The following is a 144,179-nucleotide window of genomic DNA, read 5'->3' as shown; positions in this document are numbered from 1 at the left end:
AAATTAGAACTCAGTTTTTATTGGTGAGGAAGAGGGAGATCCATTAAATATAGCACTTTGCAGTTACTGAGTTATAGTTGGAACACACAGAAATACTTGCTGGACTTAACTACCAATACAGAACAGTGATGAAAGCCAGAATAAACTGATGGTAACCTCAGACCTCCCTCTACCTTTACCCTTTATTTTAGAGCACAGGCAACCATGAATCATCAGTATTTCCTTCTCTTCCTTCATGCCTGTTTTTAAGGTCTGGGCTCGAGCTTCTGAACTCATAGTTATTGGCAGTACCTGTCCACTGAGGACAGATTCACAAAATGCAACCTGAGAAGTCTTTATGGATTATTTTACTAGTAAGCTGCTTGCCAGAGGAGGAAGAGACAAAGAAGTCATCTGACTTCCATCAAAATGTTATCCATCTCCTACAATCACACTTTAGGGGAAATAGTTGCATGTTTTAAAGGCAGCTTTGCGATTTGGAGTTAGATATGTTGTAGTTGGACAGTGCTTTATTTTCTCTTCACAACACAGCCATAAAATGAATGATTAATAACAATTACTTAATCAAATACAGTGTGATTGTTGAAGCTGTAGGAATGGTTAACAATATGTTAAAACAGTCTCTCCACGTCATCCTCTTTAAAGTAGACTACAGGAGATAAATAGCTTACAGCTTTCTAACTTCATGCTGATGCTTTTATTGATTTACAGGATCACACAGTTCAAAATTTACTTTCAGAAAATAAACAAGACTGGCATAGCATTAAAAAAGAAGGAAAAAAAGAAAAGAATAAAAAGGAATTCAGGTAAAAATAAAATATTAAAGAAAAATTGTGGTGGACTATAGTCTTTAGCAAATCCAGGTAATACTAGACTTAGTTGTGGCATGAAGTTGCATCTTCTGATAATAAAATAAAATAAAATAAAATAAAATAAAATAAAATAAAATAAGAGCTTAGTGACTCTTTGCACAGAAGAGGTAGAAGCAGAGGCAGGTGACTGTCACGGAACAAGCAATGGTGGGGAGTAAGTGACACAATGCACTTCAGTTGTGGGAAAGAAAGGTAATAGGTTTTATTGGTAATGACAATGGTTTCATGAGATTCTATGGCAAGGTCAGTTACTATTCACTGCATGGAAGCTCAGGATACACACAGAATTATCAAGGACACCCTCCCGTTGTGTCACAAGGTTTGGATTGGACCCCCTTGCTTTCCAAAACTCCTGAGGGGAGTCTGGGTGTGGCTGGATCCAGTCCTAGTCCTAGACCTGGTCAGCGGTTTATAACTAAGGGGTTTGTGCACAGTTACAAAGTAAAGTTTACAAGCTCAGAAAGAGAAGTGCGCTATAGTCACTTGCCACGAATCTACAGAGGGAAGGATCTCTTAACCTCGAGGAGTATCCTTGAGAGGCTCCCTGCTCAACGGGAGATCCTGGCATGCAGCCCACTGCCATGCAAGGAGAGCTCAATGGGCTCTTGGGCTGTCCCCGTATTTGTGGGATAAGATGATTGACTTACAGTCATTCTTTCAATTCAGAAATAACTGTTGGCTGGTGTACGCACAGTTAGCCTTATCTCCCCATCAGGATATGGCCATCAGGACTGTTATTGATGGTTAATGTCTGAGTGGGAGAGAAATCAGGGAGACAGCTATCAGATAATGTGGTAGTTAACACCTGAACAGGGCTACGTGTGAGAACTCAGGCTGAGCTGGGGAAGGAGCACATCGGTCACAGTGACCCAGGAGGAATATAAAGATGCTGTCTGAGCATGCAGCAAAAGGGTCAGAAAAGTTAAAGTTCATCTAGAATTTAATCTGGTGAGGGGTGAGAAAGGCAAAAAGGTAAAAAGAAAAGGAATATCTGAGAAAATATGATCCTGATGGGGGCAGGGGCCTTGGTGACACACATACCATGGATCATCTCAGGTGGTAATCCTATGTGGGGATTACCATCTTTACTTAGCCTCATGACTGGCTGTCCCATGGAGTGTCTGAGGACAGTATGAAACAAAAATTTCTGGACATATCTCCAGAAAATCAAAATCTATTCCTACATCACAGACTTACTTTTACAGTCTGTTTATTTTGGTGAAGACACCACTACCTGTGCATTCAGTAGACATAATCACATGTATGTGGTAAGTAGAAGCACATTTTTCATTTTCTTGTTCATATTTAGGATTTGGAACCTCAATGTTACCCCCTGTTAAAGATGAGATACTGGTTAAGGAGTGTATTGGACTGAAACATGTGAGTGCTTATATTTCAGTGGAGGTGGAAGCTAGTGGAGACTGTTTGCCTAGCACTTTTAAGCACTTTCCTTAAAACCTTTAAGGAAAGCTATTCTTCTGCCAAGAAATAATGCATTCTACTTTCTGCTGATACTTCTCCTGCTGTATTCATGACCCTCTGTATCACCTCAGTAGAAGCATCCACTGTTCCTAATAGTGAGATACAGAAAAGTCAGTGTAACATTATGTACCTCTCTTTAAAGAACAAAAGGTCAGTTTATGAGCAACAGAAATCAGCAAATTAGGCCGTCATCAGTTATTCTGTTGTAAAGGTGTTTGAGGATTATATAATGAATATTATAGTACATATTGAATAACACTTATTCAATAATAAGTATTAGCATGGCCTAGAATTTTACCAGGTGCAACTGAGGGACCTCTTTCCTTGATACATACTAATTATCTCTAACAACATAAAGATCTTAACTTTATATAAGGAAAATTATTATATCAAAGCTTTTTTAATGAAATGATGACAAATTTATTATTCTCTTTTAGATTAATTCTCCATCAACTAAATAATTTTAAAAACTAGGAAATTATTTTATGTAACTTACTGGTAACTTCAGTAATATGGATTCAGGATGTTAATTAATTTACAGGGAATATTGTTAAAAATAGCTGAGCGTGAAAGTATTTGTTTAATTTCAAATTTGTTTTGTAAATGTGTCTGAGCACAAAGAATTTTATCTTTTCTTCTCTTTTTTTTTTTTTTCTCTCCTCCTTGCTTTATTACTTGCTTCACCTCTACTGTTCTTTCATTCTTCCTTTAATTTGTCAGTGAGGCTTATATTCACTTGAGCTTAAGAAAGCCTGATAACATAAACACAGGTGAATCTGCTAAGTGTTTCTTAGCAGATAGGATCTCTGCTGATAGTGTTTTTCTGTTGTGTAGAGCAATGTATGCCAATAAAACTGCACTATACATAAACCCTGATGCAAACCCTGCACACAGCCAGAGTGGGAAAAAAGAAAATCTGATGTCTCAAAAGTTGAGGTGTTTCTGCCCAGATCAGTGTTAAGGAAACACCTGAAAGGTGCAAGTTAGCATCTTTCTGGAAAGAAACATGGGTTGCTAGCAAGCAACATCACTTGAAGCAATAATCGTACACAACCTGTGGTTGTCCCCCTCACTCTGATTCCTGAATGTAGTGCTTCAGGCAAAATTGCTTCTGCTTCTTTTTCCTCTTCTCCTTATGTTTGCTATATATTCAGGTAACTTGTCTCCTGTTCAAGTATTTCTGGTTAACGACATGCCTCGTATCTACTTCTGCTGAAAAGCCCACTTTATTCTGTAGGTTCCAGTCTCACTCTCCTTTTTGTCTTCAAAATCTGAAATATGCTCTCATTTCTACAACCTGCCCTCTACATTTCCAAAAATGACATCCAATTCCCATCCATGTTTTCATTTTTTTTTACTACTGGAAACCACCCTCCCAAGAGTCACTAGTGGTATCTCAGAGGTAAACTCTGGTGCTGGGGGTTGCAGCTGCAAAATATTGCCTGAGGGGGGTAAGCAATTCCTGAAATTGTGTCATATAGCCAGAAGCCTTTGGTTTAGGGCAGCATGTACAGACAGAGAAACTATTTTCACCTCAGGGCAACAATTTTTAATTCAATTATCTCCCACTGGAGATACAAGAATATTTGGTGTAGGATCTGCCTTTGTTTTATTTTTCATGGAGGGCCAGCTGATATCTCCTCTTTCATCCCTGCAGAGCTTATTGTTTCATAAAGGGCAATAGTTTTTTTTTTCTCTCTCTCTCTCTTTTTTTTTTTTTCTTTTCCTGTCTCCAGTCTCCTTTCCTTCCTCTTCTGTAGAAATAGGATGCTCACCCACCAACAGAAAAATAGTATGAGGAAAAGCACAGCTGCTGCAGGCTATCTTGTTCCTCTATTTTACACTGTAGTCCAGGCAGATGGAATATCGCTTCTCACACGAGGAGCTGGTACTTGGAGCAGGGAATCCCAGAATATTGTAATTGAACATAGGCAGATGATCATCTAGTGTTGTGCTAGTACTTTGGTGTTTTCATCTATGACAATTTGGGAAAATTTGTCTGTACAGCATAGGAATTTGGCACGTGTTTGTAACACACTCTACATAGATGTTGCATGCAGCCAATTCCATTCTGGGTGTACAGCTTTCTATCTTCAGTTTTGTTTCTTGTGTTAGACTGTAATTCCAAAGTGATGGTAGCACAGACTGAAAAGTTTTAGTTTAACAGAGACATTTCTCTCTCAATCTTTGTCAATTAGGAAGTTCCAAGTAAGAAAAGGAATATGCTAAGAAGTGGCCTTAGCAAAAGAAAAATAAGTGGTGTGACAAAAGTCAGTGATTATCTGATGAAGTGGACTTTAAGGTTGCTTAGTGGAGAAACTCTAAGAATGCAGAAGAATGGGCTCTAATTCACCTGCTTTTTCTCCATTTGTAGTATGTTAGACTTCAAAAGTTCTTAGGAGTCTGATGGGACTATTCTGCCTTTCTGAACAAAGTTCTACCTTCATAAAAAACTTCCAAAGGAGAGGAAAACCAACTGTGAAGCACATCAAACTTTCAAATATCAATCTCTTCTTCAAGCAATGTGCTGTATCTTTTGTCTTTTTTTGTTAAGACTATAACATATTTAGAATGTCTGTGAGAAAAATTACCACGAGAACAGAAAGCTGCAATCGTCAGTGGAATCCTGAGAATGGATTACAGCTGAGCTACTTATGAGTTTGGGGAGGAAGGCTGGTTCATTTGCAATAACCAGAAGATGCTTTTCGAACTTAAAAGGGAGTTGTTAAACAAAAGCTCTGCACCTTGAAAGTGTGCCTTGAAACTGCAAGTTAAGGTGTGTAGGGACCTGTTATGAACATGAGCAAACTCAAAACCATGAGGGATCCAAAAAGTTGGATATTCTTGAAGCAATTGGAGAAGAGTTAGACTATTGCCAGATTCTGTTTCTTGGCCCCTGAGAAGCAAAAAAGTATATAGTTTTGAAGCGTTGATCGACTCATGAGTTATGATCATGAGTTTCTTTGAATATCCAGATTTTTTAGGTGTTTATATTTGTCTGAAGTGTAGGCTATAATGTAGGCTTATTTTCTGTATTGTGAGCTAACATATTCTTTCTGTGGAGCATAACAGAATATTTTGAATTAAATGTTTTGAATATGTTTATTTTTTCAGAAAAAATTTATAAATATAGTGATTGACCACAAATCATTCCTTTTAAAGATATGAAGAAAGTTACAAATCCAAGTTACAAGCCACTTTGAAACACAACTGAGCACGTATTTCTGACTACGAGTGAGATTTTACCTATTGACAAAATGCTGAGGCATCCTGATGGCCTAATCTCTACTATAAGTCCTACGTCACTGAGCAGCAGGAACTGTGAATCAATTTTAATACTATGTGTACTCATTAAGTAAGCTAAGAGAATGTACAGTATGTGCAAATTTTTTAGATCTAATACAACTAACGGTATAATTTGCAAATGAGGCAACATTGCAATTTCTCTACAAGTTCATTTAGCTGTGCACAAACTTACAATATACATATGTACTATTTACACAAATAATTTAGATGTAATTAGTGTCATAAAATTTAAAGTGTTACAGAACATCCTATCATAGCTGTGAAGAAGACAGTACAGAGAGAAATCGTGAAAATACAGAAAGCCTCTTAAAACATAAATCTCATTGAAGTAATAAATCTCTATGAATACTAATGACAGCATTTGCAAGATAAAAAAGATTAAAAAAAAAGAATTTTCATTATTTATTATTAATTATCTGTGATATAACCAGTCCTTATTTACCTCCTTTGGAGAATTTACAGATCTACTATAAATTACAATTTGGCAACACAGTAAAATGAATTTAATTTTTTTTTTAATTGAAAACTTATATGTTTTGGCAGTACCAATTATACAAAAACCTCTAGAACCTCTAGACCTCTAGAATTATAAGACTGTTATTTCAGTAATAAAACACCTATTTTCTCCGATTTTTTATTCACAGAAAAAAGAATCAGATTCAGTTCAAATTTTATCTTAAATCTAAGTCCACATTTTTTTAAGATTTGAAAATATTCTTTTATTTTCACCCAGATCTTCATTCCTAATAGGCAGCTTGCCCTTGTTAAAATCAATCTTTGATTCTTAAGTGCTTTGACTGTTTCTCATGGTCTGGTGCTGAGACTAAGTAAGTCATATAAATTCAGTTTCTTACCAGAAGGATCCAGAAGCTGAGACAAAGTTTAGAAAATAAAATGATGAACTGAAGATCTTCCTCTGTCAGCGAATTATTTCAAATTGGCAGCCTGGAGATGAAGCATTGCAGGTATTAATGGTAAAGTCTGTTAAAACAATAAAGGAGTTCTTGCGGGACTGAAAGACAGGAACAGAACTACATGGAGGACGGTCTCAACTCCTGCTGGGGTTATTGTTTGTCCCCTGTGGGTGCAAACTCTTTGCCCAGAAGGCACTCTCTGAAGGCTGGTATTTTGGTTCAAATATCCCGTCTCGTAAATCCGGACCTATGTCTTCATACTCTGCCTGTAGATTGAGCATGCATTTCCAGAATGCTACTAATGGCTTGGGGATTTTCTCAGCCAGATACTGTATTAATAATTTCATATTTAATAAACCCCAATGGCCTTTTCTTCCATTTATTTGTTTTGTATTTTGTATCAATCTCCACCATCCACATAATCTCATGGCAAGGAGTTTCTCAGTTTAATTACATGCCCTATAGAAGATAAAAAAAAAAAGATGTTTTATTTTATGTGTTTGAAATATGATGCTGCATAATTCCACCTGGTATCCTCAGCGCTGAGAAAGAATGAACAGGTATGCTCTGTCCATTGTTAGCCAAAGATTATGCACAAAGTGAAGAACTTTGTGCATTTCCTTTATTCTTACTCTTTTCCTGAAGGTTCTGCTTACAACAATCATTTACATGCATCACTCCACACAGAAATGCAAAAAAAAAAATCTATATTAATAATTTAGTATAGGATTTCATATATTGTAGCTAGGTTTGTATCTGTTCTTACATTTTTATCCTTTGTCCCAACAAGTCTCCTACAGATATCCATTACCAATAATTGTATTTAGAACACTAAATTTGACAATGTGAGTTTATCTGATTATCCATCTTGTGACTGTATACTTCTGCTGTTACAGAGTTATTCCGAGATAAGCTGTATGTGGGCCTTTCAGGCCCATTTATGCCAATAGCAGCATATGCTTAGGTGTGCATTCCCAAATAGTGATTTTCAAGGCTTTGGTTTATTGCTTCCATTAAAGAAAAAACTATATGCCCATGGCAAGCTATGACTCCTCTCTACATTTTTGTTTTACTAGTTACACAAAATGACCTTCTTTAGGAACACTCCCCTCCATGTAATAGAAAGTAAAAATGCCTGAGCAAGCTGAACATGAATTAGATGCAGAGCAAGATGCATAATGCCAACATCTTTTTGGAAAGGAAATTCCATGATTTGGAAATAATTTGAACAAAATGCCCCTCTATCTTTTGATCTACTTTTTTTTTTCTTCTCCTTGCACTAATCTTGTATTTCCACTGCATGCTGTGTAATGCAGTTGTATCAGCCTGAACTTGTATCAGTTTAGGATCTCTGTGTTGTATTCCATTTTACTGGAAAATCAATTGTATAAAGAATCCTTATATTTCCTGGATCGTTTTTTTAACAGATTTTCTGCACCACTTTTATTCCATTTTAATTTAACATGGGACTTTTACATGGAGGTATCTTGAACATTACCTTCTATAGACTTGGTCCTCTCTAGTGCACATCTGACAGCACAGCACTTTTGATGTTTTTGGTTTCATTTAAGTCTTAGAAGGCCATCAGCTCATACTTCCAGGGCTTTCTCCACTATTTCAATGATCATCCACTTTATTTCTTAAATTTTGTGGAGATAAAGGGTCAATTGTGGATCAGTGGTATGGAAGTGAAGTTAAAAGTGTAAATAATAATGCTAAGAAAGTTTAATTATGGAACTGGGACCAAAAAGGCTGAGAAACAGACAGAAAATGATACACAAATTAACTCATATCCCTTAAGACAAGTTCCAAAGAACCAATAAGCTAATATGCTTCCACTAAGACATAGCTACCCCTTAAAACATGATTTCTTTCCATCCAGCACTGGTTTCAGATACATATCTGAGCCATAATCAGGTTTAATTTTCATTATAGTGTCTCTCAGGGAGAAGGGGTAAAGGGGCAGAATCCAAGCCCTTTTCTTTGGTCTATGTAGCTGTAATGGGATATTTAACACTATTAAAGCACTTTGAGTCTTCAAAGTACTTCAAAATGCTGAGCTCTGTAGCATCAAAAAATGTTAGTTCCGTTTTACAGATAGACTAGAAAAGTTGGCAAGCCCGCAGAGCAAGCCATTCCCAAAGCTGGCAACAAATCCCAGCAGTCCCAGATGTCACTCCCTGCCTTAGATCATGCTGCTGCTCTTCCATGTTTAAATAACATGATGGGCCTTTAACATTCCTGAGTAATTCTGCTTGTCACTAGATGATTGATTTCTTGGGGGTAAGAGGAAAAATAATAAAAAATAAAAATAAAAAAAGGAAAGAACAGTAAAGAAGAAGAAAGAAAAGGTGATTTCACAATCCCATCACTCAGTCATAAGCTGCTTTTAGGGCCACTGCCAAGGGAAGTACAAAGACATCAGTTAGACTGCTGGGAATGACTACAGTCATATACAATCCTCCATACTTACTCCAATTAGTTAAAGGTTCATAGGAACTTGAGATGAAAAATCCCTATGTTATTGCCCTTTAAATCTTCTACCTGAAGGCTGGGATGCATCTAATAAAGATATACTTGTAGCTTTTAAACACACTGGAGACAAATTTTATAAAGCTGTCAATATTAACCCAACCACTCTTTCAATGGGATCTTCATTGCTGTGCGGCAGAGCATATTGACTTGATTTTGAACAGCTTGTCTTACAACAGACTGGTACATATTTTTATACAAATGCTAATAATTTAATTACAATATGTCAATTAGAATGTTAGGGTTGATTTTTATTGTTTTTTTTTTTGTGTGTGTGTGTTTAGTTTTTGTTAAGAATTCATTTTAGCAATTCATTGTAAAACTTGTAACTTTTGTTGCAGGAAATAAATGAAAAATGACTTTCTGACTGTTGCATTTCTAATAATACTCATTAACATGTTCTTGTCTTTCCTCCTGCTTGCAACTATGGATCCTGCATATAGAAATGCATTCATTAAAATATAATAATACGCTGTGTTTCCCAAATTAAATAACTGTACAAAACACTGAACCCATATTGCCTAATTAATATCAGATTAGTAGAAAGGCTTATTTTAATATGATGTGAAATGCAGTCTTCAAAGACCTGAAATTATTGTGCTTCAAGTTGAACAATATTTATGCCTCTTTATGCATAAACATGCATGTAGAAGAATTCACAATTTGTTAAATACACTATACACAAGGATGCAGGCACTTGCCATGCAAAGGAGTTGACTACAACAATACTCAACATATGATGCATATATATGTAAAATCTCTGGCATCACAACACAAATATGAAATATTTTATGAAAAATGTAAATATAAAAGTAGAATCTATCAAAAAATCCTATAGGTAGTGTATAATTGGAGAACTTACAATATAATTAGCTTTTAAAAGGAGAAGAAAACGAGGCAGTGGTGAATAAAAGAAACAAAATGACTCGGTCTAGTATCTGTTACAAATAATAGGCAGTGAAGGAAAGGAAAGCATGAAATTTGGAAACTTCACAAAAAATACATTTTAAAGTGCTGAATCAACAAACCCCAATATTAGCCACAGATAGGTGACCAACATGTACATGAGGGTTAAAAATGTCCTATAGGCATTAACAGGATACAGTGATTTCAAAGAAACATTATTAAGTTTTAGGGATTAAGTTTAGCTTTTTATGAACCCTCCTTTTTTAGACCATCACATGCTGAGCAATCTTTCTATACTGCCAACTTAGTGTTTATTTATTTATGCCATTTATGTCACTCAGAAAAAGAGCATACATTAACTTAAAATGGCAGTTTCTATTCAACATAACTAAATGTCTTTCTCAATGTATTTGTTTGATCTTATACAATTTTTCTGTCTGTTCTTCTGATAAAATATTAAACCTGATTGCTTCTGAAGACATGTTATGCTGTATAATAATTGAAGTTGTTTATAAACATTTAGAGTTCCTAAGTGTAACATTATACTCTATAATAATTTGTTGATTGAGCTGGCAGAAGACAATGGGTTTTGATTAGATAGTGCCATCTCATTAATATGTATGGTTCTGTTTCTCCATTTTATTCCCACTTATATCTGTGCCTTCAGAGTGGGGGGGACAATTTATTTTTCATTAATATTGGTTCTGCATGATTTTACATAATTGCACTCATTCTAAGACTTCTTCTAAACTATTGAGACTCTGATTACCAATGACCTATTTAATCCTGTCAGTTTGATCAACACTCACCTGAAATCAACAACTTAATTAAACCTGGACATGATGATGGAACAATCTAGGCTATTTGTAAACAACAGAGAGCACTAAAGTCCATGCCAGCCCTTGGCTTCTCAGAAGGGTAAGCAAAACTTAATATTTTGCTCTGTTTTGACAAGCAGGTAGACAAATGACAGATTTCTCATGAGAAGGAGAGGAGAGAGAACATTAAGGCAGGGCAGGAAATTCAGGAACTGCTGTTCCCACACATTAAGGGAGATCAGTGACTGAACACTGTGGAAGTAAGATAACCTGATTCCATCACTAGTGGTTTCTCTAGGCACTCCAATATCTCCATCACAGGCAGCAACTCTGATTTTTTGGAACAGTAAGAATCGTTAGGTTTGTATGTAGGCAACCTCCTCCTCTAGTGAGGAGCTTGATTTTTTTTTATTTTTTTTAAATCTGAAGGGATTCCTGGATTTTATGTTGATGTTTTATTTATTAATTTAGGAAGGAAGGAAGGAAGGAAGGAAGGAAGGAAGGAAGGAAGGAAGGGAGGGAGGGAGGGAGGAAGGAAGGAAGGAAGGAAGGAAGGAAGGAAGGAAGGAAGGAAGGAAGGAAGGAAGGGAGGGAGGAAGGGAGGGAGGGAGGGAGGGAGGAAGGGAGGGAGGGAAGGAAGGAAGGAAGGAAGGAGGGAAGGAAGGAAGGAAGGAAGGAAGGAAGGAAGGAAGGAAGGAAGGAAGGAAGGAAGGAAGGAAGGAAGGAAGGAAGGAAGGAAGGAAGGAAGGAAGGAAGGAAGGAAGGAAGGAAGGAAGGAAGGAAGGAAGGAAGGAAGGAAGGGAGGAAGGGAGGAAGGGAGGAAGGGAGGAAGGGAGGAAGGGAGGAAGGGAGGAAGGGAGGAAGGGAGGAAGGGAGGAAGGGAGGGAGGAAGGGAGGAAGGGAGGAAGGGAGGAAGGGAGGAAGGGAGGGAGGGAGGGAGGGAGGAAGGAAGGAAGGAAGGAAGGAAGGAAGGAAGGAAGGAAGGAAGGAAGGAAGGAAGGAAGGAAGGAAGGAAGGAAGGAAGGAAGGAAGGAAGGAAGGAAGGAAGGAAGGAAGGAAGGAAGGAAGGAAGGAAGGAAGGAAGGAAGGAAGGAAGGAAGGAAGGAAGGAAGGAAGGAAGGAAGGAAGGAAGGAAGGAAGTTTTCTTTGAGCTTGGTTATTCATGAATCTTTGCCCTAAGTCTATCCAGTCTTTAGTCCTTTCTGCGTATCTCTTCTGTTAAGGCTAAACATCCTTACCACTGCAACTTCATAATTCTTTTTGAGACATTTAATCAGCCCAGTCATGGAATCAGACTACAGAAGAACTTTGCGTCCAATGTGCCACAAACGTCAGAGTAGATGGAGTACTTATATTCACGAAGTAATTTGAAAAGCATTTTCTGAAAACTATACCCTTAGGATGATTTAAGTTGAACTTAAGTTTAGCTTAAGTTTAGCTTAGCCTAGTTCAGCCAGGAGGCATCTACAAATATATATATTATAATATGTATATTATATAATATGTGTATATATATATGTATACAATTATATATACTTATATATATATTATAGATAGATGCATATGCCTCCTGGCATATGCGTATATACATAATTTTGATAAATATAAAATATATTTTATATATAATATATATTAAAATTAAATATATGTGTATGATTATATATATACACATTATGCATTTTATATGTAATTTTAATTTACTTATTTTAGCAAAAATGTAAGAGAAGCCCAAGGTTAAGAATGTTGCCCAGATAGAGCTTACTGCAGCGGTGTGGCAGCAATTATTGTTAAAATCAGCACAATTTGATATAACAAAGGATATCACACTGTTTTTTTTTTTTTTTTTTCATGCGCAATTGGTCTGATGATGTGTTGAGGAGTCTGGGGATGATGATTTTTGGGTTAATTTTACTACTTGTTTCACCTGCCAACAGGCCTTGCTATTAGTCTTTCGGGCAGAGTATATTTCTAGTATTTCAGTTTTGCAGGGCACAGGACAACTGCAGGGTGCAAGACACTTCTCTTGATTGGATGAAGTAATTAAGTACTGAATAGTGATTTGAAGATAAATATGTGACTATCATAACTATAATCAGAAACTGACTGATGGTGTGCACACCTATTTCTTGCTGGAAAACATTAACTTCCTGACCTTTTTGATTTTTCTAGGGTACCTGTACATTGTTACCCCCACAAAATGGGGATAATTTTACTTGAAATATTGCAGTGATATCTAATCGAGAGGCTATCAAGTAGGTCCTTTGGGTAACACTGCTTAGTAAAAATACGAATATATAATATCTCCAAGCTATTTACTGCATGGTCTACAGAGTATCAATGCTATTGTGTAGCACAAGAGATTATGTTTTTGAATGGATCTGCAATGTCCAAGTCAGTTACTTTGACTTTGACTTTACAAAGGCATTAAAACAATTCCACAGGGATATTAGCTCAATGAAGAAAATTGCCCAAGAGCTTGTGTCCTGTGGTAGTGGCCAGTGCTGGGATATGCTGAAGGACTAGGCAGACATCTTTGCAGATCTTCTCATGTTCCAGTGTTTATTTCTCTAACCCCAGCTGGAAACAAAAGAAAATAATCTCAGGCAACAGCATCTGTTGCTCCTGCTGCTCTGAATTACTCTAAGTTAGTTTAATCATTTCACAAAACCAAACACTATTGCTTTAACTTTCCAGGTGTTATCTTGACTTTCATAGAGTGACACTGAAGCTTGGCTTCTTCTTATCAAATCCCATGAAATACTATGAACTGTAGACAAGTTTTGAATTTCCTTTTGGCAGAAAGAAGTATATAACCTGCTTTGGTTTTGTTATTGTTTTTCTTAAACACAGATTTGTATGGACTCCTTCCTGCCTTACACTGGCTGCACCCCATGAAAAATAGCACTCTAGACATGCAATATGTGGGAGATGGTTCTCTGGCAATTTCAGTGAAGCAGAAGAGGCCCAGGGCTTTGGAGGATACTATGGGATGTTTCTGTATGATAAGAAATGGGAGGAAATGGAGAGATTACAAACTGAATTTGAATTTGGGGAGTATTTGGGCTGTGTTCTGTCTCTATTATGCCTGAGCATGCCACTTGGCAATAAATCTGTCCGGATCCTATTGAACTGCAGGGTAATGCATATCCTTTTATATTCCCAAACTCACACAGGAAATGCAGAAATAAATTCCATAGCAGAAAAATGGTAAAGTATAACTTTCCTTTGCCAGAAAGTGAAGTATCCAATTTAACTGCTATATAACTGCTTATGGATCTGATTTAAAAGAGCAATAGAAATGATAGTGTGGTAGGAAATTTGGCTATATGGACAGATTCATTGCAATAGCTCCATAATAATAAAAACAAACAAACAAAAAAACCCCAAAACACACTTATATGACTGTCAGGCACAGTTTTCCCAGGAAAATGGGTAGAAGCAGTGATAATAGCAACTCCTTTAATAGCAAAGGTTGCTGCTATGCCCACGCTCATTAGCAAGTGCCCTCCCTCCACTGCCGCATCTCTCATCTGAATACGGGTCTGCATTCAGTCCTGCTATATTAGATCACATTGTAATCTTTGATTATGTTGATACCTTTGGATTGTGTATGATGTTTTTTCCTTTTAATAAATGGGGTTAGCTAAAAGCTCAGAGAATGAATAGGTAGCTATACAGATGTTATATGTGTATATGTGTGCCATAAAATATTATCTGTAAATAAAACATTTAATTATAATGTGTTTTGCAAGTAGTGTACTAGATACAGCTTTCAACCCTTCAATTGCTATCTTTTTCATAATTCCATGGATAAACACATAAAGAAATTATATATTTACCTGCAATTTAAAGAACTTAACAGAATGTTTTGCTAGATGATTGCAAAGTATATAAAGTCGAAGGTTGGAAGCACAGCTGTTATATTTGCCCATTTGCAGGAGATTAACAAATTAAATTCCATAAAAATAAAATGACATTCTGTTTCATGTTATATCTATATAGTAAAAAAAACTTTTGTTTGTTAAAAAGTTGAAGTTTCTTGTGCCGGTATCTAAGTATTTCTTACTATTCTTTCAGAATTGCATCCTTTTATTAATTAAAAATATATGCTTTCCTAAATACTTCCTGCTCAATCTGGCCATGTTTAGTATTACTATAGTTTAGTATTACTAAACTATTACTAAAGCATTTTTTTCTGATCAAATATTGTCCCAGTAAATTACATTCAAAAGAAAAAAAAATGGTGTTAAGGCACTAATTAATTTTTAACAAGTTCAATATTTTAATAACTAGAAAGTTTTTTTTTGTTTATATATGTGTATTTAAATAAAACCATCTCAATAAAATGAACTATCTACTTAATTCTTCATAATTTTCTGTAGATTTTGCAGTGTGCCTCACTGAAAAAAATAACAATGTTTTATGCTTCTAGTTGTTGAAATAACCTTTTTGTCTTAACTGAAGTTAAAAACAAATAAAAGTTTATCAGTAGAGTTAAGAGAATTCAAAGATAAAGCCTACCCAGAAGCCTAACAAAGCCTTAACAAGTTCTGTGGACCTCTTTGTGTTTTTAATCTGCTTGGAAGATCCTTACCTTATGTAAGAGCACCTATGGGAAGGTACAGATGGAAGTACATAACTCATTTTGCCATATTCAGTAGGATTATTCACATTTTTAACTGATCTAGGCTTATATGAAAATACCTCTTTCTCCATATGGCAATTACTTTAAAATTCTGCATGTAGATATTCTGTCTAGGGCCACTGAGTTACAGCTGTTTTCTGGAAGGATAGAACATAATCTATTTGCTTTCCGTTATGTCTTGAGACCTTGTCAGTAAAGGCATTGCAGATGGGCTTGATTTTCTTTCAAATCTGTCTACAGACACTTTGACCTTTTTTTTTTTTTTTAACATTAGGGCCCATTTAATGCTTACTATATTTTTTCATATATATTTCAAAAGGTTAGTAAACAGTTACAAACAGAAGGATCGAAGCCATGCTATTTGCTGTGTAATTCCTTCCCGTTTATGTAGATTTATTTCCTTTTCCCTTTTTCTCTTATCTGATATCTGCTCTGGAACCAATGCTGCATCCTGAAAGTGATTGGGAGTAGCACTGATTGAAATAAGTGAATCATTACTGTCCATCCATCCATTACTGCTACATCCCTGGGGTACTGACCATATCATTTGGCCTGTCCATTGTTTGCCAAGCAGTTTAATGGGAATACATTAAAAGACAATGGATGAACATACTAATAACTAGTGATAAAAGGCACCAGTATGACATGTTTTATGGTTAAAGAATAAATAAATGATGGAAAATGGTTATCATACCACTTTAAATGCATCTGTAGCTTATCAGACCAAGTTGTAAGGACACTTGCAGCTCTCAATTGACTACATCAAAGACATTGGCACTTATTTTCAGAAAGCAACTTGAAGTATAAATTATAACACAGGGTTAGATGGATTGGAATGCACCCCATAAGAATTATAGGGGTATTATTTTAAACAGCACTGATAATAGGTGCATATAATGACTTTTTTGACACTTAGCATGAAATTTTTCACTCCAGAGAACACAAAAGGTCTCTAGCTTGGGTAAAGGATATTAAAATCAAAGGAAACATGCATGGTTATTTTGAAAATTCTCTGGGTACCAAACTAGCCTGGATCTTTCCCATGATCTGAAGGTCTGATAAAATAATAGGCATAATAAAATAAAAGCACATTCACAACTGGAAATATTCAAATCAGAAACCAATATAAATTATCTTATCTTTGGATTTTTTTCCTATATTCATTACTTTTACACACATTTATGTTCTCCTGCCTTTTTTTTTCCTAGTCTGCAATTTCTCTTAATTGAGCAGTAACTTTATAGCTGTAGGTAACTCTATATTGACAGCAAACTCTGTCATTTTACTACTCAGATCCTTTTACAGTCCTCCAATGGACGCGCCAAGCAACTTAGACTTTGTATATCCTCAGTGGTAAGATATTTCTGCCTTCTGTTTTCTCTGTTTCCATAATTTATTTATGCATGTGTAGATTTTATTCCAGAGCAGCTGTTTCTTAAACTGGAAGTTTCCTGAATGGTGACACCAAGCTGAGGAGAATACTGGAGATCATGGCTATAGTGCAGAAGGATCTTGGCAGGGTAAAGAAATGGGCAGATAGAAACTGCATGAAGTTCAACATGGAAAATGTACCAGGCAGCCAGGGAGCGGAGTGGGGACAATGTCTTGTGTCAGCATCTTTCTTCTCCCAGAAAGCCCAGCACAGGGCACAGTAAGCAGAGCAAAGCAGAGAAGAATGCTCCCTCTGAAAAGGCAGACCAAGATTTTGTTTCTGCTGTGAGCAAGGATGAGACTAAATGCAGAGGTCTCTTCCAACATAAATTATGCTATAATTCTATAAATACGAGAACTCAGACCAAGATCTAATAACTTCAGCTTCTGTGTTATTTTATAAGTTACGCTGCTAAACTCCAAAGGATATTTCAGTTTCTATGAATTCTATGTAAATCTTTTGTAGCAGGTCATATCCGGACATCTTAAAATGCATATATATTGGATTTCAGATAGATGCAAGTTTATAGCCTCCAGACAATAATCTCAAGTACTTTCAATTTATACCAACAAACTATGGAAGCTCACATGCTGAGAAACTTTAGAACCTTAGAACTATGAAGCTTAGAAACCTTAAATTCTCTATTCATTTTAAATAAACTCTGTCTTGTTAGAAATCTGGTAAAATCTGGTTTCTCATAGAATTATTTTTATCATGTATAATTTATAAAGGTTTTAACTAATTAGTTTGCCTGTGTAAAATCTGGATGGCAAAGTCTTAAATTTCTAGCACAGGAAGTTGCAGTTGTGCAAACCTGACTTCCCATTAACACCTGTACTGAATTATTTCCCACTGCTTGAACAGGTGGTCGTTTCTATGTAACCCATCAGTGCTTTGGAATGGATGATTTTGCTTCAGGATACTTTTGGCAAGCTGCTCCTCTCTAGTTGTTACTTTATGCATATGAGGATAAAAGAATAACATGGACTTGAAACCACAGGCATCGCTAAACAGTGAATGCTATGAAATAAAACTGAGTTTCAATATTGACAATCTGCTGATACAAAATTCCCTAGCGAGAAGTATGTAATTTTGTTATCACTCTCTTGAAAGATGTGAAAGGAAGGAGTATTATCATCCACATGAACATACCAAACTGTGAACTAACTTTGTATACATTTGTCTGCTGCAATTGCATAGTCTTGTACCTATTTTTGTTTACAGTTTATCAAATGACAGGTTTATCAGCTGGCTTAAAGTTTCCAGTTCTTGATAACACTTGTGATAAGTCACTTTATTTTTAAAAACTAGCCTTATACTTGAAGAACAATAGGATTTTTTTCTTAGCTCATTTGAATCATAGGATCTACATTCAGTTTAGTACTATAGGCTGAGCAAACTCAGTACCTCTTATTTATTTATGATCTGCTTGTATAAAAGAGAGGCTGTCAACCACATTTCTTTGAGTACAGATTAGCAGATAATGTCATGCTTCATTCTAATTATTACTTTGTTTATATAAATGCGGCAATTTATAATGTGATATTTGTTTATGGGAACTCTTAATAATAGTGTTGTTTTTCTTTGCATTTGGCATTACCAACACTATGTTTTAGACTACCCTTAGTAGTAAGAATTGTTAAAAAAAATCCATTGAAAATGATTTTGAAGAATTTATGTATTCAACACTGAATCTGGCTGCTCTTGTGTAAATTTATATACACTTCCCTCCACCCCCCCAAAAAAGGGCGTGTATCCACGTAAAATTACTATCCAGTATTAAAACAGAAAGTACATGCCTGGTAGATCATGTGATATAGATCATCATCACATAATGACCACTGACATCTACATAAGCTGTCTTTGAAGTATATTATTTATTCCAGTTATGCCTTTTATCACATTAGATATCCTGTGATACCCAGAACAAGACTCTTTATTGGAACATAGATCTCATTTGCTGTGTAAGCAGATGTTGCTATCTAAAAGTCACTCAACCAGATCTTTGTTGTTGAATAGGGAGATTTATGATTTGAGTTTCACTTCATAACCAGGTGATGAGCCCTGTCCAAAAATTAAATAGGAGAACTTTTCAGAGACATAGGCCAGATGCTTCACAGAAGTTCATATGCTGGAACAGAAAACAACTGACCAGAATATTATTGCTGCAGTAATTCACCACCCACACTGTAATTGCTTGTGAGACTATAACCCACATGCTCCTTCCTGTGGCCGTTTAATTTTTAAATCTAAAGAAGGGGGAGAGTAGCTCAGGAAAGGCAAGAATGGATCAGGTTTAAATTTATTTAGTGTCTCAGTGCAAGTCAACAATGTGACATTACAACAGGCACACTTTTATATAAGGGCACGTGGGAGTCTGGGGGAAATCCTGTGAGACAGAATGTTCTTTTCTATTGGACACTTGCTCTGGAGCTTTAATTTCCAAGCAAAGACTATATTCTGGAGATTAAAATGGAGATCATTGTATGGCTGAATTCCAAAGTTTTCTGACAAAAATTGTAATAATTGGAGCTGTGGACAAGAAAACATTCTTACTTACTTCTTTTAATGATCAAACGGGGCTAGATTGTGATTGTTAGCTAATGTGTCATTCTATGAGCACTACTGGGAGAAATTCTGCACAGATCAGCTGAGTGGATGGTAATTTGCCCTTTAATGCTCACAGTACATTAGCTTCCACTCTACAGTGTGTGAGTTTTGCTGTCTTGTGTCTAGAGCAATATCAGAACCGTCTATTCCTTTTCAAAGTGGCTTCCTTATACGTCAGGAGAAAACATTACAAGAGTGGTCTGTTAAGAACGTGTGGCTCATGGCAGCAACCGATTTCTGCGCAAATATCTATGTACAGTCAGTGGTCAGGACTCTTTTGGAGATCGTGGAAGGAAGACAGGAAGATAACATTTTATGCTCTCACTTATTTCTCTTCCATGCTGCAACATAATTCATGCAATGGATTATATGAAATAGAAAAATCAAGAGGGAAGTAAATTTGAAAAGGACATGTACAGTGTTTAGAAAAAAAAAATCTACAGGACAAGTTTATAATAGCAAGTGATTAGGTAAGATTTTTCTCATGCTGAAGCTGATGGAAATTTGGTGCCAGGCTGTATGTCCTTCACCTGCTATCACTGAGCAGATGTTGATTTTCCAATTTACAGGTCCATTAAGAATTCATGACAAAGCTACATTATACATGACCATGAGATTTTTTTTCCTCCAGCCTCTCAGTTTGTTGTGGTATGTCTGTGTATTTCTTAATTGCTAATAATTTTTCTAAAATGAACACTTTCCCCTGTCCATCTCTGCGTACCTTGTATTTCATTTCTCTACATCAGTTTATTTTATTATGAAACATAAACTGTGAGGTTAGTGTGGAGGGAAAAATACTGATGTCCTCCTGAAGCTGCTTTTTAGTTCTGAGGCAGAGAACTTTGGAAAGCTGGGGAGTTAAAAAATTGGTTTATATCACTGTCTATCACCCAGGCTTAATTATTTAATACTTGTTTATTATGCAGTTCATTAAATCTCTAAAGATAAATTATTAGTTTCACTTCTGCCCCAGAATATCAGAGTGCTTTTACTTGAAATTCTTAACATATTTTTTTTTTGTAGGGAAAGCCCCTTACCCCTTAGAGTTAACTTATTAAAATTTTCTATATAATTTTTTTCATCTGAAAAGATGTATGTCTCTGAATACAGACAAGCTTTTAATGAGGATACCAAAGGGTCTTTTGGTACTTTCATTTTTTTAAAGGGTGTCCACTTCACTGCTTTATACTACCATAAAATAATATCATGACATAACACGCTGTGAAATTCTGGAGCATGAATGAACTGTAAAGGGTAAATAGGTTGGTTTCGGTCACCGTGGGTGAGCAAGTTCTCCTGTTGAAAGGGAAGCACTCACCTCAGTTAACATCAAGGTGCCATTTCACAGGAGCAATACCTGGAAGGTTGAATTGTACGACTGTCGTCCTGGACAGTTCTGTTCTTTCTCGCTGGTGGCTTGTCCAGGAGCTTCACAAAGGAAAAGTAACTAGGTGTTCCCAGTAGAAGAATTCTTGATTAAATATCCCATAAAAGGCTTCATGACACAACTTCTCGGCTTGTGTCGGAAGAGGAAAAATTTGAGGTATAAAGTACCACAGCTTTGGGAAGCACTGACAGACCTGATACTTCAGTGATAGTTCTGCTTTGCTTACGGTAATTCAGGAGTCCTCTGGGTACTCCATGTCCGGGACTGTAAGAGAACTATGTTACTCTTGGTATCCCATAAAAAAAAAAAAAAAGAAAAAAGCCTGTGGAGAAAGAAGATACAGTTGGGGGATAATATTCCTTAAAGGTTCATTACTGTCAAGGGTCTCTAGAAAAGTTTAGGGCTCTAAATATGTTATTTTTAGCAAATTTCTACTCCCTCTACTAAACGTTCTCTTCTAATACCTAGGAGAACTGTACAATTATACAGCAGGCACATAAAGTATATTTGACATTTGATTGTGAATTAATGTCAAATTATAGCACTACAGAACACACACACACAAAAGGAGTGAGCTGTATCTGGAAAATCTAAAAAGAGCTGGGAAATGTAATTATTTTAAGACAATGAAAAGTAGTTAATTCTCCCCTTTGCAATCTCATCATTGTAGCAGCAGTTACATGGCAGATAACATATGCAATGTTTCAAGAACAATAAAGCAATTGTTTACTTATTTACTGCTGTTCTAGCTGATGTGCATGATTTATATTTGGTGGTACAAATATATCCACCAAAATGTATAGTGATATGGGGCAAAGAAGAAAGTCTGGAGGTATGTAGTTGCTTTGCCTTTCTGTTTGAATAGGATGCAAAATGGAAAGACAGCTATGCATATTTAGATCCTGTCAATAAGGTACCAACCTTCAGAAGCCCTTTAGAAATTCAGAACCATGTGATTCCCTGTGTGAATCAGAGCTACGTGATGCAAAGAAATCAAACCAACTTCTGTGAGAGTATCACATAGTAAATTACAATATTTATACATATTCTCTTGGAAAATATAGGAGAAAAAAAAATATGTAGCAAGAGAGAAGTCCTGCAGGGAAAAACAGAGCAAAATAAGAACAGCCATACGAATGCAGACAGTCATACAATTATATGTTGAAACAAGCACATTTGTGTACAGTAATGTATAGCTGATGTGGACTTTTTGGACGGTGCCTCCAGCACCTGCTTGGTACTGGAGAGAGAGGCTGAAGGACAAATTTCTTCCACTTCCCAATCTTTTTTTTTTTTTTTTTGTAATATACACTCTGCCTCTGTAGTTTAGAAAAGCATCAACAGCATTAGTCCACTCAGCAATCTTAATGACAGAAAAGAACAGATTCTGCTAGTTCTGTTAATTTTAGTCGAAGGTTTCTGGGCTTTTAAGATTATCTTTCTATTATCACCCTGAGCATTTTTTGAGCCCCAAGAGAAAAGGCGCTGAATTCTGTGCAGCTCAGTTCCTAGGTAAATATTTCTAAGATGGAAGATAAGCACTGAGAAATAAAAGGTAGATAATTTTTGCGCTTGCTGAGAGACAATATCCTTGAACTCTCCTATGTTGAGGAAGGTGGTCAAGAGTGATCATCAGATACATGGATCACCTGTACAGGATCACCTGTAGTTGGAAGGCATGCATTTATGTGCATGTGCACAAATGTGTATCTATCTAGCTATCTCCTGTGTTTTTTGTTTTCCTTTTCATTTGGTCTGTTTCCATCAAAGCTATGTAATGGCAATCTGGACATAAATTACAAAGATTTGGAACATCAAGAGTTAAGTTCTGAGCACTTTCTACAGTAAAGAGGAGCCAAAATTTGTAAAGAGGTTGACTTGCCTTTCTCTTTTAGTTTGAAAAATGCTTTATGTTTAAGAAATTGAATGAAGACAGTGACAAATTCTTAATTTGTGCACACAAGTGCTGTTTGGGTACAGAAATTTCTCCTGTCCACACAAATCATCAAAAGCAAACCCAGTCTGCACTTTTTTTGTATACATCTGAATAAAGCTGTGCCTATACAAAATAAGTGCCAGGAATTAAATCCAGCCTAAGGTATAAACAGTGGGTTGCTCTAGAATCCAGTCAATCTAAAAGTTCCATGTAGGGAACTTCTGATAGCTTTTATCAGAAAAAGTTTCAAGCTGAGTCACTCAGCCCTTTTCAGGAGGTAGAAATAGCAGAAATTATACTTAGCAGAAATATTTATCCTACTAGAAGGGGAGCTGTATAATTAATTTCATTTTAAAAGCTAAGGACAACATCTCAGCTTAATGCCAGGAAGTCAGCTCCGACTGACACGATGTTTACACAAATGCACTGCCAGGCGTGTTGGGTAATAAATAACCCCTAAGTGGTGCAGGGCGCAGTCCCCCTGCTCGGGGCCACCCGGGCTGGGGACCGACTTCAGTCCGCTCTTGATTTACCGTTGCGTGGGCACGACGCTGCAGCAATGCGCTAGTGAATCAGGCTCGAAACGCTCGGCATTAATAAAGCTGTCAGGCCGTCTCTGCAGGTGACATAAAATCCTGGAAGACGCTCGGCCAGACGCGCGGCGCCTCATCGGCAGTCTGCCCGCACGCCGGGGCAGCGCGCCCGTCTGCTGGCCCGCGCTGCTGCAGATGCTGCTCTCGCCTGCTCAACTTTCCCCCCACCCCGTACTGTTATTCACCTTTACGATATAGGCAGGATTTATTGCTAAATGAGGGAGGGATTTGGACTGGGTTTTATTAACTGAGGGAAGCTGGAGGCAGTTCTCGGCAGCGTGTTATTGCATAGCGTGAGGCCAGGGTCTAATATGTGTCGCAGTCAAAAGCTAATGCAAATTCACTGGGCTCTGTAATATCAGCGCTAATAATCAAGGTATAATTATGTATCATCTGGGTGGCATCCATAAAGAAATGAAGGAGCCTGAAATGTCACTGTCGTTTTTATTAGAGCGGTATCAGAGCCGCTGAGGTAGGTCTGCTGCTATATGGAAACTATGGTACAATTCCGCTCAGATTTTGCAGGATTGCTTGCTGGTAATTATACTGGCATATGTTGAAATGAGGCTGTGGAGTTGCTCTGCTTGATGAAGTGAGCTCTGTGCTTTTCATGAAACTGGATTTGAAATAAAATACATAAATAAAATGATTAAAAACTCCTTTAGTGCTTCCTGTCTCCCCCAAATATTTCCCTGTGGTTATTTAAAATTAACTAAAAGTATAGCAGATGCACTATATCTTTAATATTTGTCTCTCTCCCACACCCTGCACTTGTTTAGAACATAAAGATTGTGGAAGTGAATGAAGGTAATTAATTTTAAATTATTTGAACAAGAGGAGGAAATTACTTCAGACTAGAGCGTGTTCTGGGCAATGGTGCCCTGTGGTGCACTATCTACAACCGTAGTTAAAACATAGGATGCTGGACTATGATTTATATATATATATATATATACGTATAAAATATATCTAAGTATAAATTATAGTTTATACATCTTCATTACTTGGCCTGCCATATGCTCTGAGTCCTATGCTCTCTCATCTTTTCAACATTGCAACGTAGCATGCTATGCATTGCAGAGCATCTCAGATCATCCTTGTTATGCAAAATATGTTACTCATGCTAAATTAGAAAACAGGAAGCAACAGCGGGCAGCTGGTGCTTGCCCTTTACAATAATCTCCTAATAATCTTTTTTTATCTCGTCTGTTCTTGAATTCTAGCAGTCATGATGATTCAACCATTTGTTCCCTGACAAATTATTCCATTGTATAACCTTTTGGACATTCTGCCTAATGTGTAGTTTTAATATTTAAGTTTGAATTTCAGACCATTATTTCAGCTGTAATGGTAAATGTGAAAACCATCTCCTATCAATGACTTCCTGGGAGAGATGGAATTCATAAGTAAGGCAAAGGGCAGTATAAGAGTGAATGATGGAGAAAAAAACAAACCAACCAACAAACCAAAGGTGCTTCTGGCAAGTACTTTCTGGGATAGAAAGGTGGCCATCTCTTTGACTTTTTTTACAAAAGTACTCTTTTGTTCCTCAGTAAGATGTGGAATTCCAAACTAGCAGTCCTAAGTATGTCAAGAACATCAGTCAATGATGTTATGTACTTTTGGCTGTTTTTAAAAATAAGAGAGTAATAAGAAAGAAATAGATAAATATTTGGAAGTGTTAACATACTTGCCTTTTTTTTTGAGGCTCTCTTCAATTATTTTTTCTAGAATAGAGGTGTTTTAAAATATTTTTAGAATGATTTTTTTAAAACATTTTTTAAACTTTTAAGAAAAACAGAAACACATATCTTGGTGCTATCACATAAGTCAAGGAATTCAAACATTAGGAATTTGTCATAGTGTTTTAAAAGTCTTGGTAGCTGCGATATGGTGCTGACATTATTCTGAATGTTGCTTTAGGTCTAGACAAGCTTCAGCATTTGTTTGGACAATATCCTAGGACTAAATAAAACTTCATGCTAAGATTCAGGCAGAGCTCCCTCCTGTCTGTCCTGACCTGATGATATATAATACTTAGGGTTTATCTTTTTTTTTTTTTTTCTTTTCTGCAGTCCCAAGGGAACCTACATATGATTGCACTGGAAATCATGACCGCAGGGGCAACTTGCTGTGCTCGTCGTGGGAGGAGAGGGACTGCTGGTAGTGAAGGATCCCGTCCCCAGCACCACATCTACCTTCAGGAGTAGTGAATCACAAATGTCTTTTCCCTCTATGAAATACACATAAAATGGTGTCTAGTCCTCACTTGGCTGCAAAGGTGAGAGGTTTCCCTGTGGTACATACTGCCAGGAAAAACCTAGCTCTAAAATGATGGTAGCAGCACACATGAAACCAGAGTTCAGCGGTAACATTTATGCTCTTCCCTTCACCCTAGACCTAAAAAAGAAGAATGCCAAAAGCGAAGACACATCAAAGCAACACAGTGTTATCCTGTCTCCAAATGGGCATAATAATAATTTTCTTGAAAAAAAAGAAGAAACTTCAAGCCAGCAGGAACTTTGTTTTTCATTACAGAAGTATTTTAATCCATCTCAGCTGGGAAGAAATCCTCCTCCAATTTCATGCTACAATAGTGTCCATAACAAAAATAAATGTATGTTACCAAGAAACATTAAATTGCTGTTCATTGGATATTACACCAAGAGTTGAGTTCAGCTCAGGCCTAAATTATGACTCTCTTGTCTTTAGTCAATTTAGACTTTTTTTTTTTTCCTTTAGATTCCTGCTCCCTTGTCCCCCCAAAAAAGGCAAAAAAAAACCCCAAGACCTAAGATAACTTTGAATGATGAATCAAAAACATTATGTTGCTCTGATTGTGACCGCTGACTTTACAGATGGAAATTCTATTATTTAAGTGCAACTTTTTTTTTTCCTTTTTTCTTTTTTTAGGAGAAAATATTTTAATTATTCCAATAACATGCACCTTGGAAGAGGTTAAATTCCTCTATGTTAGTGTATGCCAGTAACGTCTCTTAATCTGTGTATTGCTGACATAACAGACCATAAAGGATTTTGGAAACTAATCAGAGCAGTCAGGAATCCAGTGCACCAGGAGGATTTACCAGCACAGTGGACCTTGACATTTCATTTGATGAATATAGCTCCCTTTGCATGACCCACTCTTGTAACTCTTTCTCACCTTGTGCAATAAATAGTTCTGCATACAAGTATTGTTACTGTTTATTTGCATATATAAATGAAAATTCAAATCCTGTACAAGTATTTAAATTTATTAAATTCAGTTCATATGCAACTCCACTCTCACTTGAAAACAACTTTTATTGACTTCAGTCATTGTAGAATTAATTTAAATATTTTTTTTTCACTGAATGAGAATTTTTAGATAAACCAATGTTTTAGGCAACCAGAAAAAACTTTTTTTTTTCTCCAAAGCAGAATTTTTCTCAAATCGTTGTGCAGAACAACCCATTTTCTAATGAAATGGACTAAGTCCCTTTCCTAGAATCAGTAACAAGTTAAGGAAGTTCCGTTCCAACCTCTTCTAAGCTTGGCTGATCATCAGATTTCCTTCCAAAGACTTCCAATTCTTCTCTTGTAACCTGCCTTCTTTCCTCAAATAGTCATTTCCGATAACTTGATTGTGAATACTAAAGGTTTATGTAGATTCAAGGGAACGTAGAACAAGTTCTTGGAAGACAGATCCCCTTCTAGGACTGCTAAAAAGACAGAAAACGCAAATGACTTAAGAGGTCCTTGAGCTGAAAACTTGTCTAATTGGAGGCTGAGAGGGTCTGAGGTATCCTACGTTTATCCTTCAGAGATGTATGTATCTACTTGTGATCTCTGTTGGAGGCACTATTGAGAAAAACTTAATCTGACCAAGGATCCCCTCCTGAGCTCTTCTGTAGTAAGCGGGATTCTTGTAAATCTTTCCTAGGGGTCCAAACTCAGTTTGAAATTTGGGTAAACATGGCAAGTCTGAAACTAATTGTTCAAATATCGCTTTAGTGTTTATGTTAGGCAAGAAGGGGGAAGGGGAGTGTCACACAGACAGAGCAATCAGTCACATGGCATCCAGCGGGAGTATGGTAGTGTGGAAGTGAGGGTAGGATATGATTATAGAGGGTCCTCTTTCACCCCTCCTGGGAAACCTGCAGACTCGGTTACTTCCCCGAAATGCCTGTACACCAATGCGCAAAGCATGGGGAATAAGCAGGACGAACTGGAGACCTGTGTGCGGTCCCAGTGTCATGATCTCATTGGAATCACAGAGACGTGGTGGGATAGCTCACACAACTGGAGCGCTGCCATGGAAGGCTATGTGCTCTTTAGGAAGGACAGGCTGGGAAGGCGAGGTGGTGGAGTTGCTCTTTATGTGAGAGAGCAACTGGAATGCATGGAGCTCAACCTGGGGGTGGACAATGAGCAAGTTGAGAGCTTGTGGGTAAGGGTTAAAGGGCAGGCTAATGTGGGAGACACTGTGGTGGGTGTCTGCTGCAGGCCACCTGACCAGGACGAGGAGGTTGATGAGGCTTTCTATAGTCCGCTGGTGTTGCAGTTCAAACGGTGCAGTGACCTGGTTCAGGGACGGCACGGCGACCACCCCCAAGCCACTCGGGCCATCAGCTAGTTGACACCAATGTGGTGGACGGCAAAATGGCCTTTACTGATGGGTAACAAGGTGTTATATAGCTAGGTTTACAACGTCACATCCGTCTGCTTACACCATAGACTAAACACTATTGGCAACATATTAGGGGCCCTATCTTTCCGTACAGCACGATATCTTCCGGCCGCCGTTCCCTAACTATCTGCAACAACTTCCCCCCTCCCTATGCATAACAAAACTAGCTAAAATACAACTATCTTATTCTTATTACTATCTTATTCTATTCTTATAGTTATACCAATCTTAAAATTACATATCATAAACTTGACATAAAACATAAGGCACAAAGAAGAAGGCGCGTAGAAGGTAGGGGATGACAGGTAATACCAGGGTGTAGGAATAGGGTGTACCTTGGGATAACTTGGGGGTAATACTGAGTGGATATATTCTTAAAGCAGTTGTCGGTGTTCTACTAACATGATGTTAACATTCTCTAGCCGATTCTTGACAAACGGCATGAGCTTATTCAATATACAGGGTCCAAAGATTAGCGTCATCATGATCATTGTGATCGGCCCTATCAAGGTGGATATCAGGGTGGTTAACCACGGCGAACCGGTGAACAAATTTTTGTACCAGCTGCGTTTGGAACAGGGTTCAATGGGTGCTAGTTGGCAAGGCATGGCACTGAAAACTGGTGGCCCTGTAGTTATTTTTGTACTAATTGCTCGAGATTGTTCGATCTGTTCGAGTACCCCATTTAAAGGGCTGGTGTGACTCTACCTGTCCTATAGTGACAAGCTGCAAAATTAAGATAACGCAAAGGCATCGCGGCCCCCTCTTGCGGAGGCTGTTTTGTTGTTTTCTGGATTCGGTCAGCGTGGAACTCACAGGCTCGGGCAGGACGCTTGTCACCGGGGTGTACAGGTTACGGGGGTGTCCGATGATCCGGTCCTGTGAACAGAAACTCACAATTTTCATTAGTTTTATTTTGAAGGTAACAGCCACCTGAATTGGGGTCAGATGCTCTTCCTTTGATGTTTACCTTCTTTTTCTCCTTCCTTAAGTTTGAATCAGTTGTGAGCCACTCATCCTGACTAGTGTCTGATCCGGAGTCGGAACTCGACTGACTGGTCACTTCCGGGCTCCGGTACTTTTTCGTTGGGCTTCGGCGTTTTTTGAAATGTCCGCTCTGATCGGTTCTCGGCCCCTCCCTCGGGCCTTCTCTCCGCCCCTCACTCGGACCTCCTCTCCGCCCCTCCCTCGGGCTCGCTCCAGGCCCCTCACTCGGACCTCCTCTCCGCCCCTCCCTCAGGCTCGCTCCCGGCCCCTCACTCGGACCTCCTCTCCACCCCTCCCTCGGGCTCGCTCCCGGCCCCTCACTCGGACCTCCTCAGGACCTCCTCATATTGCCTCTCAGTCACAGGCCCTGCTTCTCATGGGGAACTTCAACTACCCTGACATCAACTGGAAGGACAACACAGCCAGGCACACACAGTCCTGGAGGTTCCTGTAGTGCGCAGGACTTTTTGATGCAGGCTGTGGAGAAGCCAACGAGGAGAGGTGGGCTACTGGACCTCGTGCTAACAAATAGAGAAGGACTTGTAGGAGATGTGAAGGTGGGGGGTAACCTCGGCTGCAATGACCATGAGTTAGTGGAGTTCAGGATCCAACGAGGAGGTGGCAGGGCTGTAAGTAGCCTTGCAATGATGGACTTCAGGAGGGCTAACTTTAGCCTCTTCAGAGACCTCCTTGGAAGAATCTCATGGGCTAGAGCTCTAGAAGGCAGGGGGGCCCAAGAGAGCTGGTTAGTTTTCAAGCGGTGCTTCCTCCACGCCCAGCAACAGTGCAATCCTGTGTGTAAGATGTCAGGCAGAGGGGGTGGGAGACCTGCGTGGACGAGCAAGGGGCTTCTGGCAGTGCTCAAGCAGAGGAGGACAATATACAGAATGTGGAAAAAAAAGATAGGCTCCCTGGGAGAAATACAGGAACGTAGTCAGGGAATGCAGAGATGTGACAAGGAAAGCAAAAGCGCGTTTGGAATGCAGTCTGGCAAGGGATGTTAAAAAAAAAACACAAAAAACTTTTTCAAATATATTAACAGGAAAATGTGGGTGCGCTGGTGAATGGGGTGGGTACCATGGTTATGAATAACACAGAAAAAGCAGAGTTGCTGAATGCCTTCTTTGCTTTGGTTTTTACCAAGGGCAGCCCTTTAGAGTCCCAGGCCCTAGGGAGAAGAGAAGAAGCCTGCAGAGAGGAAGACTTGCCCTGGGTGGAGGAAGATTGGATCGGAGAGCACCTAAGGAAACTCGATACCCACATGGACCCTGATGGGAGGCACCCCAGAGTTCTGCATGAGCTGGCAGATGTCATAGCTAAGCCGCTCTCCATCACCTTTGAGATCCTGGAGAACTGGGCAAGTGCCGGAGGACTGGAAGAAGGCCAATGTCATGCCAGTCTTCAAAAAAAGGCAAGAAGGAGGACCCAGGCAACTACAGGCCAGTGAGCCTCACCTCTGTCCCTGGAAAACTGATGGAACAGCTCATACTGGCTGTTGTCTCCAGGCACGTGGAGGACAAGAAGGTCCTCAAGAGTAGTCAGCATGGATTTACCAAGGGGAAATCATGCTTGACTAACCTGATAGCCTTCTATGATGGAAAAACCAGCTGGATAGATGAGGGGAGAGCAGTGGATGTCGTCCATCTCGACCTCACCAAGGTTTTTGACAGCGTCCCTCACAACATCCTCCTGGGCAAGCTCCGGAAGTGTGGAATAGATGAGTGGACAGTGAGGTGGAGTAGGATCTGGCTGGATGGCAGAGCTCAGAGGGTGGTGATCAGCAGTGCACAGAGTACTCCCTCAGCAAGTTTGCTGATGATGTGAAATTGGGAGGAATAGCTGATAGCCCAGAGGGCTGTGCTGCTATCCAGAGGGACCTGGACAGACTGGAGAACTGGGCAGTGAAAAAACTCATGAAATTCAACAAGGACAAGTGCAAAGTCCTGCACCTGGGGAGGAATAACCCCAGACACCAGTACAGGCTGGGGACCGACCTTTGGGAGAGCAGCTCTGCAGAGAGGGACCTGGGTGTCATGGTGGGCGACAAGTTGACCATGAGGCAGCAGTGTGCCCTCGTGGCCAAGAAGGCCAATGGGACCTGGGGTGCATTAAGAAGAGCATCTCCAGCAGTTGAGGGAGGTGATCCTGCCCCTCTACTCAGCCCTGGTGAGGCCGCATCTGGAGTGTTGTGTCCAGTTCTGGGCCCCACATTACAAGAGGGATGTGGAGCTGCTGGAGAGAGTCCAGCGCAGGGCTACAAGGATGATCATGGGTCAGGAACATCTGCCCTATGAGGAGAGTCTGAGGGAGCTGGGCCTGTTCAGCCTGGAGAAGAGAAGGCTGAGAGGGGACCTGATCAGTGTCTATAAGTACCTCAAGGGAGGCAGTGAGGAGGATGGTGCTGGCCTCTTTTCAGTGGTGGCCACCGACAGAACTAGAGGTAATGGCCACAAACTGAAGCACCAAAAGTTCCACAGGAACTTAAGAAAATTTTTTTTAACAGTGAGGGTGACAGAGCACTGGAACAGGCTGCCCAGAGAGGTTGTGCAGTCTCCTTCTCTGGAGATCTTCAAAACCCACTTGGATGCAGTCCTGCGCCAGATGCTCTAGGTGACCCTGCATGTGCAGGGGCGTTGGACTAGATGACCTCTAGAGGTCCCTTCCAAGCTTAAGCATTCTATGATTCTATGATTAAGCATTCTATGATTCTATAATTGTATATCCCTCGTTTATGAGATAGCAATGAGTCACATGCTTAAATTCATGAGTATGCCACACAGCTCTCTGCCATTAGGGCTCTGGCTGTATATCCAGTGGGTTTGAATATGGGTATTGCTTTTGATCCTGCAGTACAAAAGGACGTGAAGTTTGGAAGGCAGGAAAGAAGGCAAAAAATTGACTGCCTCAACTAGGAGTAAGTGGAGTTGCCTCAATTGGTGGCAGAAGGGTGTTGCTAATCAATGGGCAGAATAGCCATAGAAGTGACTGGACCATATGTATATGCGTGTACATACATGTATGGGCCATAAAATGTGTAAATGTGAGGACACTTCTTGATGGCCCAGTCCAGTTGCCAGTATCACTCTACACTGCCTCTTTCCATGAGAAGTCTCTAAGCACAGTAAGCATGCTTTCAGTATTTATGTTGCTAGTCCAGTATGGTAGTTCAGTATTTATGTTGCTATAACTACTCTTGGTTATAGACTGGCAAATGCAGCTCTGGTTCTTCAAGTAACTTTAGTTTTATGAGCTGTAAATAAAAATAATTAACTTGTGCAATTCAGTGTAAGCTTATGTGCAAATGCTGGGCTTAAAAAACAGATTAAGAAGTAAATGAGATTAATTAATCTTACTTTTGCATTCATTTAGTAGTTTGCCCATGTTTAGAGGTCTAATCAGTGCTGTGTCTTTTGATATTATAAACTTAGCTAAAGACTTCCAAAACCCTAGGTGGTATTAACAGCTTTAAAAAGCCACTGGGAAAAAACAAACTAGCCTAACTCTTTTAGGGCACTTTGCATTTTGGGGAGAGTGTCTTCTGAAGCATGACAATAATTGTGAACCCACCCTTGTTAGTTAGGACCACTGAAGGTAGACCTTCTGCAGTAATTACTCCTTGTAAATAATTACTTCTTGTAAAGGTTCACAGCCTCCAAAACCCTCCTCCTTGCGGCATTTCTAGAGAAAGTTCTTTCCCGCAGGAACCTGCAGTAGCTAAATGTTAAAGACATTAAAGAAAAGAAAAAAGAAAAAGAAAACAATAATAAAGAAACCTTCCTTTTTATTGATTTTTTTGCTTGTTTGTTTGTTTTCCTAGGTATGGGGAAACAAATAAACCATATTCTACCCAATTTAGAAGAGAGTAAGGTCTGTTTGCTCATACTTACCCACAGTTGCACTGCTGGGACGCTGGGATGTTTTTGCATCTCATGAAAAATCAGTTGTACCTTGCACTTTATTTTGCTTTTTATCTCCTGCTCAGACTTAATCATCCCCCACCGAAAAAATATATTGCAGCAAAAAAATATATTGCAGACTTATGCACCAGTAGTGTTAGTAATACTCTAATCTACTTCTTGTTGGGGCAATTATGTCTCTACTCCCTTAGAAAAGTAACCAATTTCATTTATATTTTCCTAGCTTGTTTTTTTCTTTCTGAAATGTGTTTAGTAAGATGGATTTCATTTTGTTTAATGAGTTTCCCTTTCAACAACTCATCTTGATGTTGGATTTTATTTTATCATCTCATGCATACTTCCAATATTTCAGCTTCTGTCAAAATAAATGTATTACACAGTGTCAGATGCAAAGATAAAACTTACATTTTTTAATGGAAGAATTGTCAACTTTTTAACAGGTATCTGTCTGCTGCTTAGGATTGTAGCTTCCTTTTATTCAAATGAGGCCTTGCTCTCATATTGACAGTTGTTTTATTTTTATCTTTTTCCCTAGCATGTTGTTACTTCTAGCTAAGTAAGGCTTTTCAGATAGATAGATAAATTAAATTCAGTAAAATTTGTGCAGAAATCTCTCCCTTATTAGTATGAATATATGCAATGTTTTGACTTTCTTTTTAAGGTGGCTAATTACTACTACTACATTTCCAATGTGGATATGTTAGCCATACAGCCCATAGCTATTTTATGTACCTACTTCAATAATAAGCTTATTTCTTGTTTTTGTGTAGTTTTGATCTTGGATTTTTTTTCTCCCATTTTATTCACATTATTCTATTCTTAATTTCTCCAACACCAATAACAGTTGAATAGTCTCAGAGTTTGAAACTGTGATTCATTTTAGATCATTGCAAAATGCAGCACTGATTTACTGCAATAGAAATGTGCTAGCACATCTATTTTCAAGGGTTTAACATGATCCATAAACCAAGCTGATAAATGTGCAAAGCGATGCATGAATGCCTTAAGGGGTGCAAATAAGTCTAAACTGATTAAAATGTTACATCAAAAAATACTGAGGAAATGGAAAAAACTTTACTGGCAGTTGACAAAGGAGAAACACAGAAGAATCAACATAATCTTCTCCCAACTGCTTTAGCAGTTGGCTTCTGGATAGTACATCTTGCAATTTTGTTTTTGCAACTAATTAAAAGCTAAATGTAGTAAGTTTCATCCTACCTAGCCTCAGATTTCTAAGCCTAAGATTGTTACCCTAAACTCTTCAGAAAGAATTAAGCCCCCCTATAAAGTATTTCATTACATTCTCCAGTAGGCATCTAAAATAGATGGCCAAGTTATCAGGAAAAAAAAAAAGCAATCTTATTGGAGGAACCAGGTTGAAGGAAGGCTGTAAAGGAAGGCTGTAAAAGCCTTTACATTTAAGGTAGCAGAAAGTAACTAATTACAGGGACTGAGTAAAAAAAAAAAAAAAAGACCATCAGGAATAATTAGAGAGAGCACAAGAATACATACATACATACATATATACATATATATATATATACACACACACACACACATATATTATATGTGAGAAGTGATGTTCCACCTATAGAAGAGAGATTTTGCAAGAATGTATTCTGCATTTCTAAACCTACCTGGCTCAATCCACATTCGTTTATGGTAAATGCGCCATTGGAAGAGATCAGATTGGAGCAGCAAGTTGGCCTGAAGATACGCTAGTATGACTGATGTATCCTTTTGCCATTGTTGCTGTTGGATTGGCCACAGTTTATGGAATGGGTATAGTGTGTTTTGTTGTGATATCTTAAAAAAGCTAGTCTTGAGCAACTAGAAGAAATGATTGTTTGTCCTATCTTATCTGGGTTAATCTGGAGACTACAGGAGACAGAGAAGACTGTGCCAAACCCAAGAACACACGATCATGTGTCCCCAGGAAAACCTTCAGGAGTGCAAATGGAGGAGCAGCTAGAAGTGCAGCAGGGAGCCATAGTTTGGGAGATGCCTGAAGAAAACAGGGAGAAGAGAGAGGACAAAGCTTGTGCAGAGCGTCACGAGAAAAAAAAAAAAAAAAGAAAAAGTAAAAAGAGACTCTTTTGAGGACTCAGAAGGGGCTATTTTTATTGCAGTCCAGGAACCTGCTGAAAGTTACTGATTTCTAAAGTACAACGAGACAAAAGGACCAACTCTTCAAGGATACTGTGACGAGTGCGGAGGTTGGGTTTGTTTTCAGACTCAGTTAACTTTAATCTATCTCAGAAATATGACCAGAATTTTCTCCTTTTCAAAACTTACCCTCTTTTTGTTTGTATCTGGATGTAAACCTTGATGATGCATAAGCCTTTTAATACTTTTAATATATTCACTTTAGGGTACAGGTGGCTTCACCTTAAAACTCTAGCCAAAGCCTGTTACAACTGGCTCCTCTGGCTTTAATCTGTCTTGGTAAAAATAAATAAATAAATAAAATAATAATTATTTGCATTTCTGAAATCTGAGTATCATCCTGGAAAACACCAATTCTGTAAACTGCTTTTTGTACTCTCCACTGCTGTATGGAAATGAACACTAGAAACTACGTATTTCTGGCATGCAGATAGATAGATAGATAGATAGATAGATAGATAGATAGATAGATAGATAGATAGATAATACTTTTACAGGTTGACACTTTTGAGTACAGCTAGTTGTTTGTGCTTAAGTGCCTGTAGGAGAATAGCAAAGTGGATCTTGGAGCGTAATTTCTCATGCTCTACAGTAGTGTCATCTGTATATAAATTCCAGAGTGGAACTTTTCAAAATGCATTGTACTGGGAGCTCATTTGATTTATTGACAATTATGCTCTGCATGCTCCTAAATCTCTTCCTTTATGACTCAGTAGAGATGCTGCCTTGTTTATATCTGTTCTGAGTATTATCTTGCTCTTCATTAAATCCCATCTCACTAAATTACTACAACCAAAGTGCCAGATCATCTAGACACAACTTCATTTGTTTGAGCTAAGTACTTCACTTGCCAGAGGGTTAGTCTTGGAATATTTTAAAATAGAGTCAATTCTGAATATGTTAATTAATCAGCACTTCAGTTTGTTGGACCATACATTTTGTTTGGACTTAGACCTCAAATAACTGTAAAACATGAATTTGTTTAAAGAAAAAAAAAGAGATAGAAATAACATTTTCAAAAGTGTTTACTGATAGATCTCCTACAAAATCAGAAACATTAGAAGATGGTTTCACACCGCATGTTGTATCTAAATAATGAAGTGTATCCTGTTACTCAAGTTTTGCATCTATGCTATAGCTTTAGTCAGTATGTAAATATGTATTAAAACTGTATAAGGAAAGATATATTAAAAACAATGCTGTTAGTCACACATAAGTGACTTGGATCAGAAAGAAGTAAAAATAGTAGAGACTTGCATATGTATCCTGAGAGTAGAACTGCTCACTAACATTGGCTCAAGAAGAAGCTGTCTTGTGATGCCATGGTAAGTCTCTACTGTGAAATTAAGTTATGTCTGTGATTGTGGAGACTGAGACTGCTAGCTCTCTCGTGTGCAGCATCATGCTAGGAGCACTACTGAGCTCAGATCTAGCATTAGCACTGAAGTTTAACAGGTTTCACACATGACACCCGGTAATAGTTTGGCAGTGTTAATATGGTATAGTGCTTCATGACATAGGCTATTTTTTTAGCTTCAGCAGAGTGTGAATTACAAATTAGTGGGCCTCATGGTTTACTCACAGAACTTGGAGCTGTTTTGGACAAAACCACTACCAAAAATCTTTGCTACATCATCACTCGCCATGCTTCATTTTAGACATAAATGATTGGAGTATAAGACTTGTCTTCACAATATGTGTCTGTTCTAAATGTTTTTCCCTGGTATAGTGCCTGCAATTGAACTTTTTCCTAAGTGACTGATAAATGATGTATCTTTCAGTGGTGCTGATGCATCTACTGTGGGCCAATATGAGTACGGAAAAAGAAGTCAGTGAAATAATTTTACACATGTAATTACAACATCCTCAAGTAAATTTTGTATCCATAATCTCTGATTGGTTTAAAGCATGAGACTTTCTCCTAATGCATTAAGTTTATATATACATGTACACACACACACTGAATAGTTGCAGTGCATAAATATTAATCAACTTTATACTTCATATAGATTTGTGCTTTGGAAAGTTTTTTTTTCCAAGTTTAATCAAGTTTTTACTCTACTTCCTTCCTAGCTTTCAAACCTTTTTGTCTCTTTTGGAAACCCAAGATTAATTAGTTGATTCTCTCTTCTTCTTTTCTAATTCCATCTACAGTTCAGAGGCACGTAAAACCACAAAGCAAGATAATAAGCAATAAATGGAATAATTAATTCAATGCACTGAAACTAATTTTAATTTATATTTCTCAAAGATTCTCACTAGGGAATGGAGAACCTGGAGTTCTAGGGACTGAAGTGCTCCAGTTCCGCTTGTTTTGAATATGTTGTGGGGAAAAAGTGTTCCTATCAAATTGGAACTTGCAGCAGCTAAAATCAGAAGGGAAATCAACAACCAAAAAAACATTTAAAATGAACAAGAAAGAAGAAAAAGCTGAAAACCATTTTAATCCTAACTTATCTTGTTTAATCAAACCTATTTTGTTTACCTCACAAAATACATCACGATTAACTATCTAAATCTGTTGAATAGGTAAAGTCAGAATTTAAGCTATCCTATATTTCTATTATTTCATTCAAACTGGATAAGCACATCAGATGGGCAGTAGAGGGGAATATTGACATTTCAGCAAAAGTGGCAGGGAAACCTTCATAGATATGGATTATTGTACGAAAAACATCAGATATGTTCTGGAAAATAGTGTGATGTGTTGATAGATTGACAACCACAGAATCAGAATAGTTGGGGCTGAAAGGGACCTCTGGAGATCATCTGGTCCAACTGTCCTGCTCAAGCAGGATTACCTAGGGCAGATTTCCCAGGATCGCAATCCAGTTGCATTTAGAACACCTCCAAGGATGGAGACTCCACAACCTCTCTAGGCAATCCACTCTTGTGTTCAAATAGCCTCAAAATAAAATGTTTTTTTTTTTCTTATGTTCAGAAGGAATTGCTTGTGGTTCAGTTTGCACCTCCTGCCTCTTGTCCTGTCACTTTGCACCAGTAAAGAGTCTAACTCCATCTTCTTTACTTCCTTCTCAGGTATTTGTATACATTGACAAGACACCCCTTCCCCTCCTGTATTGGAGATGGAAATTTCTATGATCTATAGAGTCATAAAAAAATCTCCTGTGAAAAGCAGAGGCCAGACCTTGAGAAAGACAATGTTGGCCTGCCTGGGCTGGGCTGCAGCTGCTCAGCCCGGTTCACAGGCAGCCCCCTCCGACAACCAGTTGAAGCCGGCCGGGCTTGTAGCCAACTTCACCAGGGACGTCCTCCAAACTAGCTTTGAAGGCCAAACACCCAAAAATGAGGAAGAAGAGGAGGAAGTCAGGACCCTGGAATTGAGGGCTGGGACCCCCGACTGGCATGCGTGCCTGCGCACCCGGGGAGGAGAGTTGCGCAACTCGAAGCGGAGTTTGTCCACCCTCCGGGCTGCCTCCTGGATCGGCCTGACCCTATGTGCCAGGATGCACCGGGCATAGAGAGGACAGTGCGGAGAGAGCAGGGGGAGGAGAAACTCCTCACTCTGAGGCCTACGCTGTCTCCCTGGGAGCCGGTCAGCAACTTTCTTGCTCTGATCTGCCAGCTCGAGAGCACGTTCGGGTCCAGTATCCCGCTGGCAGGTATCACCTCGTGAGTAGTTATCCATACTTTGCTTCTTTTTTGTGCTTTCACCTGAATAAATGCTCAACGTAGTCACCTCGTTCTGGGGTGATTATTGCCAAAACCCGAGCCCATCCGGTACACCTCTACGTCTTCTCTTCTTCAGGCTGAAAAAGCCCATCTCTCTCTCTCTCTCTCCCTTTCTCTTATGAGACATCCCTTCATCAACTTTGTGGTCTGTAATTTGTTTGTACCCTACTGTTTTCTCCTCCTTCCAAAAGATATTGGGGTGCTTGAAGTTCCCCATGAACACCAGGGTCAGTGAAAACACTGCTTCTTCCAGTTTTTGAAGGAGGCCTTATGTTCCTCTTTCTGAGCAGATGATCTGTAACAGATACCCTCTGCAATGTCATCTACTTTGGTCTGCCTGCTCTTCTTCATCCTTAAGCTTTCATCTGTCTCCTTACCCATTCCTATGCCAAACTCCATCCTTGCTGCTCTGGTACATGCAGTAAGGCTATCCCTCCTCACCTTCCTGGTCTGTTCTTCCTAAAGTATCTATCCATCAGCACACTGCAGTTGTGTGAGCCATAGAATCGTTAAGGTTGGAAGGGACCTCTAGAGATCATCTAGTCCAATCCCCCTGCACACGCAGGGTCACCTAGAGCATGTGGCACAGGACTGTGTCCAAGCGGGTTTTGAAGATCTCCAGAGAAGGAGACTCCACAACCTCTCTGGGCAGCCTGTGCCAGTGCTCTGTCACCCTCACTGTTAAAAAATTTTTCCTTAAGTTCATGAGGAACTTTTGGTGCTTCAGTTTGTGGCCATTACCTCTAGTTCTGTCAGTGGCCACCACTGAAAAGAGGCCAGCACCATCCTCTGCACTCCCTCCCTTGAGGTACTTATAGACACTGATTAGATCCCCTCTCAGCCTTCTCTTCTCCAGGCAACCAGCTATACCAGACACTGGAGTAAGCACAGAGTGCTGACACAGGGTGGCGCAGAACAAAAAAAAAATCCTACCACTCTCTTTGATCTCAGTGAAAGTGTGCCCTGCAATTGCACACAGACCTCTAATTTCTCCTGTTTGTTCCATGCCCTGCATGCATCAGTGTACAGCCATTAGTGTCTGAGAGCCAGACAAGACGGAAGTATCTCCACATCTCGAGCACCCTGATGAGCAACAATCTCCTGATGAGCAACAGGACAGGGCTGGGTTGGCGGACTGGGTTCTCTTTCCCCACAGCAAGGAGTCTCCTCGCCATTGCCACTCACTGCTTCTCCCACTGCTGCTGTGTGTTACAGGCTCTGCTGGCTTGGACATTTTGTTGGATGCAGCACCCACCCCCTCATGCGCTAACAGGGCACTGACCCTATTTTCTAGTTAGAAACCTGCAGGTGGAGCACATGTCCTCCTGGTGACAGAAGTCATGAGCTTTCAGCCTTCACCATCATGGGTCTCCGCATTTCCTAATCTGATGAGGTCAGACTGCCTGTCTACCTTCAGTGTCGCTGGGGGTTCAGGCTCCTGTATTCTTCAGGGTCTTGGAGAACATCCAGCCAATACTTCTAATTGTCTCTGGTGCAGTACAGCCTGCTGATCTCCTCTTGCAACTCTACTGCAAGACTCTCCATGAGCACACAGCGCCTGCAGGCAAGGAGCCCATCTGCTGCTCCAGCCTCAGTGAGAGGCCCCAGTGATCCCTGCACCACCAGAGCTGCAGAGCTGAATCCTTCTTCAGTTCAGGCTGAGAGGAGGCTGCTGACATTACTGGGACCATTGCTCCAATGGCTGCTGGGAACTATGCCCAGTCGTGCTGCACCATGGTTGTGGAGGACACATACTCTGTTCTCAGCAGAGCTGGCCCTCCTGTGCACTCTTCTAACATTAAAGATAGTGAGAAGTCACAGCCACCCCTAGGTATCTTTTCATGGTACTGGCAGGCACCCTGATGTTCCCCGAAGAGTTTATCTGAGGATCTCAGAAGAAGTCTTGAGAAGAATGAGAAGTTTTGTGCTGGGTAGCCCCCAAACCCCTTCCTGACCCTTTTGTAAGTGGAGTCCCGCCATTTCTGCCTTCCCACTGCCCTGCTTAAAAAGTCAGTCAGTTTAGGAAGATGAATGATCTGCTCATTAGCTTATAAGAGTTTAGTATACAGAAATAAACATTTTTATATTAATTGGGACTGAGGGTGTATTTTCTGAAAAATGAACTCTTTCTCTTCCATCTTTACAGTATATCTTATAATCCAGGCCAAAAAAAGACAACACACACTAAACACATGTTTAATTTTTATACTGAGGTTAGATTATCTAGTTTCCTTCTGAAACTGCTGTTCATATATTATTTTTTTCCTTTCTGAGGAGTCAGTTAAAAAAAAAAGTCTCATACATAGTATTTTCTTAAACCTGGAATAAAGGTATTTTCTTCTCATTCTTTACTGTGATGCAGATTTGTATCTATGTCATGTCAGTGCTTGGAGACTACTGCTGAGGAAATGTAGTATATACTACTTTTTGCCCTGTGGTTCATTTCATGAAATGGATTTAGATATACATATCCTTTAAACACAAATCAAACAAATAAGCACCATGTAAAGAACATCACTAACATGCCGGCAAGGGAAAATCTTTAATTACTGGAAACATCAAAATTTCCTTTAATGTTATCTAGTCCTATTTCCAATTAAATCACAGTGCATTACAAATGCCATACAAGTGACAACATAAAAAGCAAATAAAAAGTTCAAAATGAGGCTGCATATCTAATAAATAACTGTGACAAAAATGCTACAATACAGACTTCATAGCAATTATCCCATGGCACATAGCAAAGTAAGCTTTGGAGCACAAAACTAACAAATACTGTGCCTTGATAGTTAAAGCACAGTATGCTCTTAAAATGCTATCAAGCAATGACATGCTCTGCCAGAAAACATAGTTTCTTCCAATAGTTTTATGTAAAATACCGACACTTAACCAATTCTTAAAGTCTACTACGAAGTACTATAACATGCTCCTAGGCTTCATATTATGCTGCAAAATGCAACAACAGCAACATCAACAAAACAAAACAAAAAAAACCAACAATCCAACAAGGAAACAAAATTCCTTCTATGTCTTCTAGGTACTTCTGAGAGATTTTTTTAGTGCTTTTTAAAATAATATCATTCTATACAATTCCTTTTTTGGTTATGCTTTTCAGCGTGCATGTAGGTCCTTTATTGTTTGTTGGCAAGATCACCCTGCCAAACCAAGATTTTTCCATTTGTCTCCACAAAGATACTGACATATTTTTAGTGCCCCCTGACACAAAAAGCTAGTTAGTATACACAGCAGCTGTGTTCAAGGGAGTTAAAAAATAAATAAATCAGGCTACACTCTGGGAGAAAAACAATTTGGATCTGGGTCTAGGGAAAAACAAAAAGAAAGGCAGATAAAGGGTATGGGTTTCACCTGAAAATGAATAATTGTCTTATGGTCTACAGAATCCTGAAAGATTATTTTGTCTGTAGCTGTTTACTGTTTCTTCTGCTGCTAGTTTAACGTAGTGGAGTGCTTTCTCCAAACGCTTAATTTGGTTTCAGGTCTCCTATTCACTCCTTTCAGAATGAAGGAGGGAGGATGGGTGCGGTAATACGGACATCCCTTTCTTTCACAGAAAGTATTAATTTATGTATGATGTATATTGGTTGTGTAACATGCATAATTTTGCCATGGCAATACGCTCACTTTTTAGTCTGCTCTTTATGGCGTACAAAGCTGTTACTCTGTGTTAGCATGACAAAATGTGCTACTAGAATGACAATAGCATGTTTAAAGACACTTCTTATTTTATGTAAGCAGGCAAATCAACAATTGTTGAAGCAAAATTTAGAAATATGGGCTATTTCATGCAATATTTGACTATATGTTTTAGATTAAAAAGGACAGTAAGACACAAAATTTCTCCCTCAAATTTCAGTTTTCTAGCTACTTTGAAATTCAGGTTGGAGATTTCAGGTAAAAACTAACAATTTTTTTCATATTCATATCTGAAGCTTTAATGTCAAAAGTACAAATGCTTGAGGTTTGGATAATGACTTCTGGTTTTGTCACATCGTTTGGATTCTCTATGTCTAGAATGCAGTTGATAATCCTTCTCATCCATCAGTATTTTGCGGTTTTGCTAGCAGGTCTCTTCAAGAATAAATACAGAATTTTGTCGTTCCTCCATGCCATGCGATCTCAAACTTTTACTCAAAATAACTGAAGTAATTCTCTCTCTCAAATTGATGTCACCACCACTGCTAATAATGAGCAGCCTATAGAGGACTTTATATCTTAATGGGAATTGAATTTGCAAAATCATTGCATACCTACTTATGGGAAGTTCATGAGTAGAGTGGTATTTTGGTGGAGGCAGAATGGAGCAACTTGTACTGTAAGATGCTCATGCTGTAGCTGTCCTGTTAATATATAGAGGTTGTCAACCTCCAAGGTGGTTGTGTTTTCAACAATCAGTCAGTGTCAAGAAGCATGATAGAGAGTTGCTGCATTCTGAATCTGTTCCATACCATACAATAGGAGTCCCTGGATGATATCACTTGACACGTGACAATGACTGGTTGTTTGGCTGATCCTAGTCTCTTAAAGGTTGATTTTTCCCACATCCTCCTTTCCCTGACAAACTTAAGTGCAAGGCCAACATAAAAACTAATGCGGACGTTGAAGTGTTCATAACCAGCCCTACAATTAAGCTACCTAATTATGCCCATCTAGCTTTGGAATTGCTCGGTGCTGAGGTATAGCTCCGTGGGTCTCCGAGACATCAACATCGTTACCAGATGGCAATAAATCTTTTATTTCTGCCTGAGACGCTAAGCCCAGCCTCCCTGGGCTCAGCTGCTCAGTCTGCTGTGGCTGTAACTTGTCGGAGACAGTTTGGGGAAACGCAGCCAATTCAGCGTCGTTTATCCCACTCCTCCCTGGGATCTGGAGAAGGCGTTACTTGTTACTTCACAGTATATGCCATTTGGAGTGATGCCCTCATAAGACCAAGAGGATCCCTCTTGTGATGCCGCCTTTATTTTTGTGACCGTTGTTTCTCTTTGTGGTGCATCATACAGCTTCATTTTTGTGAAGACTCAACAGATACTGGGAGCACTGAGCTTTTTTTTTTTAATCTCTCTCTTTTTTTTTTTTTTTTCCTATACATCTGCAAATCTCCAGTGACTCTGACATCAACATTTTTGGTTTTCTGTTGAAGGAAAAAAATGTTAGGAGGTGAAAACCCATGCCTCATTGGTGTTATCATTCAAGAGACCGTATTGGATTTTACAGCTGTTTTTGTTTGTTTGTTTGTTTTTCTGAGGTGCTTAATTGCTTTGACACTGTCACTAAATTGTTCGACTGGGGATCACGTGGGAGTAGCAGTTAGATGTCTAGACCCATACTTCACTGCAAACTGCCTAAATTCATGCCCAGTGAGCTGTGGCCAAGTGTCAGATGTTGATACGCCTGGTCAACTGTTTAGCTGCCGTATTCTTACAGGATAATAATTGCTTAGGACAGGTAAATATTTTTTCCAGACAATATGAACAAATTTATGTCTAGTTTATTTTACAGGGGAAGAAGGAGGAAGCCGGATTTTTCCATGTCACTGGGTTGGTCTCTTTTGACTGACTGGCAAATATAAATAAATCTTGGTAGTTTCTCCTGTGTCCCTGTTCCTTTTGGGCAATTTCAAGTATCTCTGGCCTTTCCCTAATTGAGCAATACTTAAAATGGTGCTATTTCTAAACAGTCTCCCAAACGTGTCAGAAGCATTGCTACTTGTTGAGAACTGCAAGTTGGCACTTTAAAAAACCCTGGGAGTTTTATGAATATCATCAGTTGACAAGTATGTTAATGTGTCATCAAAAAAGAAGGCAAAAGAAGTAGCACATTTTTGAACATGTAAATCCTAAGCAGTCAAATGGTGTTGTGTCAGACTGTTCCAAAATGCCTTCTTTGGACTGAGAAAAACTTTATGAGCTGATAATTTATATAGAGCCTCTGAAAACATGGGATTATAATGAAGTGCCTCCTCAAATACAATTTAACAGTTGCTATAGCAGTGATGTTAGGAATTCAAATGAAGAACTGCAATTAGGAGATAATCTCCTAAGTAACAAAGATCCAGGATCCACCCTGAAAAATATGTTATACCTCAGCTGTATTGTTTCTAAGTACAGTTAATCACAGTCTTAGAGGAGGCATTGACAGCAATTTCTGTTTGGCAGTGAAGGAGCTATTTTAATCTTTAAGATCAATTAAGCACTGCATATACTCTTTAAAACCACTTCACATAGAATTTTATTTCTAATATTTCTAGAACAGATCAGTTTATATATTTTCTATATGAAGTATAAGCTTTTTATTTTTACTATAAGCTTTATTGCAATGAATGGTTAATTCATATTCCTCCTTTAACAGGAGCTATTTCATTGGCAATTGACTTGAGGTAACATATGTGCTGGTAAAATGCTAGTCAAGACTCTATACACATTAATGTTCTGGGTCAGAGAAGCCTGGCTTTTGTCCAAGGTTGAGTCTTCAAGTAAAGATTAAAACTTTGTTTCCTAGGACATGGATTTGAAGAATGAGTAAACTTTACAAAGTTGTTGCTTCACATTAACTGATGATGATTGACTGTTATTTATTTATTTATTTATTTATTATTGGTTTTGGTAGCAGCCCCCTTTGTACATCTCTTGTTGATGAATGGCTAGTCCAATTACCCTGTCTAGCCCTTCATAATGCTTAAAACATAAAATTATTTAATTGGCAGTCAAGTAGCAATACAGGCAAGACGAGAACTGGTTATCTTTCCACAGCTACAGCATCGACTATTCCCTGATGAAGTCAGGTAAAGGCAGAATGCATTTGAAATTATGATTTATAGAGCTCTCTCCAACAGAAGTCTTCTTCTATGCACAAATTTCATTGTCCATTCAGACACCCTTAGAATATCATCAGGATTGACATGAGTAGCAGTTTTCTACCTGTGATTCATCATATTTTTGTTGTTTCACAGCTGAGGGAAGCAAGGAAATGTTTGTATAGGTGCTAAATACCTTGATCTAACACCTCTCTCTGTCTTTATGTAGAAAAAAAATCTGCACAGACCTAACACAATACACCAGAATGAATTATTTTGCTCAGATCAAGTGGTTGTAACTGTGGCTGAGTTCATTTCCTGCAACTCTGTGTAGATATCTAAACCTAAACTGGTAGGTTCTCTAGTAAGAAAAAAAATAGGTACTTTTAAAATATATTTCCTCTGATGCATTTTAGCTATCTACTTTAGAATGAGATGAATCATTCCATACAGCTGCCATTCCTTCCCGTACTTTATAAAGGCATCTAAATTACTAAATCGGATGTATGTAATTACTTTGTACTTTGTGTAACTGAGAGGAAATGTAATATGAAATGCATTTGCTTAAGTCTTAACAAGAGAGGACATAAGCTAGCACACATGCCTTTGTATCTGCAGTGGGGAAAGAGAATCCATATTGTCAGTTATTGAAGTTCAGCTGACATAAAACAACTTGTGAAGGCATGATATAATTTTATCTACATTTTCTGTAGTATTAAAAAGTAGTTGAAAATGTCCAGTCTCTTAGCACCGGAAAACCCCGTATTAAGTACACTCAAATGTTTCAGATTTAATTCAGCTCCTCTGTTATTTTGAATCAATTATGTGCATCACTTGGAGATCGATCAATAATAATAATAATAATAAATTAGGTCTCTGCTACTGTGTTTCCTGGCAGCCTGCCTGAAGAAAAACCTTTCTCCTTTGGCTCCCCCTTTGCGTGTGCTTAATCAAATTAGCTCAAAATAGAAAAAGCGATATACAGATCAAAGTAAAATGTTTAACTATAAATTACCTGCTTGTCTCTTGGGACTTACTCACCTCCCTTCAGAAAGGAAAAGAAGTACTGAAGGATTTTTCTGCCTCTTAACTGTTTCAAGTCTTTCAAGGATATTTTACAGAGTCCAGGGCCAAGAGGACATAGGGCTGTCCAAATTTTAGCCTCCTGGGAACTGGTGTAATTGATGTTTCAGAATATGCTAGAAGTAACATGTGAAGACTTAAGTAATTGAATCTGCATCTAATATAAGCTAGGGGTGATGATAAATCATGACTGTGTAGCTGCTAGGGAGCATTGTTATTACATTTTAGAGTATTAAAAACAGTATCTCTGCTTTTCCATTTGTTCTAGTGTAACTGGCTTTTTCAATCAATTGGTGTGTATGTTTGGGAAACTTTCTGAAAGCCTGGCATTTCACAGATGAGAACTGAGAATTTTTCAAAGCGAAATTTCATTTTATTTAATGGTCATGGTCAGACTGCATGAAATGAGTTAGTTATGTCATTATTAGCAGATATGTCCTTGATTTAGCAGAATGAACTGCCTAACTCTCTTCTAAACACATTTCCTACAAGATGTATCTAAAGCACAGGACAATAAAGGCATTTGTTCTATGCTAGTTCAGCACCATTTCTTGTGCTGATGAAAAATAATTTGGTCCCAATGGATATCAACTCTAGACCTCATGCAGTAGTAAATTTACTTAGAGAACTCTCTAAAAGGAACTCTTTAAAAGAAGAAATAACTTATTCCAACACACTTCACTTTGAGAACATATGCGTATTTGTGACATTTTCTTCATGTTATATATCTTAAGAATAAGTTTAGAAATTAAGTTAGGATATACATTATATAATAGATTAACTAGCTAAATCTTTCCTGACTTCCAAGGAAAGATTCAAATCATGTAATTCTGAGATATCCAAAATGCAAATCCTTCAGGTTTATCTTAGGCTCTGTGTAATATCAATAGAAAGATACAGGCATTTTTCAAGATGTAATTCTTCTGATCTAAGAGTAAAAGAATTGCTCGCTAGAAATATCCATTTGCCTCTGCTGATTTGTAGGTGCTGTCCAGGATGAATGGCTCAGATTTAAACTTCTGTAATGCAAATATCAATGTCAGTCAAATGAGTTTCCTCCTGCTATGAAGAAGTAAAATGGCCCCAATTAAGTTCCCTTAAGTCCCTTCCAGAGGAACTTTAATTAAGATCACTTCAATTAACGTGTTTTTTTTTTTTTTTTTGGTCTGATGTAGAGAATGTTTTCACAATATGAATAGATAATGCTAATCAGTCATTATACATGTTATCCTCAAAATAATAAAATGTTTAGCGAGCTACTATTGTCTATAGTAATATCTGTTCAGATTTCAAGAGCCCTACATGCCCTACTGTTTCCATTTTCCAGTTACTGAGTTGTAACTCAGTCACATAAATGATCAGTGGACTAAAATTTAGTTTCTGAATGGAGTACATTAAAAACTATTTTTGTCTTTTTTAAAAGTTCTTTGAATGCAAAAGACATTTCTGAAATTGCATTCTTGGCTGAAGAGCTTTTCAGCACTTGTATAACTCCATCGGCACTTACACAGCACAAAAAGTTTAAGCATCAGCCATAAATATGGAAGCTGACATTATACAATTTAAGTTTTAACATTTCAAACCAAGCCACTGGAGACAAATAGTTCCTTTTTTAAAACATTTGTAACAGACATGGTAATGTTCCATAGTTTATAATAATGTTAGCAGGCTTCAGTCCTGCAGAAAAAAAAGCATAAAAACATTTGAAGATATTGGATGCAAGAGTTCAAACCCCATTTTCAAAAATGGCTAAGACTTTTAGGTCCACACCAGAAAGGACTCTTAAGGTTCTATCAAATAAAAGGTCCAGCTATTACAGTTCAGAACAATTTCCAGAGTTCACAGGCACTTCATCTCCGAGTAATCACTATACTGAGTCAGGAGTAATTTAGAACTACCTGCTAGGAAATGCCATGTAAAGAATATGCCTTCAGCATGTCCTCCTTACCAAAGTTTGGATTTGCAGGGAGGAACCTATGCCCACCTCGGATACAGAGTGCTGAATCTTTAAAAGGAAGTAACTACCTCTCTTCTTTAAAAGAAATATGCAATAATCACTGGGTAATTTGGGTATTTAACTCAATAAATAATCTCCATTTCCCTAGACCAAGAGGTGCAGAATGGCCGAGCTTCAAGACTGATCAAAGACTTAACCCCTTCGGAGAAGAAGAACCAGATCCAGACTGTCCATTTGGCCAAGGAATTTATGAGATAGATTAAGATATAACTGACCTGCAATCCACTAGAATACAATTTTATAGAATAACACTAAGCATATGTGTTACATACCTTACCTATACCATAGTATAACAGTTTAGGGAGCTGTTTGTGATGCAAGATCTGTTAGGAATTTTTTAGAGGATTACAAATGCTGGAGGGAGTCCAAATCAATCTGTTTCATCTATATTGCTTTTGGGTGTAGTAAACTAGAGGAGGGTGTTCCTGAATTTAATCTTGTAAGGAAGGGTTTGAAACCTAGAGATCAAAATCAAGAATATGCAGCATAGTTTCTTTTCCTGTTTGTTGTTTGTTTGCCTGTTTGTTTTTGAAGAAGGGATGAGGCAGCGGCAGGGAGGATGAGGGCTGTTGCTGTTAATCTGATCTCTCCAGAAAAGTGATAATCTAAATTACTCATTTAGGACTCTCTTCATACGTCTTTTTCTATTGTTTTCTAGAAGAATAAAAAAGAATAACAAACTTAGCAGGTTATAGAATATGTAAGCTGGTTGTCTGCCTTACTGAAGCTATTTCATGAGGAGACAAATGGAAGATGCATCAGAGGAAGATGAAAGGATTATGACTGTGCATCCTACCAGCTAAGAAAACAAGAACTCAGAATTCTGTTTGCCTGGTGATTTCTGGTTTCTTTCTTGTTGTGGATTTTTGATTCTTTGCTTGTTTTTTCAGATGGATTTTTAATGTAAACTACATAAAGATTCCTGGAAACAAACGCTTGCTCTCTGATACTGATCACAGGGTTCTCAAATTCTTTGTTTCACGTGGCTTCAGATGTGGAACAAGAGCCCATAGCCTCCTCATGACAAGGAGATTGGTGACCCCTGCTTTCTCAGTGTGTGCTTGTAACACTCAGGTGCTGTTATTAAAGCAGACCACCATCAGAACAGAAGAGCTAAAAGTTATCTAAATAAGAAAGTAAGACAGAAGAGCTACCTCATGCTGTGAGTGGATGTTCAATGTTCTCTGAGGACACCTCCCATCCGCCTTCAGGGGGTGAAGTGGGCAGAGCAGAGGTCTGCATTTAATTCTTTCAAATTTTACTGGAGCAAGAGACAGCACTATGACATACAGATATGAACAGCTCCGAACATGTTTAGAAAGACAGCTCTAGAAAGGCAGATTACTTTCAGATCATAGCATGAGTTACATGGATAAAGGCATTTGGATTATAGTTTGTCCTACAACATCTACAGAGAATTATCTTCATCTAACAGAGATATAGAGGTCAAGACCTAGTGGCTATAAGCACCCTTAGGGCTCCATAAAGAAAGGTAGCATAATGAAAGAGATTTTAATTGAATAAATTATCTTCTGGAAGTACTCTTCTTTCTCCACGGAGAGAATCTAGGTTATAATATTTCTACCGTAGGTGCCTGGTGAAGTGCCTAAGGAGATATCACTTGTTCTGAAGTCTGCCCACAAGTTCTGTCCTAGGTACTTGAATCATTTAAATCAAAGATACAAGGGTGTGTAATATTTAACTGCCTGGTCCCATGGTGGAATTCACATCTCCCCATTCATCTATACTGCATAGGAATGGACTTTCACAAAGTTGTTAAGGGGACCTTTGCACTCCAACTAGAGAAGTAAGGGCTTGACCTAACTAATCAATGGAGAAATGCTTAGACATACATTTTTAGTCTTACCAATCTCATGACTCATGGAGCTCTCTCCACTGGAGAGATATGTAGACTTGACTTTATACCTTCAGAGGAGATTTTCATCTTATAAGTCACTTGGAGCCTTTTGAAAATGTTGCCTTCAGACTTTCTGAATGTACCAATTTGCTGTTCATGCTTTTGTTGATTCGGGTTTATTTAGAGAAATCAAATATTTCTTCATTGTGATAATAATCCAGTGACATATATACAAGACTTGACAACAGGGTTTCTTCCGTTGGTCTCATTGGATTGATTTTTCAGATGTATGGAAGCATTTTCTTACAAGGTGCACTTTAGTGACAGAAATAATTTTCCTGATATGTTAGCAAATGACATTCTGGCTCTCAGTTCACATACCACTGAGCTGTCAGCAATCAGCCAATTGAAGAAGATTCAGCTAGCCAATGTGCAACACTTTCTTTTTCCCTTTTGGCAAAGATCTCATTCTAAAGAGATGATATCCATTTAATTAAAGGAAATTGACATATTGATATATGTATCTATATATATCTTTGAGGTAATAGTGGATTACAGTGGACAGCATTTGTTAATGCCATATTGCAATGCCTGTTTTGGGTGTAAAGAGTTTCTTTAAAAACAAACAAAATGTAGAATCCAGCTGGGCCAATCTTTGAAAGGAACTTTGGATTAATAGAAATGAAACACGAGTTGTGCTTAAAACACAGAACTTATTATAAAGATAAATTTGTGAACACTGTTCCAACTTTTAAGACAGCATCTCTAAGACTGTTTTGCTTTGTCCTGGTAGCCACTGCACAGAATATTGAAAACTCTGTTGCAATGAATTGGCTGTGTCACGAGCACTGCGGCAAGACAAATTCATTTAAACAGATTTAGTGGCCAGGATGAAGAGCCAAAAGCCAAAAATACACATAAGAATCAATTAGAAAGGACAGAAATGTTGCAAAGTTAGAGCCAGGAAAACTGTTTCTTTAATAGGTTCTTGATCTATTTTTGCTTTTTTAAAAAAATAAATTATAATAATATTTAAGGCAGCATAATAATATTATCTTTAAGGAAGAAGCTAATAATAGGTTAACAAGGTTACCTGGGCTTATGATGCAACACCTATTTGTCAGTTTGCATGTGCTAGATTCTTTTTGCTAAGAACATGGAAGTAACAAATGGGACTAAATTACCCTTTAAATTAGGTGTCAAAAGATAAGACATCACACCTGGCAGTTTTTTTTTTTTGCTCTGGATCATCTAGATCTAGATGATTCTGATTTTTTACCCTTGTTACACTTTTTTTTTTTTTTTTTTAGTGATCTCAGACCTTTATTTCTTTATTTTTTTTCTGTTGTCTTGCACAAATGCAGTTAACTTGTGCCAAAAGTGCAAGGTAGTGGACTTCAGGATGATCAATGATTGTATCTCTCTGCACAATAGTAAGATTCAATCATTGATCATCCTGATGTTTTACAGACTTTGAGGTACACTGCAGCAACAAATGCTCAATGTTTGTAATAAAATCCTTTTAAAAAAAGATAAGCATGTGTTGATGTATTGTTTCTGGCATTTTTTGTCGTGTTTGTTTTACTAGTATAAAATGCTACATATATAACTAGATTTTTTTATATTTAGTATTATTTTTAATTATTTAGCATTAACATTAATATATCACCAAGAGCATACATTGACTTAAATTTCTACTTGCAGAGTATTAAAATGCCAGATACTAAGCCATTGTTATAAATGTGTGAGACTAAACACTGCAGTTGTTAACAAGTGGAGCAAGATTTCTTTTTTTCCTGTGAGTAGTTTGTTTTAGCAGATCTGGTTTTTCCTCATATATCTAGTCAACAATTATTTAGTATTCCAGTGTTTTCACATTGCTCTTCTCCTCTTTCTTTTTTTTCTTTTCGATTGTTTATAAATCAAGTGAAAGTGCTACATATGTGGATAATTTGTCTTATATTCTTTTCTACACTCCTTACAGTTTTATATCCTGTCTTTTATTTTCTTAAATTATTATCCAGTGTTACTCATAGTCTTGATACAACCAGATGTTTCAAATATTCATGAACATAGTATATATACTCTGTGTTATTATTTTTACGTTTTCTTCCTATACAGCTTCATACATGAATAGAAAAACATTTTCTTTTTTATTACGGACTTGATGGCCAGTTTCGCTATCTTAATATTTCAAGGATACTTGTTAGAGTTAAATAATATGGTGACTATCAGCTAATTGGAGAAGAAACTTTCAGAAGATGGCAACATTTTATTAGATGATGCCAATATTTCATATAATTTCTTTCGAACCTCTTTGAAAAGTCTCAAACTGCTTTTGTGGATTTAGTAACTATTCCATAATCTTTAACGTATTTGCTTTACTAAAATTAAACCTGTTCTCTTATGTTGATCAATCTGTGCAAGGATGGATTTTGTGCACATCAGTGTTTTCACTTTGAAGTAGTAAGGTTAATTGTATATTGTAAGTGCTTTTAATTTGTACAATCAGAACTTCTCCAGAATTTGAAATGAATCAACTGTAGGCTTTCTTCTGTTTGTAAAACATAGTCACTGATAATCTTTGCTTGTTCAGTAGTACATTCAGATTGAGACATGGTATTTATGGCAGAAGCTAGTTTAAAAAGGGTAGGTTGATGAATGACCTGAAAGCAAACAACCATATAGGACAACACATGCTAGTGAGTTTGTGAATGAATACTACAGAAAATATTGAAAAGTAGACCAGATCATTGTTAAACCAGAGAACAAAAGAGACTTGAGAAACTCACTGATGTTGAGATAAAAAAAAAAAAAAAAAGGATCTTCACATAATAACTATCATGGCCAGATAGATAGACTGCCAGGAGGGGCAAAATCTATAAGATGTCCAAAGGAAGGCAGATCAGTCTCATGTTCCTCCTAATTACCTTTTTCCTATCGCTCAACATATCACATTGTACTCTGATGTTGACCTCTGCATGCTCTGGGACAGTCCTCTAAGGCACTTTGGAGAAAGCTACTGCTCCTATCTATTTTTATGCAGAAGTGAATGTCCTATAAATTCTTGAACAAAATCACCATCTTTGACCCATATCTTGATTTTCAAAATTCTATCTATTGTGATACATTCGTCATGATATTTTCTGCCCAACTCACCCATGTTGACTATCGAATCTTTTCTAATATTATTTCCATCAGTTGAATTTATTTTGATATACTGTGCATGTTTCCTTGAAACTGTTACTTCTAACAGTTCAAACACTTCAGGTAGAAGCACTTTTATCTGATTATCGTGGGATGCTGAATAATCTGGATAATTGAAGCTGAACTGTACAGTGAATTCCTTGCCCTTGCATTCTTAAAATGAGGGCAGCTTCAAATCATGGGTGGTTTCTTTTAAAAATTTAATTACTTTCCCTTGTGACTTCTGTGGTAGAGGTATGGGCTACTAAATGAGGGCAGTTACTGTTATTCTCTTTGCTCTTTGCTACTTTTTTTTTATGGATCTTCTTACAACATAAAATGAAATATTATTTTCCTGATGTGATGAATATGAATATAGGTTATATGTCCTCTATTGGAAACATGAGTACACTCTCCACCTGACCTCCACCTCACTTCATATAGCAAAAATATTTAATAGGGAAATGAAAAAAATCTTCATTAAAGAGCTTTTCATAGATAATTAATAATGCAACTTAATTGGGAAGTGGTTTGTTATTAGGACTCACTGAATTCAGTGTTCTAATCTTTACATTTGGTTTGGATTTGCATGGAATGCTATTGCAGTTAAGACAAAAGGCAAATGGAGTTGTATTTTTGAATAATCAGGTGAAGAAGACTTAATGGATCAGCCTGCTAACCACCAATTCTCAAATCTTTCCTGAGAGTGATAAGGTGGTGGTAAGGACTTTTTAATTGCAGCTTATTGAGGTGATGTTACTTGTAGGGATACTAGTCTGGTTTGGAGAATAGTATAAGCTCTTCCTTTATCTCATAAGGTAAGCTTTTGCTGAATACTTAGCCTCTAAATATACTGTTATTTATTAGACGTTTACTTCAATGTCATCATAGCAATTGGTTTATTTACAGCAGCACCAAGCAAAGGGGTATGTTTAAAGTGATCTCCCACTGAACTTACAATATAGCCACACTGCTGTGGCTCTATTGGTTTGTGTATTCCCCATCATGGTGAATCTCATCAAATAAGAAACTTGTCCTACATCTTTAGTTTAATGGGTTGAGAAAAATGGTAGTGGAACCTAGTATCACTCTTTCTGAGGTATGAAAAGTTCTACTTCGAGATTTCTCCCATGCTCTTATTACCCATACAGTAATGCTACAAAATGTCATTTTAACTAGTAATGTAGGTCAATGTTTTCAAAAGTTCCTGACTATGTACAAACCATTTATTCATGCCTCATAAACATAAACCACAGTCCAATGGTATGCTTTGAATATACTCAGACTCCTAAATATTTATATAATTTTTATATGCTGCAAAGCTTTAGAAGATGGGTTGTTGAGTCACCTCAGCTCATTTAAAAATGAGGTTTTTATATCCTTTACACCTTTATTATGGCTGGTTTCAAGTACCCAATCTCTTGTGACAGTCTTCTCTTAAGCAACTTTCACTGACATCAGCAAAGGCTCGCAGTGATATGAGAAGCTTATGTTTAAGCCTATTATAGTCACATTAATAAAGATGTTTGCCTTATAATGTTCTTGGAGTTTATACAAGTATCATTAATTGGAGATCATGCCTATCATTTTTGTGTCTGATGTCATTTACATACAGTGGATATAACAACATAATCCTCAACAGACTTGTTGAAATCTCTGAATTCCATGTAGGATAAAAGTTATTTGGTCAGGATACAGGCTTGAGGCAAGAGTTTGGTTTGGAGGGCAAGAATTTTATGAGAGTGTTTTAGAGAACTAAGGTTTCGTGATTATTATGAGAATGGATGTGATAAACATTGATCATTGCTTCTTGTGAATAATTTATACATTAATTTTGAATTGTGTTTGATGAATATCATATCTTCTTCAGTTTGGAGGAAAACACACTGTGATTTTCTTCTATAAAGGTCCTCACTGAATAATGATTCCAGATTATACTTTAGCTTATTATCAAGCAACACAGTTGATACAATCTAGGCAATTTTAATTGCTCATAGAGTTTAAGCGATGCATATGCAGTCAAGGAAAATAAATACAACTTTTGGAATTATGTTTTCATATGAGCTTACATTACAAGAGCTACAGGACATATTTCTGTCCTATTATTCATTCTTAAGTAAGCATACTTCTCAGGAAATTTCATTATTAGAATGTTTATTCTAGAAAACACAGCAGAATGAAGACAGATAAAGGAAACACAGTTAAAAAGCTGTTCTAAAATTATTAGGGCTTTTTTATATATTCTTTCATCATTACTTCTCATAGTAGAATGCAGACAATATTTTCATTTCAAAACATCTTTCAATTTCACTTGCTTCATTTGGAGAATTTTGTTTTTTCATGGCTATCAATGAGAGCATTATTACCTGAGAATTTTAAGGGAGTAAGATATATTTCAGTAGGTTTCTTTTCAAAAAATCAATTTATTAAAACAAAAACAAAAACAACATGTAGTATTACAAAGCAAATGGAATCTTCCAAATGTATACCTATAAAAAAACAAACTAACAAATTAACAACAACAACAACAACAAAAAAAAAAACAGTAATGACTATAGGCATGACATGGAAAAAAAAAAGCACAATCTGATAATGATCTTTTCATGTCAGGTACCACAGTACCTGCTATAATGTGTACTTCTTCAGTGGAAGACTTTTATTTCAGTAGGACTTTCTGAGACACTGTATTTTGTCTATCTATCTGTTGTAAATAGCAGATTTATAAATCCTTACCTTGGTTTTCTTATTTCTTTTACAATATTATATGATAATACCTATATGTCTTTTTTACTGTGCTAATACCTGATGTTTTCCACCTTACAATGTGTGTGTAAGATCACATAGATTTTGCAGAACTCTGCAAAGTCAGAAAGATGTGATCCTAAGTTGTTTAAGGCTATGAATTGAAAATACCAGAAGGGCATCTCCAGAATGTTTCAAGACATGTACAAAATTAAAAGTATAAAAATAGCAATATTAGTAGTATAAAATCTGGGGTAACAATTCCATTTTTTTTTAGCTTATTTCATTTATCTTCTAGTTTTCTCACCAAGATTCAAAATACCTGGTATTATATTTCTGAAATTGATCCAAAAATATGACTCACAGAAGCACTACAGATATGTTAACACTCTCAAAACTTGTTCCACACTCTCAAATCTTGTTCCTCTCATCATTAGGACAGAATCTAAGGTAGAATGATCAGGCTTCCTTAATACAGAAAGCAAGTCTCAAGAGTGGCAATAATGAGGACTTCCATTGGGAAACATTTGGGTGTCTCACCAAAATAAGACTGAAACATTGTTGGAGCACCAGGGCCTTTGGAATTAATCCTGAATTTACTAGTTTAGGTATAATCTATATCATTTTCAGTTGAGTTATACAAAATGAATATCTGGCAAAACCTGACTCCATGAATATACTAGCAAAGCAGCAAGATATATGGAGAAAGATCAGTGGGAATTGAAATACATATAGATATAGATATAGATATAGATATATATTTGCCCATCCTATCTTTAAAAGGTTTCTGAAAAATTAAAAATTACTGACCGTTCTTGAAAATCCTCAAGATTGTTTCTGACTCCTTGTACCTCAGGGAAGAAAGAAGAAATTCTACTCTTCAGGAAGATCGAACTCTTCCTATAACTTCATGCGTACTGTCCCACTGCTCTTTCCTTGATTTGAAAAACCTACTGGAAAGCGTCTAGTGGGCATTAACGTGAGACACAGGCATTTCTATGAGCAAAGCTGACAATAAAATTTATTTTGCTATACAGAGAATGTTTCATAGAGTTGCTCAGCTACTCAAAACACCATTTCAGAAAGAGCACACTCCATTGGCCTATTGTGTAAGTGATACACGTAGAGAGTGAAAGTGGTACAGAGTGACATGCCATCTATAAATACTGATTGTGAGGAAGAAAAAGACCAGTTCTTCATGAAGGAAAAGGACTCAGAATGGCTGTTAAGAATAACTTTGTTAAATCTCTTTGGTATATGCTTAGGCATATACACTGTACAACTTAGAGTATAAGGGCTCTGGCTTGCACTTAGGAGTTTCCTATTTCAATGTCTATTTAATATCAGAAAGGAATTTTGTTAAATTCTGTAATTCTTTCATTGTATTTAAATATTTTCAGGACACAAAATCTCCAGGAGAGCATGTATGCTTGGATTTCATGCATCAAAATTGGATTACTGTAATGGGCTCTACATGGGGTGGCTCCTTAAAACTGCTCAAACTTGATGTGGTGGAATATACAGCTGCTGTCTAAGCAAGTGGTGCTCCTTGGAAAAAAAAAAAAAAGGGTAATGGCTCTACTATATTTTTAGATGTATGTTTAAATCTGGATTCTAACTGATGCCTTTGCTGATGTCAAAGGAAATGTTTCCAAAGCCCTGCAGACTCAAACATTGAAAGTGATGAAATAAAATTCATCCAGGGCAACCTTCTGTTCTGTGATATAACATCAGTTCTAACGAGATGATAAGCTCAAACAAAGATCCCAGGTATTAAATAACAGAGGACCTAGAGGAAGGGTGTTGGAATCCTTGGCTTTGGAACTTGCTTTTATTGTCTATTTACTTCATCATCTTCATTATCTTTTTTTTTTTTTTTTTTTGAGTGTAAAGAACTGTGTGGATTGCTAGAGATGGTAGAGGAGTTATATAGAGAAAATGAGGAGCATTTTTAATGTGGGGCACCTTTTCAGTAACACACAATTAGGAAAACTCCTTAAACTTTGCAATAAGATCTAGAAGTCTAGAAGAGTGAATATAAAAAGGAGGTTTAAAGTATTAGATTGTCATCTGTGCTGTTTATTAATTGAGTGATCTGTACTGAGTAGACTACTTATAATGAATCATTTATCAACAAAGCCTGCCCTTTTCCTACTTGCAAATTACCCACAAGTAGACTTTGATTTTTAGAAATCTGGTTGTTCAGAACTGTTTGATCAATTTGTGTCAACAGACCTCAGTATATTTGCCTTGAGTAAGATTTGATTACTGGCAGTTTATGATTATATAAATTACATGGAGTTGCTTCTATTCCTTATTTGGATACCTTGAAAATATAGTGTGAGTGTTCATGCAGAACATGTAGGAGTCTTGAACTCTCCATGACCATGTGTGCTGACAACATTCCTTGTATTCCTTAAGAATACAGCTTAAGAAAAGTGAATCAAAAGAGTTGTGACTGTTTTTCTTCAAATTAATATCCTGCATTTCTTTTTGTGGTATTTCATCCAGTATTAATTGCAATTTAATAGCTGGCTCAAGCACTTCTTCCTCTTAGCCACCAATGGGCCAATTCCCCAGGAGAATATGAGAGAACACTTGTATGACAGATGCTGAGCAAATCCAGTGTTTACACCATTTTTGCTCATCAGCAGTTCCACTGCTCTTTCCAGAAGGACAGCATTGTCAACCCTGGTATCCTGATGAAATTCCAATTTGGATAATTACATTCTGCCTCCCTAAATTTCCCATCTGGATTCTTTCTCAGATCCTGTTTTAAAACTGAACTCTATTAATATTGTGCACTAAATTATATTCCTGGTAATTTACTTGAATGTTTTTTATGGACCCTTCCTTACCTGTTCATGCAAATTCATTGCTACATCTCTGTGGATGAACAAGCAATCAGTCTTACAAGATCTGCCTGTGCATAATGCTCACAGAGATAAATACAGGTAGAGCTGCAGGATCTGGGTATGCAATACAGCAAACAGAAGAACTTTGTGAATAACTGGACTGGAGTATTTCAACATGTCAGAAAAAAAGAGAATCACTTTAAACAGCATGTGGCGAATGCTTGACAAAAGCTCATTCTCGTTAAAGATTCATAGAATAATTATGGATGTAGGGCTGAAAAACAGTTTCAAGGCTCTGTTTACAATCTCTTTGACAGATAAAGTGTACCATAATTTTCAGATCTGACTCATATCTGTAAAATGGAAGACTCAGTGTTTTGGGAATTATAAGTTTCAACCATAGTGCAGGATAATACATATTGGATAGGATCTCAGGGGGTCATGCAGGGTCCTGCATGTTTCAACAGGAACCTTTAACAGAGCAAGAACTGCCCCTTTGTGTCTTGTTGGCTCAGACCTCCCTGTTTGACTCATGCCATCCCACCAGAACACACCAATATATGCCCAGACCTTTTGCAGGATCTTTTTTCCACTCTTTAAAGGAGCAAGCCAAGCTGGAATCATGCTTGGTTATCCTGGAGATTTGACTGTAGACCATCATTCGATAGCTACATGCTCCCTGTAAAATGGTCAAATAAATCTGGGGCAAGTCAGGTTTAAATTGGGTTTCTAAGCCTTTCCCACTCTGTAGCCAATGAGAGCAATTGGAACAGTCTTCCCTTTTACATTCTCTTTTCCCTTCCCCTTGATTTTGGGATAAAATTATACTGTGTACTAAGCGCAAATTTTGGAAGAAACAAGTCAGTAACCTTTGAAGATACAGCATCATTTGAAAGATCTCAGCAAACTGTGCAGAATTTTTCTATGAAGGATTCAAAATTTCCCTCAGCAATGGCAGACTTTGTTAATGGATAAAAAATGATATGTTCATTACGGTCCAGAAGTGTCCAGTATAGCTGCTGCAAAACGTCCAGGGGGCTGTCTCTGGTTCTGGCTGTATAACCTGCAAGAATGGAGATATGCTACTCTTTATCTTTTAGGTGATTTTGATTTTTTTCAGTCCAGGAAATAAAGTGGCTTAACAGTGGATCATGGTGTGGTTGGTTATGAACCCTGGGCAGATCACATATGCACAAATGACTCCCTTAGCCACCACCTTTTTTAAAGATCCTTAAGGATGGGAACAAACAAACAAAAAAACACCACCACCAACAAAAAACACTAAGTAGCCTTTTCCTGTCCTTAAGCATATTCTCTATGTTTTCTTACTTTATCACCTTAAAAATTTTATACTTGTAATCAAGCTAATTTTCTTGTCTTGTAAGTGCAAACATGAAAAATTAACCTGCCTCTTCTACTGCAGCTATGTCTACTGCCATAAACAGTGTCATTAGACACTTTATGAAGAGGTATACAGCTAGCTTTCTGTCTCCTGAAGGAGTTTACTTTGTTTAATTGAACCATATATTTATGGAGAGAGGATGAGGAAATGAAAGGGAGAGTGGATATGGGCTGCAGTGACTACAGTGAAACTGAGTAGGTGGGAAGGTCACATCAATCTCATGAGAAAGGAAGGAAGGAGATTATTGATTTAAAGTAGACTAAGATGTGAAAATTTGATGTGTTCTTTTGAGGTCAAACTGTTAAAAGTCTTCAAAAATGTATCCACATACTTAGTTGTCTTATGTGAAGAAACCAGTTGTTTTTTTGGTGGGAGAAGGGGTTGCCTTAACTATCTAGGAGTCTTTAAGATTCCAGGTTTTCTCTCGTTTTCTCTCTAAATGTTTTTCCAAAAGATTTAATGTTAATTGTAAGTTTTTTCTCTCCCATCCTGTTTTGCCTATTCATCCTAGTCCTTCCTAAGTGCCAGTAGTGTCTCCTTTTAACCCTGGATAATGTAACTCTTTAATGAAAAACTAGAAGTCACTAACTTCTCTTTTTTTTTTTTTTAAGTTGTGGGGACTTCATCTGGCTCAAAGGGTTGTGGAATAATGTTTCAAAGTTCATTAATAGCTAGTTATGAGTGCCATACCTAAGGCTAAATACTGGAGCCAAAATTACTTAGTGTTTTCATTAATGACCCGAACAGCAAGACAGAGTGCACAGAGAACTGGTGCTGGAAAGCAGTTGGACAGTAAGGCTGCAATTCAGGAGGATCTTGGGAGGATGGAGCAATGATCTCGTGCAGTTCAACAGGGAAAATGGAAAGTCCCTCACTCTAGGTTAGATTAACCCCATGTACCAGCAAAGCCTGGGGGCTGACCATTTGGAAAGCAGTTTTGCCATGGTCCTAGAGGACAAGAACAAGAACATGAGTCAGCAGCATGCCCTGAAAGGATGAAGGCTAAGGGCAGGCTGGGCTGTGTTAGGAAGGCTGTAGTCCCCAGGCAGAGGGAAGAGGGCACACCTCTGTTTAACACTTTCGAAACCTCGTAGCACTTGCTTCATCCTATTCGGGGTTTTCCAGGGCAAGAAAGATGCTGATGAAGTAGACCAAGTCCAAGGTCACCAAGATGGTCAGTGAGCTGGAGCGTGTGACATAGCAGGCTGACAGAGCTGGGTTTGTTCAGTCTTAAGAAGGTTAAGAGTGATCTTATTGCTGTAAGTGATGAGTGCTTATAACAGGGTAACTTCACAGAGGTGTATGGTGAAAAAAGAAGAGGTGGTGGGCACAAGCTGCAGCAAGGAAAATTCCAATTGGGTTTAAATAAACAAAAAATATTCTTAATTATGGTGATTAAGGATTGGAAGATGTTGTCCAGAGTCTCCTTCCTTGGAGATGTTCAAAGCTCAACTTAACAGTTAGCAACCTGCTCTATCTTTGAGTTTGTCTCTGCTAAATGATGCCCGAAGGTATCTTTCAACCAAAATTATCCTGTTCTATGTATATAGGCACCTGGATCAAGATACAATTGCTTTTCCTACTTTTTTTCTCCTAGGGTTTCATTAATAAAAGTTATTGAAATAGCACTATGATTCTATATAATTTTGGACTGTACATCAGCACCTGCTGTAATACTGTAGTCACTTAAAGATGTTACAAGTGAAGTGTTACAAGTTTTTTTCTTAGATTGTCTCTCATATGAATGGCTTTCAAGGGTAGAAGACAAGCATATGGACTCAAAGTGACTTTTGGTAGAAATAGAATTACAACCTTGATATCAAAAGAGTCTTTTAACAGTTCTGTGTTGTTACTTTACCGGTAACTTTTAACAATTCCATTGGATTTTTTTTTTTTTTGATTTAACAGTTTTGCTGGAATTAGTTATCACTCTACGGAGTGATAACCAAGCTGCTATAAACTAGAAGACCCCATCTTTCCTCTATTACAGAACACCTATGGATCTTTTTGGTAAAAATATGAAACTTCCTTCACTTAGTGATTACATAAGGTGAAATTATAATTTACACTTAACTTTTTTCAGTGGGCAGTATTTCAGAGATGGGTTGGGAAAACTGGGAGAAAAAGAACTCCCCACAAAAAAACACATTGTATACCAATACAAAAAGATATTTTTGCTTGATGCTACTAGACAACTTCATTTTGGCACACTTACCTACTTTGCTTTCCGTACTTATGTCAATTCAATTAATTAATATTCTGTTTATAAACACAAAATATTTTTGTTGAGAACAGATATAAATTAACAAACTAATATAATTGTTATTCCAAATAGCCTACAATCATTCATTTAAAACTTGTCTCTGCTACTAAGGTACTTCATAGCTTATGTTTATGCTTTTAATGGCTTAAGTTCAGTAAACACACGAAACATAAGGAATTGACAATCCTACTCTGCAGATGTTATAGAGAATGTTGAATCCAGCTTATGTATCAGAAGTCATATTTGACTTTTCAGCACAGAAATTATTTCTGTGGGTGCCAAGTGGCTGTTAAAGTCTCTAAAGCAAAAGGAGGACATTTTTGCCATGATCCTCAGTATCTTTATTTGTTAACTGCCCACTTTTTTTTCCCTTTTTGGGAACATTACATTTCACAGTGATGATACAGGAGTTCCAACTGTTTATGTATCTGAAATACAAAGAAAATAGACAGAAATCAGCAAAGAAGGCTTTGCTGTGCTACCTTCCTAGCTGCACTTCCTTAATAGTGGCAATGCTCCTACATTTCTTTCCTTGCACTCTGCCTCCCTGCCTCCAATACTGCTGTTGCCTTTGGCACCCTGACTCTGATAATCATTTATGGTGCAAGAGCATTTCCTATTTCCTCTTCTTTCACTCATTCTGATCCACTGTATTTATCACGGATAAGGCATACTATATAACAAAGTCTTGTTTCCATGTATCTGTGCTGAAGACTGACATTCTCACGCACCTAAAGAGGTAGCTGCTTTGGCAGTTCATTTGTCTTAAATAAGCAGTTTTGCATAAGCAGTGTGCTACTATTACAGTTTAATAGTCAGCCTAAGTCCTGCTCTTACACCTTTCTCAGTTTGTCAGTTCCATTTATTGCAATTTATTTTTGTAGAATCCTCTTTTCTTGGCTTCTGCGTCAGTTATTTTAGTATATACCTACTTATTTCGACAGTACACTGTCATCTTTCACCTGCCACCCTCCCGCTTTCAGGAAGGCACAGATTCCATAATTATGCTCTCTCATTATGTTATGAAATTGCTTATAAACAGCATCCCACAGAGTCACTGGAATTATTGGGGAGAGACAAAGAGGCAACATATTCCTTGTAGTAAATGTAATATTCAAAGTGTCTAACTGTGGGATATTCTTTTTGGAAAATTCCGTCCTGCTTACGCAGTTCATCAATGTGTCTCCTTCTCCACAAGAGGGATCCCAGGCCTGCCTGCCTGACCCTAAGTACTGTTTCAGGGTTGGGATCAGGGTGTGCAGGAGTCTGCATGTGGCGGGAGCCATCAAGAGGCAGAGGGAAAGAGGGAGCAGAATATAGAATAAATGGAAAAATGGGTGGATTTAATGCATGGCACTCAGGATGGAGTTTATTGAGGTATGCATGCATTTTGGGGGAAGGCAACAGAGGACATTTTCCATTTTGAAATGTAAATTCAGATCCATAAAATTTTTGGATATATTGCAAGGGTCATGTTTCAGCCATTCTCAGAATAATTTTTGAAACTCTTCAGAGTTTATTTAACACCTTTAAACTTGAATTTGTTATAGTAACTGCTAGGCTGTTTCATTACTGCTGCTTGCGGCATTAAAGCTAGGGGACTACCTCTAATTTTGTTCTATTTCTGCGCAAAATATTTCAAGAAAACTCATTCTTCCTTGCAACAGTAAATGTACTTTCAGTGCTTCCATGAGACTGTTTTTCTTTGTACTGCAGAATTAGTCTAATCTTCTCATACCTATGCGCAAAGGCAGAACATTAATATATTTAGACCATTTGATTGGTTACTTACTATTTACACTGGCATGAAACATTAATAGTGGCGCTGGAGCATGAAAATTCCAAATTAACAGAAACTAATGCTGCCACTGAGCCAGCTTTAGCACTGCCGAGAGAAACTGAGGCAGTTCTGCAAAGCAAAGCATGACATGATATTACTGCTTCTGATTTAAACCTGATTTTTCATACATGGTAATCCAGTGCATTAATCTGTTTGCCTTTTCTCCTTCCTGCTGCATTGCATATGGTTACAGCATTATTTTTTGCATTAAAGGAGCTTTAGAACAAAATGACTAGTAAAGTGGTGTGTTAAAGCTAATGTGTATTAACGCCGCCATCCTACAAAATATACAGACTATACCTAGAGAAATGCTACCTTTGTGCAGTTTCTTTTTTTTTTTTCTTTTTTTTTTCTGCCAGCTAAGCAGAAGATAATATCAAAAAAAAAAAAAAGAAGAAAAGAAAAAAAAAGAAAAGGAAAAGATAAACTACCTTGGACTTGATTTATAGGTATTCTCCTTTTTTCAATCCATCCACTTGGGATTTTTTGCTGTTCTTCTTTTTTCTTCCCTTCAGACTACACTGCTGAGGGGAAAAAAAAAAAAAAAAAAACGCAAGGAGAAAAGTCCTGAAATAAGTGAATTACAAGTGAACCAAATTTCTTCAAGCCCAGTTTACAATGATGAGGTTATCTATGAGAAAGGCCTTCGTTTTTCGTGAGCGAAGGCACTAATGAAAATTAGCATTCTAAAAGGATCTTCTGCAGCTGTCTTCATAAAAAGAAACTGATTAGTGGTTTGGACGGTGCTAACTCTGTAAATTATCAAACAAAATACGGCAGAAGCATCCATTTACGTATATGAAAATTACAATTTGAACATCACACTTAGAGCACATTAATCAACTTCATTCTTTGTTTTTATGGGTAATGAGGCTTTTCGGAAAGGTAAACAGCTTTCTAAATAAAGTTGCCGTGGCAAAAATGGATTTAATGCATCCCTATCTGGCATTTATTTATTTATTTATTCTACTTATTTATTTATTTAAACAAATGTAATTCGGTGAGATGTGGATGAACACATGAAATGGTCAAGCTTCTGCATTATACACACCGGCACGAACAGAGGCAGAAACAAATGCAGTCTATTCTTGTTCTCTCTGCTTTCTCTTTATTGATTTAATCTCATTCACAACATTACTACCTTGTAGCTGTGCAAGCGTGGGGTTTTTTGCTGGCTTTCTAATAGCCATCTCTCATCAGCTTTTGTCTGTGCCTTCTCCTGTTTGAGCTTTGATTTTTCAAAAAGCCATATTCTGCCTCTCTTCCTCTGCAGGTTTGTGGGGGGTAGCTGCAATTTTCCCCTGAAGGATCTCCCGTTAAGTATTGCTGATGCTCTATGCTCAGACCCTGAAAAAGAGTTTCTTTAGTTAATGCTGTTAAGAAAAACAATACCACCAACATTAAGACAGAAAAAAAAAACAAACAGAACACAATGTATTTTGAAATGTGCCTGTTTTGATAACTGTCTATACCAATTGTTAGGCTTTTAAATAGCAGACTCTTGCAGAAGGTTTCCAGAATTAATTTGTTTATTCAGCTCCTGAGAAAAAGAAATAATTTCTGAAAATAAAATAAGATCCTATAAATGACATTAATGACTCCGACATCAGCCTCAGCGCTTGAGAATTGCAATGCTCTACTCGGTTATGCTGATATGCCTTGGATTTACTCCCCTAAAATCGACATATCAAGGCCAAAGGAGATCAGTGCAAACTGTTGGCTGCACAGAGTCTCTGTGCCAAGCCTTGCAAATGAATTTGTCGTTAACTGTTTTATTTGCCATTGGACTACAGAGCACAGCCTGCCGTGCTCTGCTCTGCAGGACAGACACCTCCATCCTGCACTGTTCAGTGAGCAGTGTGGGGATGTCACTGCTCCTGCCTGCTGCCAGCAAGGCGCGGCGGGAATGATGACTTAACTGTACTGCTTGGTACCAATGGTGCAAACCTTCACCCCTCCTTTTCCTGCCTGCAGGTGGTTTGGCAGTCCTGTCACGGGCTTTTGGGAGTAAAACCTGATTCTGACTACTTTGTGTGACTCATGGGCTAGGCAGAGCACAAAGGGAGCTAGTGCCAGCTCCTGGGGGCTGCTGGAGCTCCAAGAAGGATACCTCATCCTCTGCTCTGGCACTGAGCATCTGTGCACACTGCACAGTCTGTCTTGAAAGTTTTAGCAAAACAAAAAGCTGCCTATGCTTACTCTGGAAGAAATCTTCGTGGTCATTTTAAGCCATGATACACATTTCATTAGCTCCTTATTCAGTAGCATTATTGCCAAATCTAGGCGCAGGTAGGTGGAAACTGCATTTGACAATCTGAATATAGATTATTTTTATTTATTTATTTATTTATTTATTTATTTATTTATTTATTTATTTATTTATTTGTAGATATGGTATTTCACATGCACGAGGTGTTAGAGCTTCAATCTGTCAAAGATGTTGGTAAACAAAATGGTTTCCAATACCTACCTTCAGAAGCTGAGCTGTGCTTCCACCAAGGGAACAACTGATATGAGAAGAGAAAAAAACAGATCTCCAAGGCTGGGATGTGCAGAAACAAGAGATGAGAAAGGAAAGAATAGATATGTTAGATTTTCATTTTCATAAGTTTTTCATAACAAAAACCTCCATGTATTTGACTTAAAGCTCAACTTATATGCCAAAATTATTTCTATGAACTTTCTGAGCAGCTTTGTTTTTTTCTACTAGCTTTGCTTAGTGTCCTTACTAAGTCTTCATCTTACTAAGAGAAGTTGGAAAGGAGGTACCTTGACTGTGGTCTGATCCTGCAGAGGGTTTCCACTGTGGGCAATGGAGCTATGTTGGTTACATCAGTTGAGATCAGCTCTCTGTGTTCACTGATAGTGAGTAGGATGTGAATTAGATAATATCTTATTACTGAGAGCTAGAACGAAGCTCTGGGAATTGAACCATCTATTGATCACTAGACTACCATATGGAAGCTAGTTAATGATCCTTTAGGAAGCAACTGCCCTGAGCAATTTCATATCTCTGCTGCACAATATACTAATCTAATATAATGCACTTAACCCTCCCCCTCAACCTTTTATTTATTATACTGTATTAGGAAGGTTTTACAACATATTAAAGTGCATCTTCGCAAAAGATGATCAATATATTTGCTCAACATGAATGTACATGAAGTTGCTGTTGCAGTAGATTTCATTATGTTTGTTTTTAACATTTAAAGCAAATTAATCTGTTGCTCTAAATAATACAAGAGCTTTTCAAAATTCTGATCTCATGATGGCAGGTGAACCCATGAGTCCAGGCTTACAGAAAGCCCTGGGTAAACCCTTGGCACTGGGCCTTGAGTGGAGATCTGCCAAGAAGCTATTTACAGCATACAGCCCCCCTTTCAAGAGGCCTAAATAGCAGGCAGTATTAGCTGGTGGAAAGACTGCCAGGATGCTCTAATTTGACAGAGATTAGTTTCACTGGTAGCTGGAACATCTCTTGGTTATCTCCTAGGTTGAATAAAGGCTGCCTTCTACTGGCAGAACATATAGGGAAGGCTGGGGAAATCCCTCCTGCAGATTTGCATTCTGTCCTCATATTTTGTTCATGGTGGACACAGGACTTCTGGGCAATTTTGAAAGGCTTTCTGGATTTCGCTGGTATCAATAACTTTATCAACATATGTCAGGTTTTATATATTTGTGTGTGCATGTATGTGCAACTACAATGTACAGTGATCTCATGGTCTAACTTTTATTTATTTCCTACAGAAGTATTTGTAGCATCTTCAAATCTAAAGAACACAACAATCAGCAGAGTTATATATTTATTTTGCTTATTACATTCTAAACAGAATGTAATACATTCTGTTGTTCTTAAGAGAACGTAATAAATCAGAACAAATCACCATCTGAAACTGATATACTTAATTCCTTCAGAAATCTGTCACTTTAGAGCTGATCTGCTTGGCCTGGTGCCATGAAAACTCCCATCTACCTTACTTTTCAGCATGCAGCTGCATTGAAGAGCATTTTGCTGCTCTTGTTTATTTGTTTGTACTTCTTTCATTGACTCCATCTTTGTAACTTTTTTCAGCTGCCCACTTATTGGCATTCTAACTCACTTGATAAATGGACTGCCATTCCCACAAATGCAATAACTAGAATTTTCTTGGTAATAGAAAGGTCTGATCACCTCCGCTGTGATCCTCACATATTGTTACCAACTCTCTGAGGCAAAGAAAACCTTAAAGCAGGCTTGCTGAGAGCATTTTTTAATACGTTGCTTTGTATGAAATTCTGTGCAGATAATCCCTGAAACAGAAATCTTAGTCTGCAGTATTTTAAGTACTGAGTATTTGATGTGTGTCGTTTAGACTAAAAACAGAGAGATCATGGTTCAATAAAGATGTATCTTTTAATCATGTCTTAGAGATTCACATATCAAAACTTCACATCTTCTGAATGCTCTGCAGCACTAATTTAACTACTTGTGTTGGACCTTTTCCTTATGGTGACCATGCTTACGATAATATTAGCAGATATTCTGTTTCATTTTCCATGATCATGGTTTTGACCTGGAGACTTAATAGTACAGGAGTGATCAGTTCAATGCAGGGGTAAACCAGGCTACACAAGCTTCTTACTTAAATTGGTTTTATTTACTTCTGTAGAGCAAGCCAGTGAAGCCAGAAAGTATTACCACATATGGCAGTGGGAAATTAATTTATTTTGAAACTTGAATAAATATGAATTAACCCTTTTTTTTCAGCTTTTGTGTGGGATTTGTTACCCAGCAAACCTGGACTGAATTATTAGCACCTTTTTTTTTTTTTTTTTTCTATAAATGCAACCACTGAAATTATCTTTTCTAAAGGCTCCCTGTTGTTCTGCTTGCAAGCTGAGGTCAGTAGATTTGAGCTTCTTAATAACCTTAATGTTTAAATATGTAGCTATTAGCTGATATGTCTTTGATACCAAAAGGTATCTATTTTATTGAAAATATTTTAACATTTTAGTTATGAAGCCCAGAATACCAAGAAAAAAAAAATGGCGGAGCTGACTGGTGTGCAGAAGAATGGACCATGGACAACATGACCATCCTGTAAGCAGCTAAGCCAGCATGGATGCCCTCTCCGAGCTCCTTTCAGGGTTGGTGCATTAAAACTTGACTTCCCTGGCATAGTGTGTTGACAGGATGTAACTGTACAAGCTCATGCATGGGTGAGATGTATGCAAGTGCTGTAGGTGTTATTTGGTTTTGTTTTTGATTTTTTCTTTTTAGTATTGCTTCATTATTACTTTAATTATTATTGATTTATTAATTTGAGATAATAAAAGTATTTGAGATAAGCCTCTTCTATGGCATCACCACACCCACAGAAGTCAATTAGCAGTGATGTGTGCAGTGTGTAGACAGAAGGCCTTGAATGCCATGAATTCATCCTCACATTCAAGCACCAGAGTGCATGCTGACAAACCAGTGGAGATAGGGGCAGGATGAAACTGCAGTAGAAGAGTTTTGGAAAGAAACACAAATTCTGGTTATTTCAGTACTCACCCCAGCAAATACAGTGCTTAAATTTTTCATTCTTCTGATAAATACTAAATGATGATATTTGGAAGCTTTCATTCATCATGATATCCAATTATTATAATTAATGGATGGGAATGGACAATAACAAGACATTTTGAGTTTTTTTCATGTTTTTGTCTCTAAAAAATATTACTGCTTAAAAGAGCGGGACGTTGGGTTTTTCTTTGTTTTTTTGTTGGTCGTTTATTTTTAGTAAAACATGGCAGCAAGCCAGAGATATTACTCACAAACAGTACATGCCCATAGCACCTTTGGATTATTCTCTGAAGGTGCGTAGGTCACAGGTGAGCAGGCAAGTAATTGTCTTAAAATTAAAACTTAAAACAAGCAGCTCTGTTTGTTAACTAGCTAGCAATGGGGATTTTTTTATTGATTTATATATATAACAGATTTTGCTTATAGCATGTGACTTACAGATTTATGGTTCTGCAGTAGGAACTTTTGAATAATAAGTCTGTCATCTTATTGCTTGTTCAAATGATTTTCCCACCCTCACCCATTTTAAAATGTTCTTGCATACCAAGCAAGAGAGATTCAAGGGCTATTAAGATACTATAATGATACTTCACCCAAATAACTTTTGCCTTACGCTGCATCTTCCTGGAAGTGCAGCTGAAGGGAACATCAATGTGAAGAATGAATATTCGATCTGCGAATTAAGAATACTTACAGAAAAACTAACATTTAGAGAGGCAACAGCACTTCTGGGGAGATGCATCATTTCCGTTTGCCCAAGGTACATGTGATAATTCTTTCTATTCTTCTGCTCCTGGTACTTCCTTCACTTTCTCACAAAAAGCTCTGGGAGTGGAAAAAAGATTAAATGTCACCATGAGGCGTTTTTGTTTTTCCTCAGACAAAGGACGCTACATTCAAAACTACCTATCGGGAGGCTGGGAAGAAGGCTGCCTTCTGATTTGTCAACCAAGGAAGCATATTTTGAATTGAAAAGGAATGTGGCATCTTACTAAAGGAGATTAACATTAAGCCCACAGCGTAAACAGCTTGGGTGGAAAAAAGGAAGCTGATTAGTGATTCAAGCTTTATCTTTGCTGAAAAGAGACTGATGCCCAGAGAGTTCTGGCATTCTTCACCTTTTGTTGACCATCTGTATCTATGAGCTCCCCAACAGAGATGCAGCTCACTTGGGACAGAAGAGCAGAAGGGCATAGCCTCCTCTACAAGAGACAGAAACCAAAAGCCACGCTAAACACCATCAATTAAAATTCATTAGTCCTGTAGGAGCTGCCCATTAGAGTGTTGAGTGTGCACAGATGCCGCTATTACAAGCATGACACCAGTAATTAGGCACCAAAAGTAGGAGGACTTCACAGCCTATTTAGCAAAGATATGATCTCTCTGTTCTTGCATAAACTTTGCCATAACTTTAATTGCAGTAGATTTCACCTACTGTTGGTCAAAAGAAATATTGTCTTTCTTCTTATAACTGCTAGGACTGTTGCTTCCTAATTAGTTTTAAGACACATAGCAAAATAGATGAGGTTACTTCATGGAAAAAAAAATACCGTGCTATTAGAAGTGCATTAGTTATGATAGATGTCTATACTTAGTCAAGAAAAATTAAAGCCCAATTTATTCTTATACATTTTCATGTTAGCTGTCACTGTTGACTGATGACTTGTCTTCTGAGTACATCTGTAATGCTTTAAAATAAATAAAAAAGATCGCTATCTGTATGCAGGTTGGTGGCACATGCTTTTTAGTTACATTTAAAGTCTGTGTTTCTAAGATCCTAGAAAGTGTTTTAAATGATGGTCTTGTTTCTTTTTATTTTTTTTTCTCCTTTTCATAAAGGAAGGTGATATCATGAAATTTGTTTGACAAAGATCAAATGATGGTGTGGAGAAAGCCAGAGCTTGCTATGCCAATTCCCCGTTCCATCCCCTTTCCTTTATCCCACAGTTTGAGAGCAGTGTAGAATAATCCCATTTTAGTGTTTCAACTTGTTGAAGCCTTATGAATTCATCTTTGCAAAAACCTTAATTCAAGAGGATATAAGAAATGATGAATAATGGGACAGTTTTGGAGCCCAGCTGCACAAACTCTTCTGTTATTCTGCAGGCAATAAGGTGAAAAAAAATCCCTAAACTGGACACACAAGTTTCACTCTCTGCCTACAACTTCCTCACTCTAGGAACTGGACAGTAAAAACTAGTTAGGTCATTTCGTAGCATTACTATTGCAATACAAAGAAGCCAAAGTAATCTCTCTTAAATCAGGAAACATGACCATAGCCTGCTCTTGTCCTGTAAATTGTGTTACACTTTGAGATTAGCTTTGGAGACTTGTAGAGTGGAGTTATGGAGAAATAGAATTAGTGTGCCATTCACAACATTTGTAATGTTTAGTCATTAGAATAATCATCTCAATGCCAAATGTCACTTTATTCAACATGGAAAATACGTTCAAAAACAATAATAATAATAAATAGTCAGTCAGTGGAAAAGTCAGAAAATAGTATCAGGCAAAACAATAGTATGACAAACAGAATTATGCACATATTTGAAATAAAATGTAGAACACAGTAGGAGTCAAATATTAATTTAGGATTATTTAAATGTTCTAGTTTTATCAAACCAAGAAATACCTCTTTGAATGTGGGTCTTTTATGTGCTTTCTGGCTTTATATTTAGAAGAGTAGCTGACATTTTTCCTGTGACAGGCAGATGCCCCTTGCTTGAGCAACAATAATAGCAGCCAGTCGGCATTTTGTCTCTGCTACCATTCCTGTTGTTTTCCCACTGGTGACAGCAATCAGAGGAAAAATTTAAGAGGAAGGAATACATATAATGACAGTGGCACTTTAAGTATTTACTTGCAGCTACTGCTTTTGTTACACAAGGATGTAATCGTTTGCTGGCAATGTGTATGCATATGTGCTTACTCTTGCTTGCTTAATTATGATAGATATTTTGATCGGTGCCTGTCAGTGAGGTCTTCTGCGCTGATAATTTTTTCTCTTGCAGTTTAGTTCCAGAGAAAAAAGAACTCTAGCTGAGCTTCCCATAAAAGTTAAGAAACAGTTTTGTTCAAAATTACACTTTGATTGAAGTGCAAAAGTTCAAAGCCAAAACCAGCTAAATATATAGTAGAGAAAATAGTTCACATTCCTTAGTAATGAAAAGTATATCAATTTATCACACACAATATTCTTCTAGTCTGACTTCCATTCTTTATAAGAGTAAAGGGAAAATTATAGGTGTATTTCACAGAGGCATAAAGAACTACTGAAAGCTTATTGTAAGCTGTGGCCATGCATACAAGATGAAAAGAAGGTAACATACTTGTTTAAATAAATTGAGCCAAATAGAACTGTAAATAATTGAAAAGATCAAAACATTTAAACTTTTTTCAGGTGGTCACACAGTTGATCACAAGTGGTCAACATAAATATTCCCATTCCAAGTTAAATAAAACAAATTTACCATGATGAAAAGTTCATGCAGTCAAAATTGGTGATCCAGCCATAAAGCTAGTAATTTCTCTCACCTAAATCAAAACAAAACTGTTGACTACACAGAAAACAAAATACATTTTTATACACTTCGTGAAAAAGTGGCTTACAAATTAAATTTAAATAGAAAGATCATGGTCTTTTCTGCCATTGAAATCTGTCAAAAGTGTAAGCTAGTAATATTACCAGAAATATATATTCAAAACAAACTTTAAAAGGCTCATCTTGAACCAGGAACAAATGAACAAATAGGGATCCTGTTTAGGTGCAAGTAATACTTAGGCAGTCTTTAGGGTAAATATAATTGTATGTTTCAGATTCAATTAACTTTTTTTTTTTTTTTTTGCTGATAGATGCAGTGATCATTTATCTTTGAAGCTGTATATGCAACCTATATCTAAAATATAAAACACTGATTAACTCTGCCCTTGTGAGTTTTCTGTTGCCCAGACCAAGGACCTCGAGGCCTATCTAGCTCTCTTCCCTACCCACAGATAGACTGGGTAGAGGATGCCCTGTAGTCTTGCCACATCTAGGTGCACAAGGAGGGTAAATCCAGTGTGTTCAGGCAGAAAGGGGACCTGAAAAGTGCTTTCTGGGTGGCAAAGAGAGCAGAAACATTTACTTATTTATTGTCTCCAATGTTATTACCTCTTTTATTTTTTGAAATAAAAAGTATTACATTGTCCGAATTTAGTAGTGTAGCTATGCACAATAAATGTTAATTTCTTAATGTTGACCACAGCACTGCAAGAACAATAACACCATATAGGAAAACAGGAAATGCAGAAAAGGTCTAAGCTAGCTGACGTTGCAAGGCATGAACCAGCCCTTGGTAGAGTAGTTGAGATCCCTATTAATGTCAGTTTTTGAATAGAGTTTCATTCAGGTAAAATCTTAAGCACCTTTTACATACATACAGACACTTTGCAGAAAGTAGCTAGCCAGATTTTCTGGAGGGACTCATCCACCAGCTGCCCAGTATGGCAATGACTCCCCCAGACTCATTATGAGAGACTGCAGTCTGCCTACAGGTAACACATCCTCCAAGCCTTATCTCTGTGGAAACAGATTCTTTTCTGGTACTATGCATACAAGAACATGTCTTGACTTACAGCACAGAACCCTAAGGGTAACAGTCAGATTATCACTTCATCCTACCCAAGATTGTTATCTACCTTCCATCCCTACTGAGCAACAATAGGAGGTGGAAAGCTTAATGATTCCTCAGTTCTTCACAGAAAGCAAAAACACATGCATCTGCAAGGCTGCCGTGCTGTTGTTCTCCAGTTACCATGCTGAACTAGACCCTTTCCTCCCATTCATCCAAGGAGGAAGGTCAGCAACTGTTGTTTTAAGCCTCTGTGTACTGAAAACAAGCAACAGTATTGTGAATTCTTATATCTTCACCGAAGAAGGACTAAATAATCTTATCCACCGTGATCGCAACTGAAATTGTTATTCTACATTATGCACTGGCTAAGCAGTCTCAGACAATTCAAGAGAAAACATCAAGGGTTCTAAGCTCTCCTAACAAGGAGAGATTACCTGAATGAACAAGTTGCTAATCCTCAAAACGAAACAAAATCCTCAGCCATCCTAGTCTGTAAAACTGCTTTCTTATTCGTAGGAAAGTTTGGACACCTAGGACAGATCGAGGATCAAAAAGCCCTGAGAAATATTATGTTACATATTTCAAATGGAGAAACAAACAGCAATTATAAATATTATCAATTAAAAAAAAATCCATATTGTATTTGAAGTGTTCCTGCTTGTGTAGACAGGTCCAAACCTCAGAAAGTCATCATGTAGGGGAAATGACCTCAGCCACCTGTTGCCTGTAGCTTTCTATTTGCAGGCAAAAGCAATGAACAAGCACATCTGACCTAGCAACAGCGTACTGTCACCTTTGCCAGAATCCTGAATATTGCACAATAGCATTTTGGACCAGTACACAGCACCGTCTTCCCTAATGAGGAAAAGATATATTCTACTTTCCTCAAACAATAGAAAGTAATTTAGATTCTGGCATTGCTATTGCTTCATATTTCTGTTGCTTTGACCTCCATTGGCTTGGAGTGCTATTGACAGGACCTAATGACACTGTCGGATTATACAATGCTGTTATGTTTCCAATCATTTTTTTCTTATGAACCAGGAACTATCTATGTAGTCTATATGAACTGAACATTTAGTTCTTCAGGGATTCACATGTCAATAAAAGCCTTAAAATAACAAACAAACAAACAAACAAACCCTTTCGGCAACCTCTGGTGTATATTTGGCCCCTCTAGTTGCAACCAGAACTGTTACACCTATAATCATATCTGTTTTGCCTGTAGAAAATCACTGAACTGCTTCAGATATAGCAAAAAATGCAATATTGTAGCAATTCTTTTGCTTTTATGTACTTAAAAAAATGCTAGCTCTAACCTTACTGTGCTGTTCTTTGAAAATGACATCCCCTACACCCACAAATCTCCAGCCTTTGATGACCTCTTTGAGAATCTTCTAAATACTTAATTCCAAAAGTTTATAACAAAGCTGTACAGAAAGAAAACATAGTTCTCAAGCACTGCATAACTTCTTATAGACCTGTCTTTTCTTCTTTGAAAATCCATCTGCCACAAATCTTCTGTTTAATCAGTTAAGTCCAAACTTATATTAATGCTTTTTGTTTGTTTTTGTAATATGTATTTTTCATATTTATCTGTCCTATAATAAAAAGAAAATTTTGGTTAATCGGTAGGAATGGTTGTAGAGACTTCTTATGATTGTGTTCCATATGTGCCATATGCGCAGTTGCTTCCCATGCCAGCAACTTTTTGACCAACAAGGATATACTACAAAAAGCTAAATAAGGAGACAAGTACATGAAGAATACTAATGAAGCATAAGGCAATACAAAATATTTAGAGGCCTCTTTTTTAAAACAAATTTATGAGTTCCCCTGAATTTCTACATAATCATCTTCCTCTGGGCTGGGAGTTTTATTGCAATGTCATTGTTAAAAGAAATTTGTTTACTGGGATCCTTAATGCATTCAAGATGCCCTTGTCTAATGCAAAATATTATGTTCCTTAATAGATTTCTGTTATGGTTGCCGTTAGGGAAAAAAAAATCCTTGATAGAATCAGACAACAAACTGATAATGTACCATGTAGGTGACTTAGCACATACAACATGTGATTTAAATTTTTAATTTATAGTCTGCTGTAAAAGAGAAACAATGTACAAAAATAATTACTTTCTGTAAGCATTTATTTATCCATTGTTCAACCAAATGGAAGAAAAGTCAGTAAGCGAATATGTCATATTTGTCATTTCCTGGGATCAAGAGTCAGGTTGGTTTGTTCATTTTGAAGGGGTGCTGCAGCACATTTTCTGGATTTTTTTCCCCCTTGCATATCGGTTCAGCAATTCTTTGCAAAGTTCAATGAGGTTCATTAGCTTACCTGAAGAAAATGTAAGTAGTTCTTTCAAGACGTCTTCTTTCTGCAACTTCTCTAATTAAATCTCTTCCATCAGAAAAAAAGCTGCCCTTTTTCCTTGACAAAAAATTATTATAATTAGGCCTTCTCTGTTTTTTTTTTTTTTTGAATACTCTCTTTCTGTGTCTCTCTCTACCAACAGCAGCAGCAACTGCTAGTCACACCATCAGAGTGGCTGACATTTGCTCTGGATGGACTTGCTTATTAAAATATTTCACTGTTAGACAAGCTTATCAGCTGTAAAATACAATAAAGAAGCTCCAGTATACTGGGTGAGTACATTTCTAATAACACGCATTTCTAGCCATTCAGTGCGCAACTATTAATGTATGTATTTGAGAACATAAATTAACCTTCCCTGGAAGGTTCTTTTTGAAAGCTAAGTAATCAAATGTTAGTCAGGTGGGAAGTCCCAATCCACAGCAAAGAAATGCACTGTACGTATCAGATGCTGAAATTCTATAGTGAGGGCATATTGTCTACTCTTTTATCAGCATCCTCCAAGAAAAAAAAAAAAAAAAGTCATATTCAAGAGTTCTGCCTCAGTGTAAATTATCCTGTGGGGCGGGGGAAGAAAGTTCAAGAAAAGTTTAATCAAAGCACTTTTTCACAATGCTCGGAAAATCTTGGTAAAAGCTTTCTGCAGACAGGCGGATCACTGACTAATTTTTCAGGTATGTACTTTTCTCCTATATGAAATAATGTGATAAAAGGTTAAGTGCTCAGTGAAGAACCAAGAATTTGGGCTTTCAGTTTTCACGGTGGACTATGGGAAGATATGTTCAGGCTGTGACAAGCATCGCTGTATACTGCCATATATTTATTCTGCTATTCTTTAACACTCCCCAGTGTCATTAGCTTGCCAGCCATGTAGTCTGTAAGTAATAGGTTGCAATAGCAGCTAAAATTGACAAGTGCTTAGCCCAGAGCATGGATTGAATGTAATTCATAGGGTTCCTGAGTTAATTTCCAATACCTGTTTCATCAAGGCAGACTGATAGATGACTGCCAGCATCTTTTGGCTTTATCTGTAAATCCCTGTGTCTTTTAGTGCCATCATTCTGGAGCTGTTGTTATTTTTTTCTTCTTCTCTTTTCTTCCCCTTTTCTAGCTTCTTTTTTTCTTTTTTTTTTCCTTTTTTTTCCTCTCTCCTTCTCTCTTTTTTTTTTGACATTCTTTCCCTTATATTTGCTCCTCCCTATTTCAATAACTCTAGATGGAGCTTACTGTATAGGCACATCACTCATTTAGATTAGAGGCCCTTGCAGCTAAATGCAAGACCTTCAGATGTTATTGAAGTGCATTTTTCCATGTGGCCCTGTTTAAAGTGATGTTTCTTTAGGGACTGCAGGGTGAAATATGAAGTTATCTGGGAGAGTAAATCTGAGATGTTGGACAGATGGTAAAGCGTCAGTGCATCCACAGAAATGCATTTCATTTTTATATAGGGGATGCTTTCAATCAGTTTCAGCCCGAGAAAACTGTTGCTTTTATTGCATCAATGGCATTTTGAGGTTTTGTGTTTTTGTTTTTGTTGTTCAGATCAAGAGTTAAGTCAATGAAATCACAGCAGATTTAAAATAAATAAATTAATGATTTTGATTTAGGGAGAAGTAGGAGAACTCACTGCATGACATGGAAATAGACAGAAGAAAAGCAATAAAAGTATTGTAAAAAAAATATATATTGCTCAATGAGGTTATACAAAAGTTCCAAAAAACTATGTTTGGTAAAGCATATAACCATTTACTGTGGATTATGCAAATTCATTTCTCACTTCAGCTATGTTTCAGACATATGAACTGATACACATTTTGTTGTTTAGACTCTGTAGAATAAAATTAATTCCCACAGACCTCAGCAGTGTGCTGCTGCTTTTAAAGATGTTCTTGGATACAAAGAATATTCATCACCTGTCTGCAATGAAGGAGACATTTAGTGAATATTTAAGAATTTTTAAAACAAAAGATGAAAATTGTGTGCAAGAAAACCATGAGGAGTTCCATTCTGTAAATCCATAGTCACTTTGTTGTGTGATACAATAAAGTTTAGTAAGAAAAATAACTGGCTTATACTGCTAAAAGTTTATTTGTTTCAATTCAATTCTGAATAACATTTAATCAAACTGTAGACATCTATTTCTCTGCTGATTATTTTATTCAGCTATAACATCAGGTGGATAAATTTTCTAAACTGTTTTTAAAAAAAGGCAAATAAATGTACAGAGTTTTTCTTCCAATTGTATTTTGGGCTTGATGGTAGCTGGTTTAAATCAGTGTTGCCAACAGAGCTTACCATTTGCTCTTTTTGTTTGTGTGTTTGCTTGTGTTTTTTTTTATGAAAAGAATGAAGGCATGCCACCAAGTTTCCCTGCTGTGTTTCCCCAACTACAGCATCTAATACCTTCAGAGTATGTTATTGCGGGTCTGAGTGATCCACCAGATTTCTCTGCTGTCCCAGAGAAATCAATACTTACAGGACTCTTTTGATAGTCATATCAATAAAGAGAGGCTTGTAAGAAAGATAAAAAAGTCAGCAGAAACCGCAATGTGAAGGGCACAGCTTCTGGACAAAATCACTACTCCGGGCCATGGGAGCAGTAGTGGAGCAAATATGATTAAATACATATGTGTATGCATATATATCTGTGTGTATAAAACAATAATGCAAACATAATTGATATAGTGGATTTCTCAATAAAGGAATATGTTTTAGGGTGTTTTCTATAGTTTCAGCAAATCTGCCTGATTTTTAGCTAAGTTCTTCCTTGTGAAACCTGTTAGGTTTTCTTTAGTGTTCGTAAGAAATAGCAGTATGCATTATGATTAGCTTGCCACTAGCTCTTAACCTTTGTTTTTTTCCTACAGGAAAACATTTTTTCTTTTCACTTGTTTTGGGGGAACGTGACCTGTTTCAGAACATGATACATCATAGAAATGGAGTAAACCTAACTTGCTACCCTATTTAGAACATTTTATTCTGAGACTAAAGAATTTTGATTACATTTTATGATAGCTGACCCAAGGTCAAGGAATTTAGTTTCTTTCCATAAAGTGAACAACAATGAGAAAAACACAGCCTGCAAGCCTTCTCCCTTGCTTATCTGGGTTGAATCTTCCAATTTTTTTTTTTTTTTTTTTTTTTTTACTTCCAGCATGTGTGTTCAAAACAAATAAGCAAACAACTAATATTATTTCAATTACTTCTGGAAAAAAATAGTATAAACAAAAAGAAGAAGGAAATGCACATAGATAAGTGGTCTTGGAAGATAATGACTAATAGGAAATTCCTTGAATAATTTCCTCTCCTTTCTAGCTATCATCAGTTTTGGAAAAGAGTAGCGTGTATTTGTAAGTCTAAATAGCTATATACAATTATTTCATGAAAAACATTGAATCAGTGAACCCAAAATAATTTCAGCTGCAGATGCTTCATGAATTTGCCCCTGGCTGTTCTGTAAGTTGCCCCAGATACACAATTTTCATTAAAAGTCCTTGCATGACATATGGTAAAATTTAAATACAAACTGTCTAGTCTAGAATTATTTTTGTGTTCATTTAATTCTGTGCATTTCTTGTAGACCAGCATAGGGCAGCAATGTCTATTCTAAGTACTGCACAGATATAATAAAGTTTGGGGCGCAGCAAAAGTCAGTGCATATCAATTCTGTCTTGCAACCTGACAAACAAACCTGTGAACAGCAGGTGGTGGGTAGCTATTTCATGCCCTGGGAGGCAGGAAAAATGATGGAACTTAATATTTGAAGGATGGCTGTTCATATAGTTTCATTTCACTGGATGCAACCTGACATCAAATGTTGGAAAAAGTAGAATGTCAGGAAACCAGAGTTTTATAAAATGTTTTATATGGGCTATTTACAAGGTCACCTTAAGTTTTACCACATATCTACTGAGACTTCCTGCTTTGGAAAGATATCATTAAAACTTGGCGTAGCTCTGAAATATTTCCACAGTACAATTTTTCCAAGTAGTGTTTATGTCTGAAATTATTGTTTTAAATAAAGGTATCCAGATAAACTTCAAGGCATCATTTTATTAGTTTATGTGATATATAATTGGTAATCAATCCTTGTCAAGATAAGCAGTTTTATCTAACTTAATAGGATAACAAAACTCTTTGAGAAGAGATAAAAATCTTTTGTTTTTCCTTCTTCTTCTTCTTTTGGTGTAAACTAAGGTGTAGATATTACTTCTGTTCTGTTAAATAGCTTCCCAAGTTACCTCATATCTGTAGTGGAAGAATCATTGCACTTAAAGGTCTTCACAGCATTATTAAACCAATCAGGCTGTTGCATCTTCTACACTGCCCATTACATTTTATGTTGATAGGAAGCAATACATAAGTGAAGCAATAATTGTAGTCTGAAGAAATTGATCCCATATAAAGTGAAGCAATTACACTGTCATTAAAGGTTTGTAATCTTAGAACAATAAACTATCATCCCTCATTTTATATATAAAAATACGGGAATGCTATTTGTGTTTTCTTTGAGACCTTCTGCTAAGGTGAATATCTCTGGAGCTATACTAGAATGTATTTAAGACTGGTTTAAGTTTAGGATGGATTGTCCCATTTAGCACTGGAGGTAATAGAGATCACCCAAGCAGCTGAGCTAAGAATAAGGCAAAGGCAAAGACTGCACTAGAATTTAGAGTGTTGAAAAAGTGTTGAAGTGTTAAAAAGTTAAGTTTAGGAATCAAATTTTGATAACAAGGCTATGTGCCTATATTTGGAGCTGGATTTCAGACTGGAAACTTGCTTTTAAAAAGCAGCTGACAGATTATAGATAGAAACAAGTCCATAGTGGGTTATCAGAGCACAGTTAGGTGTAGCAGAAGCAGCCAGATCTAAGTCTGACAGGAATTGATAAGATTACAATTAAGGTCCGGATTTGGGGCTTCTGGTCCAATGCATAAGTTTCGGGGTTATGTGTGGGAAAGGTAGAGTGTTTTGGTTGTTTTCATCATAGCCTGTGTGTTAGGTAGCGAATCCCTGATTTCCAATGCGAATGAGAGCTCTAACCTTTGCTCATACTCTCAAAAGTAATTTTATGGTACATGTGTGTGCATCTGTGTGCTTGTACACACAAGTACATAATGAAAGGGAGGCTTAAGAGAAATGCAAAACCACTTTTGGTTATTAATTTTCAATATAAGAATATTGAGTTTTCATATGTTGTAAAACAAGAGAAAAAAAATACAACTACATCATAAATAACTTTGTTACATGTTTCTTGCATATAACTATGCCTGAGCTGGCATATGTCTCTCCCTATGAGCTTGGAAATACCCAGAAGAATCCATATTGAGGGCTTCTGCACAGACCTATCTCCAAGATAAACCGGGAAATGGGCTGACCCAGATGCATGATGTAAGGCAGTCCATGCTTCTTGACCCTGGGATCAAATAACAGTGCTTTCTCTTCTTTTCTTTAGCTCATGTTAGGCATAACCCAAGGTAATGACTGCTAAAGGTCAGTCTGGCTGCCCCTCCGGCCCCAAGGCTTAGATCTGAAGCATGCACACACTGAACAGGCAGTGGCCGAATTTTGAAAATATTCTAGGGTTACATATAATGTGGTTCTGGGCCCATTTGGTTAGATTTAGGTCTTGAGCTGGTGGGAATCAATCTTCTGTGCATGGAGTAGAGTTCAGGTCCATGTTGGCATGCCTAATAAATAATTAGGAACTAAAACCGATAAAGGTAGCATGGACCATCCACTGTCTTTCCATCATCCTTTCTTCTCAGCCTCTTTTCCTGCACACCCATGCAGTCCCACATGATTTCATGTTATAGCAGTCCCATCCCTTCCTCTTACACCTTTCTGTATAACATTAAAAAAAATGTAGCTTCAAAAGAGGGATGTGGCCAGTGGTCCTATACAGAGATGCATCCAACACATAAGGACTTACCTTTGCATCCTAATCCATTTTTTGGAATTTGCCTGAACTATGTGTTTACAATGAGAATTTTGAAGATGCCTCCAGCATCAGAGAAACATCTTCAAAAATGCATCATGTCTGGGTCAATAATGTAAAATACAGACCAAATGTATATACTCATCCAGTGCACAGAACTTGCACAACGCACTTGGAAGATTTGCTTTGCCTAATTTAAATCACTAGATGAAGCCATCCAGTGGCTCTGAAGTAGAGAGAAAGAAAACGTCAGAAGGTGGTTTATCCAATCCATGTTAGACAACTAACTTGGGTTAGAATTCATTTTGTGCTATCTCTCTGCATTTACTTGAGAGAGAACTTAGATGACTAATTTAAATCTCTGAAAGCCACTACCCTACAGGTCTCTGAGTTCTGTTAAAATGAATCCTTTCCTCAGCACTATTACTGGTATTGTGTATATAACATTTCTTTTCAATATATACTTTTTAGATGGAGATTGGTACTAGCCAAACTCCTACATCCAAATACATTAGATATTTGAAAAGCTTAAGAGAAGATTTAGAGCTTTTTAGTATAGGCTGGTGTTTTCTCTAAGGAAATGGTAAAGACCGTTCCCTCTATCTTGAGGGTCTCCACCATGATTCTCACATTTCTTTAATTTCACTGCACTATCATGTCAGCTTCCTCTAGTACAACTAATTCAGCTTTGTTAGGCAGTAAACCACCTCCCTATGTGGCTACTCTTTTTGATATATTCTAATGATTTCCTTTGATCAGATTTTTACATCGGATTTCAGTAGGATACTTTTCTTAGAAATCCAGCTATTTGACTGAAAATTAGTGTGCTTTCTTCTAACAACATCTACCTTTGTCATGATAAAAATATCCTACTTTCTATCCTTTAGTCACATCTCCTTCTGAGGTTTCGAAGTAGTGGTTTTCTTCTTTTGTTGTTGCTTTCAGAAGTTGAATGAAACTATTATACTCCAACTGTAACAAAAATGCTGTGCATTTTCTGCTTTGCTGAGCATTCTGAAAATATATCTGCAGCCCATTTTTAATTGTCAACTGACTTCTTTTTTTATTTTTAATATATATACAGTACTTATATAGACTTGATACAGAATTTTAGAGCTCTCTTCTGGAAGCTTTTCTTACAATCATTGATCTTAGATTCCATAAAGTACAGAGACCTCCCTCACCCCCTCCTCCCACAACCCTTTTTTTTTTTTTTTTTTTTTTTTTGGCTTCATTGTATTAAGGTATTACAATACTATCAGAAAGTGCAGGAGTCCCACTCTGGTTTTGTACCAGGCTAAGCATGAGACAAAGAGAAGCCCTGTCCTAAAGACCTTGCAACTCAAGCATAACCCAAAGATGAGATTCATTAAGGAACCTTCATAGACATGTTGATATGTAGCAATATCAGTAGCTTGAATGTTGTAGAAAATAATGTGTTTTTTGTTTGTTTATTTTTGTATGCACCAAAGCAGGGAGCACTATTAATATGCATATGGAGCTGAAGTCTGCCACATTTAAACATTTAAAAGATGGACATATTATAAACAGTGATATAACAATTTATGCATTAATTCTCTGATTTATTTCAGATATGCAAGTTAAGATGTTACAAAGCATTTATTTATTTCCTTTGACTAATTGATTACAGTCACTAAGCTGACCAAACGGTTCTAACCATCTACATTGTAGGCATCTGAAGTTGTCTGAGATAGATAGATAAATTCAATTTCAAATAACATAAGACACAGGACATTTTAGATTTATTTCCTAAGTTTTTTTCTATCTCAGTCTATTTTTTTTTTCAAATAATAAAATAATTCTAACAGGGAACCTTCTCTTTCATTTTTACATTTTCATTTAACAGCCTATTTAAACATGCCCTTTCTCTTCATTTCCTTGCTCTTTCATGAAAATCAGAAATTTTAATTTATACAAACAGCAGAATTGCAGAAGCACTTATCTATGAAGAGCTTGATGAAAAAAATCACATCTATAAATGACTTAGGGCATAGGCAGATGTGCTCTGATGATTGAAGAAGTCATCACTGCATTGACTGTGTTATCTCTGTTAAGATGCAGTTACTGTTCATGTGGACCCTACTAATTTACTCAGTGTGAAGTAAAAGAGGAAGAATGACAATGGGAGGATCAAGTGTCTTTAATTCATACCTGTTGTTTGGGCCCCACTATTGGGAATCCACCCATGCTACGCTTGTTGGTCCTTTTTCCTACTGCTTAATATGTCCTGTCCTGAAATCAGGCTTGGTTAATGATCCTTTTGTAATGTGCAACCAGGTCATAAAAAATAAATAAAATGCAAATAACTGAAAAGTCAAAAATTAATAAGATCAAACAGCAGAAGCAACCTAGACAGTATCCCTTTCTGTGTATCTTTGCACTCTATCTTGTTAGAAAGGTTGTACCAGTTACAACTGTTGGCTGTAATTTCTACTTTTTTTTTTTTTTTTTTTTTTTTTGTAAAAGAGCATGCATTTCTATGTTTATAACTTTCTTCAGCAATATTTCTATTATTGTGATGGATCTCAAGATAATCAGTCTCTACCTATTTGTTTTGTTGTTGCTTTTGCTTCTTTTTCAATGTATTTAATCTAATGGAAACATGAATATAAATAAAATAATGAAGAGATGTTTTAATTCTCAAAGGAAATTTTGTTCTCACCATTGTTATTTGGAAGAAACAGAGGTTATGTACACTGCATAGGTTGTACAGTATCAAACAAATGTATAATTCCCGGTGGAAATTTAATTTACATAGCAACCCCATTTTTTGGCAGGCACATATTTATGTGAAAAGTATAAAAAGAACAATTTACTTGAATTCATTAGGAAATATGGAATTCACTTGATTATAATAAAATCTAGTTTATCTAGTTATTTATATATATATAACTATATAATTAGATATATATAGTTATGGTATACATTGTAGGCACTGTTTAGCAAATGAATATTATTCTGATCATATTCTTATGAATGACGTGCCTTACTTCTGGAATTTATACAAGTTTTTTTTTTTTTAATACACTCCTGTATTTAAGGATTTTAAGCATAGGAAATGCCAGCTATGATCAGAGTTCCACTTATAGGGCTCTAATTAGGGTTCAGATATTATGCACTTCTAAGAGGTTTAGCACTATAGTTGGTCATATGCTGTATACCAAAGATCATTCCTGGGGATACAAATAAAATAAGTTATTTTTGTCTTTTCTTCTCCAACATATTGCAAGAGGTTTTCTTATGCATCTGAATAAGTTCTGGAGTTGTAAACACTCAATCATATTATAAAGCAGAGTATATGGCATACTGAGTATAGAGTATATTGCATGCAGAGTATATTGCATAGTATGCAGACCAGAACCAAGTGGCTTAGACAGTCCATTACAATTGTGTGTTTCTAGGAGAAGTACATAATATCTTCAAGCAAAAAAAGAAGGTATTTTCCATTAATTGGAAGTAGCTTGAATTGTTTGCTAGACTTGGATAAGATTTGCTTTGCTTTACCTGGCAAACCTTTTATCCGATGTCTGTAAATCCACAAGTGCTCGTGAGAGCAGGAATCAGAACGCGTGACCTCCATCATCTGGTTGAGTGGCCTGATCATTGGGCTAGAAAGTCATGTTCTTTCTAAAAATCCTCTGCTTGGCTCTGAAAGGAGAAGACCATAAACTGCTTGATCAATGTTGAAGTTACATATTTTATCACACTGACAGCAACACCGTCAAAAAAGGTAGCTAGGGAGTAAAATATCAGCTGTTCCTAATGAGCCTGGCAGTCCACTGTGGAGGAAAGAAATGATGAACATCAGGGAGATGACTTACATATATATTTATATATTTATAAGTATGAATATATTTATATTTGAGGGTGGAATGAGATAAAAATACCTTTTAGATATTTAATAAAAAGAATCATCTTGAATCTGCCTGCTTTGTTCCTCAAAGGGAACTGCAATAGAAAAATTCAGTATTAGAAATTTTAAAATATCTCCATCTCATTAAAAGAGGGATTAGAGATGTGAAACAATGACATGTTGTGATGACAAGTGCTTTGAAAATGAGACAGACCAATAAACTTCTAGGTCACAAGCACAGGAGTTTTTATTTTCTGTTCTGGGATGTAAGCCTGTATGGAGTCATAAAGCGCTTAGGTAAATATTAAAGTAAGGCAGAAAGGGATCCCATTCATAGGATACAGGGCTGATATCAGGAAAGGAACCAATTTAAGCTTCCTAGGAAAAGAAAGTATAAGTCCAGTAAAGCCTTCCATAAAGCTGACTCAAGAGTAGGATCGTGTTCAACAGTAACTAGAGCTGAGTTCGTAGATATGAGTGATCATCACTGCAAACTTATACTGAAACGGAATTTAAGCTTAATGCTTAAGGTCATTGTATTAACTTTAGTAAGTGATGTTTCAAGGAAAGCAAACAACTACCTATTCAAGTAGAGTAACCAAACATCGATGGAAAAAAATGGCTTTAGTAAGGAAGGTTAAAGGAAGTGAGGAACATGGATTTAGAGATATTGGTCATCATCAATATTCAGTAACTTATTAAGAATATGTTCTAATCATATTCGGTATATATCTGGAATCTTAGAATATCTAAAGAAACAATGGAATTGGCAGATTTATTGTATTTTCTAATATCCTCTCAGGATTTTGGAGATAAAAACTTTTCCAGAACTAATAGCAGAATAGAGATGCTTTCAGAAAACACTGATTCAAAGCAGAGTATGCTTGAGCTGTGTAATAAACTGGAAAAAAAGAAGTCACAAACAGCAAAGTATGCACTTAAGAATTTTGAAGAAAATCAATAATATGATATATTTCTTTCTAAAATTATTGTTTCTCTTTAAAAAGCAGATCACAAGACTTTCGATTGGAATTTCTGTGCTTGATCCTGATGTTAATGGAGAATTGAAGAGAAGGGGAAGAGATTGAAATACTGTTGTTGACAGTTCTGCTTTTCTGCTTCATACAAAGTATGTATTAATAGGACTACCTATTGCCTACTTCACTGTTTGCAAGCTGAAGCTGGAGCAGCTTTGTGTTATCCATTAAAAAACAGAAGCCTGTGTGGCACTCTTGATAGATCTGCAGAAAGCATAATATAAGAATGAATTAAAAGAGTTAAAGGCAGACACATGTGGCCTTAGATAAGCATGCATCTCAGGTACTACTTGGCTACCTCTAAGTTATATGCCTAGTCCAAGCTCGTTTCTGCAGGCATCACCAGCAGGGAATTCATCAAGATATTTGCCAAAGATGCAAAAAAAATGCTGTCTTCCGCAAATCCTGTTTTTCTCTATAGGCTGTATAGGAAACACAAGAAATTTGTTTAGATTAGGGATCTCACTTTTCAGTGACTGGTTGGATAGATAGGATACATCCTTTTGTTTGTGTTCAGAATTCTGTCTTTTAAGACTCTGTAGCTTTTTTAAAGTTAATGGAACTCAGCAGAAATGACTTTTAGAAAATGGTATTAGATTTAGAACTATGCCACCAAATTTTTATCCTTAGATACTGTTCTGTAATTAATTTAGTTTGGGAGAGTTACAAACAGCCTGAAGCTATTTGTTATATAACTGCATAATCTCCAGTGTGTATGCTTCTCTCTTATTCCATCTTATGTTTTAATTTAGATCTAAAGATCTTTTAACATGATATATTCAAGTACAGAATACAGAAACTGTATTTTTCAAATAAACTATGTCTTTGGTTACATGATTTCTACTATTCTATGGGAACATCAGGCAAAATAGACATTTGTCTTCATTTGTCTCTCAGAAAGACATTTTTAGCAAGATCTGCTAATCTTTATTTCTCTTGGGATGTTTAATATTTTTTTTATACTGCACTGCACCAGTATTAGGCAACTCAAAATATTATTTACCTTTGAAGTTCAAGGAAGTAATTCAGCCACTTTGCTTCTCAGACTCCCTTTCAATGGGCTAATTTGCAGAAGCAGGTTAGTGGTTTCATTTTTAATGATGGAATCAGGGCAAACTGTTGCTGCTCTCACTGCATTGAGCAACAGTTGCCCCTCTGCAAGGAGGGAGGGAGTTTGCCTGAATCTTTCTGAAGAATCAAGCTGTTAGCTCTGCTGCTAAATGCCTGTATCAGCAAAGAACTTTTAAAACACAGAGAGTGTATTCTGTCTTTAATCCCCAGAATTGAGTACTTCCATCTATCATCAAGAAAAATGTGTAAAACCTAGAAGTATCCTTGAAAGAACAAAAGATGTGGCTGTGGTTATTACTCTTGCACAGGTTTCAAATGTTTCTGTTCAAATGTTTCAAAGATATACAAGAACTCTAGAAAACCTAAAAGGTTACCCAAGTAAAATGTTTGGGGCAGTCAGTGCCCTTTATCAGGCTATCTGAAATGACCGAAGGAAATCATTTATATTAAATTGGCATATACCTGCACAGGTACCCAGAGAATACCAAACGGTTTATCATTTTTTGAGCTGCTGAATAAAGACGAGGAAATGCTTTTCTGAAGATCTCAGAGCCTGCAAGTGTTGTTTATGTTATTTGATCACAGAAAAATATATATACAACAATAATGCAAGGTGATTGCGCTTCGTTCTTCGGTCTGTTGCTTTAGGATTCCTGGAAACATTAAGATGGCTGTTTATAATTAATGCAACATATAAGGTAAATGTTTCAGCAATTGTACTGCAACTGTAAGAGAAAGAAAATAGAAAGAGGACAACAGATAAAGGATTAAGAACATGTAACGTGGAGGAAAATCATTTCAGAGTAATAACCATGACATCTCTCATAGGCTGTGGTCCCAAAAACTGTCACAGGATAAGCTGCATTAATCATGGTCATTTACTGCTTGTTGAGCTCTGAAATTTTGCATGATTCTGTAGAAAATACAGTTCATAATCACACGGAAGAGCAAAGGGAACAATCTGTAAAACCAGCTATGCTGAAAGAATAGTGTTTCAGGACACAGACAGACAATCATATAAAATGATCCTGGTTATACTAGAGCGATGATTTTTACTTCTGACATCAAATTTGCACTTCCTTATGGAAAAAAGTATAACTGTGCTAGATTGTTGTAACTAATAGTAATTTTAATATTACTAGAGGGCTTTCTACAAATAGATATTTCCTGGCATATCTACAATTATTCTGCTATAGCTGCATTGGTTTAAGAGCAATACGGATATTCTGTTTCAAAATAATAGTCATTTGGAATTATTTGGAATAATTATTCTAGCATAATTATTCTGGGACAATATAACAGTTTTGGCATACACGATGTCCACATGGGAGCTAAGACCGATAGAACTGTGGCAGAATAATTAGTCCAGTATAGCTATGCCAGGAAATATCTATGTGTAGGCAAGTCATCATTGTGGATAATTATATTCTTTCTGCTTACGTTCCCCAGATAATTTCAATTGGATGTTTATGTTGCATGTAGTGTATCCAGTTCTTCTCATTTAGAGGACCATTATATAATGCTCCACCGGAAGAACTGCAGAATAAGCTCAGTGCCCTGGCAGCAGATGAGGGGCCGGGAGAGGTGTCTAATTAAGCATCTGAGCCAGCTAAGCCTGAGCCCCAAAGCAGCACCGGGGTGGTAGCAGCAGGAGAGTGGCTGCAGGGGTGGAAGCTCCCATCTCCTGTCCTCACCTGTTGTCTAAGGAGTTTTGGTGCTCATGGGAGACTCAGACTCGGAACATTGTGAAAGGGCTGTGGTGACTTGCCTGGCTCTCAGACTATCCCCGCTTGCAGCTCTTACTGTCATGTAGAGAAGAATCCCCATGTTATTTTTGCATTATCAATAGTTATGCATGTTTGCATGGATGAGCCAAATATACTTTGTTGGGGCCTGAAATATGATCATCATAGCTTCAAATAAACTTAATACTAATAAATGAGAGATCTTACATCCTGTTGTGCCAAAAAGTATTATAACCTTGAAATGTAGAGATAGTGTGACTACTTACTCCTCACGGGTCATATAAAACCTCCCTCTTGTTAACTATTACCCTCTGGTACAAAGAATTGACAATGGTTGCAGTTAGTGAAAAGCACCAATGACCTTTTAGCAACCTGTACTGGAAAAGTCAAAATTCAATTGGGAGATTTTTTTTTCTTCCACATCTCATAAAGAATGAATGCACTAAATGTCAAGATTTTAGCTCAATAGGAATTTAAAATTCATTGTCAGTCATTCAAAGAATGACCCATGCATAGCATTAGACTATCCTAGACTATAGGAAAGGAAATCACAGGTGCCCCTTGTCTTCACCTTATCTCTGTCAAATACCACTGAAAAATTTAGTGGAAAGTATTTTTGAATCACTTTTTGCAGACTGCAGTGGGTGGGATCCTCTCTCTTCCATTATTGCAAAGTTCTTTTCCAGGAGAAAGAAAAGCAAAGTGATAGTCCGTCTCAAATCTCTGCTCCTATAACTTGCTGAAAGGGGAAACTTGTGTGTTTTTCTAAAATAAGCCCCAGCATCTGCATCACTGGAAAGAGGGGAACAAAATACCAGTGTCAAGAAAAATCACTATCACACATGCCAGTTACAAGGAGTAATATTCAATGGTAAGTACTCACTGAGTACTCAGGAGTACTCAATACAAGGAATAATTTTTGGTGGAGGAGAGCTTGGTGCTGTCTGGCAACTCTTCAAAATTGCAACTATTGCAATTTTCTAAGCTTTTATAATTTCCTGTCATGCAACCCGTTCTTTCAAATATCATGATGCCATTGTTAGGACATTAATCAGTTTAGCATTAATACTAGACTTTTTTTTTTTTTTGTCTGTTGTGGATATGAGAAAATTATTTTAGCGTACAAGAGAGATATTCACAGCTGAGGTGTGTCTCAGCTCCAACTTTTATTGGCAAAGAATAAATTAATGAAAGCCTCTAAGCATTTTCTATTGAGATTCTTATTTAGTATTATTTGGTGTTCAGTAATACAGGATGCATGGACAGTGTATTTAGCTTGGGGCTGCATCTAGGAACTCCTGATTTCTCTTTCTAGATCTGCTACAGATCCAATGTTTGTTAGGCAAGTTACCTTGACTTTTAATAATTACTTATAATACCAAATTACCAGGCTGATTAATTAGTTAATGTGCCATAATTAATGCATAATTTCATTTATTTCAAGAATTTTATCGGGGATTAACTTTTTATAGTATTTGTATAGTAGCTTGCCAATATTCTACTATGTAAATGCTAAATACTAAGTGTGATATCTATGGTTTGATATCCAATCAATTAATAAAGGCATTCATCCCTAGTATACTCTCTCTAAATTTTTGCATTTTCCTCAGAATAGATTAAGGTTAGAAAGGAGGCTATCTATCTAAGGAAGATAGCAATTGCTACGGAAAGAAATGACAACAACTGGTGAAAAGCAAGAGATATATGGTAGGGTAAAAGATGCAGGAGCTCAAAAGGAATTCTGTTTCATACAGAACAGAGAAAACATGAGAGGATGAAAACTTAAAACACCAATTAAGGGATCAACGTGTAAGTAGCCAAGTAGAGAAATTAAAGGGTGATGATAATACTGATAATACAGGCAGTCAGAAAAAAAAATAGCATGAGAACTAAGACAATCCTGATTGTAGATAACAAAATATTGCTAGGAAGTAAGATGTACCATACACTTAACTGGAAGGAAAAGGTATATGATAAAAAAAAAAAAAAAAAGAATAAGACAATAAGAAAGAATTAAAGACACCCACAAAAATAAATGTTAGATGTAGCTCAATCTCTACAAACAGAAATGAAGCGTATGTTGTTTTTTACTTCAACTTTTTGAATTCACCAGTGCAAGATAGTTTCTGAAGATACATGGACAATGTAAGTGACGTACTGCTTAAAATCAATTTACTAAGGGAGATCCTGGAACGAATCCAAAACTGATTTGAAAATTAAAGGGAATATGGTTGTGATAACGAGTACCCTATAGAACTGAAGTGTTTGAAGAGAAATAGTATTGCTACATTGATTGCTTGACCTGTATTGTAAAGGAAACATGAAAGTCAAAGCTCTGTTAAGTCTAAACATTGATAACTGGAGAGAAGTCCTTGTCGCTGAAGTAAAAGCATGCCAGGGAACACTTTGTGCAACTCCACCTCTGGCTGCTACTTCTCCATGAACAGGTCAATAATGATAATAAGTATCCCTGAGGAAAGAGGGCGTATGGTTTTCTTTTCTTTTTTTTTTTTTTTTTTTTTTTTCTTTTTTGCTTTTCCTTGTTGTTTGGCCTTTTCAAAGTCAGAACTTAAATCAGTGGAACAAGCAGCCTAAAGAAAAAAAAAAAAAAAAGCTCCTAGTGCTGAAGGTAGACCTCAACTGCAGTTCTTAAAATCTTTTCTCCTCTTAGGTAACCATTTAAGAGCAGATTGTCTAATGTTTCATCAGTCTGGGATAGGTTATGGCCATACATGATTCAGGCCATTAGTTGAAATGGTGGTCAGTAATTTTCTGAAGAAGAACCTGAGTATATGCACGTATGTAATAGAAATACTAAAACAACATCTATAGATGCACACTCAGATGCAAATAAAGGATTGAGTTAATCATATTGCCTTGAGTACCACACACGATTTCTAGCAGAGCATGACACACTAAACTCAATGGGACACTTAAGATCTCATGTTTTAACTAGTAAGTAATAAATCATTATGTGTACATTATGCTGTTCACCTTTCATTTGCCAGGAAAAAAATAAAAATAAAAACAAACAAACAAACAAAAAACATAAGCTTTAACAGCATTTCTGTTAGCTAAGCCTGTTAGAATTCACCGCAAATTCCATTCTTGATGGTTAAGTGTCTGGTGGTAATATTAATAAGCAATTCCTCAGATAATATCTGGCTACATCAGAGTGGTTTATACTTATTTCCCAAATTGTATAAGACAAGGTGTATGTGCTGTAGATGATTTCATTGCTATGCCATAGCCCATGCACAAGCCTTGTGTGGAATTCTTTGGCTATATAAAATGTCCCTTAGTAGATTTCATAATAAGGATGCATTGCAGTAAGGATGCAATGCCAGCATCCACCTGGGTAATTACTGCTGAATTTCTCTGATACTTTGTCTCAGCACCATGCTTACTGCTTTGTTGATTTCAAGAAAGAATTTCAAGGAAGCAAAAGCAAAAAAAAAGCGAAAAAAAGGCTGGCAGGACAGCCCTTCCTGAGGATCTGAATAATAATACAGTCCAAGGGAGCTTGTCTCCAGGATGAAAAACACCAAAGTCTATCCTCAGGTGTTGCAGAGGCTCGCTGAACTGGGAATCGAATACATTGCAAAGCAGATAAAACAGTGGTGCTTGAGGCAGGATGAAGCAAGATCTAAGAAAATAATCAGACCCCTAGAGCAAACAGACTTAGATGACATTTTCTGAATTGAACATGGGTCTCCATTAAGTGATCATTCACAGTCATATTTATTGACAGGATAAAAATGGAAGGAAATACTCATGGGCACAGATTGTGCTTGACCATGGAGTCCTGCTCACAAAGAAGCCAGAAGGGATGGAGCTAGAACTGAGATTATATAGCCCAAGAGCATAGGACACAGCATTATTAGCTTTCTGTGTGCTGTGATTGGGCCTTGTCCCTCCACAAATGATTGAAAGACTAAACTGGTTGTAATGGATTCTTGGTCCTGTCATTTAAAGTCATTTTCACATTTATTGCTTAAAGACACAGCTACCACTGAGGACAAAAGAGTCTTACCTTCTGATGGAAAGCAATCATTTCATCCATTCTTCAGAATGAATTCTCTATTTTCTGAACTGGCTGCTACTGCTGTTTCTTTTAACCTTTTATGCATGACAGGCTTCCAGCTGCACATCCAGTTGCCCATGTAATAAAATAACAGCTTGTCAAGCACAGCAATGTTGAAGATGCCTATGATAATTTGTGTGTATTTGGAATTATAAGTTGTTTCTCCTCTTTTGGCTCCCTCCCAAGTAGACAATGAATGGCTGACTATCACTAGGTCAGGTTTCTCCTCCTGACTTGAGTGGAAGAGCCTGACCTTTTGTCAATTTTTAATGTTCTTACTGTTGTCCCTCTCTCTGATGCAGTCACAGGAATCTTAGCTATTTGCTCTTCTGAATGCTTCAATGTTCGGTTCTGCAACTGGACTTGAGTTCATGGCACTCACACTCTATCACAGGACATTTTATCTACTGGTATTAACCTTTTCATTCAGGAATGCCATGGGCTGCTTCTTAATGCACATGAGACATTGAACGCACATGGATTCAGCTTGCTTCCGTAGTAGCATAACATTCCTATTGATGTTAATACTGGGTACCATTTATGACAATCAAGCAGGTGTTAAAATCTAGACTGGCCAGAAAGAATTTATTTGATGATATTGGTAAGCTTAAATCAGACTTAATTCTTGGTTCCAGGCTTTTTGCCTCTGTTTCCGTATTGGAAACTTCTTTATTGTTCTCTCCATGGGTCTTCTGCCTTGCCATGATTCTGGTCATCTCATGCAGGTATTCCCATTCCTTGTCATGATTCTGGTATTCCCCAAGAAGACAGTTGTTTCACACTCCTCTGCTTTCACTCCAAGCTGACTAGATGTGACCTATCTACAATCTGAGGCCGCAGGGCTGCATAAAAGTGATTTCAAGCTTGAATATGCCCTTCAATTGTATAAACAAGGACACATCACCATGCTTTTTCACCTAGGCAGTTCTAGACATGAGTTCACTTTTGAAGGACCAGTTAGAAATACCTGCAGAATGAGCTTGCATCTGTCTGCCTTGCTCTTTGGTAAAATTTTCTAAATAGGGAGAAAAAACAGTCAGCAACCCAAAGCATTGCTGTGCTATTGGAGACCCATGAGAGAACAAGAAAAACATACCTGTCTGTCTCACCACATCAACCAAGAGATCACAGATCGCAGATCTCTTGATATGAACACATCCTTGGTATTAACAGTATTATATACTTGATTTATCCAATTACAGCTTTTCCATAAATAGACTCACAGTATTTCCTGTCTCTTGTTTCTTTGGGGAATAACAAAAATTGCAGTGGTGTTGATCTAGCCAGTGGGAAGCAACAAACTCATTCTAAGTCTTTTGATACCTTGATGATGATATACGTATTTGTCTAGAGAACTTCAGTTAGTTTTGCCAAAGTTGAGCAAAGCAACTCTAAAATAACTGTAATAGTTGCTTAACATACCTACTGTGAAATAAGTTTACTTCAGACATTTCTGTCCATAAGACAAGGTTTTTTATGCAGTGTCTCCTTGTACAGCAGGTGCAATTATCACAATAGTTAGTCTCTAGTTAGTCTCTCATCTTTAATGACCCTATCTCCTTTTTGAGAGGAATTACTTTTTAATATTGGGAGAAACTTCCTAAATAAGCTAGCAAAACATAGCTTCTCTTAAAAGTACAAAAGGTCCCTTGACACTACCAGCACAATCTCCCTTTATCTTCAAGGAATGGAGTGGGAGAAAAAAAGAAAGCCAAAAATCCACATATTGTCTTGGACAACTAATATCACATGTTGGAACAGGCCTTTTGCTTCACTATCAGACAGCCTGAGGGGAGACCATTACAAAATTATAGAGCATTAAAACAGTCAGCAGACTGACTAGCAGAAATCTGGCATCCCTCTGTTACTGTGGAAAATACTACTTAAAACTGCAGAGATGAAAGACCTTTTAATCTATTCAGGAAAGAATAAGATTCAAGTGAAATGTTATAGGGAAACTTGCTATAATTCTGCAGATATTTAGTTCTGCTTATGGCATTAATACCATCAAAAGAGTCCTTAGAACGAAAATAGTAAGAAACTGACTTTAACAAAATAAATATTTAACTTGTAGGGTGTCCAAAATATTACTTGTAGGTAGAAAGTGACCTACATTCAGCAATGTAGCCTCTAGCAGTTTTAGTGTAGTTAACGTTAACATAACATATAGCTCATAGACTACCACAAATCCCAATCCATGCCCCTCCTGAGAGACCAAGGGCTCTTCCTCTGCCTTCCCTGGCCCAGCACCGGGCTGATTAACCTTGAGGCACTGAGATCTTAAAGCAGCTATTAACTGGTACGATTTACAAATTTCTTCTAGGTTTGTAGTGTAGAACCTTATTAGGATTGTGCTGTTTCACTCATGACTCGGCAGGTATTTTCTCTAGTAGTTTGGCTTTTGCAGACTTCTGGGTGGATTATAACAGGGATGAAACTTTCCATTTTCATGGTAGTGTTACCTTCCACCAAGACTCAGAAAGAATATTTGGGAGTAGCCATTAGTGATTAGGATACATGGTTCCTAATTTTGAGATTTTATAAAGTGTGTTTTATTTTCCACGACAGAAAAAGTCTTTTGGTGAAAAAGAGCTGTCAAACTTTCATTTTAAGATATAAATCAATTTTTAATTATTGAATGGTAGTGTAAGAGTTTACAGGGATACAAACTACCTGAGAACTGTCTATTGAATACTTGTTTGCACCTTTCTTAGGAGCAGACAGCACTAACCACTATGAAAAAAAGAGTAAAATGCATCTGAACTACTGGTCTGAGCAGGACTGTGAGACTTGCTTAATCATCTGAGTACTAAGCCTGATTGGCAGTAAAATTTCTAGCCGTCTCCGTTCAAATGGTGTAGCTCTGAATCCATAACCTTTGGCAAATCTGTTTTTAAGGAGAATTTGTTCGTTGAAGTGGGCTTGGAAAGAAAGTGGCCAGTGCAGGGATTTAAAGTTGTTAACTGCTTTGATATTTTGATCTTGCTTATGCAGCCTCTCTCTGGTAAAAAGAAAATTATGCTTTTAAAATCCACCTATATAGTGAAAGAACATGTAAAGAAGATGCAAAGAAACCCCTCAAACCCCTCTTATTTTACCAGTTATATTTCCCCCAGTCCTACTTTCTTCAGTTTTCTGATGGAGAACTTCTGTTTGCTACATTTCTTTTATCCCTATATTCCTTCTCTGTGGTTTCTCAGTGTGAGAATATTTGAAATGCCCTTAAGGTACATATCCAGCTTTGTATATTCAATTCAATTTCATTATGTTTGTAGATTTCACTCCTGAAATAATAAACTCTGCAGCATGTGATGAAACAATAAACTTTGCAGGTTTGTGGTGCTGGAAACTTTAATGGTATTGTTACTAATGTAGCTGTCTCAGACATCTCAGGCTTTTAAAAGAATTCTAATATTGTTCTGTCCACTGTTTTTTATTACATATAATTATATGTTGTATAACAGAAGATCTTTGTTCTGCATTTATACATTACAACCATGTTTATAATTTGTTTACTGTAACAATACCATTAGAATTCTGATTGCATTAGTCATTCCATATTTATACTATAGAAACAGATTTTAAAGGACTAGGAAAGTTATTGTTGCTGCTACTATTGCTAGTCTTCAAAAGCTCCCACTGTGCTTGAAGTGCTTTTCAAATACAGAATAATAAAAATCCTTATACCTTTATGATCCCTATTACCATAGAGCCTGATCACCTCACAAAATTAATGCTTCACAACAGAGATCCCTCTGAGATAGGTAAGTAAGTGCTATTATTCCCACTGTGTTGTTCAGGAATTAAGAAAACAGTGTGAAGGTCAAGACAATAAGACAAAAGTAACTTGGCACCTAACAATTCAAACAGGCATCTATGAGGGTTTCAGAGGCATCTAGACAAAAGAGTCTCAAAGATGGGAAGAAGTCTCATCTTTAACTATTGAAATGCTTTTCTATATGGGTGAGATCTGTCTTTCATGAGAGCTACATATATGGATTAAATTAGTTGCATATGTATGTTCTAACATCAACTGAGAGAGATCTTTCCTATGTTTCTTTTTTTATCATTTGATATGAACAACCATTTTAGAACAGGATGAATTACTCCATCAGGGTGCCGCCTTCTTTCTATTTTCAAGGGAGGATAGCTGAGCAGCTTGAAACTGAGTGCTGGAAATTAGATGAGGTGAATTCAACTCTATCTATCTGCCTTGTCTGAGATTGCATGAGAAGAGTGGGCAGAGTGGGAAGGCTCTAGCAGATCATTTCCAAGACCTTAAATCTTTCAGTTGTATACTTGAATAATGGTCCATCAGCTTAACAAAATTATGAAGACATTCAACACCCTTAAATAGGCCTATTTGAGGATTTGGGAATTAAAATATAATTGGTAAGTATGGGAAATTGGGAGAAATTTATCTATTGGTTATTTTATATAGCTGATAAAATGTCTGTAGTTGAAGCAGTGCACTCAACTAAAAGATGTAAAACTTACTGGTCTTACGTTTTCTTCCAGGATCATTTTATGCCCCTAGAAGTCGTCTTTTATAAACTCTGATTATTTTAATCTCTAAAGAGTCTTAATATCACATGACAGGACAGCATGTATAAGAGAATGCTGGCACACCTGTGTCAGCAATACCACCTGTAAAAACAAAGAAACAACAACAAAACAACAGGAAAACTTGTTTCAAACTATTGTCCTAAAAGAAAAGCTACCAAAAAAACTAGTCGAAATTTTGTTGATTTCTTTTCCTCCTTGGTAAACATTGCATTTCTTTGTCACCTTGTTATTGGCATGGATTTTATGTGGTCAGGAGTCAGATATGATAGGGATGGGCAACAGTAAAAAACAAACTAAAAAAAAAATACATATGTATCCCATTTAATTCCATATTGGACTTCTATCCAGGATCAGCAACTGAAAATTCATCTCAGTTGTCAGACACTATGTGGTTTTATTCTTTGATTTCTCTTGTGATTTTGCTAGAGGCATCTTCTTGGCTTGGATAAGAAGTGACCAGTAGTGAAATTTACCATTGTTAGCTGTTTTGATATTTTGATCTTGCTCATGCACTCTCTCTCTGGTAAAAAGAAAGATGGGGCATTTCTTAGAGGATGGCATTCTAAAATAAAGGAAAATCTTTGTTAGCAAATTTTATAATCTTTAAGTCCAAAACATGTGAGAATCACAATCCATTTTTTGCACTTTCTTTCTGAAATGATGAATACTTGCAATGTAATGCTCTGTACTGTAATGCTATGCATATCCTTGTTGGTCTTTCTGAACATCTTCCTAATTAATTTTAAACATAATGTACTTCATCAACCTTTCCTTACTTCTATTTCTCTTTCTATTCAATCCCTATTACAGCATACTGCTATTATAAGACTATTGGTGTCTAGACTTCAATCAAAGATCATTAATCCTATAATACTTTCTTAAGAACTTTAATATATATTCCAGCTTAACTGACCGAGAGTGTTGGCCAGGTTAGTACTTATTCACTGGTAATAGTGTAGTGAAGTAGACATGTTTTGTATTACATAAATATTGATTAAACCTACCACTGAGCACTGGAATACTGTAATCTATAGGGTTGCAAGGAAGTAAATGAGTGAATATATAATCAGAACTTTAATTCAGATTAAAAAAAATAAAAAAGAGAAACCAGGTAAATATTAAAGCATAAGAAGAAAAAAAAGAGATTTTGGAAATGTAGGCCTGAACACATCCTTGCTTTAATTTCTCATGTAAGATATCTATATAGGATTACAGTCACCTCAGGTTCTCTATATAGGAGAAAAAAAATCCTCAAAATGGTGATGTAGACTGAAAAACACTTTAGAGAAATTTATCTTTCACAATTGATTATAGAAAGAGATTAGACTGACTCATCAAAGCCAGCATCTCATTGCAGCTCCCAAAGATAGGTAAGGTGAACTGAAACCCTAGGGGATGCTTCATCAACATTTACAATAAAGAACTGAAGTAGACTAAATGAAGAAAATATTCACCGAAATGGGAGAAAACAACAACAACAAAAACAACAAAACCTAACCTGCTGTTCATAGGTGTTCACTGGTTAATTAATCCATAGACCTATTAAAAATGTTAATTTCATTCTCCCTGACATTTTATAATGAAAGTTTATCATCAAAAGCATTTATCTTGTGCTGATCAAATTGTTTTCGATTTGTGCTGGAATTTGAAAAGTGACTATGTCCAATATTTAAAATTTAAAGTTTTTAGGCAGCATTCAAGTCCTTATGAGCTGATATTGTTTCAGGTCCTCTGGGTCAAAGAAAAGAAAGAGAGAAGGAGACAATAGGGAGAAAGAGAAAGAAAGAAACAAAGTGAAAAAGAATGGAGGAAAAAAAAAAAGAGAGAAGGAAAGAAAGGAAAAAAGAAAGAAAAGAAAGAAATATAAGGGAGGGAGGGAAGGAAGGAAGGAAGGAAGGAAGGAAGGAAGGAAGGAAGGAAGGAAGGAAGGAAGGAAGGAAGGAAGGAAGGAAGGAAGGAAGGAAGGAAGGAAGGAAGGAAGGAAGGAAGGAAGGAAGGAAGGAAGGAAGGAAGGAAGGAAGGAAGGAAGGAAGGAAGGAAGGAAGGAAGGAAAGAAAGGGGTGGGGAGGGAGGAAGATCTTTAAACATGCAAAATGTCTGTACCATTTTCCTGTAATTGTAGTTTTGAGAAATGTTTTTCTTTTGCTTACAGTATTATTTTTACACATGGTTTTATTTCCACAAGTAGCATTTTAGGTCAAAGAGTAACACAATACTTTTATGAACAAATTGCTCTTATTAAATAAGGCACTTGTTCTTTGACTGAAATATCTGATAATATTGCATCACAGATCACACTATTTTTTAATAGCTGCTTTCATTTTTTTTAATCTCACTCTCTATAAAATAGCAGATTGACTATAAATTGCTACTGTTGAGCTTTAGGAGACATAATGTGGTGTAGCTGAGACTTGAGCCTTGCCTTGATGAGTTCCTTTCTCCCATTACTACCCACCATTTAAGAATCCTCTTTTTTGACAAAAAGCCACTCTGTCTTTTCTGAAAGCACTAATTTATTACCAATCTAGTTATTTAAGGTTGATATTTCAATTCCAGATCGGATCTATAATTTCAACATTGTAAGCACAGTGTGTGCTTATATACATATGCACAAAGCAAATGAAAAATCACAGTTCTTTCACAATCTGATTGTAATGCAGAATCACTTCACACTGAAATCATCACTGTTTTATTAAACAAAACATTAAAAAGTATTCATTTTTATTGATGCATCAGGATATTTAAAAAAAAAAATTAAAAAAATTGTTCTTCAGATTGTTGCCCTTTCCTCTCATTCATATTTTTCTAACTTTGGTGTTGTCTTCTACTTTCTCTCTTTTAGTTCATCTGAAATGGCATTCAGTTTAATGAACAGTCAACCCAGTATTTATGACATACTTTATATTATAAAGATATACTTTAAAAATACCCTTTTCATTATTTGTTGCCTTTCTCTTAGTTCTGTGATAATATGCATGCCTACATACATACATATGTACAATTTTGAAGTCCAAAGAGTCAAAACATAATGATTTTATTATTCTCCCAATATTGTTAAAGTCCATATTCATCACGGCTAACTGAGATATGCAACTTCTAGGAGTCGCCTTCTCTAAAATGTGAATCACTCTCTTAAGTCTACCTTATTCCAATTGAAACAGCCTATATCACATCTAGCATTTAAAGGAATGAGGAATGTGCCCAGCTCCAAGCATATCTGAAAGCTAGACACCATTTAAGAATGTTAATCTATGCCAGAATAGTTATTTCATCATAGTTCATTGGGAACTCCCTTTAAATAGCACCCTTTTCTTATTTATCATGTGGTAACTCCTTACTTTTGATGTAGGAATGCACTCATAAGATATTCAAGCTTTTTTGAACTATTAATGAATAATTATATCTTAATAGATCCAGATGTAGACAATCTCTAAATGGAAGAAGTACCCATATTTCTTTCTGGAGTAGCGTAGCTGAAATAATATTAACCACATCCTAGTGTAATACTCCATGACGAAGTGCTTGAGACAGAAGGCTTTCCCTGAGGATACATAGGCAGTGACTGGATTTGTATGTATCAAAGGCAGAAATAGATGTGGAAAGCCAGAAGGCAGCAGAGTTTGTGAGCAAGTAGAAGCTGTTTGCTTCCACTTCATTTAGGAGAACCAGATGCTGCACCCATTCCATGGATATAAAGTGAATATCACCAAAGAAGCATCTGATTTGTATCAGTTTCACTTCTTGATGAAAGCTGAACAGCAAAACCTAAGTGCTACCTCTCTAGGATCAGCAGCTTGTAAGTGCATACATAACTCACTATATATCTGTATCTTAGTATATATTAGTTCAACATTACAAATAATTGAAAAGACTACTGAGATGGAGTGAGACAGAGAGCACAGGGTACATCATTGTCACTAAGCTTTCCATGTCAAGTACAGCTTGTTGAAGACATAAGTCTCAAAGTGATTGGGGCCTTCCACAAATGATAGAAAATAATAAACCTTAAGGAAAGACAAGTAGTTTATAGCACATTATAGAGCTTTGTTTTCCCATGAAATATTTTGCTTTTATGGAAATAATTATTTGTTTATAGGATTTTGAAGGTCTAAGACCAGAAGACAGGACTGTGGCTAATATCAGTTTTTAAGAGTATGGAGATCCAGTTGCCACCCCTAGAGAGGCGGCTGCTTAAGACATGCAAGAGTGACTCAGGGGCAGGATCTAGACCTGAACCTGAAAACCAGATTTCCTTTTTTTTTTTTTCCCATACTTCTTTTTCACCCCATATCTTTGAGTGGTCCTCTTCTGGTCCTCTGACTATCTGTTCAGAGAGCTGGTGTCAATGCACTTACTTGTCACAGTATCCCATGTGAAACTCAAAGCGTAGAACTGGAAGTGAGAAAGGTAGGGAAAAAGATAAAAACAGGTGGTTCAGGCCATGAGATGGGTTGAAAAATATCCAGTTTGCATACTTATTTTTGAGAGTTTGGTCCTACTCCCTTATGTGTGATTCAGATATAGCTAAATAGATTGAGAGGGTTTCAGCTTTAACAGTTATCATTGACAAAAGTGTCTCCATCGTCTATTCTATGATAGTCAAACTGAGGAGTTCTAATGTCATTAGCTGAAATCATGTAAACTTACTGACTCTTTACACAGATTTTTAGAGAATATACCTTTCAAATTTGGTGTTAAGCTTGCCTCTGCTAAGGAAATTTACTGTACCAGATCTCTTCAGAAATTAGTTGTGGGTTCATTTCACTTGTCCCAGCAGATGCTGGATAGCAGAAATCCTAGAAGTCTCTTTAGAAAGAAAAAAAATATCTAAAGCAAAGGGAAAGATATGTATCATTTTTATCTCCAAAAGATGCACTGGTATATCTATGTACGGCTTTGATTCGGATTTGGAGGTTATAATTAGCACTTAATTTTATCAAAATCTGATGGTGCTAGTTGCATGGACTGTTACACTTTCTGGAAAGCAAACACAGTGTCTAAAAGAGGCATACTGGAATTAACAAAATATGAAGACAAATACACATTTCAAAGTTCATTGTAACTGCTGAAACTTGTTTCTATTTTATTTTTATTAACTCTTGATTATTACCTAAGACAAGAACAATTTGTAAATTCTTTTATCAAAATCCGGACAAATTTTACTTTTTTATTATTATCATTTTTAGCTAAGCTTCTTCTCAACGACTTTTTACCCATCTTCTTTCATTCTTAAGATAATCAAGGATTTTATTAATGAATACTACAATATTGCAAAGATGCTATGGTACAAAGTGACCATAAGAAAAGAGAGGGTAAGGGGAGAGTGGAGGAATGAGAAATAGTCAAGGACAATTTTCAGTAGACAAAAAAGCAGGATAAGAACCAGAGCCAGGAAAACAAATGAGCAATAAAGCAAAACCCATCTATTCCTCAAACTATCGGAGGACACAAAATCATCACTTCCCATAAATTAACAGCATTTGAGTTGTGGAAAATTAGCTTTTCAGTACTTCCTACATCACTCAGGGTTAATCTCATACTTCTTTTAAACTATTAGCAGTTGCATAAATGATAAATACTGGGTCTTGCTGCATACTGACAACAACAACAACAACAATATATGAATCTTTTTTTTTTTTCCCCAAAAAAAAAAAAAAATCCATGCTGGAGCAATGAGCAGCAAAGCCTGGGATAGATTATAAGGATATATGGCACAACAGCCCACCAAAACAAAATAACATCCCCCCCAAAAGTTTTTATTTGTACAAAGCCTATTGTTATAAAGAAACGGAGACCTATATCAGAATCAAGTCCTAAAGGGACCACGCACTCATAGTAACTGAGATAGTTCAACCTTTCTGTTGTCTGATGGAAGAAGAAATGTCTTCCATGTTTCACTGCTAAGCCAAGAAATCAGGGGGCGGGCAGCATCTTGAGCCTGTTGTTCACCTGCATCTGCTTCCGATTTTATGGATGAAGCTGTACTAGTGTATCCCCATAACTCCAATTCTTACAGCTAAAGATGCAGGACTCCTCTTATAAAACAGGAGATAATGGACACAAATTGTGTTTTGGGAGGTGTGAAAAAAAAAAATCTCCTGGAATGGTTGTTGAGCACTGGGAAAAGTTATACAGTGAGGTTAAGCTATCACCACCCTGGGAGCTATTCAAGACTGAGCCAGACTAGTCCAGTGTTGACCTGCTCTAGTAGAGTCGTGGTCCTATTGTGAGCAGGAAGTTGGACCAGATGATCTCCAGAGGTCAGTCCAAACCCAACCCTCATTTTCCTTATACTGTGATTCTATGCTTCTATGAAATCTCTCCTTTTGAGATAACTACTGTTGCTGTTGCAATCTAACAAATCAGGATTCCCAGGGAAAACACATGAGGGAAATCAGAGAATCAATACAAAAAAAAAAAAAAAAAAAGACAAAAAGCATAATTAAAGCATATTCAATTTCTGAGTTTCTTTTTTCTTTAACCATATCATTTACAACTGAAAAGTGGTCTTTAAAATCTTCTAGGACCTAAAATAGTGCACCAAACCATTTTTTTTTCATCTGTAAATAAAAAGAATAAATCACTAGCAGAGAGCATTACTGTTATGTGCCTATCTCATTTCCTGAGGCAAAAGTGAAGAATTCAGCTCTTGTAGCCTATTCATCTCTCCTGTCTCCTCTCTATGGTTAGAATATACTTCTCTGATTTCTTGCTGTGCCTCTTGGTGAGGATCCTGATTCTTTATGCCTAACATGCTGTCCTCCAAATACAGTGCAGCAGTAGCATTAGTCACTTTAGGACAAAGTGCTCTTGGATTCAGCACATTGTTTTCTTCAGCAGACAAATAAAATGGATGGTATAGCTGAGACTGCTGCTACTGTGGCTTATAATGTCTGTGACCTCTTCCAGTCTAATTGGATAGCGCTGTGTAGGTTGTGCATGATTTACCCTTTGTGTAGGCATTTGAACCTGTGCATTGAAAGTGTAAAACAGCAACATTCTGATCTGGGGAGTCTTCTTAGATATAATATCAGATATTAGGCATTATTCTCTAACAAGTTCATATCAGAAAGAATATTTTTCCTTATGTTTTTTGTAGTGTTTCACAAACAGTCTGAGAAGGGGTTACTGAAAGTGTCTTACCGATTTTGCCAAATATTATTCACACTCGATTCAGTGGAAAGTTTTTGCAATATCTGAAAAGTTTCTTAAGGCAATTTCACTAACACTAAAAAACTTTCATGGCAAATCCTTCATACGGTAGACTACATACAGTGCCTCTTACTCAGCTTAAAAGAGTGTAAATTTAGGTCCTGTGGATCCTCTTGTATCCCAACTTTAAACAGAAATTTTAATTGTGAAGAAATCCTCTATCTTAGGGGCACCCAACTAAGAGCACAAATGTGGAATTTATGTATTCTATAAAAGTGAATGTTTTTGGACAGAGTGCTTTTCTCTGAAACACTATGGAACAGTCATTTAAAAAAATGCCTTCCCTCCCCTGCCTCATTTACCTGGAATATTTATTTGCAAAACTTTTTTTTTCTTTTTAAATGAAAAAATTGAAATATGTTAATTGGCTTTTTCAAAAGAACGTTCTCTTCTGAAATGTCATTCAGTTACTAAAATAGGTGCATACGAGGTTAAGGATGGAATAAAATTATGGATCTTATGGGAATAAAATACTTCTACAGACCAAATTATCTACAGGCCAAAAATATAGCCATTATTCACTTAGAATCACTTATTATGAGAAGTGATATTTGAAGGAGAGAGAGAGATCAAGAATGGATAGCCTCTTTGTGACATGACACATGCAGAATTTTGCAAAAAGATGTAGGAAAAATGTTTATCCTGCCTTTGCCAATACCTTGCAAAAATAGATTTTATCTAAGAAATATTCATGCAAATTTCATTAATTTACTCTGAATTCTTAGTTTTGCAATGAGATACGCTAAGTCATATGCTGTGCACTAAAACACATACATGAGTTGATTTCCGCTTCTCATGAAGCCCATCTATCTCCCTAGATACGCAACATTTCCTTTCATAGATTACTTATCCTTCCTTCTGGAGGCTGGTTATGCATTAATACATGCAGTTCTGTCATACAGGGTATATCATATCTTGAACTACTAAATACTGAGTAATGTCTAGTGGTTGTTTATTTCAAAAATATTTCTTATCTCCTTTTTTTTTTTCTGTCACACTAGCAAAGAAGTCATTTAGTTAGAAGAATTAAAAGATGCCACAGTGCCCCTTCTCTTTGATTATAATGATTTCGGTTGTTTTTCTCATTATTATTATTATTATTATTACTACTTATAGTAGTGCTGAGAGAACATAGGCTAGAAACTCGTTAACTGGGAGGATGTGAAAAATTTAATTGGGGGCTAGGCAACAGGTTGCTGTTCTTGGCACAATTTTTGCTATGAGTCTAAATATCAAGGAAAAAAGGTGTTTGGCCCTGACAGAAAAAAAAAAAAAAAAACCCCTTATCCTCTATACTTTTACTTACATGTCTTATACTATATACAGACCCCCATAGATTGGGTAACAATGAAACCAGAAACTACAAGTGAAAAGCTTAGTCCCACCTGAACAATGCTCTCTGTGGCAAGCAAACAAACATGAAGAAAATTGGAAACCATTTTTGATCTCTTTGGTAAGAGCCGAGCCATGGATGACAAAGAGCTGTTTCTTCTAATAGTTGCTATACAACTGTAAGAAACTATTTCCTCCTATGCTGTAGCAACTAGCAAGAGGTAGATATTTTACATATTAGTCCCAGAATGTCTCTTCAATGCAAAATTCATGCTAAATTTCTTTTTCAACTGGGAAAAAGGAGGAAAGCCCATAATGCTAGTAGTGTTGCGAAATGCAGTTAAATTCATCAGTATAACTACCTGGGAAAGACATAATTTGAGATTGCCTTGGACAAAAATTACTCTAGAAACACTGGTATCTTTGCAATGTAATATATTGTAAACCACAAGTAGTGAGATTTAGGTAGATACATATATCTCCTGACAAATCCCTGAACATTGTTGCTGAGAGAGTTCCTCCACAGCAGGGATGTTCTTGGAAGAGATATCAGATAGTTTGAAAATTCATATAGTGCTCTGTGATTTCCTGAGAATTCTTGGACTTTGCAAATGAAAGGGACTGTAAGTTCAGAGCATGCGTTCAGACAATTAGGTACTTAGTATACAGGCTGTATTATGCTTTCTGTTGTATTTTGGGCCTTTTGAAGCATTCCTTCAGTAGTAGATAATATCATGTGATGGGCAATTTACGTACATGTCTTGCCTGTCAAACCACTTCCTTTAGCTGTAGACTTGGATGTGAGTAAGAAATGAATAATAGATGTAATGCCATTCACAATCTGTCATGACGTACTGAGGTTCTCACTTAAATCCTACTGATCCTGGTGCATCTCCCTGACTCACAGCTTGTGTTTTGCTGCAAAAATAACATCATTCAAATAAAGGGAAGTGGGGCACAGGAAGTGTCTTGAGCAATTCCTTGTTTCACCCCTTTCCATTGCTTGCTAAGGCTAAGCCCTGCTGTAAAAGTGACCCTTTTGCTTATTTCTAAAATACTGCATTGTCTTTGCAGGGGCACACTGCTCTATAACAATTTTGTGCACATTTCTGTGCTAGTCTGAGACTTGCCCACATTGTCGGAGCACACACAGGAGCTTTAAACACAAAGGTTTCATTGCATGAACTCTGGTGTGTATATCCAAAGAGGCACAAGGTTCAGTGCAACAGAGCACAGCGTGGGAGATCACTGAGCCTGGGTACAGCGGGTGCTCAGCGGCTGAACCAGGTTCTTTCCTGGTAGAGCTTCTTGTGGTAGTAAGATCAAAGAGCACAGGCACATGGCCTACCCATGCCCTATACTGTTTATTGGTTTCACATCTGTTTTGACCAGCTAGGCATAAGAGCTGAAACAGCTACAGTTGTTATTTAGCAGGAAGGGAAAGCAAAAAGAATCCTCTTTGTTTCTTCCCCTGGTTTCTGCTCAGACCAAGCTAGTAATAATCCACCTTCTTGCCTTTTCTTCCAGTTTTTAGTCTTTTTTTATCTTTTTTTCTTTTTTTTTCTTTTTTTCTTTTTTTTTCCTCACAGAAACTGTATAGAATAAGCTTGCTCTTCTGGTCCTATAACATTAGCATTTCATTAGTTTCACTAAGAGTCAAAAAATTATTTTGAATTTGCCAGAAAAAAATAAATCAAAATATGTCTTCCCTGTCTTACTGAAACATGGTCTGTATCAGTCAGGCTGTATCTCTTGGTATCACTTTCTCAATATCTGCTGAAGATCATCCCGAAAAGGATTCTCTCCCCTTATTTAACATTGTAAACGTAGTTCTGCTACATCACTGCGCTTTTACTGAATCTGAGGTTCACGGGCAGTAAACTGAAATAAGTTTTTTTTTTTTCTTTTTTTGTAGAATTTTCTTTGCCTTTTAATGTGCATATGAACTTTTTCTCCTTAATAGTTCTTCTACTTCCAGTATCTCCTTGCTGCCCCACCACCTGCTTTCCTGACCCAATCCTTTACCACCTACAGTCTATCACCTCCAGCATAACAGCTGCTTGCCACTCTTCTCAAGGAAAGAAAAATTAATCAGAAATTAGCATCTCCTTGTTCTTACATTATAAATCCAGCATCAGTTAAAAAAAAATTCATAATTTTTTGTCTCCTGATATTTTTCCCTTGATCCCTTTTCTCCTGTTTGCAGTCTGTCCTTGTGGCAGTGTTATCTTTGATCACGAGGAGAATTTAGATTGAAAGCGTGCACATCAGCAAGCTTAGCTGAAGTTCATTTAAAATCTGAGGAACTCGGAATCTCTCTTGGGAAATCTGAGACTGCACTGGTTTCTGGCAACCTTGATTCCAGGTCCCACTCTCTGTGCCGTGCGATACACAGATTTGCACACAAAAGTTGACTGCAGAAATCACGCTGGCACAGAAATAAACTTCTCTGTTTCTCCCCTTAGCCGTTCTAAATGAAAGCTCTGCTTTCCTTTGCCTGAAGTGTCTTTGGCTCCTCATTCAAGCTAGAAGACTGTAAACTATGCTTGAATAGCAGCACCTTTAGCGCAGACTGCTTTGGGAACCAATAAACCAATTTTCCCTGCCCTTGATTGGTCTCTTGAGGAGCACAGCATGTTCCCAGCCATTTTCAGATGCCAAAACTGTCATGACAAAGGCAATTAATATGGTAACAAGAGAGTTAGCATCCAAAACACTGTTTCCTGAGGGGCTTGTCACATAAGCTGCAGAACACATTAGAAACAGTTGCAATCTGCATTTCTTTCCCCAAATGCAAATTTCTACGAACCCTCGTAATTGCCCACATCTTGTATAGTTGCAGCCAGACAAAGACTGGAAATCTCACTGTGCGGCATACAAAATATACCCCACTTCATAACAACCCAGACTTATAAAGGCTGCCTTGGTCAAGCAATAAAGGCCGTGAGCATATAGCTCTCAAATGAGTATCATATCTGTATGTTACTGGGAGATATGCTGCCAGACTGGGTGTTCACATACAGTTCAGATATAATCAAGGAGTATCTGGTTATTTTGTGTTTGTGATTGCTGGCTTTTGCACTAGATTGCAGGGTAAATAAGTTGTTAAAAACATTGGTCTGTCTCCTCAGCTGTGCCATATATGTTGGACACAGGTGGTATGACATAAAAAGATCTATTATTGTATTGCATTCCTGGGGCTGATTCCAGACCTAATTTTGTGAGTCTAATTCCAAAGGGTCATTATGTTCAGAGGGCTCACGGTAACACATCAGCCTCTGAATCACACCACTATAATCCAATCAGTATTGCAGGAGAAATGGCATAGCTCCATTTCATATTCCCTCTACTCAGGAGAATCTTCATTTGCTTTGTTAAATTGGCTTTATAGCCCATTTATGCCGCTAAAGCAGCACAAAGAATGAGACCAAGAATCTGGTCCATTTCTGTGTCTAACTTAATTGCACGCTTTAATGAAAACATAATAATATAAGCAATATTTATTTTCACAGTGGGATATAAAGTAGATTTACCTATGAATTCACATAGGTCTCTGGTGTTTCAACAATTAGATAATTTGCTAAATATACAGATACATACACACATATATGCATATATTACTCCCTTCTTGGGCTAAAGTGAGCTAGTCTGGCCCCTTGGGTAAATCTGCAATTATGCAGCCTTAGAAGACAGGTATGTGAAGCTGTTGCAGTCTATTATTAAATCCTTTTACAAAAAAAAAAAAGTGGATTACATTTACAATAGACTCAAATGCTTCCTGACTGCCTGCTCCAGTATGTCATACAATTATGTCTGAGAAGTATGTTCTCTCTGAAGAAATATCCATAGGAAAAAATGTGGAAGCCAGATATTATGTCATATAAGCTATCTTATTTGTGCTTCTACTGTTGTAGAAGTTATGTCAAGCCTCTCTTTCTCTGTGCCTGCTCTCAGCAAACACACATTGTACTTGAAAGATTTAAAGCTTATGTCTAGGTTACTGGTTTGGTTTCACCTTTTTTTTTTTTCTTCCAAAGCAGGCCATTTTTATGGCAGATAGGAGGATGATGGAGATATTTTTGAAAAATCTTTATACATAGAGATGATAACAGAAGAATAGACATGATGCTCCTTATAATTTTTCTGTAAAAGCACTTGACACAAGAACTCCAAAACTGAACAGTAAATTGTGGATGTGAATTTTTGAGCCAGTGAAACTCTGAGAATACCATTCTAAAACAGGTACCATCACTCATCATTTTCCAAAATCTGGCTGAAATTCTTTCTGCACAATACTTAGGATAATGATAATGTCATAGAGGCTCTGAGATAGCAGCTATTTCTACTACCTAACAATTAATGGTAAGGGTTTCACTCTAAGCTAAACCAGAAACTTTTGTAACCTTTCTGTCTACAGATTCGAAACCTGGTATTCGCTCTTCTATAAGAGCATAAGATGGCTCCATCTGAAGTATTTGAAACTAGATGGACCTTTTGGTCACAACAGTCACAATCAACGATGTTAGGGCTTCATCCCACTTAACTGAGCCCTTTTACAGAACTAGAAGCCATAGAACTACTGAAAAGTGTTTGTAGCTGTATCTAAATTACCTTCAACCTTTTATTTTTGTTTTTTAAGACTATAAGAACATTAATGCACATTTCATGGAGAGAAAATACAAACTTGTGCCCCAAAAAGGAGCCATGGTATATTCGATGAACAGTCAGTGAAACAGGATGGCAGAGTATGCCAGGTACCACCTGGAAGGTATAAGCATACTGAGGCACACTTGCAGAAGACATTTCAGCCCATTTTAACTGCCGTTCAGAGTGTTCTGTCACTCTGCTGTTATACTGGCCAAGTGGCACATGGCTCTTTCGAGCCAAATCTTTAGAAAAAAGATACACATATTTTGCAATTTAGAAAAGCTTTCCTTTCTTCCCTTTCACATCTAAGCGTCAATACTGTTATGACATCACAGAGATTGTGATTCAGGAGCATTAAATTCAGCCCTAAAGCTCTTTGTTTCTCTGCAAGGGATGACAACAGTCTACTACTCTCTCAACTAATAACTAAAGGATTTTAACAGAAATGCTTTTATACAGAATGTCATTCATGCAAATGATGCCAGTTAATTCCTTTTTTTTCCTCTACACTTAATTAAGAGATATAATTCCTTCATCGTTTTATGCAAAATAAGAGCCATGAATTCATATCAAGACAATAAGATACTTGTGTTGGTTTTGATCCCCTTTTATAGACTTATTCATGCACTGTCACCTTGTAGTTTCAGTAACACCTTAGTGTCAGATTAGCAAAAGAAATGACACAGTGAGGGAAACAGAGCAGTGTTGAGGTTCCCATTGCCTGAATACTTTTTCATCTCTCTTCCACACTGTTTCCCTATCAGAGGCCCTAGGAGCTACCTCACAGCAACGGAGACATCAGCCACACTGTGCAGTTGTTCATAAAATGTTGATGATGGATGGAGAAGAGCATGGCGAGAAAAGCACCGTTTCAGATTCATTCATTTCTCCTGAATCTCATCTAGGACTTCTGTTTGAGGACTTGCATTCATAAAACTAAGCACATCTGAATTAGCATTAAAATTATATTTCCCGATACATAAGCCATGATTCACTACAGACTTTCATGTTTAGTCAGAAGAATTCCACCCTCCATAGTCAATATGGTATGAGAGTAGGACAAAACTTACCATTCCCATGGATTTACAAGGCTATATTTACTCAGGATGTGTAACCATGGGTGTGTAACCATTTCCTCCTCTATACCTCATGCCAGGCTTTGTCTCATCAAACATACATAAATTTCTACAAGGCAGACATTTATATCTGACCTAGTCACTGTGCGCTACTACCTCTATACAGGTAGTATTGATAATAGACAATCATGAAAAGAAGTCATGAGAGGATGATTGATTTTATCCTAAATTAGCTATCTGAAGTAGGGCAGATGAATTGTGTCCTAAAACTGCTTATTTCTCTTCGTTGACTGTAAAGGGAGTATACAGTGGTTAACTCAGATGTAGATGTCTACAGTTAAGTGAGATGAATACTATCCTAAGTGACTTCTAGAGTTTTTCTCACCAATCTTTCTGTTGTGGGAAGCTTTGTGCTTGGTTTATGTCATCAGTCCAGAGCAGAATCAAAATTACAGACATCAGAAGTAAATGAGATACATGTCAAAAAGAAACTGAAAAACAAAACAAAAACAGCAACAACAGCAACAACAACAAAAAAAACCCCACAAAACTTCTTTCTTTCCTTTCTGCATAGTGATGGTCAGCTTTTCTATCAGGAAAGAGTTTCAGTCTCTGTGAATATTCAATAGAAAATTAATAGAAGAATCTGTAACAGTAGTATCATGGTTAAAAAGCCTGTTGAGTAACTGTTACTTTAATTAGTTTTTATTCTGGAAAGAAAGCTTTGAATTACACATTATATAAACTGCCTATCTGTCAAAAATAGAAAAGAATGCATGACACAATTCATTGTTTTTAATACAAGTTGTTGTTCAGAGTCAACCACTTGTCAGATATTAAATCCAAGCAGAGTCAGGAGCAGAGAAAGGAAGAAAAGGGGTAATCTTTAAAAACCATGGAGTTTCGTCATAGTATGATCATGATTGAAATGCATAAGTCTACAGTTGTGCTCATCCCCTAAAACTTAATTCTTTAAAAAAAGCAATGAAAAATCAGTCGTCGTTGTTGCTAACATCCTCCAGTTGATGCAAACATCCTCCAGACTAACACTAGTTTATTATCAGGTATTTTTGCTTCATGATAAAAAGCAAATCCCTGACCAAAAAACAAACAAACCACCAGTTTGAGCTTTTTTTTTTTTTTTTTAATTTGCTAATGCAACTTAACAGAATGCAGGAAGTTGAGTTTTGTATCATTATAGAAGCTGCTTTGACCTGTGATAGCAAATGAAAGATTAAATAATAAAATGTGGATTTGTCATATAGTATCGAATCCTGCAATTTTTTTGCCCTAAATACTGAAATTCTCATTCAATCTGTAGCATGAAGCATGACTATTTGAAATCTAGAATGAAACACCTAGACATGCAGAGTCAGGCATAGCGGCTCAGAAGTGAGAGAGAAAGGATTGGGAAACAGACAATAAATCATGGATTATATTTACTTTGCAGAATGCAGATATGGGATTGATGGTTCTCCAATGCTGCTGCATGCGCTGCTGACACATTAAGTGATGCTGTGACTTTGCATGCTCATATACAGAAGGGATGACTTGCTGCCAGAAAAAACTTGTAAAAAATACTCATGCATATTAGATTGCTGCAACTTTATACAAAATACAAGAGACTTATCCTTGACAAATAGCAAAGACATAGATGGTGTTCTGGTGAGATGTCAAAGACCATTTCATTGCACAATGTAGTGTAATCTGCAGGCAGAGCATGTGCACAGCAAGGAGCTGCAATTGCTGATACTCTGTCTAGACACCCTTAAAATGAAATTAAAGCAGGAACTTTACAGATATTTGAGGAAGCTGAAATTTAAAAAAGAGTCTGCAAACCGTAGACTAGTGTCTGATTCATTGTTACAATTCAGAAAGGCTTCTGCTGAAAATCTGAAGCTCCAGTTACTTTGACAGCGTCACAAAAAGATCAAACTGTTCTAGTAGTCACCTGCAGCAGTCTCCAGACTTTCAAGAGAAGCATTTTATTTGATGGAGAGAAGATCATTTCCCTAGGAAAGGCAAAAAAAAATTGTAATTTGGGCTCTTCACTAGAGTTATATGGGCGGTGGTATATATTTTTGTCCAATGATAAAGAAAAATATTACTATGATTATGGACAGTGTGAGTTCTCTCAAGAGACTGTCCTAAAAAGAACAACCGAAGCTCTGTAGTTGATCACATCTCAGACCAACCCTAGGAAACTGGGTAGTTGTGGACAGCTAAGCAGCAAAAGCAGTAGTATGGGGATACAGCTGACTACTTTTCAAATATGTATTTTCTTGACTTTTCTAGTCTGAGCATTGAAATCACATGTGAAATATATATGCCCAGAAATGAAAATGAGCTGAACTTGTTAGAGCCAGTAGCCTACAGTTTGTCATTTGGCTGTTAGAACAATTACACCTTCCAGATTACTAGCTGCCAAAACTGACCTTAAAATAATGGTGAAGGATAGCATGCTGTGTGTGCAGTGTGTCTTTGAACAAGAGGGTAAATTTCTAGCTTTGCTTCATTCAACACACATAGATCAATGGCATTAAGCAATGTCCGGCATAGCTCATTTTGGTGAGAGAGCAAGAGTACTATCTTCATGATAGAGAAGAAACTCCAGATTAGTCTGAAAGTCAATCTTTCTGGGGAAAAAGAAAAAAAAATGTTGAAAGGCTGGGCAGTATTCTTATTCTAGAAATGCAGAATTTATTGGTCTTTCCTTGTTAAGCCAAAGATGCTCAGAACAGTTATATCCCAGATCAGAAAGGAGGGATTGCTATTCAGCAATTTGACCTTTCTTATTTTGTTTCCACAGGAGCAATCAATTCAAGAAACCAGTGTTTTCATGTTGTCAAGAGCGACAGCATTAACAATAGCTTATTCTTATTCAAGTCTTTTGATGAAAATCTTGGGAAGACGTCATTTTAAGTGTTGAAGTACACTCGAGAAATCTGATTATTGCACAGACAGATAGTTACGTTATATACACTCCTCAGAATGATGCTGCATAATCTCCAATTTGCTCTTGAAATAACTGATGGTTTACTGAAACCAGCTCAAATACGGTGTCACTGCAAGTGTTGTGGCTAACGAGTCTCTTTAGCTATTTAATAGCCGACTCTGTGAACACAGAAGCAAAGATGTATGCCCTCAAAACACTAGATTTCTACCTTATATCTTCTCATTACATTTTCACACTTTCAGATGAACAAAGAAGAATCATTACCACATACTTTACAAGAAAAAAAGTGTAAATGTAGCTATAATAGCTAAAATACAGTAAGAATTACAAAGAATATACTAAGAACTACTTCATTAATTCTGTTTAATTGAATGTGCATGACTGCATGAGCATCGTGGCTTCCAGGTACTTGACTCTACCTCCTGTGCTTTATATTTTCTTGGAGAGCAGGTAGATATAGACCTGCAAAGCCTTTCAGATAGATTTCTATCTTGATTTTTCACAATGTTTTTCTGTGCAGTTGTCTTTCAGACAACTTTTTAGCTTGCGACGCTTCCTGGACATGTGTTATCTAAGTCAAGATCTCACAGGACAAGTACAGACAGAACTATGAAAACTGCCTAATGATTTGAAGAGGATATAGCTGCAAATTCAAGCAAATGCCTGGGTGTCCTTGTAAATTTAAATATATGTTTAAATATGGGAAAGTACATGTTTTGTTACATAATGATTTGTCAAAATAGCTAAACTGGTTCTATTGAATTCAAAGAGAACTTTAACAGATGAGTAATCAAAACAAGGTTCACTATCAACTCACTACTGCTTCTGATGAGGAATAGTTGGGTAAAGTGTGTTTAACTATTTATGCTTTGCTTTTACTTGGATCTCTTATAGCATACTCATAGGCAAGCTGAGGAATATATCTGGAGGAAGCTTCTGTAATATATCTGAAAAAAATGGTTAGAAAATCTTGTTGAATGAGAAGTTGTTGCTTTCTAATGTTCAGTATTAAACTGAACCATTTGTGCTGGGATCTGTAGGGATTTATGCTAGGTGCATACAAGCTATTTTCCTTCATTGAAAAGGTCATAATTTGAAAGATAGATAAACACTCGTGTTTATGATGCTCTTATCTTTGAATGACACAGTAGTATAAAGTAAGATCCCAGTTCTTGATGATAATTGCTGCAGATATGATTTGTTCATGCATAGCCTTCCACGATTTCTACATGTGGTTATTCCAAAGCCACTAAAGTCCCAAATGAACAGGAGGTATTTTTTTTTCCATAGGTATTATAAATTAGAATGTTTAATAGGGCCAAAACACAGAAAGTACAATGCCATCATATAGCTATAAAAATCTATAATTAATATAATCTATCATTCTTATTTAAAAATATTTTCAGGATACTTCCTCTGAACTGCCAGACAGTTGGTACTGTGTTTGTAAGTCATGTTTAAATGCACTAGGGAAGAAGAAGAATAAAATATATGGTAGTACATAAAGACAGTGAATGGCTTCCAGCATATGCAGGAGACAAGTAACTATGTGGTCAAATTTGTCACAGTTCCTCCAAAGGAAGAGTCTGAACTGGGCACATGAGTGATTCCTTGGTTGATACACTGGAGCAAGTCTCATCAGTCCCTGTTATCTCATGTTCTCTCACAGTCAAAGATTGGAATTTCACTGCATCTGTATCTCTTCCGCAATCTGCTGCTGTTCTCATGGCATAGCCCTGGCATAGGAGGTGCTGCTGGACAGCCCTGAGCCACATCCAGTGATTAATACACTGTATAATTAAAAGGCAAAAAGAGAAAAATGAGCTCTTTGTTACTTCTTTCTCCATGTTTTATGCAACTTAGTTACTTGATCCTTATTCTGTCAAGAATATTCTGTTATTGCTATTTTTTATACACTTTTTTTATCCTGAATGGACTACATTTTGATATCCTTTGACTACCTTTTTTTTTTCATTTCTTTTATATACAAAAACAAATCCCAGTGCATGACCAAGGGTCAAAACACAGTACCAATGTGATATACTAAGCAATAGGTTTCCTGAGATGCATCTTGATTCCAGTTAATCTTCCTGTATTTAAGACCTAGCAGAATCACAATCTTTGGTCCTTTTTATCACAACGGGATCTTTGCTATATGCCCTTAGCAATGAAAGTTCCACTACAAGGCTGTCATTCACCTCAGTTAAACTTCTGCCATTCCAACATCTCTCCACTACTTCAGGATACTTTGGCTTTGATTCTATGATTCTGTGATTCTATGATTCTATGACTCTATGATTTGATTTATTTTTATCAGGGCCATATTAGATGGCTGATTTTAAACTATACGCTATAGCATTACAATTGTTAGAAGTTCTGCAATCAAATGAAAAATGCAATGGAAAAATCATAGAATCATAGAATGCTTAAGGTTGGAAGGGACCTCTAGAGGTCATCTAGTCCAACTCCCCTGCACACGCAGGGTCGCCTAGAGTACATGGCACAGGACTGCATCCAAGCGGGTTTTGAAGATCTCCAGAGAAGGAGACTCCACAATCTTTCTGGGCAGCCTGTTCCAGGGCTCTGTCACCCTCTGTCACCTCCTTAAGCTCCTGTGGAACTTTTGAAGCTTTAGCTTCTATCCGTTTCCTCTGGTTCTGTCAGTGAACAGGCCAGCACCATCCTCCTCACTACCTCCCTTGAGGTACTTATAGACACTGATCAGGTCCCCTCTCAGCCTTCTCTTCTCCAGGCTGAACAGGCCCAGCTCCCTCAGTCTCTCCTCATAGGGCAGATGTTCCAGGCCCCTGATCATCCTTGTAGCCCTGCGCTGGACTCTCTCCAGCAGCTCCACATCCCTCTTGTACTGTGGAGCCTAGAACAGGACACAATACTCCAGATGCGGCCTCACCAGGGCTGAGTAGAGGGGCAGGATCACCTCCCCCAGCCTGCTGGAGATGCTCTTCTTAATGCAGCCCAGGATCCCATTGGCCTTCTTGGCCACGAGGGCACACTGCTGCCTCATGGTCAGCTTGTCATCCAACATGACGCTCAGAAGGTCGGTTCCCAGCCTGTACTGGTGTCTGGGGTTATTTCTCCCCAGGTGCAGGACCTTGCACTTGGCCTTGTTGAATTGCATGAGGTTTTTCACCGCCCAGTTGTCCAGTCTGTCCAGGTCCCTCTGGATGGCAGTGCAGCCCTCTGGGGTATCGGCTACTCCTCCCAGTTTGGTATCATCAGCAAACTTGCTAAGGGAGCACTCTGTGCCTTCATCCAGGTCATTGATGAATAAATTGAACAGGAAATGGAGACCAGAAATAATTTAGAGATTAATAGAAATATTTTAGAGACTATGATTGTGTCTGGTTTTGTCTGTGCCTGGTTAGTTTATCATCTAGTTTAATTCAAGCTCTGTGTTTCAAAGAGTTTCATATTCTATCAGTATGAAGGCATAATTATAAAAGCAAACCCTTTTTTTTTTGATGATATTTTTCTCTTAAATGGAAAAACAATAACAACAACAAACCTGGAACACAGAGAAGGCTGACCAAAAAGTAGAAGGTGTAGAGAGTTTGAAGTGACTTGCCTAAAGATTAGCAGGTTAGTGGCAGAGCTGAGAATGGGGTCAAATTCACTTCTTTTTCCCAGTGTCCTAGCCTCTCGCTGTTCCCTTTGCATGACTTCCAAGATGCAAATATACTCACTTATGAAGAGTTGATACACTCTTTAACAGTCATAAAGGAAAAAAAAAATAGTAGCCTTCTAACTCTGTCTTTGGACTTTGTAGAAATTTTCGAGTTCCAGTTTAATTCTGGTTGGAGCTATTATTTCATGTATTGCATCTTAAAACCAACGAATTAGAACCAATGAAGAGAATCTAGTCTTTACACTGACAGAGGGAACAGTAGAATTCTCTTCCTTAAGGCCATCAAGGAGGCCATTATGAAGGATGAACTTTAAAAAACCCTGTATATTTTTATGGCTTCTAAAACCTTTGTAGTTATGTAAGTTAATATGTGAAGGCAAACACATTTCCTGCCATGGGAGTTACAGTGATCACCTTCCTCTGCACGTTCTACACTGCCTATTTGGCTAGATACATCACAGGGCATTTCTCCCTCTAATAGTGTGTGCAAGATTGTCAGAGGCAGGACTCTGACACAAAAGTGCAAACTGCTGGGAGTGGATGGGGCTTCTGGTTGTGCAGGAAAGCTTGCCCACTGTCCTAGGCAGAGGCTCACTTCTTTACCAGATTACTTTCTGTTTGAAATCAAGTTCCAGTAAAATGATAGGAAAGTTTTATTAACAATGATCCATGGCTTTTCCAACTTAGACTCTTATTATATCTTTTAGGAACTATTTATTGCAGAAATTCTTCAGTAATGACTGTAGAAGCATGGCAGCTGGAATGTAAAAGGTGTTATGCACAGAAGGACTGAGCTTATGGGGCAAAATCTTGAATACGCACACATAAGGTAGAAGGAATACATTACTGAAATAGCTCTTATATGATTCAGATTTGAAGAGCTGCCAGGCAAGCTGTTTTACCTTTATGCTATTGTTTTGCTGTGGAGCTTGGAGCTCAGTTTTTCCTGTTGTCAATATATCCCTTTTGGCACTGAACCGGATGGTGGTCAGAGTGAGAGACAGCAAATCCTCTGGCTCTCTGAGTGTGAAAATGAAAGTTGAAAAGACTTTTAGAAAGTTTAATGGTTTATATATTTCAGGAGAAAAGAATCTGAATGCTGGACAGTTTCATAATGATGCCTGATTTTTTTGAATTCAACTTATTAATTGCCTGCTTGAGATAAAGCATTTGTGCTCAAAATAGGTGGTGTCATTGAAAATAAAGGGTTTAACCTTGGCAGTAGATTCAATCTGTCTGCTCCAATTCATCCCTGCAAAGACAAGGGGAATCATGGTTTTTTTTTCCTCTCTGTCTTAAGACTGCTAATAATTACTTTAAACATTCAACAGATCAGCTGGGTAATAGACGTCTATAGCCCCTCATTTTTCTGCTTTACATGGCAGGACTAGAAGTGATACTGCCTTCAAGGCTACAGTAACAGTGGCTCTGCATTGGCAAAGAGTGATAAAGCAGACATGAATAATACCAGTTGACCATGTTTTACCTCAACTTGATTATTACAGATTTGAAAAGTCAGTTGAGAGTTGTATTTTATTATTATTATTAGATTTTGACTCTATAGAACATGTGATGAAAAATAAAAAAGACAAAGTAGTGTTCTAAGTCTGATTTTTTGATAGTCTCTGCACTAAATTTTGCTTTATTTGGTGGGACCTGGAACAACCAATACAAGAATATATCTTATATAGGAGATTTTATTACAGGAATTCCAAACACTGTAACAGCTACTTTTTCTCACAGACGAGAATCCAGAAGTCTGTGCTAAGTACTTCCACTATCTGGGGAAAAAGTGAGGCCTCATGAAAATCAAAATTCTAAATATGAATTTCTCTAGAAATATTCCAGACAGCAGCATATTGTCACACCCCTCTCCATGTAAAAGTACTGATAACCTTCACATCAAGACTGTGACGCTCCACAGCTGGACAAGACTGGAATTCATTGCTGAAATCAAGACCTTCCAGTTCACAAATGGACGTCTTCTTCCCTTTGCTTACAAACAGATAGGGCTGACTTTAATCACCATTAGGAGGTACAGTCTCTTTCTGACCCCATAAGCTTTCTGATAACATAACAACAAACACTGCCAAAATCCTTCACCTATTTCTTCCATCAGTCTTCAGAGTTATTCTTAACCCACTGAAGGCAGCTGAACTATAGCAGATAATTTCCAATGACTGTTCCCACTGATGAAGAGTCAGCATTGAAGTTCTGCTGGCAACGGTTATAGGTAGAAAGATAAATAAACAGACAGACAGACAGGGTAACTGATCAATAGACAGAGAACAAAACTCAGCCTGTTCCTGGAAAAAAAAAATCCTTTCAGATGTTCATTTATACTTAGAATTTAACAGACATGCCCAGTCTCGTTAAAGTGAAGCAACTGAACAGAGGTAAGGTGATACGTCGCTGATCTTTGAACAAGAAGATGGCACAAGCCAAGAAAAGCAGGTAGAAATGCACTATTTAAAGTGAAGGAATTATCCTCTTTGCCTATTGCTTAGCATAATATAGATTGAAAATATCTTTTAAAGCTTATATGTCTGTAAAGCCACTTCTCACTAATCTCTATCAATGTCAACTCTCACTACTGAAAATTATACAGTTCAAGCAAATCTTTTCCATACCTTCTTCATTTTTCTTTAAAAGGAGCTATTTAGTCTTACAAAACTTGCATTCTTATTCTTAAGGAATCATTTTATACAATGTAGGTTTATAAAATATAATATGTAAGGATATAGTTCTTCATCTTTACTAAAGGCTTTTAATATTCTTCAGCAATATCTTTCAGTGACTAAGATCACAGAATAAGGGGAAGAGAAAATGTTCCTTCCTCCTCTTTCAGGTGCAAATTAATGCCCATGAAACATGCTAGATTTTTAATACTAGAAAACTAAGTCCTCTTATACACTACCTATGCACTACAAATGCACTCTGAGCAATGAGAGTGCAAGGTGTACTACCAGAGAAGCTTAGCCAGGCACATGAATGACCAGCACTAGGGATAAGAGAGCACCTGAGCCTCAGTGAGCTGCTTGAAAACTAGGATTTTGTTTTCATAAGAAATTGTACTTTATGAGCATAGGATGGGGAAAACCACTAAATAGAAGGAATAAGAAAGTAGATTTTCTATATTCCAACAAAACTGAAATGCTAAAGTATTCCTTGCATAGCAGCAGCTGGATTGCGTAGAAACTGAGACTAATACAGAAATGTCACTTCAGATCAGTTGCGTGAGCAGTTGCTAAGCACTGCCAAGAACTGATTTCTAATAATGATTGTTTCAAACCATAAATGAACCTTTATGGTGAGTTCTGTGGGAGTTCTGATCTGTTTTAGGATATGGTGGTTGATGTCCTCAGCGACCCTAGACCATCTCTGAACATGATCTTCTAGATGATGATTTCTGCTCAGGCTGCAAGAGTAAAAATTCCATGACCATCTTAATATGGAATTAAGCCCAGACTAATGAACCACACTGAACATACTGTGCTTGGTCTCTGGCTTTTGGTTACCCCAGAGAGTACATAGAACAAGTCCAAATCAGCCAAAATATTTTACATCAGGCCAAGTCTGAATTCCACCTGGAAAGCACTGTTACTCACAAAAACGAAAATACAGGCAAAATTATTTGATTTTTTTTTCTGTCTCTTTTTCAGTCTGGATTGAATTAGGATTATGATTTAGAAGCAAAAGAATATAATAAAAATTCATTGCACTCTCCCAGTCTGTAATAATACTCTATTTTCAAACTGTAAACACCATTCCATTTTACCTTGAGTTGTTCGAGGGAAAATTAGTCAGAGTTGCTTAATCTGCAATGTGTGTATATCATCTAACATACTGTTAGAGTTTTAAATATTAGTATTAAGACACAGTAATCATGACTAGCTATAGTATTTTGATTCATACCTATAAAATATCATAGTATTGTGAATGAGACAATCAAGTAAGCACACTCAGAGAATTGTGAGAAAGTACACATATGAGTTTTTGTCACTGACTGACATGTTGTTATACATGAGAAGAATGAGTGAAAAATCATCAATACAGAAAAGACCATTGCTGTTCAGTGTGGTAAAAATTTTATTTAAATATATCTACATATTCCAGAATGACCAATATAAATAATATTTATTCAAAAGAGCTTTCAGAAAGAAGCTTTTCTAAAATCACCAAACTGTTTCTAGCAAGGCAATGTTGATAGAAGGCTATGTTGATAATCTACAACAAAGAGTTACAGGGTTTAGAAACTTGCATCATGAGAGAGGTATTATCAGTGCAACTGTGTTTGGATTTCTGCTTTGCATGTGAATAAATGTTTTTATAATTTGTGCATAAAAAATTGCAACAGTAGGAATCGAAACTGGGATGTAGAAAAGCTGAACAACACAATTCCTAAGTAAGGAAAATGGTTACTGGAGTAGTAGTCACTTTAACAATTTGACGGAAGAATGTTCCTTAAAAATAAAAACAATAATAATAACAAACAATATTTAGTATTATTATAACAAAGACCTCATTGGATCTTTTTGTCATGAGAGGAAAAAATGACTGCTTTTCTTTCTTATTCTGGGGCAGCTCTTCTGGCTATCCAGTATGGAATGAGCCCTAAACTTGATCTTTTTGTCCTTTTCCTCTGAGTCAGTGGGTTTTTTGAGTGATTTTATAGTCTCCAAGGTGTCCTGTCACCAGGTAGAGCATACTGATGATTAATCCATATTAGCAGTCAGTAGAAAGCTATAAATCAACATCTGTACAAAGTACTCTTCAAAAATACTGACACTCAGCCCATTTCCCAAAGACTAGGTAAAATAAGGTACTATTCTCTGAAGTGTTGGATGCGCGTAGCTGTCCCCACAGGTAGGGGCAAAATGCACAGCTGCAGTTTTGGTCTTTGGAGCTTTCACTATCAGCTGCATATGTGTATTACTGGTGATGAATAATTCTGTATGTATGTGCCACTTATGCACGTGGAGGAATTCAGTTCATAGGTTCTATAAATAATTTTCTCTCAGCTGGGATCATGCACGGCTCAGATCACAGCACGCTTTAAATGGGACATCCACAATTCCTGCTCCAGCCATCTGTCTGGAAATTAGTTTACTTTGTGCCGTGGCTACATTTGCACAAGTGCTAATCTCGTTATCCCACCCACTGCCATTTTTCATGCATACCTACATGTGACAACCAGACAGCCCTGCCAGGCTGCACAGGCGCGTGAGGAGTCCCACACAGACATGTCACTAGTGTCACCGTTCTGGCATGAGCATTAACTGGTACAGAAAGGGTTCTGCCTGCCTGCTACGTCGAGCTGAGTTTCATCCACTCAACTTAATTACCATATTTATGTCGTTCTACAATTATACATTTTCATGCACATAACCTACAGAAAGCAAACACAATGAAAAACCATTGATACCTAACAAAGATCCAGAAAAGCCACATTTGACAGACGTGTTGATTATACACTTAAGCAGAGAAGAGTTTAATTTAGGAACCTTCCTTTCCTTCTCTGGCTCTGTACCTGCGCAGTGTAGTTCTGATGTACACAAAGTTTATTTCTGATATACCCAAAGAAGTATTTTCAAAGGATAAAGCTGTAAATCATGCTAGCAAAGTGCATTGTTGTGTACCATATAAAAATAATGATATATATATTTTTCCTTTTAGTATATTTTCAGAAAGACTGAGACCTGCCCTTGCTTTTGCTCTTCCAAATTTGTACCTGGGTTTTTGTGCTTGTACATGAATTGCTAGTGCAAGTTAGGGAATTTGCAGCTCATATGGTCTGATTTATAGTTGCCATCAAATACCATCAAGTGCAGATTTGCTTGTGACCACTGAAATGGAGGTACAAGGGAGGCCAGTCTGTCAAAAACTCAGTCCTCATATATGCTGTCCAACCAGCACATTGGGCGAGGAGGCGAACAACGACTACCAACTAAAATACAATGAAAAGCACAGTATAAATCTGTAAAACCACATCAGTATATAATGAATGTTCGATGAGGTGCCTTTTATCCTGTGCCTTTGCACTTCTGCTTTTCCTTTTTATAAAAGGAAATCTCAAGGTCCCAGCACTGCACTGTGAAAGCTAGTCTGTTATCAGGGTCTCTGATAAACTTCTCTGAAAGTGTTTAAGGAGTCTTGGTCTCAAGACACGGTGGCAAAATGACAACATTCAACTAAAATGCAGCTTCATTTAAGTACTTGTATCCCTGCTGTAATGTGTTGCTTAATAATCAGTTACTGGATTACGGTGTCAACGAACTGTATATGAGAAGATTTTAAACCTGTTATATATATATTTTTTCTAAGAAATCAAGAAAATTAGGATTTTATTTAAATAACCTTAGGATTTCATTTTAATTCTTTAGCATGTATTTCTATACATGCATATATGTATTTCAGACCTCTCTAAAATCTCTGGAAATTCCTTCCAGTTTACTGTACATAGTAGTTGTATGAATGATGGGGTGTTTTGTCCTCTCTGCTGCCTTTTTTTTTATTTTTTTTTCCTTTTCCTTGGCTTTGATTCTGAGGACAGCACACTCTTTTCATCTTGCTAGAGATATGGCTCTGCATAAATCTCTCCAGAGATCTCACTCTAGCCAGGCAATTTTATGGTAAAAAAGAATGCTTCCTTATGTCTGTATAATTTTCCTTGTGTAAATCTGTGCATTGACCTCAAAGTCAACATGATTTTATTGTGGATCCCCCTTGTCCATGAAGTTTGTCTTGTGAATTATAGTAGCTCTAACATCTTTTGCCTCTGTGTTATACAGCGGTAGATTGCAATTTTTCAGTAAGTGTCTGCACATAAGCTTTTATTTTCCTTACACAAAAACAGCTTCAGAAAAAATAAAGGGTGGGGAAGGTACAGAGGTGAAGAGGAAGGGTGAAAACTGAAATTTGTTGATAAATTTTTTTTCTACTGGCTAAAGAAAATGTTATCTGGTTTAGAAATATCAAATATCTTTGCTAGCAAGCTAAAAAGCCAGCTAAAAAATAAAATATGGCTATAAAGCTTCATGTAAAATACAGAAAAAAAAAATAGTATCTGTAAGTGCTAATTATGTGATGTATGTCTGTTTTTGCATTTCCATAAATCACTTCTCTTGATGCATTATATTGTCTAATAATTAAGAGACTTGTGACAAATTCTTTGATTTATATTCTCAGACAGGTCTGGACCCTAGCAGGTGGTGATTTCAATGAAGTTTTAAGATGCATACAGGAGTATGCAACAATTTATATGATTGAATCTGTAATGTTCTTTGTGCTGTCAGATGTTTGAGGAGTGCCCATGTAATTAATAGGAACAAATGAACCTTTTCTGTGGGGGGAGAATTTGATCTAAAACATAGACTCAGAACTTTAGGAGAAAACAGTAGGATTGTTCTATCAGATCAGTCTGCAATGCATTAAGGAAAACATATTTTTAATAGGGTAAAATCTCACATTAAATCATGCAAAATATACATAAAATTCAAATTTCACTGGATCCTCAAGAAGAAATCACTTCCTGTGAATTTACTTGAAACTGAATATCATTTTAGCCAATTACATGACATCAAAGAAATGTATTGAGTTTTCTGTAGATGGGCTGTTTTGCATAAAGTTTGTCCCATTATGGAAGAGAAGATCTAGGATCATCACTTCTAACATGACAGGAGAAGGTTGAAAACTTGATTTGCACGTGGTTAAAAAAATATATGTACTTCCCAAGCAAAAAATTCTCTCTTTCTATCTATCTATTATATTTCTTCTCATGCCTCACTCTTTTATTCAAGATTTTGCACTGTCTGTATCCATGAGTAGGTTGAAGGAAAGCCTCAGCCAATTCACATTGACTCAGTATAATTTTGCAATTTATGTACCAACAAAATATACTAAGCATTAGTAAGCATAAGCAGCAGCACCTGTGGAAATATTTTTCCTTTACCTGGCATATGATAATCCACTTTCTAGGTTTATGCAAAACTACAAAACTAGACACCATAGCTAGCATAAGCTATTTGGAAGTGAGCAAAGAAAATACTAAGGAGACCAAGAATATAGAATTCTCTTAGAGAACTGATAATTTTACTTCATGACTAGTATATTTGTTGTTAAAAGAATATTGTATTTTTCCCTAACAGTTCTACAATATATCATTTAAAAAGATCAGAACTTGGTGACTGATCATTACTAAAGTGTCTTCAGGACATTTAAATATGATATTTAATGGCAACTACTACAGAGAGATAGATATTATCCAAACAGTTTGAAAACAAGTGCTGCATTCATAGATAAGGAGAGTAGCTTTAAATCTATTTTAAGAGTCATATAGGTATGTATCAGCCATTATAAGTATTGTCACAGGTTAGAAGGTTGCAGGGGAGAAAAAAAGTACCAAGAGTTTAGTAATCTCTTGTGGCCACAGATGTCTAAACGTGGTTCTTTTTTTCAGGGTTAAAAAATAAAACGTGTGAGAGATTAAATCTGAGTGATCTACCCATTTGTTCGGAGATCCTAACAAGGAGCTGAAGGAAAAACTCCAGTCCAGCTGCAGTAAATACTGCTTTGCAGCAGTGCAATCTTAATTAGTATTTTTGTTTCATTTAACTGTCCCAGTGGGTAAGAAATGCCCTGTACCAATTTTTATCTTTTCACTCCGCATCTCCCTCCCCTACTTTTTTTTTTTTTTTTTTTTTATTCCCACCAAAGATTTCCAGGGGGAATGGTGTCTATAAATTAAACTAACTGGCCACAGTGTTATATGATTATTGTCTAAGTGAAACAGATTTATCATCTTCACTTTTTCATTTCCTGTTCTAAGATTTCTGTTAAATACATATTACTCATGAATGACAAAAGGGCTAACAGTACGAGATGCTATTTCCCGGGGGGTGGGGTAGGTACATTCAGAGTGTGTTTATTACTGAGCTAATGCTCTTTACCAATAACTTATTATGCATTCACTTAGATTTTGTGTTCTGCTTTCTAAAAACTGTATATATTATCAGGTGAGGTTACATGTGTAAATCCACTGAGACCAGTGAAAGCTACTGCCTCTCTTAACATCTCAGGACGTTGTCATTTTTCACCCTAATCTCTCATCACCTTTCCCATCCTGGCCTCATGCTTACATGTTGGCTTAGATGAGAATGCAAACCAGAAACATCCAGAAGTACAGCTCCCTCTGTTATAGAATATAAATTAGAGATCCACAGAGAATTTCACCTCTCATAAAATCTCAGTTTAAGGTACCCCAGGTTGAATTAATCATTATTAGTGCATTGCAGTCTGCTTTAATTAATATAGTCCATTAACATATAATAAAAATTCAGAAACGTAATTGAAAATTGGCAGAAGAATCTGACTGATAATAAAAGATCTATGCCCAGGTGATATTTTTAATTTTAAACACATAGGAATAACATTAAATATCTGTCTGCATTTGGTACATATGCTTTCAAGTGTACCAGGCCTTCAGTGGATGCTGTATACAACTACCATTTGGCTTCCTTTCCTTTTCACCCTGCTTTGTCCATGGACCTGGTGTGTGATTTTAGAACTGATCAGCAGAAGCCTTCTGTCCTGAGATATCTGATGATCTTTTTTTCTCTGTCAATTTTCTTCTTTAGGAAAAGCAAGCAGCAGAGTTTGAAGGTGACTACAGCAACATGGGAACACTCCGTGTGTAAACCGCACTTTTGGCCATTTGCATGGTCCTCTGATTACAGTTGCTCATAAATGAAAATGATGTGCATCTTTTTCATCTGTCACTAAACCATATCTCAGGAAGTATTTAGCATGAATTAGGGCAGACATGGAAAGTTTCTGCGTTCTGTTTTGTCTCCTCTCTTTGGTGGAACTTATTGTATTTCTGTTTCCACATATAAAACAAGACTACTAAAACTTAGTAGCTCACTGCTGCTACTGCAACTGTGGGGGATCTCTGCCATAGAGTTAAACTTTAGTAGAATACACCTGAACGTGCTCAAGTCTTTACCTTGTTTTTGGTTGAAACTGGGATACCTGCACAGTTCTCTACTACAATTGTGGTTAGATACAATTGCTAACTACGATCTTAACTCCAACCTAACATTTAGAAGCCTTCAGAAATTTCAGTGACTTGAGGGCCGGGTGTTATCAAGGCTGCATAATATCCATGAATTTAGATGCTGAACTAAAGCAAATGAGGTGTAAACTTATTGCCTGGGTTCTCTAAATTCTCATCTGAAAGAGAGAGATGCAGAAATGATTCAGAACTTCCAAATGTGACCTTAAATACTTGCAGTTTTAGCCATCGTGCTGAATAAAATGGAGACAGGCACTGGTTACTGGCTCTAAAGACAGATTGCCCTTACTGACTCATATCCATGCTGTTAAGGCTGGCCCGCTACATGATAGACATGTCTTGGAGACAGCTACTTGGAGCAGTTCAAAGTGGATCAAATCATAGGTGTTAGCTTAGTTCACAGTGAATTGATGTGGAGTTGGGGGCTATAACTCAGTCTGTCTGTCTTCTCTTTAAAAAGACTTTCTAGATCAAATTCTGTATGCATCTAGGCTCATCACACCTATCTTTAGGCATCTAACTGAAGAATCAATGTTGTCTCGCATTGCTTTGTGTATCACAATAAAGAAGTATGTATGTCCAAAAGCCAATTCATTCAACCTAAGAATTAGAATCATAAATTTATATTTAAATGAATGCATGCCCCAGGGGGTCTCCATTGGCCTTGGAGGACGCAGAATGGCCTCCAGCCTTTGCTAAGGTAGGTGGGAACATGGCAAGTTTTGGGCATATAAACTCATCCTTATACACAATCCTTACTTATCCTCATCCTTATTTATGCAGTCTGTCCTTACACTATACAGGGGCTTTAGGTCTGTGGCTTAAATACATATAAATATATGTACATACACATATCTATATAAAAACTACAAAGTACTAGTAGTCTTACTGAAAGCTGCCTTTTCAAAAATGATTTGCCAAAAACATACCAAAAGCCTCCACACTTTATTTAATCACAACTTTGATCGTTAGGCTTAAAAGAGGTCCATCTGGACATTTTCCAGTATTTATCTATCACACTCTTTGCAAAATTGGACTTCATTTTTTTAATAATCATTAGGAAAATATATGAAAAAGCATGATATTGAAAAGGGAGGACAGATATAACACCAATGAGCCGAGGTTTGTATCTTGTTAAAACTTGCCTACACTTCAAAAGATTGGGAAGTTCTGCTGGCTACATTGTGTGTTTCTTTTCAAATTCTTTTCAAAAGCCTACCTTTTGCTGTGGAATCAAGATCCTGGAAAACAAGGACCAAATTACTCTTATAAGTAATGGATTACAACGTCCCCACTTACTATAATCTTATCTCTTTAACCACTTATACAGTAATTGTTCGACAAAAGACTGACACTCTTCTCTGTTTCCTGGCTGTGATCCTGTAGGATTGCAGCAATTAAAGAATCATCAAGCAGAAGAGGTACAAAGTCTTTGTCGCCCATTTTTCAAGCACTGTTATTAAGGTTTCTCTTTTTTTCATTTACTTGTAGCACACAATTTCTCCAGTAACAATGTACTGGTACTTGATTTTCTTTCTGCTCAACAACAGACCTGATTAATTTTTCTAATGCTTTTTTTGGATTTAATTTCCTTACCTTGGATTAGCAAATCAGACTGAACAGACCAGGAGAACATCTGTCTATTCTTTTTTCAACAATATTCATGTATTTAAATTCTTGATTATAGATGCTGGACATTTACACCTTGTGAAGCTGTGGCCAAGCAAAATATTTTTAGCATTTGGACCTCAGTCAGTCAAGATTACATTGGATACTTTAAAAATAAACAGTATCGAGTAAAAAAATGATCTGGGGTTGAATAATAATTCAATTCACTGTCATAGTTGCCAGATTCTTTGGGCTTTTGTAAGATATTATATCAAGAAAATGTCCTTGACACCTCACATTATGAAACAAATTATTAATTGCACCCAATTAAAACAGACTTCATCGGCTTGTATAAGCTTTAAATGTTTTCTTTAGTGACTCTCTTAAAAAAATCCATAAATACTTCAGTGTGCTTGCAGTATACCTCTCATTTGATAGTGTCCCAAGCAGTAGAAAATCCACATACTAGTTCCTCTTCATCTGGAGGGAGCCTGAAGCATTTTCTCATCAATGACAGAGGAGTGTTAATGTGTACAACTGACATGTTAAGAGAGACATGAGAAAATGGATTTGGGCACTTGAATTCACACAGCTTTCCCATTGCAGTGATCTGTGATTTAAACTGGAATGTCAATTGTGAGATCTCAGTTGGTTTTGATCCTGAGATCAAAATACCTGGAGTATGGTGGGCAGTTCTGGACTCCCCAGTACAAGAGGGACGTGGAACTTCTAAAGAGGGTCCCAGGTAGAGTGACAAAGATAATTAAAGGACTGTAACATTTGTTGTATGAGGAAAGACTAAGCAAGCTGGGCCTGTTTAGTCTGGAGAAGAGAAGGCTGAGAGGAGGTTTGATCAACATGTTCAAGTACCTGAGGGGTGATTATAGGGAGGATGGGGCCAGGCTCTTCTCCATGGTTGCCTGAAAGGACAAGGGGTAACGGGTGCAAGTTGAAACATAGGAAGTTTAATCTCCATGTGAGGAAGAGCTTCTTTCCTGTGAGGGTGACAGAGTCCTGGAACAGGCTGCCCAGAGAGGTTGTGGAGTCTCCTTCTCTGGAGATCTTCCAAAGCCGCCTGGATGCCACCCTGTGCCACGTGCTGTGGGTGTCCCTTCTGGAGCAGGGGGGTTGGGTAGGTGATCTCGAGCGGTCCCTTTCAACCTCAGCCATTCTGTGATTCCATGATTCTGTGAAAAGGACGGGGAGAGAGAAGTCTCATACGTGTCTCAAGGAGACAGAAACGATATCCCACATTTGTGCTTTTCACATCAGTCTTCACAGGTGAAAAGAAAAACAGGCTTGGAATTAATGTCTACAGGGTTAGAGCTTTCCTCTTTCCTCTTTCTCTTGACTCCTAAACTCATATTAAGCTCCTTCATGATGGTTCTATTTCATGTCCTGTGAGATATGCTTTGCTGACTGCAAATGCCTACTTTCAGCTGAGGAATGACATATTCAGTTCTTCATCATGCCCAGTGTTTAAAGAAGAGTCCTGAGCACAGCACAATCTGGGAGTCAATGCCCTTCTTAGGGGCAAGGTGCCAGTCAATATGAGCGTCAGTTGAGATAATATCAGTTGCAAATTAAAAGCCAGGAAAATGGGGAAAGCCATGGAGATTAGATGCTGCCAACCAGTGCTGTCCCACCTCTGAGCATTGGCTCAGGACTGAGCCTGCTTAAGAGTTCTTGCAGGAATTCAGTATGGATAGGAATTCTTTCTGAGATTTAGGGACATTCAAATTTCAGGCTTCTCTCTAAAATGTGATTTTCAAAATGCTCTCCCTTATCTTGTATTGATACTACATAGTCTAAAGCTTGGGAGATTTTCACAGGACAATGGAACTGTTACATCAAGAAGGTGTTAGTGCAATCATCATCCAGGAGCTACCTGTGCATTTGCCCACAAATCACATTTGATGGGAAGTGTGAGGGATTAGTTTTGTATACTGATGTCAGGCAGGAAAAGGCTGGTAAGTGTAAGTGACCACAAGATTAGGCAGAGCAGAAAAGGAGTCTGACTAGATTGCTCTCCTGCAGGTAGACAACCTTGGTAAGAAAAGGCTGCAATGTAACCTCATTTCAGTCTTGCAGTTATATCTTTAATTGTTCTCAGTGTTCTCAGAATTTCATATTATTTTATTTTGTGGCAATTTGAAGATCATACTAAAACTTCCAAGCAAGTTATAAAGTTCACATAGAAACCTACGTACATGCATCTCAAGTTTAAAACGTAGGCACTAAATTTACTTGCACATCTCAAGATAAGGAGTTATTTTTTTAAAAAAACTGCTATGGTCTGCATTTATAACATCAGGACTGGACCCTAATCCCACACAGAGTCACAGAATTACAGAATACTAGAAGCTGGAAGGCATCTTTGGAGACCACCTAGTCCAGTCTTCCAGCACAGGACACGGTCGGCCAGAGCAATTGTGCAGAACTGCATCCAGTCATGTCTTGAATATCTAAGATTGATACTCCACCACTTCTCTAGGAAACCTGTTTCAGTGTTCAATCACTATCAAGTTTTCATTGTTGTTACTGTTTTTCTTTATATTCATATGCAATTTCCTGTGTTTCAATTTATGCATATTGTTTCTTGTGGTGTTATGGGGACCAGTAAGAAGTCTGGCTCCATCTTCTTTATTGCCATTTGTCCTTATCAGATATTTCCATCCTCACAGGTATTTACATATATTGATAGGATCACTCCTCCGAGCCTTTTTTTCTCCAGGTTAAAATATCCTAACTCTATCAGCTTCTCCTCATATGACAGATGCTTCAATCATCTTCATGACCTTCACTGGACCCACTCCAGCATGGTCAGATCTGTCTTATACCCGGGAGACCAGCACTGTACGAGGCATTCCAGATATGGCCTCATCAGTGCTGAGTAAGGAGGAAGGATCATCTCCCTTGACCTGCTGGAAATGTTCTTCATAATGCAGCCCAGAATGCTGTTAGTACTGTTTGCCATGGGTGCATATTCCTGGGCCACTTTCAGCTTGTCCACCAGGACTCCCAGGTCCTTTCCCTCAAAGCTGCCTGACAATTAATTAGGTCCCGGTGTGTGCTGGTGCATGGGTTAACCCTCCCCAGGTGTGGGACTTTGCATTTTCCTTTGTTGAACTTCATGAGTTGAATTTTTTTTTTAATGTGGGAATTTTTGGTAGCAGAAACTATTATGTAGGTGAGATATAGAGCTATAAACCAGATGCATGATCCATAGCCTGCAACAATAGAAAGCTCCTTAGTGGCTTTGATAGAACTTAATGAAGTTGAAGATGCACAAAACTGAACTCTAGTGTTTCCACAGATATAGTTAAAACCCTGGATGGAGTGAATTTTCATGCTCTAGTCCCTGATACTGCAATTAGATTTGTCTATACAGACAGGAATGACATTCGCCTTTGTTTTGCTTGAGGGGACAATGGAGGATTGCATAGTTCATTGTCATTTTTTATTAAAACAGATAAGAATGGACTCTAGGTTGTGACCCTTCTATTCAGTGAGACCTCCAAAAATCACTCAGCTGAAGAGATAACATCCGAGATCACCCTCGAGGCTATGTGTGCTCTATAGCACGAGAACCAAAGAGCCCAGTGAAAATGCTAAACGAATATTTTTTCTGGCTTCATCCAAATGCTCTTGTTCCATGTACCTGTCTTGGAAGATTGGTTCTGAAAGTAAAATTGAGTTTGGACATCTTGTTTTACTGTTAGTAATAATAATAATAATAAAAGTATAATAGTACCAGACAATGAACTCTTCTCCAGTTATGCACAGTACGGAAGAGAAAGGATTGAGAAACATCAAATATGTTCATTAATAAGTAGCAATAATTACATTTTCTGCCAGCTTATTTCCACAGTAATAAAAGAGAAATTGTTCCATTGATTTATCTTCAAGTAAATACTTGTGCATATATTTTAAGGTGTTAGCTGCAGGTTTTAAATTGAGTGTCTTATTTTGGGCAGAATTCATACTTAGGCAACTGCCTATAAGGACAATCAAAGCTTTGTAACTTTGCTGGGCGCAGCAGCAACTACAGAATGATGAACCTAAGTATGCTTAAGGCTCAGGTTCTCAGAGAACGGCTGCCATGCAAAAATCCTGCCACGCAAAAATCCTTCCATGTAGAAACAGATTTGAGACAGTGAGTGGTTGAGTAGTGAGGTAGTAGGATGGCTTTCATTTTTCTCTGGAGATGAGATGTCTCTAATGAAATGGAGATAAATTTCTTCTTCCACTAGGAATTGTCTTTTTTTTTTCTTTAATAACAATGACTTTTTCCAGTCTTTTTTTCATCTTCTTCTTTTAATCTCTGTTTCTCAGTTCTGTTTCCATTCTCCTCTTCATATATTGCCTTTGATCATTTTTCCATATATTCTGTGTACTTTGGCTTGTATCTGGGAACGCACTCTCCGTGATGTACTTAGAAACTCTTCTGAAGTGAAGGGAGTTGAAGTTGGCCAGCTGAATCAGAGCCTCCCTACTGCCTCTCATCGTTTTCCTTTTCTCTTTTTTCAAAGCCCACACTGGTCTCCTATTCTCTATATTTAGCACTGCATCATCTTCTTGATTCACATCCCTTCACTTGTGTTTCTTCTGCCTGCCCTCCACATCTTTGCTAAGACTTGATTTCAGCGTGGAAGTGAATGAATGTTTTCAGCCCGTTTGGGTTAGCAGGGAGATGAAACACCCTGAAGTGCTGATTCAGCATTGCAGAACAGGGGCTGCTAAGCACAAACATTTAAACAGCAGTGCTGATGGTGGCTGAAAAAAAAAATCTGCATGAAATCTACACAATCCATGAAATTTATTACACCTGCAGTTTGCCAGTTGGCTTCCGCATTTGCATATGCTATTTTGGCTTCAAGTGAAACAATATTTTAACACATGTACTTCTACATATAAAAATCTATTCTAATCTAATTGAGATAATGTTCCATTACCTATAGTAAATGCTTGTATGCTGTGCATTAGCATTTCTGAACCTTATTTGTTCCTTTAAATCATTTGTTTTGGAAAGATCTTGCAGCATCTCCAATCTGTTCTTGTTAAGAATATTTGCATTAGAAAATTCTTCAAAACCGGTACTCTCTAAATCTTTCTTCTTTGTTACTTTGATTTACAGCTTCTAAATAATTTGCAGAATGCAATTTGTAATTAAGTACATTCTTACTCACATATGCAAATTCTAATGAATACTTGTCATGAGTCTTCTATTTTTAATAACATTAGTACTGAATGTGCTGAAAATTCCTAAAGATCAGACTAATTTTTAATAGGTCAGTGTTCTTTTTATAATTACTTGACTCATTTATTTTGTTTGCCATTGCACGAATATTACTTGTTTGCTTTATTTGATGGTGCTAGCAACAGAGGACATAAACATCTCTGCAGGTTTGGCATAGAAAATAATTACAAATTTTAACCTCTGCAACACAATGTACACATTCTACACAAGTTGTGACTATTTCTTTCTTTTCAAAACACAGGAAAATGTTGTAGAAGAACAAAAAATGATCTTTATTTTTTCCATGTCTATATATATCAGTAACAAAATACTAGGTTAGAAACAGAAAATCTTTTAAATATTGATTGCATGATGTAAATACAATCACCTTCCTATTTGACCACCGGTTTGTTCATGGGAAAATGAACAGCTTTTTTTAATCACCAGACTTTTTTTTTTTTTAACTCAGTACCAAATCAAAACTAATTCATACCTGAATAAAATCATATCAATTGATCTGTAAGAAGCATCATGAAATCATCTAGTCCATCACCGCTGATTCCACAGGTGGAATCAACTATACCTAAAACATTTGTCTAATCTCTTACAAATCTTCCTTGAAGGAGAACTTATAACCTCCTAGGAAATTTATTCCAGTGCTTAGCTGTTCTTGAATTTATAAAGGTTATCCTAAAGTCTAACCTATATCTCTCTAGCTGAAATTTAAATCAATTAATTTTTTTTTTTTTATTTTTTTTTTTTGGCGGGGGTGCCTGTTCTCAGATTTGGAGATGTTGTCAGATCTCCCACAGTATTCTCTTTCCAAATATAAACAATCTCAGTCTTTCATCATCACAGGTCACATGTTTTCCAGCTCCCTGAATGGTCTTGCTCTGTTTTCTCTTCCCAACTGGTTCCTCTCTTTCCTGACTTCCAGTCCCCAGATGATACTCCATTTGGAGCCTTGCTTCAAAAAGCTGAAGGATACTACATTTTGCTTTGCTTTGCTTTGCTTTTTTCTCTTCTCCTTTCCCTTCCCTTCCCTTCCCTTTCCCTTCCTTTTCTTTTCCCTTTCCCTTTCCCTTTCCTTTCACTTTCCTTTTTTTTTCTGCACTCCTCTTTATACATCCCAGAATAGTATTTGGGCTTCTTCATAATTACACAGCTCTGCTGTGCAATACCAGGGCCACTTCCTTCTCCTTATGTGGAAATCATGACAGCATGCAGGAAGAAACCTAAGATCTAATACCTTGAAAGTACTATCTAAAGGACTAGGATTGCCTGTCTCATGGCTTGATTTTAGGAATCTGCATAATGCTTATATTGTGGATGAAGTACCCAAATCCATATGTGTTTCTAGTTCTGCGTTAAAAATGTCATGTGACTATTTAAAGGAAACATATGGAATCCTTACAGGAAGAGACCAAGATTGAAAGCTTCATGGCTGGTAAACTAACTTGAGATTCAAATTGCACTGACAGGATTTTCTTTTGAATGTCAAAAAATCTGCTGAAAGTTGCACAGGGAACTGGCCTCATAATGGTGCAAGAAGTTTACATATAATTTATTTTATTTTATTTTGTATTGAATTTTCACATATCAGATGAAATCTTACCAAATTTGTAAGAAGACTATAAAAAATAAAAATAAAAATAATTTACCAGTAAAACATCAAGTATGGGAAAAATCTTATCATAATGGTAGACCAAAAATGGTAGATCTAGAAATAAGTATGGATATTAATACCAGCCTTAATTTGTTTTAGTAAAAAGGGCTTTGCTATCCACAGCTGTATGAGTCATGGTCAAACAACTACTGGCAGCTGCATTTGCCTGCAATTTTGCTGCATTAGTTATATCTAGGACTCAAAGCAGTTTACTCAAGTAATAAGAGCCAATTCTTCCTGTCCTTAGTTTAGGTGACTAACATTCTCCTGTTGAATGTAATTGGCTTTCAATAAGGAGATTACTCAATAGAAGAAGGAGCAACAGTGTCAAGTCTCTTGTTAATAATTGGGTTAACTCCCTGGCATACAGTGAAGTTGCATGAAATAAATTTTTCTTCTTTTGTAGATGTGGACTGAAACAGTGGAATGTAAAATCGACTGAAATTAGTGGCTTTTTCAAATTAGCCTTCAAGATTGTACCTGAAATACTATGTGAATATATTTCAGGTTGTATTTGACTTTCATTTTGGTTTAATATACATATTGCTGTAATCTGTGGCAAAGGGCGCTTCCTTTAAGGGATAGGAAATTACATCTTCTTTGCAGCAAATATGGAAGGTCAAAGCCTCAGCTGACGAGAATCAGGTGCAATCAATGAACTTTTATCCATATTCATCAGCTGAAGATCCAGACTGAAAGGTAAATTCTTGTTTCCCAGAATGTATTCATACAAGTTGCCACGTTCTGGCAGTATACTCGGGGCTGGACTTAAACTGCTTTTGCAATTTAAAAGTATCCACCATAGTACAACCAACATACTCTGGAGGGCATTGCAGCATATCTGTGATTCATCCATTATTATGGGGGAAGATTAAAGATTCACAGTGATTTTAGTCAGTTGTTTCTGACAAATTAAACTATTATAGTGCACAATATTTAGGACTATAGTCTACAGTCCTAAAGTTAGGACATAGGAAACTACTCTTTGGCTTTACCATTGATCTGCAACCTGCTGAGGTATTCACTACAGGTGTTCCCCTGAAACATTTTTCTTCATTATTCACCTGTTACTTATTCATTTCACAACATACTGGATGCAAAAAGTACTAACTTCTGCATTCTTGATGCTATCAAGCCTAATCTTTCTGAAACTGGTAATTGAAATTTTATTTTAGGACTGCAATTTAAGACGTCTTTTCGTTACAAGAGCAGGTCAATGGCTGAAGTTGATGATCTTAAAGATACATGGACAATTTTATCTAGGGAGATCTGTCATGGAATAAATACCACGCAAAGTCAATGCAAAACATTTCTTTGGATATGAAATTTTATATATTTTGAACTTGCATTCTCAATAAAGATTCATTATGTTAAAGAGGTGGGTTAAGAGGATAGTCATGAAAATACAGCACCATTTTACAAGAGGAAACTGATGCCAGAGATTTTGGTGTGACTAACTTAGACATTTAAGTAAGTTCTTACATTCATTGAACAAGCTACAGTATTGTATATTCTGTAGAATGGCCATGGGAACTATCTTCCAGTTTCAGCTCACACAAAAGTCAGTGGTTCATCATCTAAGCAAGACAAACTTTGGAAAAAAAGATCTCACAAGCTCCTTCCATGCTATCTATGTAATTCTAAAAATTACTCTGCAAGTGGTCTCTGCTCCAGTAACTCTATTACTGTGTCTGTGCATTCTTGTGGCATCCTTGGTTAGTCAGGACATATGGCTGAGAGATCCTTGTGTGTACTTAGTAGGAAATGAAATAGCATGCCATCAAGGCATCAGCTAGTGATAGTAAAGTATTCAGTCATCCGTTTAATAGTATGAAAGCATTTTGCCTGGTGAATTTTAATATGGGAAACCAAGATAGAATTTTCTCTGCAAGTTGATTTGATTTTTTGTAAAACTTCTCAAAATGTTTTAGATTTTTTAAAAAAGTACTTTATTATCAGTATATTTAATACTGTAAACTTGCAGCAGAGTGTTTCGTAGAGGAAGGGAAACTGAGCAAATTGTGTTTGCTGTGTATTTTGTATACGAGTTTGAGCAGGAATACTCCACTGCTCCACACTCCACGCTCTCATGTTTATGAGAGAGTTATCAGTACTATCAGCTAATCAACTAATATGCAATCTGACATTAGTCTCAGAATGGTAAAGGCAGAGGTCAGTAGCAGTTACCCTATCTCTTTCAGAGTTTGAAACTCTTCTCTGCTATTAAATAAGGCAGTAGTTACCAGCTGGTGAGTGAAGCATGAGGACATTTGAGGTGAAGTGAGGCAGAGGATTTGAGTATGATAACTCTCCAGATCCAGAGCCAATTCTGCAAAAGACTAGCCCTGGTGTCATTGCCCTGTACTTCTGAGATCTGAGTGATGATGTCAGTCAGACACCTGACCTCATGATGCAAGGAAGTAAGAGGAAAACATTCAGTTTTTACTATATTAGGAAGAAAGTAGCACACCATAGAGCCTAGCAGAGGACACCAAGATAGCTAAGGGGCTGAAGCACATGAGATACCTGGTGAAACTGAAAAAGCTGATTTTGTTCAACCTTAAGAAAAATCCAAGCATGGGAAAATAATTGTTTTCTTTAAGTATCTAATGGGAGAACATAGAGAGTGTGGAGCCAGACTCTTCCGAGAAATTCCCAAGAGAAATACAGGAGGAAAAAGGGAAAAGTTCCATTCAAGCTTCTCTGGATAAAAAAAAAAAAAAAAAAACACAGTGAGGACAGTCAAAAATAGGATTCCCAGAACGGTTAGGGAATCTCCATTCTTGGAGATATTTAAAGCTCAACTGGACCTTGGCATGAGCAAGTTGATGTAACACTAACCCGGCTTTGAGCAGAGGGGTTATACGAGAAGCCTCCAACTTCTCTTCTAACTTCTTCTAAGGTATTTATTCTTTTCCAAACAGTAATTTTATTTTTAAATCAAGAAAAATTTCTAGTGTTTCTTGCCAATAAAAATTGCTTAAATGTACTATACCTGAAGTATTCAAAACCAAATGACTTTTATTGTAAGAATACATTAGTTCATACCATACCAGTCCTTTCTAACTGACACCCCTATTATGGGAAAAATTGTCAGCATTCATTTGAAATAGATGTTCAGTATAGTTTATAATAGCCAGAATACACTGACTGAAGATGAAGTTGGTGCGCCTTCCGATAATATGTTTGAAGGAGCTGTTAGGCTGAAGTTGATAAGAAGATGATTTCATTCATGGAATCATGAAGGATCAAAATGGAAGTAAGAAGTGAGGTGTTCAGTTATTGGCATCAGCGGTGAGAAACGAGTGAGAAGTTTGACAAAAGGCACATTGGAACACTTCAGAAGAGCAGATGGACAATATAAGTAGGTGGAAATCTCTCTCTCTCTTTTTTTATTTTTTTTTCCCCTCAGAGGAAGATATTGGAATTAGAAAACAGAAGCATAAAAAAATCATGTAAAAGATAAATGCTCATCTGTATTTTTTTGTTCTTCTCAAATTAGGTGTTTTCTTCATCAGAAGAATGATTATTGAGTGAGGTAGAACATAAGTTAACATCTAGTATGTTACACCTCTTTCCATCTGCTAGTGTTATAAAGATATCTTTTCCCAGCAAGAAGACCTCTTCCAGCACCATGGCTCTGAAAGCATGATTTTCAAATGCTTTTCTGAGCTTATGCCTGGTGAGCAAGGCTTTTTACCTTGTGAACTTTCACATTATTGTGCTGAGTGAAATGGATGCTGCTGTCCTTTAAGGACAGAGTTTCAGCCATAGCACTTAATTTCTGACCTTTGTGGGTTTAGCTTGTACTCCACTCTGACCTTCACAGCATTGGCATTAATATGTATTTGCATATTATAGATCCACAGCATGAAACTTCTACCCAAAATTAGAATAAGTAGCTGCTGGGCATACACAACACTCCTGTGTGATTTTTTCATTCTTCTCTTTTCTCCTCTCTTTTGTTTTCATTTTTCTTTCCTTTTTTTTTTTTTGAGATTTTTATTAATTAGTAAAATTCTGTCACATGTATAAATTGGGGGATGGTTGTATAAATATTCAATCACACATATGTATATGTAAAAAAAGCAAAAAATGTCACCATGCACTGCTGATTCACTTAACACAGAACACTAGAACCTATAAAGAGATATTAAAAGGAATACAATGTGTGATATGCACAGACAACCTGAATCTGAAGACTGTAAATATGAGAATATTTTACAGACCCGTTAGTTTAAAATTGAACTACTGATTTTATTTTCCTTTCCTTTTTAAGAATGCGTTAAAAAAAAAAAAAAAAAAAAAGGTCCCTCTCAGACTAAAATCTTATTTCAGGTTTCAGCATGCAGTGAATTTTTATGGTCAAATTACAAATCCCTGAATACAGGGGTTTATATAATGAAAATGCTGACAGTCCCTTAACTATAAGAGCACAAGCAGACACTGCTGCAACATAAAATGACTCTTTTCCAGTAGAAGTGTGAATCTATAAATCATTGTTATGAAAAATTCCTTTCTCCTTAGTTATATTCAATCTGCAAATCACAAACTCATTCTTGCTAGCAAAAGGAAAAAAAAAAATGGAAGATTGGATTGGAATTTAATGCTTTTTTTTTTCTTCCTTCCTTGCTTCTCATAATTCTACATCTGTACTGGGTCCTCATTTCAATCATTCCCTTTGTGATTTCTTAGCTTCATGTTTCCTATATTTTGTTAGGCTAAAACGTAATGTGCTTGAAGTTTATACTGGGAGTCCCATGCAGTTAGTCAGCTCAGTACCTGGCTTTCATCTTAAATGGGCAAAGCAGAAAGACAGCAGAAAATGGAGGCAAAAGAGAAGGGAAAAAAACGTTATTTATATTTCTGAAGTGGCTAATGTTGTAAGGGAAGAGAATACCTTTCTCTTCAGATAAGTACTGGCAGCTGTGCCATCTGCAGTACAAG

General features: G+C 37.1%; 1 long non-coding RNA gene across 1 annotated transcript; it reads left to right on the top strand.

Annotated features, from left to right (window-relative positions):
• The first annotated feature begins 35,599 nt into the window (after positions 1-35,599).
• On the top strand, positions 35,600-101,837 carry LOC148592678 (uncharacterized). The gene is made up of 2 exons (XR_015913913.1): positions 35,600-35,669; positions 101,752-101,837. It is a non-coding gene; the product is annotated as an uncharacterized LOC148592678 (long non-coding RNA).
• Positions 101,838-144,179: the final 42,342 nt, after the last annotated feature.

This window comes from Tinamus guttatus, unplaced genomic scaffold (assembly GCF_059628265.1).
Source record: "Tinamus guttatus ecotype Peru unplaced genomic scaffold, ASM5962826v1 Tinamus_guttatus_pri_ptg000544l, whole genome shotgun sequence".
Taxonomy (NCBI): domain Eukaryota; kingdom Metazoa; phylum Chordata; class Aves; order Tinamiformes; family Tinamidae; genus Tinamus; species Tinamus guttatus.
This window is presented reverse-complemented; position numbering and strand designations above follow the sequence as displayed.